Source organism: Sceloporus occidentalis, unplaced genomic scaffold (assembly GCF_023333645.1).
Source record: "Sceloporus occidentalis isolate IW3139 unplaced genomic scaffold, rSceOcc1.0.p SCAF_4, whole genome shotgun sequence".
Lineage (NCBI taxonomy): Eukaryota > Metazoa > Chordata > Lepidosauria > Squamata > Phrynosomatidae > Sceloporus > Sceloporus occidentalis.
Window position 1 is genome coordinate 83396977 of NW_028316984.1, and position 144179 is coordinate 83541155.

General features: G+C 42.4%; 3 protein-coding genes across 9 annotated transcripts; 1 reads left to right on the forward strand and 2 right to left on the reverse strand.

Moving 5' to 3' along the window:
* Positions 1-269: 269 nt before the first annotated feature.
* SSRP1 (structure specific recognition protein 1) lies at positions 270-17994 on the reverse strand. Its single transcript, XM_089520602.1, has 17 exons — positions 17909-17994; positions 16143-16396; positions 13577-13762; positions 13040-13145; positions 12711-12901; positions 12386-12616; positions 11195-11298; positions 9029-9157; positions 6174-6395; positions 5709-5781; positions 4972-5113; positions 4781-4826; positions 3375-3495; positions 2291-2461; positions 1777-1868; positions 1476-1656; positions 270-786 (listed from the first exon to the last, which is right to left on the reverse strand). The coding sequence occupies exons 2-17, from the start codon at positions 16194-16196 to the stop codon at positions 718-720; spliced, it is 2118 nt and encodes a 705-aa protein (XP_089376728.1). The 5' UTR covers positions 16197-16396; positions 17909-17994; the 3' UTR covers positions 270-717.
* Positions 17995-25427: 7433 nt separating this feature from the next.
* Positions 25428-66843, forward strand: P2RX3 (purinergic receptor P2X 3). The gene is made up of 12 exons (XM_089523079.1): positions 25428-25546; positions 39760-39895; positions 48905-48976; positions 50541-50607; positions 51658-51751; positions 54256-54333; positions 55481-55622; positions 57660-57796; positions 60358-60451; positions 63426-63491; positions 64494-64571; positions 65698-66843. Exons 1-12 carry the CDS (start codon positions 25428-25430, stop codon positions 65821-65823), a joined length of 1209 nt encoding a protein of 402 aa, XP_089379205.1. The 3' UTR covers positions 65824-66843.
* A 3210-nt stretch (positions 66844-70053) lies between these two features.
* On the reverse strand, positions 70054-134417 carry SLC43A3 (solute carrier family 43 member 3). 7 transcript variants are annotated; one of them, XM_089520609.1, is made up of 13 exons: positions 134286-134417; positions 102159-102389; positions 99922-100051; positions 89994-90040; positions 87609-87685; positions 86952-87044; positions 84851-84990; positions 83787-83941; positions 81085-81267; positions 78853-78972; positions 78554-78740; positions 76660-76783; positions 70054-73685 (listed from the first exon to the last, which is right to left on the reverse strand). In XM_089520609.1, exons 2-13 carry the CDS (start codon positions 102337-102339, stop codon positions 73527-73529), a joined length of 1596 nt encoding a protein of 531 aa, XP_089376735.1. In that variant the 5' UTR covers positions 102340-102389; positions 134286-134417; the 3' UTR covers positions 70054-73526. The 7 variants fall into 7 exon arrangements, with proteins under 7 accessions (XP_089376735.1, XP_089376731.1, XP_089376732.1 ...); XM_089520605.1 differs by lacking the exon at positions 134286-134417 and adding an exon at positions 133433-133514; XM_089520606.1 differs by lacking the exon at positions 134286-134417 and adding an exon at positions 132923-133326.
* Between the last annotated feature and the right edge of the window lie 9762 nt (positions 134418-144179).

The following is a 144179-nucleotide window of genomic DNA, read 5'->3' on the forward strand; positions in this document are numbered from 1 at the left end:
GTTCTTCAAATGCAATTAGTGTAGCTGCTAATGGAAGGTAGTACAGCTAAACTCCTTGATCCACAAGAAGAGGTAGCTGCCACCCCAAGTCCAAAGGAAAAATTATTTGCTCAGTTCTAGGAAAGGGGGCAGCAGTGCAGGATGGGTCTTCACTTCCTGTTGTTACAATAGCCTTGCTTGCTTTTTTCTGCTTCATATGCCTCAACACTGAAAGATGCTTGCTCACTTGTCCAGCCTTTGCTCTGGATTATGCAAAAAACAAATCTCACTCAAATTCACTTGATTTTTATTAAACGAGTTAGCCACAATAAATCAGAAATACAAAGAAAACTTTTTAAAAAATGAAAATAAAAACAAAAGAAAAACACCATCTGAATCTGACTAGGGAGGCTGCAGAGTGTCCTAGCTTCCAGTTGTATGCCACATGCCACCCAGATTTCCACCTAACAGGATACGGGGCATCTACAACACAGAGGCAGAAAAAACAGGGTGATTGGCTTTCTCCTTTAGTACCCTCCTCTCTCTCCAGGTGTAACAATTGGCCTTGACTGTAACCTGCAATACTGTGACAGGGAAAAGACTGGGTACTCTAAATGGCACCAGCATTTCAGCCTACTTGTCAGGATGAAACAGCATCCACTTGCTCTCACCTCAGTAATAACAACCACACCACCTGCAAGGATAGGGAAACCAGGGTGGTTGTGGAGCTATATCTTGCTAATCTGAGCCAGAAGCGGACTCTGCTGAGCTGGGTGGGGTGCTAGCAATCTCCTCCTCATCTGAGTCCTGGGGAAAAAAGTACAGAAAAATATTAAGAAAGGGAGACATTCAAGGATTAACTACAGGTGTTACAGTCTAAACTAACACATCAACTCCTGATTGGGAAGATGACTATCAATGGGACTAGATCAATTAAACCTTAGTTCAGAAGCCAACTGCAAGAAAAAGAAACAAACAGGATGTTTAAGCTGTATGAAGAAGCAAAAGTATTGAGAAAACTGTACTGTGCTTAGGCAGCTCAAGTGTTTTAGTACTGAAATAATACTGTGTATAGGTTCAAAAAACACAGGGAAGAACAGCTATTTTGGGTGTTTGGAATATATTGGATACTGGAAGCCAAAAAAGGAATGAAAATATATGATCCCACAACTTGTGTGTGCGCAAAGCTTTGATTTCCATTTCTAAAGTACCTGGTTATCAGCTTTCATGGCTGCAGGCCAAATGGGCACAAAAAAACAAGGGGGCTTTAAGCAGGCCTTTCCAGTTGTCAAGAGATGACACTCTGCAATAGAAAGAAGTGCTCCTCCCTATGGCTCCCTGTCGATATTCCCTGCTCAAAGATCTGTCCTGATGTACTTGCCTGCTCATAATGTCCTATAAGACTACAGTCCCTGCAAAGTGTCTTCATGTCCATGAAATTCCAAAATGCATTTCTCTTCCTCCTTTGTCTACTTCAGTCACCACAGACCACTCACCTCCTTCTTGTCATCACCTGAGGAACTTTCATCACTGGACACAAACTCCTTGCTCTTGAAGCTCTCTCCTAGCTGCTTAGAAGGGCTCTTGCTGATAGCTGATTTTGAAGATGCAGCTATCTTCTTCTCCGGTTTTCCTTTCCCAGGCTTTTCTGGCTTCTTTTTTTTCTTGGGTATTTCTCTGCACGTATGGGAAAGTGAACAAAATCATACAGTGGAGAAAACTCTCTGGGGCAGTAGAGACCGAACGGTAAGTTGGGGATGGCAGACTGTTTCATTTGAGAAGAATACTGCTACTTACTTCTTGGAGCTATCTGCCTTTCCTCTTTCATTGTAGTCCTTCATGGCTCTCTCATAGTCCCTCTTGGCATCTTCAGCTTTGCGATCCCATTCCTACAGACAACCATAGGTAAGCCTTGTTGTTGTTGTTGTTGTGTGCCTTGAAGGCATTTCTAACTTATGCTGACCCTATCACACAGTTTTCTTGGCAAGATTTGTTGGGGGGGAGGCTTCTTCTGAGGCTAATAGAGTGTAGTTTGCCCAAGGTCACCCAGTGGCTTTCCATGGCTGAATGGGAATTCGAATCCTGGTCTCTATGCCCTATGAACACGTTTGGCCAAGAAAACCCCATGATAGAGTTGCCTTAGGGTCACTATAAGTCGGAAAAAGCTTGGGCAAACCACCACCACCAAAACCTGGATTCACAATGCAAGCTACATAGCACCCAAACTAACACCTGTCTTAGAAAGCACATAACCTTCACTCCCACCTCCATAAAACAAGAGCACAACCATCACCATGTCATCTTTGCTCACCTCCTTCTTCTCTTTTGACATTGCTTTCCAGAGTTCTCCAGCCTTCTTGGACACATCAGTAACACTCATGCCAGGACTATCTGACCTGATCTTGTCACGATTAGCATTGAGCCAGAGCATGTAGGCAGATAAAGGTCTCTTGGGGGCATTGGGGTCTTTCCCTTTCTTACTCTGGTGGGGGGGGGGGGTTGAAAAAAGAAGAAAAACACAACAATCATCACATTGTAGACAAATTCCTCCTACTGTACATCTTTCAGATTCATGTCTGCACTCCTGGTCCAAACTATACTATGGGAAGAACAAAATGTTAGAACAACCAGGAGTGAATCTGGGTGTGGAAGGACTATGAATGCTGCTCAGTTCTGGTAGACAAAGTAAGTTCCTGGCCATAGAGCACTCTAATTCAAAGAACATTTATGTGCACTGGGTTTCAGCTAGTAAGTTCAGAGGCATAATGTTAAAAGGGCTTCCAGCACTGGAGCACCAGAACTTTGGTCAATGTCATAATCTTTGCTAATAATATTATAAGGTAGCACTGTTTCCTCTCACCTCAGCTGCAATCCTCACAGAAGCTGAAGTATTTGTGTGAACAATACACTGCTGCAAACTATCCTTGCTGTTAAACCAAAGGACTGGACATGATAGTTTTACAAGATACCTGTTTCAGAAGGGAAATCAGGACTTCAGAGGATACAGTCAAATGTGTGCACAAAACAAGTCTTTGAATGCAGAAAACTGGCCAACACATCTAATGAGCACATTTATTCACACACCAGCGTTTTTACAAGCAATGGAAGCTCTCTTCTTCTAGAATCACCTTTTTGCACTGTTTTGGAGGCTACCTCTCGGTCTACTCTAAGTTTTGGTACAGTTTATCCAGACATACAGAAGGATGCTTCTATAAATAGGTGAGAAAGAAGGCTCAGAATCCTAACTGGATGGCACAGAGATTAATCTGTGAACAAGGACAACATGGCCACCTGTTTAAAATTTGCTTACATTGTTACATTCACTCACACAATCTAACAGCAAGCCCCAGTAATGGTCATGGATTCAATAATTTCCATGCCCTGGTTGCTCTCACCTCAGACTGCTTCTTTCGCGGCTTGCGTTCTTTGACAATTTTGGCTTTTTTGACAGGTTTCTTCTTCTCATCACTGTCTCCTTCATTGCTAGATGAGCTGGCTGAGGCATTGCTGTCAAACCTGTTTCAAGAAAAAGTTACTCAGGAGGAGGTAGGTTCACAGCTTCATACCCCCACTACATCATCCCTACTCTAACAAATTTTCAATACTTGCTCGCATACTTTCCAAGACTGAGATTTATATCATTACATTGTTTTAAGCCAACAGAGAATTGTATACAACCAGGCCAGAAGAGGTCAGATTACATAAATTTACAAGCAGTAGACATCCTATCATTACTGCTAAACATTTCTTCTACATAATGTACAGAAGCAGAAAGAGTGGGCAGAGCATTAGACATCAAGTATCTTGAAATGATCATGGAAAAACTGGCTGATGTATTCATTTTAGTCTATCCAAGCATTTCATGGACTGATCAGTTCCGAAACCAACCAAACCTTATATACATGCGAGATGGAATAGATCTATTGTCACGGTTGCTCCTTGTCAGGCTGTGCTCTGGAATCTTGACAGAAAGCATTCTATGGCCCGTTACAGACCGCCCAAAAGGGGCGGTCTCGGGCCACTGCTGGTTGCAGCGCGGAGGAATCGCAGCAGCCAAACCGCGCGACTCCTCCACGCTGCAAAAAAGGAGCACGAAAATCGCGCTCCTTCTGGCAACCCGGAAGAGACACCGCAAGTGCCAACGCGCGCACTCGCAACGTCTCTTCCGGGGCGCGACGTCAAAATGGCGGCGCCCATCTGTACAGGGCGCCACCATTTTGACGCACTCATTACGCGCGAGGGGCAAGGCGCGTCAGCAAGGCACCTCTTGGGCCTGTCTGTAACGCGCCCTAGTTTACTAACTCCCAAGATTTAGCCCTCAACATACAGTAGTAGCCTGGAGCAAAGACAGTATATTTCACAGATGAAGATGGCAGAGATACAGATGGTGAACACTTAACTATAGTAATTCTTCCGTAACTACCCTACTGATTCTCATGGTATTCCTAGAATCAAACACAATTATTCTTTTGCTCTTTTCATATTACTGTAGCCACTTCTCTTAACAAAGGAAAAATCCTCATCTCTGGAAGACATTCTTATGAGATCAATTTCCCAGCTTTCACTCTCTTTTGGCTACATTACCCAAACTTGACTGCAAGCTGGGGCAAATTTGGTGTTATACAAGTCCCTACCAAGAACACAGTATCCCCCATTACTTTTTTTTAAAAAAAATTATATCCTGCCTTCTGTATTCCCACAAGATTCCCTAAAGCAGTATTATCGCTAGGATACTAAAACCTGATAGTGGAGCAGTGGCATTTTGTTTCAATAGCCACATCTCTGGCAACACTTTACTTACTCTTCTGCCACATCCTCCTCTTCCTCTACAGGATTGAATGATTCATCTGAGGAGAAAAAAGAAATCTTCATTTCTAACTCAAAATACCAAAAAGAAAGGGAGGGAAGAAGGAATGGCCTGCCATTAAGAGCAGTTCTCTGGTTTTGGAGAAGAGACCTGTTTTCATCTCCAGGTTGAAAGAAATGACTCACCTGTCTCTTCTCCAGAGTCCTCACTACTGTCATTTGCATGTTCCTCACGAATCTTGCCCTCCTCTTTCATACGCTCCAAGTAAGCATCATGTGAGTCGTCATCTGAGCCAGCATATTCATCATAGGGCATATTCTTCATACCCTAGAAATACATACAAAAGATCCCATAGGAACTAGTATAAGGCTTCCCATTCCACTCCCTGAGCAGACAAAATCTATCAAAATTGTCCACAGCCAAGGCATGCAGAGGATCTAATACAACAACCACCACCATGCTCCTAGGCAGACATACAGCATGGGAAAGGTTTCTTGCACGCACATGTTGGCTTCCCCAGCAGATTCCTCAACTATCATGCAGCCTCACAAGTCTGCTGCAACACACTTTCCCTCTCCAGGGGAAAGAAGGAGCCATGCTAGTGACTTTACAGTGGATTAGGTAGAAGCCACTCCTGGAGCAATGCAGGCTGCTGCCCCTTCCCTGTGGTTCATGCAAGGTTATACTATGGTGATTAGGAATGTTCACCACAGCCATGCAGAGGAGACCTGAACCAAGAGGAGGAAGAGGAGGGGACAATCGCACAGACCTTTTTCTTCTACAAGGAGAGAACAGAAATTGAGAAGGGAGAAAGCTCTGGAGAGAAAGAGAAACCCCATCCCACCCCAAGCAGATAAGGCACAAGACTAGACAGCAGCTGCCTTTCCCTGTCCCGTCTCGCCCACCCTCCTGTAGCAGGTACCTCCTTAAGTCCTCGATTCTTGATGTTCAACTTCTTGGCATTCACAAAGTCAAACAGTTTGCCATACTCCTCTCTGCAAGGAAAAAAAGCCAAAGAAGGAATCATTTAGCACAGTATTTCCTGAGGTCTAGACATGACAGCAAGGACTCTGCTGCTCTCAAGTAAAATAGGCTTTTATGCTGTAGTGGGCAAGGGTAGAAAACAGGAAAAGGGGAACACGGTTGTTGTAACATTCCAGCAAGATCAAGGTAAGATGGATAAATTTAATAGAAAGTGACCAAGAAATTATGTGCCATTAGCAGCAGGAAGAGTTGTCTTTTGGAATGAAAGTAGTTGATGGGTGCTGGCAGTTCTGTCCCCTTCCTTCACAATCAAAGATGTTCTACATCCAGCAAAATGGTGGCTTAGATAGATGGATGGAAAATGTGCATGTATTTCCATGTTTCTCTTGAGCTATAATCTCACCTCTCTATGCTGCTGAAAGTGTACTGAGTTCCCTGCTTTGTTTCTATCTCGAAGTCAAAAGAACGCGTAGTTGTGGTCCCACGAGCAAAATTTACAAAAGCAATCTCATCAAAGCGGATGTGAACAGGTGGCTTGTGCACATAGATGAAGCCACGTTCCAAAGGATACAGGAGCCCCGAACTGGCCTTGTAGGAGCAAGTGATGCACTGTGCTCCGGAATGTCTGAAATAGGAAAGAGACATTGTGTCGACATACATCTAGTTCAGCCATAAACACGCCATTATCTGACACAGATGAACAATGAATCAAAAAAGACCACTACGAGACATTGTTACATTCAGTCAGGTCCAGCTCTTAGTAACAGAGATGAAAGTTTTCTTGTACAGACAAAGTGTATTTATTATTTAAAAACATTGTTCACAGATGAGAATCACAAGGTTCTCCAGATGTTATTGAACTGTAATCCCCAGCAAGCTTTATCACTAGTGATACTGGCTACAGCTGCTGAGTTCAACATCTTGAAGGCTGCATGATTTCCCACCACCATCTATGCTTATAACCACTCACTATGCCCTGCCTCCATTTTCAATCACAAATCCAAAAACAATTTCAATTCCATCCCACTGTCTTTCATACGGCATCCAAATTAACAGCCAAGTCTTAAATGCAGGGGTTGTTCCCACTACAATTAGCTCTGAATCCTGATTCGATGTATATGCCCCTAATTCCTACTGAAAATCAATTCTGCTCCTCATTGGATCGATTCCAGTGGAAATAAAGCGGAGCAAATGCCAAAAGCCCCGGGGGGGGGGGGGGTTAGTAACAGTTATTTTGAGGTTCTTTTGAGAAGAATCGGTTCTGAGGCGATTCCTAACAGTGAGAACGCCAGATCAGAATCTATTCTTTTTCTGAGGGAGGAACAAATGGCAGCGGAGGAGGGTTTTTTTCAATTTAAAAAAAGCAATAGATTGATAAAACAATGCTGAGCCATTCTGTTGATTTTTCGATTACTTTTACTGTTAAAAAAACCATGTGTCCCCCGTCCACCTCTTTCTACTCCTCGCGGGTCCCTTCCACGAAGAACCACCAACTAACCATTCCAGCCTCCAAGAGCTGGGAGCAGATACTGCCTCCTCTTCCTCCTCCTCCATTAGGGAGTCCCCTGAGGAGCCAGTGCTGGCGTTGCTCCCCTTTTGTAGTGCTGACTGCTTCTCTGCTGGCGCTGCCTTTTGTAGCCAGAGCGCGGACAGCAGAGTGCGCTCCCAGCGACAAGCACTGCCTTGAGGGGCTCAGGGCAGCGGGTGGAACACAGCTTTTCTGCCGGCGCTGCTTTTTGCATGCAGTTTGGGAAGGCTTCTGGCAACGACTGGAGCACAAATGCACTCCCAAGTACAAGTGCTGCCTTAAAGGGCTCGGACGAGCAGGGTCAGCAGAGGAGGAGGGCTGCGGAGGGGCTCCAGGGCACAGATAAAGGGCTTCAACTCCAAAGGGGCCCTACAAGGCAGTGGAGGGGGAGGGGCGGTGGGCTGCCGTGATGATTGACACAGGATTTTGAAGCGGAACAAATGGGAATGACAATCGTGCAAAAACCCAAAAAACCCAACCGATTCTACAAAGGATCCCTTTTCGTAGTGAGAACAAGGGACCTTTTGGAATGGATTGACATAGCGGGACGAAGCCGAATCAGAATGTGGGTTATTCTGCCAGTGGGAATGAGCCCCCAGTTGTTAAGAGAAGGGTACTTGATGAGTCAATGTTTATTCCAGTAATTCCATTGATCTACATTAACTGGGACTAGTCGAGTAAGCCCAGTTATCTTCTCTGTCATTGGTAAAGATTTTATGTTAGTTAAATATGGTACTACAACATTATGGTATAGGTTAAAATAGAACTGTCTTGGACTGGGACAAATTTTAAAAATGAGACAAAACCAGTATTATCAAGTTCAACTCTAGCAAATTAGAAATAAATAAAAAGGTCTACTTAGTATGTGTTTTTAAGAAGAGATGTCAAAAGCTTAAAGACTAACATTGGAGAAAAACATTTAAAGCATTATTGAGCAAATTACATGGCATATAATTAGATCAAGATTTCAACAAAAGAGCTTTTAAAAATCCAATTGGAAGATAATTACAGCTTTAGGAATTAATGAAGAAAAATGTGAAGTAGGTTTTTACAAGAGGAATAGCCAATACCACCTCCTGTGTACATTTAAAAGAGTAATTTTAAGATGATTATAGGAAGGATAATTGTGTTTATTGAAAATGCAGAATGCAATCAGCTGATTACATGCACATCTAGTGAATATATACAAAAATTCAGTATTTGTTGGAAACAAGGTAGGGTGCAACTTGTCCTTCAGTCCAAAAACAATGTTATTAAAATTTGTTCAACCTCAGTTCTCCAAATTCACTAACCCATGACATCTAATAAGAACAAAAATTGTTCTTATTAAGAACTGGAAAAATACAAAGCCAATACATGCAAAGAATTGTTCAATAAAATTTGGCAAATACCACATTGAGCTACTTTCACCTGAAAGAGAGTAGACAAAGTTTAAAGAGGAGTGAGTGCCTTATATTGAATACTATAAAGACAATTAGAAAGTAGTCTTTATTCCTGTTTTACTAACTTTAAAATTAAAGATGAAATGCAAACAGTATTTGATGCTTTGTGTATTTATCCTGCTGTTTTGTATAATCTACTCTTCATCCACATAAACTGAAAAAATTCAAAGAGTGAACTTCTGGATCATTTTCTGACACCATGGAAATTTCAGTGTATTTCAAGGGGAAAAAAATGTCCCATGTTAAAAGTTAATGATTCCTCTATCTTTGTGTCCCAGCACTCCTTACCCTTGGAAGTTGCCAGGCACAGTAATCTTACGGTTGACAAGGGCTTTCATGACACGACTGACCATCTCATACAGAGAGCCAGACATATTCTTGGTGAGTCTTCCCTCAAAGCGCTTCTCTACCTCATCCCTAAATAAAAAGAGAATTCCAAGTCAAGATAGGGGCAGATTCAAGATACTGAAAGAAATGTGAGATAGTGTGGGAGGGAGAAGTGCTCTGTGGAAATTCAAGCAATGTTAAAATTGTAAATACTCTGGTGAAAATCTTGTGCTTGGACCCAGGAAACATCAGTCTGCATTCATCAGTGTCACTCTGTACATGAATTTTCTTCTTCTTCCCCATCTCTGTCTTTCTTTGTCTCTCACACACAGTGAACATGTTCAACACAAATGAAAACAATGTCCTCCAATAATTATTGGAATATCTAATAACATACAGTCGGCCCTCTATACGCGGATTTGCCATGCGCAGATTTGAGCATACGCGCATGGCAAATCCGGAGACATTGTCCCCAATGCTGGCGCGCATGCACGCCATTGGGGACAAAAGTCCCTCTCCTCCCTTCCTCTTTCCCTCCCTCCTATCTACCTCCAAGCTGCACCCGGCTCTTTCGCGGTGGCGGGGAGGACGAGGCCAAGCTTCGTCCTCCCCGCCACCGCTGCCACCACCGCAAAAGGTGCGGGTGCAGCCTGGAAATCTTTTGGCCTCCGAGACCACCACCCGGCCGTTTTGCGGAGGTGGCGAGGAGTACGAACCTTAGCCTCATCCTCCTCTTGGCCACTGCAGAACGGCCAGGTGGAGGCCTGGAGGCTTCTTGGCCTCCACGAGCAGGACCCGGCCGTTTCGCAGCGGCCGAGTCCGGGAGGCCAAGCCTCGTCCTCCTCGCCGCCACTGCAAAATGGCGGGTGCTGCTCATGGAGGCCAAGAGGCATCCAAGCTGCACCCGGCCCTTTTACGATGGCTGCGGCAGCATGGAGGAGGACGAGGCCAAGCTTCGTCCTTCCCGCTGCCACCACAAAAGGGCTGGGTGCAGCCTGGAGGCCTCTTGGCCTCCAAGAGCACCACCCGGCTGTTTTGCGGAGGCGGTGAGGAGGATGAAGCTTGGCCTTCCTGCATCCTCGCCGCCTCTGCCACTGCGAAAAGGCCGGGTGATGCTCTTGGAGGCCTCTTAGCCTCCAACACCACCACCCGGTCTTTCCCGTGGCGGCAGCGGCGGCCGAGAGGAGGCTGAGTGGCAGTGCTGAAGGCCTAGAAGGCCTCTGGCGCTGTTGCTTTGCCTCCTTGCCACCGCAGAAGGGCCAGGAGGCGAGGAGGCAAAGCAGCAGCTCCAGAGGCCTTCTAGGCCTTCACCTTGCCGCCTCGGCCTCTGCCTCCACCTCCAGGGGAAAGGTCGGGTGCTGCCCTGGGAGGCCAAGAGGCCTCCAGGCTGCACCCAGCCCTTCGGCGGTGGCGGCGAGGAGGATGAGGCCAAGCTTCGTCCTCCTCGCCGCCACCACCGCGAAAGAGCCGGGTGCAGCCTGGAGGCCTCTTGGCCTCCACAAGCAGCACCCAGCCTTTCCCGCTGTGGCTGAGGAGGCGGCGGCGAGAACAAGGCTTGGCCTCCCATCCTCCTCACCACCGCCTCCTCCACCACTGTGGGAAAGGCCGGGTGCTGCTTGTGGAGGCCAAGAGGCCTCCAGGCTGCACCCGGCCCTTTCGCGGTTGCAGCGGCAGTGGCGGGGAGGACGAAGTTTGGCCTCGTCCTCCTCGCCACAGCTGCTGCAGAAGGGCCCAGTGCATCCTGGAGGCCTCCTGGCCTCCACAAGCAGCACCCGGCCTTTCCCGCGGTGGCGGAGGAGGCGGCGGTGAGGATGCAGGAGGCGTTGACGAAGCAGGTAAGCAGGGAGGGGAAGGGAGGGTAGGTAAGTAGATAGGGAGGGAGGAGAGGGACTTTTGTCCCCAATGGCGGCGCGAGTGCACGCGCGCCGCCATTGGGGACAAATGGGACTTGAGCATCGCAGATTTTGGCATACGCGGGGGGGGGGGGGGTCCAGAACAGTGCACTGTACACCCAAGGGGCACTGTACACAACACCTGGAGAAATTCTGCAGTGTTAGACTTAGAAGCTGGAGTCAGAAGCCACCTGGCAGTTATACAAAGATAAAGGAACAGGTGAAATGTCCTCACTCATTCATGTTGAGAGTCAAGGAGATGTCCTCATCCTTGGAGAAGAGTAGGATAAGAAAGTGGTAGCGAGTTTGGCCTTGCTTTATAGGGGGATCTAAACTGATCTGAAAAATACAACAAACAAACAATTATGAGCCTGATCCAGAAAAGCTAGTCACATAGGGTCCAACCTTACTACATGAGTATTACATGTAGCTCCGATGTACATGATCTACCTCGCTACTTAGCCACACATACACAAAGCATCTCCTTGCAGGATAGAAATGGGCCAATTAGGACTGCTGCTGTTAACAGTATAGCTTACAAATAGCCTTTCAAAACTACAAAATCTATAGGATTTTTAAAAAATCAATGATATGCAGAATAGGTGAAAAAAAGTTGATACGAAAACAACACTCCCTCTCCAAACACCTATAACACTGTCTGAGTTGCAGAGAGTTGATGGAAGTTGCATCCCAACATCTGAAGAATGACAGGTAATACTTGACAGGTAATCCCACATCCAAAAAATGTGCATGCCACTATGCAACAAGTGCCAGTGTCTGCATGTTCTGCTCCAAAAGTGTGACAGGCCTGACATGCAAACTTTTTATATTGCTCTATTATTCTTTTGCCCTAACATTCAAGTCTCTTTTAAGGAATTACAAAATCAGCCAGGTGTACACTATGCCATGATATTACTTGGATCGGGTACGTAGTTGACAAATCAGCCTTCTGTTGTCTGTGTTTCCTCTGAGTCTAATGGGAAAAGAAGAAGTTGCATCTTTCTCCACTAATACACAGACAGAAGACATAAAGGTCTGCCATCTTGACACAGTGCCGAAAACCAGTTTGCACGCCCCCCGCCCCTCAATCCAACATCAATATCTGCAATGTCAACACAAGAGAAGAACATGAGTGACCAGGATACAGAGCTACCCCTGAAATATTATCTGGAAGAATTACCAATTACAATCACCAGTGGGGTGGGGTGAGGATTCTTTCCAACCACTGATCCCACAGCTACCAGGTAATCAATGTAACAGAGATAATTTATTTATTTCTGGACTAGAAATTAGTAAAATAGAATTAAAACTCCTAGAATTTCTCTTAAAACAGGTAGAAACGGCCATGAATGGAGAATATTCCAAGAAGCAACCAGATTACTACCCCCAGCAGGGAACTTGCTCTCCAAATTCTATTTCTTCTTACCACAAAGAACATCTGTCGTTGGTCTTTATGGGGCAGCAAGAAAAGCCTCAAAACAGTAGTATAGGGGATCTTGTAGTCAAATGTCTTGCCATGGAGGTGCAGGAAGGTGGGGTATATGCGGATGTCATAACGGCCACGAGGTGTCAAGCACTGTAGTTCTCGGAAGATGCAGATGGCATCTCCCGTGGCCTGGATGACGTCTGCCTTGGACAGCACATTTTGTGCAAATGCCTACAAGAAAGTGCAAAATGAGTGGGCTTTTGGGGGGGGGGGATGAACGCTCCTTCCCTCTCTCCTTCATATCTTCTACACAGGTGCTACTCACCTCCACAGGATCCACACCATCTTCTTGAGTGGGGGGTACATAGAAACGCACCTCCATGAGTGACACTTCAGCATCATCATTCTGATGGAATTCCAGTGTCACCTCATTTTTACCAGTTGTGCACTGGGACACATTACTGAGTGGGATCTCAAAAACTGGCTGCTCCCCAATGTCAAAAGAAAGAAGTTGTCCTGTAAAAGATCAAGAGAATATTTTTCATGAAAAAGTAGTATGTCCTCACAGTCAACTGTCAATTCCTCTCCAAAGTAAGTAGAAAACTCCTCCATTCTTGTTTTCCATGGAGTACCACACACAATACCCAAACTCACCTCCAAATTTTACTGTCCCCCAGTTCCATCCCTTCACACACAAATCTTTTTCAGCAAGCTCCAAATGAAAGTGGGTCTTGAAAAAATCTGCAAGTTTGTCAAATTCCTGAAAAGGAAGAAAGTGCTTAATTAGGAAACATCCAGTTAATACTCTGGCAAATAGATGCCATTGTAATAGAGGGCAAAAAACCTAGGGTCAGGGTTGTCAATATGCCACTTAGCCAGCCTGAGTCTTTTGCCCCTCTTCCTTCTTCAAACTAAACCAGCAAGAAACTGCCATCACTCCTTACATCCTCTCATGCTATATACAAGCTAGAATAAACTTTGGGAAATTTAACAGAACAGAGGAAATCAACAAAGGCATAACTAAATCACTATACATACCAACGCACTAGGCAAAATCTCAGACCACATATACACTGACAGAGGTGCAAATTCAAATACCAGAATCTGCCTATTCCATCATGTCCTGAAAACCTGTAAAAGGATTTGCCATGTCATAAACAGAAACAAACTCGAAGCAAAAAGGGAACTTACCGTCTCTCTGAATCCATCATACTTGTAAACATGCCCGCTCTTTGTAAGTAGTTTCAGACCATGGCCCAATGCCACTCTGCGCCAGATACCCTCTGCCAGTTCTGAGGCCTGAATGTTGTCAACCTTTCCAGTTTTGCTGTTCTTAAAAATCACACCTTGACGACTTAGCCGCAGGCGACCATCATTCTAATGCAAAAGAGACAAAGAAATAGTGGCCAATGTTGCTGGGTAAAGAATGGCATTTAGTCTTATAAAAGATTATTGTTCTGAAGGAATGTGTGAAATTCTAATTAAAAAGAGAGGAATGTATTCTAAAAATGTAAAACTGATGGGTTCCTTTCCTATCCATTTCATTACTTCCAACAACCACGAAACAACCTCTTTAAAACTATGTTTCAAACCACTTGGACAACTTTCTACCACTGTGGGAATTCCTTTTCCTAGAATGAACTCACCAAAACCAGTGATGACATTTGTCCCTCCCGATTCGCAGGGACCCCCATGCGAATCTGGAAAAATGCCAATATTGGAGTTGCCATTGGTTTCAATGGTGGGGTGCTCCTGCATGCGCTACTGTGTGCACACCTCAGGCTCACACACCATTTTATCCCTCCCTGTTTGCTGTCGCGAATGGCTAAAACCATGGATTCCAAGTCCATGAACCAGGAGGGACAACTGTACTTCCTTAGTGCCATATCAAAAGACTGCTATTCTGTCTTCTGTTTCTTTGACTTCTCTGCTGCTCTTCAAACAACTTTTATCCTCTTCCACTTTTCATAACCTCAGTTTCTATGGCTGCCATAAACAACTTTCTTCTGATTCATGTAATCATTAGTTTTTACAGGGAAAATATCATTCTCCATTCCACCTCACATTGATGGTCTCTCAGATTCATTATTGACTTGGATATTGTTTCTGAATGCTATCTTTCAATGATTTCATCTAATTCCACACCATCAGTACTTTGTATCCACTGAAGAAAAACAGCTTTATTCCACTATACCCATCATCCAACTGGACATCTCCAGATGGCTATCTAATATTTCATTTTCTCACCATCTCACAATTATTGTACCCATGGCTAAAATTCCCATCTAACTTTTTTACCTGAGTGGGGCAGTGTATCTATGGCTATTCACAAATTACTACTTCCATCTATCCAAACTGGCTAGGGCTGATATGAACTGGATTTCAACAATATTATCTCTCTCTTTAATTACATATGATGGCATTACATAAGTAAAAAAAATCTTAATTTTCCTTCAAAGCATAGTAGACAGACAGCTTTCCTTTGGTGCACCTCGCCCAAAACAAACTCAGCAGAAAATCAACAAAGCTGTTTGCATATTAAGCCATAAATGTAGATAATAGTGGCCCAAAACAGATCAGCCCAAAGGTCTGCTGTTGCGCTGCATTGGGGGCAAGGCATTTATACAACCCACACACCCAAACTGTGCGGAAGCCACACTTGGGCCGCCTAAGGCGACCCAAACCCAGCCACAAAAGGAGCTGTTTTTATCCACTCCTTGCCCGGCCTGTTTGTGACCACAGTAGTGGCTGGTCTTGGGAGTCACCGCAGTGCTGCAGCAATCGAATCGAGCCTGTGGCTGCTTCTTTTGCCCTGTCTGCTGGAGGCCTATGCTGACAAGGGCAACAATCAAAATTCAAAAGTGAGGTTAATATTTATATAAGGTAGCCTATTATCCATACAGAAATCGCAACACTATAAGTTTTATTTATACAGAGAATTTGCAATACAAACAATGCTATGAACTCTTTGGAGATTTTGCTTTCTAAGACATTTCTGGTAGAAGTTTAGTTTACTTCACATCCAATTTAAAACTGGGCAAGCATTTATCCAGAAGGAATTCCAAATTAGACGCAACAAACTGTCAAATCTCTCCAGCGACACTAGCCCTGTGGGTGTATGTGCCTTAAAGTTGCCTGTCAAGTTATGGTGACTCCATGAGTTTCTTAGGCAAGGAATACTTAAGAGGTGATTTTGCCAGTTCTTTCAACTGAAATAGAGCCTATAGCACCTGTTATTCCTTGGCAGTCTCCCATCCAAGTACTAATCAGGGTAGACCCTACTTAGCTTTCAAGATTAAGACAGGACCTGCTGCCTTTAGGATATTTAAAGGTTCGGGTATATTTCATACTGCACTAAATCATAAAATGCATTTTGCTAGGAGAAACTGTTTGGTCAAAGCTTAAATACAGGTACAATATTGGAAAGACGAGTCTAAGTGTTTCTTTCCCAATTAGAATATTATTATGTATTAGCCTCAACCATCTTTAAGTATTCTTCTTTATTCAATTATTAAGAAGGCATCAATTATTTATTTCTTCCTGTGAAAGATGGGGGAGAAAGTACCATACATCATACAAGGATTCTGTGGCAAAGCACTGTGGTGCATTTTAGTTCTCTAAAGACACAAGCTAGCATCCTATCAATTAGGCCAGCCTCCTTTTAACCACATTAACGTGTTCCTCACATTGCTCCATATAAACTCTTTCTACTTAATGCTTCCAAATATGAAACCCATAACCTCGCCCCATCACTCACCATAGATCCCTTCACTTCCTGGTATATTTCATTGAATTCCAATGTATCTGCCATGACGACAATTCCCTCCCTACCCCTCACCCACTAAGGTAGGGGTCGGAGACACACCAAGATGTGCAGTTCTGGGAGAAGGTTTTGTGGAGAGAATCAGGCAAGACAAGGCGGTGTCTTAATCCTTTCTTGAACTTGACACATTCCAGTCCTAACAGATGCAACAGAAGCCCTGAGAGCCAGACAACACAGATCTAAATAACCTGGGAAAGAAACAGAAAAATCACAAATAAACAAAATAAATAAATAAATCCCAAAACAAGAACAGCCCCCCCACACACACACACTGAGGCAACCCAGCCCAAACCAGGAATATACAGAGGAAAGCACAAACTCAGACTGGCTTCAGGGTCTCCCAGGGTGCATCTACACTGTAAAAATAGTGCATTTTGACACCACTTCAACTGCCATAATTTATCCTAAAGAATCCTGGGATTTGTACTTTGGTGAGGCAACAGTCTCTTTGGGTGAGCAAGTGCGGTATAGTGGTTTGAATGTTGGACTGTGACTCTGGAGATGAGAGGTTGATTCCCTGCTCAGCCATGAAACCCACTGGGTGACCTTGGGCAAGTCACGCTCTCTCAACCTCAGGAGAAGGCAAAGGCAAAACCTCCTCTGAACAAATCTTGCCAAGAAAACCCCATGATATCTTAGGGGCATCTTAGGGGCATCATAAGTCAGAAACGACAAAAATAACAAAGCTCTCTTTGGCAGAGAAGGCTGAAGAACCTGTAAAACTACAAATCCCATGTTTCCAGGGGAGGGAGCTACACAGCTTAAAGTGATGTCAAACTGTGTGATTTCTACAACGTGGCCACACTGAAGACTTGACAGGGAGCTCTGCAGGAGTCCAGACGTCGTCTTCTGGCAGCAATTACACATAAGGCCAGTCGCACCCCCAACCTCTCACAAACTGAAGGTTTGTGCCTTGCTCACAAGAGCCGCATCCGCCCCGTAGAAACAATCCAGTTTGACACCACTTTGGAGATTATTGCACTGCTTTAGCTGGCATGGCTCAATGCTGTGGAACTCTGGGAACTGTAGTTTAGTGAGACATTTAGCTTTCTCTGTTAAGACAACTCTAGTGCCACAACAAACTACGATACCCAGAATCTCATAGCATTGAGATTATCACACTACACTCTTATAGCGCTGCTATTCCACTTTCACTGCTCTGGCTGCTTCCTGTTGCATTCTGGGGCTTGTAGTTCAGAAAAGCCTAACAGCTCTCTGCCTGGAAACTCTAAATGCCTTTCCCCAAACTGCAAATCCCAGAATGCAACAGGAGGCAGGCAGAACAATAAAAGTGGAACAGCTGCGCTATAAGAGTGTAACGCGGTAATCTTTAACCACCATGGTTAGTGTAGTGCTATGGGATTCTGGGTATTGTAGTTTGCTGTGGCACTAGGGCTCTTTTGACAGATTGGTCACAAAATTAGTTCCCAGAGTTCCACAGCAGCTAAAGCGGTGTCAAACTGGGTTATCTCTGCAGTGCGGATGCAGCCCAGGAAGCAGCTCCAACATTCTGCAATATCCTGATGTTTCCCCACTTTTCCAGAGAGTCACTGAGGCCAAGGGGACTCATCCCAGGCAGGAGGGACCAGGAGCGGAGCCTAGGGCAGCCCAGCTCTCCTCCGAAGGGAGACAGAGGGGCCCTGCCTCCGCTTCAGTCCTTCACCGCACTCCCCCGGCCGGGAAAGGAAAAGCCACACTACCTGCTCCCCCTCCGCCAGAGACACTTTCCCGCCTGCGCAACACGAGCCAGCTCAACCGGAAACCAAACCTCACTTCCGGCCTCCAGAGTCTCTGCTAAAGGCTATGGACTTACTTTCTTCCTGTCCTCTAAGCTTCCGGTCAAAATTCTAAGGCCGCCTCTAGCCACGGTTCTCTATGGCCGCAGGAGCGTGACGCTCTATCCTCCGGCGCCTCTATGGTGACATTCTTGCTTACTTTGCATCAGCGGTGAAAATGAGCGAGAGGGCCACTTTCGAGAGCGCCCCCTAGCGGCGGGAGGCGGCATAGGAATGTTCCCATAACCGCCGCCATTTTTCCCTCCCACAGCTTGAAACCTCCAGCCCAAAACACACTGCAGAAATAATCCAGTTCGAGACCGCTTTAACTGCCATGGCTCGATGCTAGGGAATTCTGAGAACTGTACTTTTGTGAGACATTTGAGCCTTCTCTGTCAGAGAGCTCTCTGGTGCCACAACCAACTACAGTTCCCAGGATGCCCTAGCACCGAGTCAGGGCAGTTAAAGTGGTCTCAAGATGGATTATTTGTGAAGTGTGTTAACAACACATTAACTAATAACAACAATAAAATATCTTTGTAAACAACAACAACAACAATAAACATGTTTTGAAAGCCAGCATGGTGTAGTGGTTTGGTTTTAAACTATGACCCTGGAGACCAGAGTTGAAATCCCGGCTCATCCATGAAAACCCACTGGATATCTGTTCATTTACGTTTGTGTAAGAATAAGGAGAAACATTGTCACACACACTGGATTATTTCTGCAGTGCCGGTGCAGCCCTAGTTATGAGTATCACTTTCAGTCTCTGCTTTGTTATGTTTGTCATAATCACAGTTACCATGGACTCCTAAAAGCCGAAGGTGTACCCAGATTGAAAGAAGCTTCTCTATCCTTTCACATGTCAGTTTATTTCTTGATTTAGTGTGTTTCCTCCAGATTCCTCAGCGCTCCCTAAAGGAAGAAATGCATCTTGCTCTTGGATTGGAAGATTCGGTGTAACCCAGGACTTACTTGTCCTCCTCACTCAGCGCACAAAAATTAGAATAATATGATACAGCACATAGTTTTTAGAAATGATTTGGAGAATATGTTAGCACCTTGTCTTAAAGATTTTACTCATCATGCTAAATAAAACATTCCATAATCTGTTTTCTTCCTTCATTTTTTTTCAGTTTTTAAGGAAAAACAAAAAAGGCTTCAGGAAAAAAATGGGGGTGGAATGGGTTTTTTTCTGAATTTTCCCATTTCCCCCAGGCCTTTAGCTATACGTTTGACATCACCTTAATTGTCATGGCTCACTGCTGTGGAATCCTGGGATTTGTAGTTTGTTGAGGCACCACAGCACTCTGACAGCGAGAGCTAAATGTCCCACAAAACTGCAATTCCCAGGATTCCATAGCACTGAGCCGTGTACGGAGATAACTGCATTACCTTTGCTCCCTGCACAGATCTGGGATGTAACTTTAAGGCTATATCTTACTGTTTTCACCCATCGCGGAGCATCAGCCAGCCAGTTTGTCAACTGGGCTTCTCTCGCATCTTTTCATAAATGGGATTTTCTCGTTCTTGAAAAGCTGCGGCAGAAGCCCAGATTGTAAACCGGCTGCCTGCTGCCCAGCGATGGGTGAATGCGATAAGAACCAAAATCTTAAAGTTACATCCCACATCTATACCAGGGGCAAAGGTAATGCGATAATCTCCGGTTAAACCAATGTCAGACTACATTATTTATGCAGTGCAGATGCAACCACAGAGTCAGAAATCCTCAGAAAGTGCTAAAACAGCAGTTTCTTTATCTTCGGACCAGATTTCCTGTATTTGGTTTGCTGCTTCGCCCTTCCTTACCTTACCTCATACCGCACTGAATCATAGGATGCATTTGAGTGATTAAAATTAGCTGCTAGATACACAATTTCTGCAAAATGCTTGGTCAAAAGGTTAAATACAGCCCAGGCTCCAAAAACAGAGATATCAACATGGGAAAGGATTTACAGAGAAAAGCAACCAAGATGATCAAAAGTCTGGAAACCAAGCTTTATGAGAAACAACTTTTAGTAAGCTGAGTATGTTTAACATAAATAAGAGAAGACTGAGATGCGACATGATAGCCACATTTAAATAAATGAAGCAATCTCATGTAAGAAATGGAGCAAGGCTGAGGAGGTGGTGGATTCTTCTTCTTTGAAAGTTCTTTAAACAGAGGTTTCAGAGGTTTTATTTCAGGACAGGAGTGATTTGGTTTTGTATACCTGCATGGCAGGTGGTTGCACTAGATTGCTCCTGTTTCCCTTTCTAGATCGAAGATCCTATTATTCTAAGCTTATTGCAACTATTTATTGCTTAAGGTTTTGACATTTAGAGCCTTATTGCACAAGAAAACAAAGTGGAAACAGAGCTGGAGAGTAGTGGCGTTTTCTTACCACCCTTACCACATGGCATCATAATGCTTCAGTTTTCTTTCTGCCAGAGGTGGCTTTAAAAGCATATCTTTTGTTGAATGGATTTTTAAAACCATCTGTTCTGGGAACAGAACTGAAGCACTATGATATCATGTGGTAAGGCACAGGAAAAAATGCTACTCTCTGCTCCATTTCCACTTTGTTTTCTCATGCAATAAGGCTCTTAGTCATAGTGTAATGTTTAATAAGTAATACGTTTTTTCTAACTTACAGTGCAGTCATACACTTGTTAACTAGAAGTAAACCACAATTCATTTGTTTTAATTTACTGAATGTTAGGCACAAATTGTGTTACCAAGAGACACCAGATGAGAGAGGTTTGGGAATCTGTTGAGCAATTGCCTATGCAATTGGTAGTTAGAATATGTCACTACCATGATAGGAACATTTCAGAGATACCAGTACAAAGTGGGGATTCAGCGGCCACTTCTACTTCAAAAATTATGGGTGTGTGGGTGTGTAAAAACAAGGGAATTGGCTTTGACACTTTGGGTGGCATTACCCTTGGTGGGTATTATCCTATTTGCAGGATAATGCAAAAGTCCTGACAATAGTAGGTCTCTAAAATACATATGGACAGAGCCATCTGCAGCCTCTGTTTTTGCTGCTCTCAGCCTCTTCACATTGCCCAGACCTCTTCTTTTTGTGGCCAAAGAGAAGAAAAACATAAATTCTTTGGAAGCCTCCAAATGAGTCAAATCTATCTTTTAATGGGTTTTAGGGGCTCCCTGCACTGTTAAACATTAACAATACCCCCTTTTTCAAAGGCAGAAGTGAATATTTGGCCAGGCCAGGGTTGTTTGTTTGTTTTGGGTATTTTAGGCAGTCAATACTGCTCCTAGACCAGATGCAGGCAACTGGCCGTTTTTTGACACTCCACACACCCGTGGAGGGTTGCAGTGGCACACCTAACCGACTGGGGGTAATGTCACATCATTTATCATTTCATTTTCAGCTGAGTTTCAACTCTGTTTTGTGTTGTTTTGTTATTCTATATTGGGGTATAGAGGACTTAGGAGGTTGTGAAGAAGATACCACTACATTTTGCAGTAGTTTCTCCCCACTGAGTATTTGAGTAATAGAGATGATACATTCTCTATTAAAAAAGAAAAGAAAACTTGAGTTCTGGTAGCTTTGAGAGGCTTCAGGGTCCCAGAGGATCTCAAGGCCAATCTCTTCTCCTCTGCTGCCATACCTCCAGTTACCTGGCACAGGAAATATTGCTCTCATTAGCTTTATAGCCAGGTAAACAGCTAGAAGTGATAGATGCAGTGCTTTAAGCAGAAGATTGATAAACAAGAATGCGTGATTTTTAATGTGGAAATATGAAGTATTTTAATAATCACCAGAAGAAAAGAGTCATAACTAAAATGCCAGTGAAGTGGAGTGATGTGTTTTGCTGATACAGAATGAGTGTAAGTCAAGTGGTTTAAGCTTAGCTAATGGGATGTTAATCCTTGAGGTAAAGAAATATGGTACTGTGTTCTGAGAAAAAAATGTAAGATTATTAATTACATCAGACATTGTTCTTTCCTTCTTATAGTGTCAGTCCTGGTTTTATTAATGTTGCCCTCCCCCCAATTCCATGATACCTGTATATTTCATATTCATTCCATCCTAATAATGCTAACGAACTGTACTCAAATTCTTTTAAACTATAATCGTGTTATTGGTTTACAGAGGGTGGGCTGAATCCAGACTCAGGGTTTTTTGACTGGCGGGACTCTTCATGAAGCAGCTTGGAGGAGTTAGCATATCTCTGAACACTTGGACACAATTCTCTTCCATTCCTGTGCTCTCCTGATTCTTGTTTTGAATCAGCAGTTGAAGGCAAATGCCTGACTGAAAAAGCAGAAGCCAATGTTTAGGATTGTTAGGGTAATAGAACTGGTGCTAGCCACAGACTTAATTCTAGTATCTTTCTGCCTGGTTATAAGGATCTTTTTATCTTGAGACTTTATCACCCTAGCCTACTGTCCTGCCAATACTTGTTAGTTTAAGAATGGAAGCATAAAGGTTTGGCATAATTTTTTTTATCATACTGTCTCCCAGAATAGCACTTTGGAAATCCATGGTAACGTGATCTGTTTCCCACACTGACAAACACCACATTCCAAGAAGACACGTAGCAATCACGGCTACCAACTATTAACTAAAGCTGGCTGCTACATGAATGTGCGTACAGAAGCCAGCTTCCGGAGGTGGTTGGCAACTGTGATCACTCTGTCTTCCAAAGTACAAGGCTGCTGTGTGCACATTCACACAGCAGCCCTGTGCAAGCAATCATGGCTGTCACCCACCTCCCAAAGCTGGCTGCTTGTGAATGTACACATAGCAGCTGGCTTCAGGACGCTGTTGGCAGCCACAAATACCAGGAAGAGGAAAGGGAGAAAAAAGCAGAATCACACCCACTCCATGTGGCTGTCTAAGAAGCAGATCTGCAGCTCAAGGGGCCTATTGCACAGAGGCAGTGGTGAAATAGCACCAAGACTGAGAGCCTATTGACAGGTTTTGCCCATCAGTGAAAAGGTGACTACGGCTGGATCTACACTGAAGAAATAATCTGTTGACACAGCTTTAACTGCCCTGGCTCAGTGCTAGGGAATCTGGGGAATTGCAGTTTGTGGTGGCACCAGTGCTCTCTGAGAGAGAAGGCTAAATGTCTCACAAAACTACAGTCCCCAGAATTTCGTAGCATTAAGCCAGGGGAGTTAAAGCAATGTTGAACCAGATTATTTCTGCAGTGTGGAGCAATCCTACAGTAACAAAAAGAATGCAAGGCAGCAACAGGATGGTCATGCCATTTTGTGATAAGAACCATCCAAAGATGCTTTTATCCTGTTAAAATTCCACTTTTTAGCCTTATATGATGAAGTCCTTGAACTGGAGGCTTTGGGAGCTCATGCAGGCACAAGGAAACTCCAGAGGTGTAACAAAAAGATCTACTGCAATTCCTTCCAGTTTCAGATATGTTCTCCAACTAAAAGAATGGCAAGTGATAAAGGGCTGATCTTTTTGCCCCCCTATGAATATTTGCTATCCCATACAGCTCTCTGTACACAAACCTTCTAGAGATTTGTTGAGGTGGATACAACATATGCCTTTGATCCTCCTTGAATGAACATTTGCCACACATCTGCCATTGCCAGCCATTTCCTCACTCTCACCACATCTTTCAAAGTAGTGTTTCTTAAGGTTTCTGATGTACAGGACTCCCCCCACAACAATGTCCATACAATGTACTAGAGTTCTATCATTGGTAGAATGTGAAAGGTGTCCAATTCAATCTGGGGGAAAAAGATGTGGTTGAAGTCAACAAATAAGATGTAGTTGAAGCCCTCTGATGATGATGATGATGATGATGATGATGATAATATATTTATATCCCGCCTCTTCCGATTGAGGATCAAGGCGGGTAACAACAAATAAATACAATATACAACAATAAAAGCAAGCCCCACAAAACCCCGACCCAACCCTCCCTCCCAACTATAAAATTAAACAGTAAAAAAAATGTTTAAAAAGTACAAACAATACATCAAAGTTAAAAACAAATCACACATAAGAAAAACAATAAAAGAGGGATTCAATTGGTTCTGGACATTATTAATCGGGGAAGGCCTGCTGGAAGAGAAAGGTTTTTGTTGCCTTTTTTAAAGCCTCAAGTGAGGATAACTGGCGAATCTCTTCCGGCAGGTCATTCCAAGCTTTTGGAGTGGTGGCAGAAAAGGACCTCTGGGAGGTCACCACCAGTCTGATCTTTCTACATTGGAAAAGGTTTTTCCCGGAGGATCAGAGTGATGTTGGGAACCAGCAGTTTTATTTTGTTTTGTCAAATGTGCCAGAGACCAGTGCCATATTTCCGCCCATTGCTTATAATTTATTCTTTCTTTCCTGGAAATTCTTCATGGACAAGGAGCTGATGGCTCATGGAGCGCCACTTTGAAGAGCACTATTTTAGAGTTCTCAAAAAAAGTTCAGGTGATAGGTGTTGTGCATTCTAACATTCTGCCTTAGGAATGATCCCTATAATACATTTTCAGAACTGAATAGGCTTTCATGAGAGAATATGAATTAGGTCCACAGAGGTGGATGCATTCAAATAGTTCAGTGATCTGGGGCTCTGCACTAATTCTAACTTAACATTCAGATGAGGCAGTATGGTAGTTTTCACTTTTTGATTACTCATGGAGCAACAGAAGCAGATAAATAAACTATGGATTTTGGTTTACAGTTTGTTTTTTTCTACTGGTGTCCAAACACAGCAGCAGTTAGCACACTGCCTTTTTCTACCCCAAAACAACTTTAAAGCAATCCTGAAGTTTGACAGAAAAGCAGGAGCTGTCGCAACTGGCTTATCTCCAATAAACCAGAATTCCACACAATTCCAACTTGTTGTGACATGCAAACCCAGCTCCCAATTGATATCTGGCAGCTTGGTTTTGCTATTGTTCACGCAATCATTGATATGAGGCCATTAAGAAGCTAGTGGTAGGTGACACACAATCATGCCAGAATAATTCCTTTTTTTTACATTTTTTTCCCAAAGAAGAATTCTCTTCAGGCTTCTTCTTTCCTCCCTGATCCCTTCCCCCTTTCTTTGGGTGCAAAGGCCTAACGGTACAGATGCAGCATCTGTAGGACCGGAACACCACTCAGAGAAAATGCAGCAATTGTGGATTCATTATTTAACGCTAAGATTGCTTCCATCTACTTACACACTATAATCCAATTTGTAATTGACGAGCTTGAAAGCCCCACCTTTCTCCAGCAGCATCACCATAGTGTTGAGTGGGGGTTGAGGAGAGATCTTATTAAAGGGGTCCCTACACTTCAGTTTGTCCAGTGCAGCAGCAGGGAAGAGCCAGGAGAGAGTCAACTTGATGTCTTTAAAAGCCATCCCTCTCAGTGGAACTTACGCCTTTGTATCCTCTCCTGGACTCAAAACAACTCTTTGACAGTCTCATCTGGTTTACAAATCATCCTGGATTTGCACCTCATTGCTCATGCTTTCCTCCGGCATGACTTGTGTGGCAGACTTCTTCACCTACGAAACCACCAAATCTGTAGTGGTGAAGAGCTGGACCATCGGCGTTATCAACCGGGCTGTCCAGTTGCTCATCATTTCCTACTTCATTGGGTGAGGGAAGGCAAAGGAATGGGGGAAATCGATCCCAATTTTTTTTTGGGGGGGGGGTTGTAGTAGATGACCAGAAAAGGGTTTAATCCCCGCAAATAATCTCCAAAAGGACTTTTCATTGAGAAGGGATGGCATGTTACCTGAAAATGTTGATAGGTAGGTATGGGACAAGAAAAGTGATGGGGACAATCAGCTTGACAATCTTTTAAAGCTCTGTTTTGTTATTGAAGGATATGAATAGCATGTCAGCAGAGGCTTTTGAAATGAGCACCTCAGGTCATAACTGCAACTGCTTCTCCATGGCAATCTTGAGATGTAGAGAGGTTTGCATTTGGAACATTCCCCAAACTTGGGAAAAACTGTAAAAATTGAGATATCAATGGTTGCCAGCTCTGCTCTTATGTAGAAAAGAAACCTACAGTTACATCTGGCAGGAAGAGCCCCTGAGATCTGAAGTGACTCCAGGCAATCTCTTTCCCACTGCTGGGATTTAGGAAACAGATAGATAGAAAACATCTGCTTTCTCTCACCAGTCAGGTATGCTGGAGCTGGGAAACTCTTTGAAGATAATTGGACTGAGAGTAACATCCAGGTTTTTCTCTGTAAGATCCTGTTTGTTCATCTAGTCACTATTCAACCGAATACAATGCAAAGCCCAAACAATATCACATGAATGTCCAGGGAGTACCATCTGTGCAGGTATTTAACTGTTTAGCTGTTCTGCCATTTGTGTCTGAGGAGACTTCATATATGTGATTATGCAAGTAAGATTATTCACATATATAATTATATCTTTTTGCAAAGGAAGGTGTGTATTTGGACGGATTTCTATGTGACATTTATAAACAGACTACCACAATATAAGACTAGTCACATAGAGATCTGACAACCTGTAGCATCTAGCCACAGAATGAAGCAAACTTTTAACACACTTCCCTTACTCCAGTTTGTGGAGCCATGGTAGAATTAGCTTCACAGGGTATGCTCCAGGTATTCACGTCAGTCCACTATGTATGCCAAGGCTTTATGGGATGGTGTTTTGGACAATCTGATTATGGGTAAAGAAGAGGAAACCATGCATGTCCAAATATGTAAAGATGAAGAAACTGGTTATTATGTGTGATTCCTAGAAAAGTAACTGTGGCAGCCAATGTCTTTGCTGAATTAGGAAAAATTATTTGTGGGAAGATTGGGGGTGAGTGCCTAGAGCTCAGTGACAAATTGTTGAAGCTTTGCACAGAGAATCATTAATTAAAATCTTTGAAATCTCTAGTCATTTAAAAAAAAATCAAGCAGTAAGTGGTGTGAAAGATCGTTCTCAGAGACCCTGGAAAGCTGTTGCCACTCAGAGAACCCAGTACTGAACTAGATGGACAAACAGTTTGACATAGCATAAGACTATTCTCAGTGTTTCGTGGACTGTCTGGGATTATGTGAGAAGGAAACAAATGACAGCTGATTCTGAATTAGAAAGAGTTATCTTTTTCTCAATTCACTAAAATTGAAGTAATCTGTCAATTCCTAGGGGATTACATTAAATCAAATGGTTTCAGAATTGTGGCATACAAGGGAAAATGCTATTTGGAGATTATGTGTGAAAGGAAGAAAACCATGGGGGATTACTGTTTGAGAGAGTGACTCTGTGAGGAGACACATTAGTGGATTGTGAGCAGTTTGACTAGCTTTAAGCTAGTTCGGCTAGAGGAGTTCTAAGGAGAGGGGGGGCTATACACACAGAGATAATAGCTTTGAGAGAATGGCAAGCATAGTAATCAGTGCTGAAGGAACTCGTGATATCCAACAGATACCTAGGAGAGGGAATAGTGGCAGAACATTGTGATTAGGGCCAGACTTAAAACGAGGCAGAGAAGCAGTTTTCTCAAGCAACAGATTTGGGACGTCGTGAAAGGGCAAGAGATATTTTTCTGTGAAGGTTGTCATTGTTATTTACTGCAAGTAGGGTTGCCATAACCCGCCAGCAGGCGAGACTGTCCCGGTTTTGGTGGAACCGGCCCAGTCCCAGTCCGGTTCCGCCAATTCATGGGTTGGGGCCCGGATTTTGTCTTCGCTGCAGGCCGGGTGGCGCTCCTTCTCCTCCTCCACCTCTGCAAGCTCCTACAGTGGCCACCCACCTCCTCCTCCACCACCTTTTTTGTGCGGCAGCGCAGCTTTCCAGCCCACCCTCTTCCTCCTCCTCTTTTCTTGGTGCGCGCGCATGGCGCGCAGCCCACCTACCTCCTCCTCCTCCTCCTCCTTGGCAGGGCCATATAGGGAGCGCTCATCCTCTTCAAGCTGGCTGGCCAATAGCAGAAGGGTGGGGGTGGGGCTGTTTCCAGCCCCAGCCTGCCATTGGCCAGCCTCAAGAGGGAGGTGGAGCCTTGGAGGAGGAGGAGTGAGACTCTGGGCCAGCCGGGGGAGGGAAAAGCGCCCTTTCTTGGCACATGGCGAGGAGGAGGAGGAAGCCCATTTTCAAAGTTTTTTTCGCATGTCCTCAATTTTTATAAAACTGTGTCCTACATTTGAAAATGTTGTCCTACAGTTGTCCCGGTTTGGAGGTCCTGACTTATGGCAGCCCCAACTGTAAGCAACAGGGAGATGTGCTTGCAGTGTTTTCTGCTTCATGTCCCCCCCCCAAAAAAAACAACCTTGGCTGAGCTGGATACTATGCACCTTGACTTATTGTTGGGCTGTACAGTGTATCAGTCAATGTTCCACCTCAGCCAACTAAATGCCCTTAGACTGGTGGTCCTGCATGTGGCAAGACTGTAATGTTAGAAACAACCATTGCCATAGGGACATAATGTGTGACTGCTAAATGAGTAGGGGTTTACTGGTAATATATGTGGGGTGGATAACATGTGGAAGCTGCTGCAATACACTTTGAGCGCCTGTTTGCCAGCTTTGGCAGAGGTTTGATTCCTGGGCACTACTCCAGAGGAATATGGATGGATAGAACTCTTATGCCAAGAAATGGTGGAGGCCCTGGCAAGGCCCCCACTGCCCTCCCCCAGCTGTGCTTAAGTGCTCAAACAGAGATCTCCCTCTCCCTTGACGTTGTTAACCAGAAGTCCATTAGGAGGAATAGCCGTTTTGGCTTTGCCAGGCACTCTCCCACTCATCCTCTTGGGAGAAGAACCATTTCTTCTCAGATTGCCAGGGAGAACTAGCTTGTCTCCCTCCCTCTCTATTCCCAGGGGGCCTCATGGGCTTAATGAACATTTTGTTCTGTTCAGGACAATTGCTCAACAGTACAATAAATGCACCAGCCATGATCCAGCAAAAGTTAATTGTGGCTAAGGTTGTCAGAACAAAAGACACATTGAATGCCTTGTGGCTTATTTCTGAATAAATATGCATAGGAGTGCTCTGCACATCTTACTGAAAACAAAGGGCCTTCAGTGGTTACCATTACTTTTGTATATTAGCTTCAGCAATCTTAGCCAGTGTCTGCATGGGCCAGAATACTCTGAGAAAAGCCCCCCATTACCCTGCACTCCAAAGTGATGGTGGGTGGGTGTTTACACATGCATCCCACTGTGCCATCCACTGTGGATCGCTCCCTCTGAGGCCAAAAACAAGAAGCCCAGCATCAGTCACATGGCTGGGCACCTCGTTCTGACCCCAGAAGGAGCAGCTTATGGCAGTGGCAGGCAGCACTGTGGGACACATAGTAAATAGCTGCCCACCATCACTCAGGAGGGCTCTGGAAGAATCGGAGTAAAATGTGAGTTTTTAAAATTCAGTATAAGGGGAGTATGAGAGCCAGGGTGGTGTAGTGGCTTGAGCATTGGACTGTGACTCTAGAGAGCAAGGTTTGAACCTCCACTTGACCATAGAAACCTGCTGGGTGACTTTGGGCAGATCAGTCTCTTAACCTCAAAGGATGGCAATAGCAAACTACTCTCAAGAAACTTACCCAGAAAAACCAGTGATAGGTTCACCTTAGGCTTCCCATAAATCAGAAATGACTTGAAGGCACACAGCAACAATAAGGGGGGTCTACAGCAGTTTCAATGCTGAACTGGCCAGACATTGTTTGCACTAGATATGGGAATTGGGTCTTGTGCCATCAGGACCCACTGTGATGATAGAGGGAGGATGCGGTATTTGGCCTGACGTACTTGGGAGTAACTTGGTTTGAAATTAATAGTTACAATGCATAGTGCTGATGTAGTTGTGTATCTTCAAGTCATTTACAAGTTATGAAGACCCTAAGATGAACCTATCATGAGGTTTTCTTGGCAAGATTTGTTCAGAGAAGGTTTGGCATTGCCATCCTCTTACCCAGTGGGTTTAACATGGCTGTACTGGGATTCAAGCCCTGGTCTCCAGAGTCATAGTCCAATGCTCCTTTTTGTGCCATGGTTCCTTTTTGCGCTGCAGAAAGGGTGCCTTAGCAGCCACAGTGGTGGCTTTTCACCATTTCTTTGGTGCAGCACATATAAACGCTGGACTGAAGATGTGGTGTGATGCAGCCTGCCATCTGGTCAGATGGGCTGTGTGGAGGCGGAGTTGCAAGTCACTACGCCCTCACTCTGCCCCCATGCCAGCTCTTTATGCTGGTCTGTAGAAGGCCTCAGATTCTTTTTCATGTAATAAAAGGAAAACCAGCTGTTTTTGATTGCTGGTAAAATGTGGCCTCGATGGTGTAGTTAGGACTGGATTCAAGGTCAAAGTGTAGGGCTCCATAACCTGGGAGGGGGGGTCACACTGGTTACAGCCATAACAAAGTGATCTGAAATCAGCATGCATGTTGTCCTCCAGCATGCATCTAGTCCATGCATATCTGCTCATTTTATTGTTTTCTGCTTTCAGTATTAGCCCTTTCTTCACATGAAGCTTATTTCCAAGTAAATCTGTTTATCATCAGTGCGACAGCATACCCTCCAACTGTTCCCATTTTGCAGAGACAGTTAATCCTCTGCTGTTCTACTTTTTCAGTTACTTTTAATATGTCCCAATTTTTGTCTTCTCCTCCGAATTTCCCTCAGCTTACTTCAGTTGCTACAAATTGAGTTCAAAGAGAAAAGGTAGTTTGAACTTCATTGGCCCCATTCACACTACAAAATAACCCAGTTTGGAAACGAAATAATTCAGTTATTTCCCTATCATTCAAAATTTCACCAACTGTACTCAGTGCAGTTTGCAGGGGGGGACCAAACACTGATGCATTTGGCACCAGATCTCTTAGCGGTTCTTTTTTAAAGAACTGCAACGATCCACATCTCTAATAGTGTGAGAAAGCTATCGGCTCAATTTAGATCATGCAGCCACCTTTCAGAAAACTTCAGACCATATTTAAATGCTACGGAGATTTTGCTGCCTGGAAACGGTGAATCGATTTTGAATTGGTTCACAGATGTGAATTTCTTCATGCAAAAAACATAAGTGTGACTAGTCCCACTACCTTGGGGGGGGGGGGAGAAGAGAGGGAGGAATTCTGTGCTTCCCTGTAGATTCAGGCAAAAGCAAACTGCTGCAGCCTCTCCTGTTTTGTGTGTTCTTCCTCATTAATATAGTTTTGCCATTTTGACTACATTCTGAAGTTGCTTGGCCACACGTGTTCCATTTTTTACCTCTGAAATGTTGGCGGGTATGCAACAGAAGCACATTCTATTTCTTCCTGTAATCATGATGGTACTACTTTAAGTCAGTTTAAAGTGTCACACTGGATATGCTTGGAGTATGACTATCCTTTAATATCATGGATGGCAAAATTTCTTTTGTTTGCTCTAACATGTCAGGACTTCAGAAAAATAGAAAAGAAATTATGGTAGTGTTTGAATCTTTATTTAAACCACACCTTTTCTCTACAACTGTGACTCAAGGAGGGTTACAAATTAAAACATATATAACATAATTAAAAAATACAAAACATCAAAAGAACGAAGGAAGGGGCTATTCTAGCCTCCCTAGTGGGGGAGTTTCAGCCACAGATAAGGCCACATCACATGTCATCACTGATTGTGCCTGTGAAAGTATGATTGAGGGAAGGGTTTCTCCTGACATTTCAGGGCCCAGGCAGGCTCATATGGTGAGATACAGACTGTCACCTATCTAGGATCTAACCCATGCAGGGTTTTAACCAACACTTGAGCCCAGAAACAAACCAGCAGCTAGCAGATCTCTTGTAGCAAGAAGTTTGGACAATCCCTGTAACCAGCCCCAGGTGCCCACCTACGTGCTCCTCTTTGTACCAGGTGAAGTTTCCAAACATTGTTCACAAGGCAGCACCGTGTGGAGCATGTTACAGTTATCGAGCATGGGCAGACGAGAGATAAACATTAACTGTGTGATTCATAATTGAACATACACCTAACAATCTAAAGGGTAGTGTAAGGTTGGTGCAAGACAAGTTAAGTTCAGAGTATAAAAATCAGGGAGTTGTACCAATGACCAACAGGAAAAGAGATTCCACTTAGATATTAGGAAGAACTTCCAGATGGAAAGAGCTGTTTGACAGTGGAATACGCTTACTTGGAGTGTGGTGGGGTTTCCTCTTTGAAGGTTTTCAGGCAGAGGCTGGATGGCTATCTGTCAAGTGTGCTTTCATATGTATTCTTGCATGGGAAGTGGTCCCTCTATGGACCTTATCACACAGGTTAATGACGCGTTAATGCTCAATTAGCCTGATGTGTCTGAAAACAACCCCACTTTTTGCAGGATATTCCCAGGATCTAAACTCTATTTATCCATGGGATCTGGGTGTTTTGCCTCCCATGTGATAAGGTCCTATAGATTCTAGGATTCTATGAAACCCACCCACTCACCCACTCATCCACCCCCGGTCTCCCAATTGTCCCTAATGCATTTTGCAGGGTTTGATATTACGAGACTGTTGGAGAATGCTTAAAATCTCTTGTGGGAAAAGCAGCACAATTGTCTTGTTTCGTATAAGTGCCTATGTAGGGGTTTTTTTTTTTGGGGGGGGGGGGGGGCTTTGGGCTGGCAATAGGCAATTGTGGTGGGGAGGGGAAGGAGCATAACCAGAAAGTTGAAGACAGAGCAGCTAAGGAAGGTTATCTTTTTGGATGATAATTCCTAGAATCCTCTAGCCAGCTTTGGCCAGCTGGCTGAGGAATTCTGAAGTTATTGTCCAAAGAGTAAGTTTTCCAAGCTGTGATTGCAGGCACATTGAAAAAGGGGGTTGTTGCCTGCTGTGACACTGTACTCATTCTGCTTTCACAACTGGAAGCAGATTTGGCAAGGATTTGTATTGTCTTAGTTCTATTTGTTCTATTTTTCATACTGCCGTTTGGCTGACCTAGTTCCCAACACTACCCTTTGAGACTTCTTACACTACCTTTAGGTTTTCTTTGCTTTTTATTTTAGTATTCATTTATCCAATCTGTGCTTTCCTCTGCCGGAAAAATTCAAGAGTGATTCTCCTTTACTGGAAGAGAAATGTATCAGTAACACAAGCCCAAGTGCTGATTAATGTACAGAAGGGAATCTTACCACCACCAGAGAGTAAAGTGCCATTTGTAATTAACTGATTTAGTATCTCTGCAGAATTCCATTACATTTCTTTTCATTCTTCAATAATAATAAAAGAGGCTATGTGTGTGGGGTGTGTCGCCTGTGTGTGTATCTGCCAGAGTTATAGTTATAAACCCATGAAAGTGAGATATGTGATGTACATACTAAGGGATTTCTAGGCATGAACATTAGGGATGGGGGTATTTAAAAGTCTGGGTTGATTTTAATTAGTATAAATGGATCTAAAGCCTAAAACAGGTTGCTAATCCTAATTAGATGCAGTGGAATTTACAGATGTTTCACTTAAACATTTAATAATTTATGCAATGGCTCCTCTCTGTTTAGGAGTAACAGTTGGATTTCAGTCCAAATGTTCGAAGCTGGCAGTACTAATTTCAGTTATGAGGTGGCAGGCTTGCCATACCTGTGCATAGATTTATAACTGATACAGTTTGAAAGATGGGGAGCCAAAGTGGCATGTGCTGTAGTGCAGCACAGAAAAGGGTATCAGGGGCATCATTAGGGGCATGTTGGGGATGTGAATACATCAGAGGTGATGATACCTGGTGAGGCAGTGGCTCCCCAACACCGGCCAGGGCACCTCTGGTGGAGGTGGGGTGCTGCTACCACCTGGAAGCCAGGAGAGGGAGGTGCTGCTGATGGCGGCAGCAGCAGTAGTGGTCACTAACTCCTCCCTTTCCCCAGAAGGAAAGAAGTCCATGGCTGTCCCTGCCACCATGGCCTCCCTTTCCTTCCCAAACAGCAGCCATCACCAGAATTGGAAGGGGCTGCCGGGTGGGAACAGCACCTTTCCCAGATGCCTGGCATAGCTCTACCTGCCTTGCCCTCCCTTCCCTTCCCTCTCACTGCCCTGTCTGGTGCTTCCTTCTGGGGGTGCAGGGCAGGGCAGTGGATAGGATTGGAGGGCAAAGTGGTCTGCTGTGGCCACTGGTGGGGATAGTGTAGGGTGCTGCTGCCACCCAGGACCCCTTCCAGGGTGCAAAAGGGAGGTGAGAACCTTCTTTCCAGAATCACTTTCTACACATCATTCGCAGTGCTATCAACAGACTCAATAACTAGTTGGGAGGGGGGAATCCTGTGATGGGAGTGTTCCAAGTGACAGGAAAATGCAATAGAAACATTCTTTCATGAGGAGAGTTCAAGATTTCATAGGAGATATACATGAAATAAATAAATAAATAAATAAATAAATAAATAAATAAATAAATAAATGGGTGGGTGGGTGGGTGGGTGGGTAGGTGTGGGGGGAACCTGTACATCTGTGTTTTACATAACAAAATCATCACCACACCACATTCTGGTGAAGGGTGCTAAAAAGCACCATGCCTTGTTTGTTGATCAGACAGCAGGAAATAGATGAGCCATCGCTTGAAAGCATCACTTTTTTGGATTTCATCTCCCAGAATCTGAAAGTGTACTAGCTAAGGGATTCTGGGAGTTATAGTTCAAAAGGGAACTTTTCCAAGCTTCTGTTCAGCTGAAACAATCAAAATGGCAGTGCTTAGTGTTATTAGCATTTTACACAGTTCTAAGGGCTAGAGAAGAGAAAATAATTTAATTTGATCCATTAGTGGTTTCCAGCCTTGAATGTGTTGGTATCTGATACTTAGCAAGGGTTATATGATGTTCAAGGGTTTCTTCCTGTACAGACCAGACAGCCTCAACTATGCTTGCTCACACAATCTTCTTGAGCATGTACCTGAACACAGGAGTGATGTCTCATCAGAGGGATTTTGTTAATCTAGCCAGAGAGAGTGAGATCCAGCAGTGAGAGTGTGGTTCTCAGACTGGAATTTTCAGTGCAAATATGTCAGAGGAAAGGTAATTGGCAATTTGAACTATATACCAAAGGATGCGGTTGAATCAGGACTGGATGTCTGGTGCTTCATAAAAAGGTACAGGTATTACAAAGAAGATGACAGATGTTCCCTGCTGTATGCAAGAAATCAGTCTAACAATAGGAAGAGGCCTGTAAAATCTGTGATTCATGAAAGCCAATCTATATAAATTACTTTGTAAATTATATTCTTAACTGCAGGTTCATATTTGGGAACAAACAGAATTGAAATCAGTGGGATTTAATTTGCAAGTAAATAAGATTAGGTGACAATGTAGCATTTGACATAAACTGATTGTCTGCCTGGCCTTGAAGTTTATGTAACCCCAGATCCAGCAGCTATAAACTGATGGAGTCTGATCCACGGACGCAGTAAATCAAGAATATGTCTGAACACTAGAGAGCAGCACCTAAACAAGAAGTGAGAAAGGAAAACAGAAATTGCCATACCTTTTTTTTAAAAAAAAGAGAAGAGCATTACTGTTGTTATTATTGTTATAAGCCTTCAAATTATTTTCAACATTTGGCAATCCTAAAGTGAACCTATCATAGGGTTTTCAGGGGCTGAGAGTGTGTGACTCACCCAAGATCACCCAGTGGGTTTCCATGGCTGAGTGAAGACTTGAACCCTGTTCTCCAGAGTTGTAGTCCAACACTGAAACCACTATTCCATGCTATCTCTGAAAAGAAGAACATACCTTCCAACATTTCTTAGATGAAGATCACAACACATGTGGCCAAGCAGTATCAGCATGTGGTCAAATGGCAAAGTTATTAATGAGGAAGAACACACTGTAGCAGTTTGCTTTTGCCTGAGTCTATGGGAAAAGTCAAGATTCCATTTCCTCATCTTCCCCAGCTGAATTAATTGAATGAAAACAACTTTTATAGTTTGAACTCATTTTTCAGGAACTGAAGTCAGCTGATCACAAAGGGAGGAAAGAGAAACTGGGACATTTTAAACACATCTGAGAAATGAGACAGGATTAGCCCAGACCGTCCCAAATTGGGACAGTTGAGTGGTATGTAACAACCTTTAAACCATCTTCTGAGAGGAACAATCTTGTTGACTGTCTCATATGTACATTTTGTTGGGAATAGCACTGTTATGGAAGCAATGTGCCTGTACTACCATGGACATTGGAGGGTTGTCCCCCCCCCCCCCCCCAGCATTATAGCCATGACCCACACACTGGAATAGTTTTTAGTTTGTATTTCTTCTCAGATATCACCTCATCCTAAACCAGGTGTGAGAAGCTTTAAGTGTTCCAGATGTTTTGGATTTCAGCTTCCAGAAACTCAAGCCAGAACAGCAAAGGGTAAAGGATTGTGGATATAACAGATGAAAGATCGTTCCAGATCTGCCAAAAACCAAGGACACAAAACCTGTCTCAGCCTGATGGCCAGTTTCACAGAAGTTCTTGGAGGTCACATTCCGGTGGTAGACAAGACAATAGGCAAATGTATGGGACCAAAAAATGTCAACTATTTTAACTTAAAACCTTAGGAGAGTCAATAAAATATTTCTGAATAGGTGAAAGATCTGTACAAAAGCTGGAAAACCACCAAAGAATTGTGTCATGGAAAGAGAGTGAAGCCATCAATGGAACTTTAAAGTGGGAGTAGATTGAGCCTCAAGAAGATTGGGTTCAGCCCCAGAATCTAAGGTTCATTGTCCTGCCTTGAACCATTTCCATCCTTAATCTTACCTCCCAAACTGAAGTATGAACCTTACAGAACAATTGCAGCAATAAAATGTATTTGAAGAATTTTGTACACTGAAAAGCAATTTATAAATGCATGCTTTATTTTCTTTTTTTATCATGGGACTGTAATTAAAGGAATTATCACTGTTAATAATGACAGGGTAACCAGACACTGAGGATGATAGGATTCCTGTGCCTTTAATAATTGTGTAAAAGATGAGATTTTTGTGAGTGTAGCTTTTGTTCATTTTTATATTGTAGGTTTCTAAGTAAGGTATACAAGTAGAGGATCTTTTTGTTTATTTTTAAAATAACTTTAAAAGATAACAACGTAAAAGCAGATAATTATAGCAACAATGGAAAACAAAATCCAAACTTTTTTTAAAAAAATCATAACCATAATGCACAGTAACCATAATAACAGAGCAACAATATTATGGGTCCTGCCACCAAAAACCTAGATGCCAGAGACAGTGTTTTAGTAAGCTTCCTTAAAGAATACCAGAATGCAGCTTGCCAGGCTAAATGCAAAGAGCTAAAAGTTTCATATTTTTGGTACCACAACTGAGAAGGCATTGGGTCCTTGCCAAATGGCAATTCATTGGCAAGGAACTCTCAACAAAAGTCTCCGAGGAGACCACAACACAGGAGAGCTCATGTGGGAGAAAATGTCATTTAAGGCCCATAACAGATAGGCAGGAAAAAGCAGCTTGATTCTGCTTTTTCCCAAAGTGGGTCAAAACTCTGCTTCCTACACAGCCAGCTTGCAAGGCAGGCTAAATGCTCATGGCCCGACTGCATGGCACGGCATCAAGTGGCTGGGTAATTATGTTTGTTGTCTTCCCACCATACATGCGCACCGCTGCAAGAACACATCGCCAGTGACCCTAAATGCCATTCCATGGGATGGCCATCCCTTTGAACAGCTACACAGTTGTACATGTGATGTTTCACCAATTCAGGGCATTGGTGCATTGGCAAAGCACAATCATGGAGATTTCCCCATACATGCCCCTTTACCCTATGTCCTCCTATTGGACTGTCTGGTTTGTGTACAGTATAATTGCATCCATTGGAGTTGTCACACTTTCATTTCTGTCTTTGCCACAGCCCTATACTCACATCAGGACATTCATATGCAGCAACAAAGATGGGTGTTTTCCGTCTTGAGTTGGACTATCCTGGGTTCTATTTGCTCTGGTTTTTAGCCCTAGAGTGTGGCTAAGGTCCAGTTCCTGCCCACTTTAGTGGCCTGCATCATCTAAATTCCCTGCCTTCAAATTGGTTGGAAATCACTTTATTTTGCCCATCTATTACACCCTTAAGATGCCCATGCAAACTGTGCAGCATTTTAATGATTAGAACCAGAATCTTGCTGAGCCTTCAATTTGTTGTCATTTCTGCACCAAAAGTGGTGCTAGCTGAAATTTCCTCTTCAATATAACTATTTCATTAGACTTTATCACATGGGGAAAACTGGAAGGTTAACTGAAGGTTAATGCAGGGTTATCCAAGGTATTTCATGTAATTTTGCAAAAGAATTTCAAACGACATCAGCGCAATCCAAACGCCATCACAAGTCATCCCAGGAATAGCTGCATTTGGAAATATTGAATTTATCATTCTTTTTCCACTGCGAATTCGCAGTTTAGTCGTATTTGCATTAGTATGAAATGCATCTCTAGTTCAGCCATGAGATTCCTCCTGTTAGAAACAAACAACAATTCCCATGATCCTTTGTTGTGATTTTTCCTCCTGTATTCCCTGGCTGCCAATAGGAAAGCAGCTGTTTTCAGAAGAAAGAGCGAGGGAGGGAGGTAAAGATGAAGAGCCTGAGTATGCCTTCTGCCTCCTCTTTATTTCTTTCCATCTCTAACTTGGGGAGGGGTGGGGTTCCTTGGGACCAGAATTGTAAAATCTTCTAGAGGCAATCCTCTGCGCATGCGCAAACACACTAATTCGCAGTGAAGAAACCAATGGGTATGTACTCATGTGATGAATTCATTCGCATTCACACTGCTTTCTCTTTCAGATGTATGCTGTGTTCATCTGTGAGTGTGATAAGCTACTATGTAATTTTGTGCATTTTTGCATTGGCCCCACTTTCTTCTTCTTTCAGGACGGTGATACATTCCTCTGTGTTAAAAAGTCCATCAAATCATATGATGATAGAGTTGGAAGAGACCACCAGGGCCATCCTGTCCAAGCCTATTATGCCATGCAGGAACACACAATCTAAGCACCCGCAACAGATGGCCATCCAGCCTCTGTTTAAAAACCTCCTAAGAAGGAGACTTCACCCCCCTCCAAGGGAGTGTGTTCCACTGTTGAACAGCTCTTCATGTCAAAAAATCCATCTTAATGTTGAGGGGAAATCTCTTTTCTTTTAGCATGAATCCATTGCTCTGGTTCCTAGTCCATAGAGCAGCAGAAAACAAGCTTATTTCATCCTCCATCCTCAGTACTACATTTTATACTTTATACTTTCTGTTGAAGTAAAGTATGTGCCTTCAAGTCACCCAACAATAATGTTAATATTATTTGTGAATAAATATGTGAGAGAAATAATGAATAAAATAAACAAATTATTAAAAGGACATGCAGAGTGATGCAAGCATCTCATTTCATGTAATCTTCAGCCGAATTTCAACAATTGCAACACTTCTCAAATAAGCAATCTTTCTCTTTCTTCTTTGCTGGATGGAAAAGGGTAGGTGAAAGAATGAAAAGAGGGTAGCCAGCAGAGAAAAGAGGTGAGCCTCCCACTCTTGAATCTGTCTGAACCCAATGTTGAGTTGAACCCTCTGAGAGCTTAAATCATGACTTTTTAAAAATTGTGTGTGTGTGTGTGTGTGTGTACGTATTATATAAATGTATTCATATGAGCGTATTTTAATGATTTTATAGTATTGTATTTTAATGGTTGGTTTTATATGTTTTCTTTCTTTTTTAATTATGTTTTGTATTTTAACATGTTGTACCCTGCCTTGAGCCTTGAGGAGAGGTGGTAAAGAAATGCATTATTATTATTATTATTATTATTATTATTATTATTATTACTATCCCAAAAGGTCCCAAAAGGTCACAAGTCCCTGCATGAAGAACTTCTTTTGCCTATGTAAGTTAAGACCCAAGTTATTGTTATATGCTAATTGCTTACTTTTCCACAGATGGGTGTTCCTGCATGAGAAGGCCTATCAGATAAGGGACACCTCGATTGAGTCCTCTGTGGTGACAAAGGTGAAGGGCTTTGGCAAGTACAGCAACCGGGTAATGGACACTGCTGATTATGTTACACCTCCGCAGGTAAGTCTTGACAAAGATCTATGAGAAAGGAAATGAGGAGAAGTGGAAGTCTTATGAAGGTAGGATGATGGCTCTGCTGCTTGGTTTATTAATCAGTGTATAAAAAGAATATAGATTAGAATACCCCAAATCAAGGTTTCTCTGTACATCAAGTGATAAAACAGATGAGTCCAAACCTTACTTGAAGGGTACATCATATTTGACCACCCACAAAAACCTGGTAACATGGTATTTTGAAGTGACAAATGGCTGTTAATATAGATAGGCACGGCTGAAACGCTCGGTGCTAGTAGTGTGTGTGCGCGTGCATGTGTGTGTGCATACATCTTCAAATCACCTGTAGATTTATGGTGACCCTGTGAATTTCATGGGATTTTCTCAAGCAAGGAACACTCAGGTGTGGTTTTGCCAGTTCTTTCCTCTGAAATAGAGCCTCCAGCACCTGATATTCCCTGAGTACTAAAGATTGTTCGAAGCAGCAGTCCTGGAGGTCTGCTCAGATATGTAGGGCCTGCTCATATGTGCTTCTTTCATGCAATACACTGAAGTAAGATGATTAGGGACAAAAGTAGAGGTACACAAATATGAAGAGCCCTTTGGGTGGATGTGAGGCAGAAAGCTACTGGCATCAGCAGAACTGTATATAAAAGTTATTGGAGCTTTGAGTCAGAATATTCTGTGGATGTACATTCAGGTTTCATTGTACCTTCAGCAACACATTTGGGACAGGTCAGTGAGCACAAGCAATTTTCTGTTCTAAATATATACTGTACTTCACAGGGCCCCAAATGACCCTCTTTCTCCATGCCCCCAATCCCCATTGCAACTGCAACAGAATTTTAATTCTGTTTTTTCCATTCCCCAGCCAAGCAGGAAATTCCCCAAACAAGCTCAGGCCCATTAGGAACCCAAAGCATGCAGAGTGAGAAGTTTAAATGGATGTTAAATATACTGTTGGTAAAAGCTGTTGTTTCTGTCAAAGTAATAGGAAGGAACAGTTGCCTTGACGCCAGGTACCATCTATTGTCTCAGCAGTTTGCAAATAATTGCTAGCAAAACAGTTGGCTTTGGTGGACTCAGAAATATATGGCTAGGTCAAAGCTATGGGATCCAAAGTTGTCTGCCAGTTTTAGGAAGTAGTTGGCGAAACCTGCTCAATGGCACATGCGAGATCAATGGCATCTACCAAGAGATAGAACAATTCATGTGTTCTTTTTGAGTGATTCCTGTCTTTTGCCTAATCCTGTTGCCCTTAGGCCTGAGCACTGCATTTCAGTTCACTACCTTGGGCAAAGGCCTTTACACTTACGCCTGTTTGGATATACAGTATGCTACATCCAAGATCTTGAGTCATTTTCTCCCTGATGCAAATAGCTGACTATTGAATTTTGCCAGTGCAGTTGGAGGACAGGGACAATTTGTTTTGGTATGATTTTCAATAATTTTCCAATATTCAGAAATAACTTCATGTTTACAGATTTTTTTAAAAAAAACAATGTGTAATAAAGTAGAAATCGCATTTTTCCATCTTTAGGATCTGTGTCCATGCCTATCAGAAGAGTAATGAGAGAGAGGGGGGTTGGTTTCTATAAGCTAGATGGAACTTGGGCATAGTCTTACCATTACTTTGAATATTTATAATTAAGCAGGATGTCCCAAGCTATTGGACTGGGGGGGTCTGGCCACCCTCACCCCCACCCCCCATCCCCAGCGTGCAAAGGGCCAGTACTATATTTGTCCTCATTAGCTACAACTGTTTCTTTCTTTCCTAGAAACTTGCCACAGACTGGCAGCTGGTGGATCAAATGCCAGCATTGCTCTGTGGACCACCAGTATGAGTAGCACTGATCTAGAAGGCAAAGATGACAATAAAATAGGAAGTAGTGAAGCAGTTTCATGCCAGCAAATCACACCATAGATTTGTATGAAAATAACTGTAAAAATCATTACTGGAAGAAAGTAAATGAGGGAGATCTGCTACTTGTAGAAGTTGTCTCCTATTTACCTCCTATGATACTTTGTGTATTTGCTACAAAGGCACACACCATCACCTTTGGTAGCTCTTTCAGCTGAAAGTAACTAATTTTTGTGACATAGCTCTGGAAAATCTTACCCCTCAGAGAGATGAAAAATATGTAACTCTCTCTCCCCCCCCCCCCCCCCCATATAAACAGATTTCCTTCCTTCCTTGGGTACATCTGATATACTTTCACTTAGTGATAGATTGGGCAGTTTGGCTGTTTTCAAAGTGAATATATTTTTAAACAAAAAAATCTGAAGGAACATACCTTTAGGAAGGTCCATTGTCAAAGACTGGCAGCTGCTAAGGGCCCACAGTGTAATCCCTGTTCTCTTTTCACTGCCAGGCAGTTCCTGTTTTTTCCTTTGCCCAATGCTGGGGCTCAAACAGCTGCAGCCCACATTTAAGTACCCTCACCATGCCCTGGGGCCCTGGCTTAATATCACTTCAGAGAGATGCTATGTCATGGTTACTGTGGGGAGATTGAAATGGTAGATGCCATCTGCAGCTAGTGCTTGCCAGCTAGAGCAGTGTATTTGTTGCTGCTAGTGGTGTAGCAACACCATCAAAAAAAGAAATTACATTCATACATACACAAGCGTGTCATGTCTTACTTCCACCAGCTGCCAGTGGAGATCAGAGCTAGAAACTAAAAATTAAAAATCAATTAAATTATCAAGTGAGTTGGAGGTTTTCTCATGGAAATGAAACTTCAATATTAACATAATTTCAGAATTAAGTTATTGTTTAATAAGTCCATGAGAAACAGTATAAGAGAGCCAACAGGTTTTTCATTTTGCAGCTGCTTCTTGAATTTTTTTGCAAACCTTCTTTTTGCTTCTTGTTGAGCCCTCAGGCTTGCAGAATAATAGCATGTAGGACACAAAATCCAAACCACTTTGCTCTTAGTCAGTTGGACTACCAATTGTATTTATTTTAGTTCAGGATTAAAGTATGACCCCTGGATTTAAGCATAATTCCAAAGTGTAAAAGATGTGCATCAAGAAATAATTTAAATGCTAATTTAACATAGGTTTAAGTGCCAGTTTAACATGAACTAAATACAGTAGTTAAGTTGTTCTCCATTCTAATAAAGATGCAACTGAATGAGATTTGGCAGTTTAGGAGATTATCGCACTGCCTTTCCTCTGAGCCTCACTACAGGCTGAAACTTTTGAAAGTTTAAAAAAACAGGTGTTATCTCACACCTCCGTGCCCAGTCCAGAGGCATCACATACCCGATCCATACTTCTCAGGCAATTTTTGACAGAACAGGATTTTCCTGTTCTTTGCAAAATATGGTAGAAGTACGGACTGGGTACAGGATCCCAAGATTGGGTACACAGTGCCTTCAGACTGGCCATGGAGGTGTGCAATAACACCTGTTTTTAAAAAGTTTTCAAAAGTTTCAACCTGCGCTGAGGCTGGGAGAAAAGGCAGTGTGATAATCTCCTTACTAACAAGTAAATTCAGTAACTCCTATCTACTAATTGTCCTCTCTCTAGAAAAGATACTAGCAATCAGGTTGATATTAAGGAGCTGGTATTAGGAAATGATGAGTGCAGCAGTATGGTGTATGTAGACCCAGTTTATAAAGTCATCAGAAAGAAAGTGACATAGTCTATCTTAGTCTGTGCCTTAAACAGCAGCTTGGTCAAAGAGAAATCAGCAAGCAAGCTCTTCCCATTAAGGAGATAAGCATTACCAAAGTCTTATATCAGCATGTCATACTCTTGATAAAAGGTTTTTTTTAATCATTCTTAGTTTTTATGCACAGATGATAAGTGCCACTGCTGATATAGCCAAATTCAAAATGACACCAACAAACATGCAAGAGGGAAGTATCAGCAGGATTGGGGGAAACCATGTTTTCCAGAACTACACAAAACATTTGTGGGGGGTGGAAAGTATCATTAAAGTTAAGAAAAAGCCCCACAACATTATTGGCTATGTTCAGTTGCCTCAGGAGTGCTAGTTGGTGAGTTAAGAAGAACTAGTTGCCTTACTGTATATCCCATTTTGGGAGAAAGGCTGGATATAAGCACAACAAACAAACAAAACAGAGTAGGAGTGGATGAAGTGGAATATTTTAATAAGAAGCACTCCATGCTGCAATACTTTGTTGCAGGGACTAGTTGTCTTTTTGAAGTTTAGAAAAGAAACTACAACAAAGGTAATAAGTATCATACATATATAAATAGTTTTGGAAGTGATGAGTAACTTTCTTCACTGTAGAAAAAGGAAATGTGTGGTGCAGAAACAAAGAAGAATTGTCACATTCATGAATAAGGGAAGAGTCAAAATATTTCCAAGCTGAGAATATAATGTTAAGGAAAATGCAACATGGGATATACAGTGAAAGAAATAAAACATGTATGTGAGAGTCAGGGTGACTCAGCAGAAGCAATTAGGAGCCACACAGGTGTAAAAGGTAATGTAATTAGCAAGTCCTAAATGCCAAGGACAGAAATGCAAAGTGGATAATTGAACACACCTGAGAATTGTTAAGTGGACAAGGCTGAGATGATGAAATCATTAATTGTGGGTTGAACCAAGAGAACCAATGAAAGTGGATGTACACGCCCACTGGGTGGAAACTGACAAGAGTGGGTGGTATTATCCAATGACTATAATAATGGCTATGAATCCCAATGTATTTTGTGGGTAGTAGTAGTGGAGTAGTGAGGAGTTGTGTTGGATAGTTTTGGAGCTGTATATAGTAGAATAAAGTAGATCTTTTATATAACACTACTGAGTTGTCTGGTGTCTTGGGTGAAGATACAAGAGCCAGCTGGATCCTGAAGAAGTGGGAAGACTTCTGTGGAAGCAAGAGTGAGAAGGCTTGGAGAGTTTGTCAGGGTCTTCAGCCTATTCTCTGTAACTCTGCTGCTTTAGAGCAAAGCTTTAACCACTGGCCAAAGCTGGTCAGCGCCGGTGCGTAACAAGGTGGTGAGTTCGAGCCAGAGGTGAAGAGCTACAACTCCCATCATCCCTGACATATAAACCAGCTCTTGGTTCATTTTTGTTCATCCCAGCCTTGTGTTAGATGCCTGGGAATGAACGTGCAGAGTATTGTAGGTGGAGTAATTCTCCTTTCCAGACTTCTGATTTCTAAACATAAGATCTGTTTTGTGCTTATTTCAAAGTTGGTCCTTATGTCAGGAGCACTCAACAGATTTTTTTTAATCCACCCTTCCTATAAGCAACTCAGGCTGGCATGGATGGCTCTCTTTCATGTCCCCATTTTATCCTGTCAAGGCCAAGCTATGAGAAAAGTGAAGTTGGAAGAATATGACATGCCAAAGGTCACTCACTGAACTTCATCATGCATCAGGGATTTGAGCCTAGGCCTCTTAAATTTTCATAGACAAGGAGGCTAATTTCAGTCCTCTGGAATTGCTAAGAATAACTATTGCAAAAAATGTCAGTTCCATCAAAGTAATATACAGTGATTTACCAAGCCCCCCCCCCCAAAAAAAAATCATAGATGGCTCCCTAGAAATAATTATGAATCTGGAAGTGTAAAGAACTGGGAAGTAGAACTGGGTTAAGGGGAGGCAGAAGCAAGTTCATAATAAATTCTGAGTGTTTTACATGTGCTTTGTTTAGAGAATTGTTTCTCTAAACAAAGCATGTGAAGTTAAAGCCACTCTTAGTTAATCAAAAGATTGTCTGAAGAATGATAAATTACATAATTTTAATGTTCAAGGTTAGAGATTTATCTGAATAATGACCGGTTAATCTATCATTCAGGAGTAGAAATGAACGGAAAGTTTAGCTTATGAGGGAAGCAAAATTGCTATGCTATGTATGTTTAGAACAGCTGATGTCTTCATGTTAGTTTCATGGTAAAATGTAGATTGATCTGTTTTTCCTTATTTGAAAGAAAAAATGTTGTTGTTGGTAGTGGTGATCCTGTTGATCTCCAAGATTCCTTATCCTTCACTGCTCTACTCATGTCCTGCAGGTTCAGGTTCAGTGGCCTCTTTGATTATGTCTAGCCATCAGGCATATGGTCTTCCTCTCTTTCTACTGCCTTCTACCTACCCTAGCATCAGACTTGATCAGCTGGACAAAAAAGATGAGAGCACAGTGAGATGCTCCCATCAATAGCACACAATAGTGCAAAGAGTTTCACACGATGTTGTGTGATATCACAATTATCCTACAATTATTGTGTGAATAAAGAGGAATTCTAGCACCTCTTTTTATTCATGGGAAAATATTGACGGGAGCATCCTGCTATGCTCCCATCTTTTTTGTCTGTGCGATAAAGTCCATCATTGTGTTTTCTTCTGATTCATGTCTTCTTATGATGTGGCCAAAGTATGACAGCTTCAGTTTAGCCACCCTGACTTCAAAATCTGTTCTAGAGCCCATTTGTTTGTCTTCTTGGCTGTCCACAGTATCCTCAGCACTCTTTTCCGGCACCACATCTCAAATGAATTTACTTTCTTTCTGTCAGTTTTCTTCACTGTCCAGCTCTCAAATCCATGTTAAAATGGTGAAAGGTCTGGAAACCATGCCCTATGGGGAATGACTTAGGGAGCTGGGGATGTTTAGCCTGGAGAAGAGAAGGTTAAGAGGTGATATGATAGCCCTGTTTAAATATTTGAAGGGATGTCGTATTGATGAGGGAGCAAGTTTGTTTTCTGCTGCTCCAGAGACTAGGACCCGGGTGGCGCATCCCATAGGGACGAATGAGGCGGATGCCCGTTGCGCGCATGTGCCACCACATCACCACACCGCTGCATGCACGAGCCCCATTCATTTAAATGGGGCTCGAGCATAGGCAGAATTTGTCTTACGCAAGGGAGTCTGGAACGGATCCCCCGTGTAAAGTAAGGGCACACTGTATCTAATTTCTTAGAAATGTTGTTTGAAAATATTAGCCACATCCATAGATAGATAAGTTAAGTTGGAGATGATTTTAAGAAATGATAATGTTCATGAAGAAGTATAAATATGCTCACATTTTAAAAAATTTCTCAGGTTCCTATCTGAAACTCCTGTCTCGGTACATTTCTCCTGCTCAGATAACTTGCACACCTCAATAAGATTTTGGATTTAAAATTTTAAAAGCTCTTTCCTGTTGTATTACTATGAGTTTGAACATTTTATAATAAGAAATGTCTAACAACTTAGACCTGCAACATAATTCAAAGTTGTGAGATCAATTGTTTTACTTTGCTTTATTGTTGTGACATGTTTTGTACAGAGTTGTTTACTTATAATAATATTTTTTTAATGACCAAAAGAAATAAATAAATATCTAACAACTTATTTCTTTTATTAGGCAATGTTGGCCCTGTACAGATGGGCCGAAAAGCACATACTCAATACGTGCTAGGGTTGCCTGGGAGCTTTCTTTTCAGATGCTCCCTAACCCTAGGACGTACTGAGTATGTCAAAATGGCAGCGCCCTGTCTACATGGGCGCACCATTTTGACGTAATGGCCGCATCATGTCCAAATGGTGTGGCACGGCCATTATGTACTGGCGCCGCTGAAGGGCGCTTGTGACGCCCTTTCAGTGGCGCCGAAAAGAGCTCCAAAATGGAGCTCCTTTCATGCTGCTTATCGCTGGTGCGGCCTTTACATGTCTGTACCAGAGATACTGAAGAAAAAGGGGCTGAGTGGTTCCTTTCTCTGTCTCCCCACCGCTGTTGAGGTGTCCTTGGCGCATGAAGCCCCAAGGACACCCCTTTCCAGGCCGCGGGAAAGCGGCGTTTTGCTGCTTCCCCGAGGCCTGGTAAAGCGGCAGATCAGGGCCTCCGGGGTTGCTGCTGTGGCAGCTCAGGCCCCCATCCGTCGAGGAAAGGGACGGGTGCAGGCCGCCCCAAAGGGGCAGTCTGTATCCCGCTGTTATATTTTGATGTTTTGTTTAATAGAAAAAATATGTTTATAATAAAAATGAAAATAGATTTAAAGATTTCCCTTGATTAATTGTTTTTAGGTGCAAAATGAATTTATCAAACAATTCTTCTTTACTGATGAATCATGCACTGCAATTCTATATCCACAGTAAACCTCAATAATATTAGTGTGATTTAGTTTTGAACAGACATGTATAGCAAGCCAGAGTATATATTGGTTTGAGTATTAGAGTACAATTCTGGAGACCAGGATTCAAATCCAAATTTGCCATAGATACCCACTGGGCGATCTTGAGTAAGTCACACACTCTCAGGCTCAGAGGAAGGCATGAAAAGATGACATCAGCACCCTAAGAGCATCCAGTCTAGGGCAGAAGGAAGATCCGATTGGGCTAAGCAGTGACCCACTGTTTTCTGGACAGCATCATACTTAGAAATTGCTAAGCACTGGCAACTCTCAACTGAGATCTCTTTTTCTTCCTGGATAAAGACACAATGGTCCATCGTTCTAATCTAGTGGAAAAAATAACATATCAGATAAGAGCACCAAAGGGACAAACAGAGGGAAACAATTTTGCTTTGATTTGGTATCCATTTATTGTATGCACAAAGTTTGAAACCACGTCATTTGAACCTCTGGAAACACACTTGAACTTTTGGATTAACCCATTCTAGCCACTTGCAGCTAGAGAATAGACATATGAACAGAATACTTAGACCTAGTGATATTATGCTGATATATAGATCATGCAATTGTGTTGAATTATTAGTTTGTGTTAGGTTCTGGATCTTTTGTTCCTTTCTCTGTTATAACTGTATTCAATCTGGTTCCCTTTTTTGCTATTAAATGCATATAATTTTATTAAAAGTTGAAATTTTAAAATAGACAGTCGGGCAACCCAAGGAGATCTGTCTGTCTATGACTACCTGTGCATACACAGGCATCTTGAGTGTGAATTGCATCCCTGCCATCTCCAACAAAGTTTTGTATTTCTTTCTCTTTCTGTCATTCATTTTGTGTGTTTCTATGTCACAGTGCCCTTGGATTCAATAATGTGACACCACTTCTTCTTTTCCATCATTCTACTCCCCCATCATCCTCTTCTCTCTTTAGGGAACATCAGTCTTTGTTATCATCACCAAGCTCATTGTGACAGAGAACCAGGTACAAGGTTTCTGCCCTGAGGTGAGTTGGGGAGGCAAGAGGGGAGGAAGGGAGATGAACTGCACATGTGTTTTCTCCTGGATTGCTCAGATTCTCATGGCTGAGTTGTTTTTAGCACTGGAGTCAGCATGCAGAATTTGGGATAGAGGGGGCACACATCCCTTTGTGCTGCACCCTAGTTATTATTTATTTTTAGAGGGCTATGAAAGAAAACATTTGACTAAAGCTAGAATCAAACTTGGAAAAGTGCTCCCCCCCCTTTTTTTTTTTTTACTATAACACCCAGAATTCCATAGTCAGTTTAGAGATGCTGGCTTGAAGATCCTGGGAGCTGTCCGAAGTATTCCAACTTTCCCAAGCTCTGTTTTAATGCTTTTAAATGTTGACAAACTGGAGCATGTCCAGAGGAGGGAAACCAAAATGGTAAAGGGTATGGAAACCATGCCCTATGAGGAGAGGCCTAGGGAGCTGGGTATGTTTAGTCTGGAGAAGAGAAGGTTAAGAAGTGATATGATAGCCCTGTATAAGTATTTGAAGGGGTGTCATATTGAGGATGGAGCAAGCTTGTTTTCTGCTGCTCCAGAGAATAGGACATGGAACAATGGATGCAAACTACAGGAAAAAAGATTCCACCTAGGAACTTCCTGATAGTAAGAGCTGTTCAACAGTGGAACACGTTGCCTTAGAGAGTGGTGGAGTCTCCTTCTTTGGAGGTCTTTTAACAGAGGCTGGATGGCCATCTGTTGGCAGTGCTTTGATGGTGAGTTCCTGCAGGGCAGGGGGTTGGACTGGATGGCCCTTATAGTCTCTTCCAATTGTATGATTCTATGATTCTAAAACAGAGGCTGCAAGGCCATCTGTTAGGAAATGTATTCCTGCATGGCAGGGAGTGGACTTGATGGCCCTTGTGATCTCTTCTAGTTCTATGATTCTATCTTTCTAGAAGGCTACTGTATACTGAATCAAATGATTGTTGCATATATCTTATGCTGAAAGGCCATGGTTCTCCAGCGTTTCAGCCAAGGCTCCTTCCCAACCCACACTGGAATACCAGAGCCTGAACCTGAGGCCCTTTGCATGCAAAGCATGTTATATATCACTGAGCTTCCATCATTGGTAGGATATTGGATTGCCAGGTCTCAGGGGCTGAGTGTGAGTCTGCAGTTTTGTGAGTCATCGCCAGGAAGAATACAAGGGTGCAAAATCTCCACTTTGGGAAAATTTACATTTCTGTACCGCTTATCAATGAACACAACACTCTTTAAGTGGTTTACAATCTATAAGCCAGTTGCCCCCAACAAGTTGGGTACTAATTTTTCCAACCTACGAAAGGATGGAAGGCTGAGTCAACCTGGGAGCCCTGGGAGCGAACTCACAACCTTGTGGCTGCAGTACCAGGGCTCTCTTCTCCCTCATACTTTATGGATTCATTCCAAGTAAAACTAGTGGTGGGAAAAGAGACAACATTTTTCCCATCAGAAATCCAAATATCTCAAAAGGGCAGCAAAGGAATATGATAAATGGAAACAAAAATATGAATACCAGAGTTTATGGTCTATGCACATATCTGTTCTTTGTATTTCAGAACCAATCTGATTACAAATGTAAATCAAACAACGACTGCAAGAGGCCTGTCCCCACCACAGGAGGGGGTAAGCATATTATGCCTCCTAAGAAAAAGAGGTGAAGTACTAGTTGAATTCTAGTATTTGCTGAGGTGGCATTATGGCAGTACAATCGTCCTTTAAAACAAGATGTATTGGGAGCATGCACCTAGTTTTTAAATTAGATGATGTTTTGGGTAGCACAGTTCAGCTTGACAGCATTTCAAGGACTGCACCTTGTTTTGTAATAATAGGATACTAAGGATTTTGTAATAATAAATTGCCATGCATTTATTTATTGTTTCCAAAGCAGCATATTTTGCAGCAGTGGAGACATAAATGGGGAACTTCCTCCCTTCCCCAAAATTGTGTGCGCCCAGCCATGGTTTAGAGTTTACTTTTTCTGCTGTGTGGTTTTAAATGCCTCTGCATTTGTGGAATAGTTTGAGATAAGAAAAAGTAGGATGATTACAGAAAGTGTCTTCTTAAATTTGGAAGTACTGTGTTCCAATCCCAGTTTTACGTATATATTTTGTCTGGCCTTGTGTAAGATGTTATCTCTCAGCCTCAGTGTGTCATCTGTAAAATCAGGAAAATCTCAATCTTTCTCACAAGTTTTTCATGAGACAAAAAGCCCATAAAGATTTTGAAGAGCTGTATACATTATAAAGTCTCCACACATTAACAGTCTGAGTAGTGAACATTCTTGGGTAAGCACATTCAAACAGAGTTGACCCAAAATAAAATGGTGGTCAAAGCAAACTTGACAATAAGCTCCTGTGGCTTAGTCTAAATGTAGGGTGAGCAGATATATTCAGAAGCAAGATCTCCAGTGAGCAGTGCAAAGTGAGAAATGCAGCCAATATTGCTATTTGAGATGAACATACATTTCTTAGCAGGTTTCAAGAGTAGGCGACTTCACATTGGACTTTGACTTTTAGGACTGAATCCTATTATTACTCTCAACTAGAGTAGCCACTTACATAAAAGTTAACTTACCAAGATACCATTGATTCAGTAGTTTTACTCTAGTTGGGACTAACAGGAATGTTTAGGCCATGTTGTTACCCAGCCATGACAGATTATTTCCTTCTGTAGGGATCCTAACAGGTCGGTGTGTTAATTACAATGCCACTTTCCGGACCTGTGAAATCCAGGGCTGGTGCCCAGCAGAGGTGGACAATGTGGATGTGTAAGTGTTTATCTAGAATAGCCCGTGTTTATTTCATATGTAGGAAACACTGTCCATCACTCCACAATCGACTCAATAGGTCTACTCTGGTGGGGATTAAACCACAGGATTTGGCCTTCCTGTGGTAGCCATATTTAAACAGAAAAGACGAATAAAAAAAAAGTCCTGTGTTGAGGGGGAAAAGGTTAATAGGTTTTTGTGAACAGCTTGCATGTTTTGAATTTACTTTATTTTGCTTTTCAAATGTATATCCTGTATTTCTCCTGGTATGGGAGAAGTAGGGCACACCTTCTTCAGAAACTGAAATGTTCAAGAAATTAAAATTGGAGCTTTGCAAAATTTCTTTCTAGGACTACAGTTCCCAGAGTACCCTAGCCAGCAGGGCCAATTTGACAGTGCAATTCATCCTGACAGTGGTATCACTAGGATTGGTGTCATTTCCAGGCAGGCAGCCACCACAGAAGAGACAACATGGGAAGAGGAGGAGAGGGCAGGGGGCAGAAGGAGAAATGGCAGCAGGCAGAAAGGGGCACCTCCACCTGCCCTCCCTCAGTCCTGACCACCTTGCCACCCCCACCATCCTTTGCCAAACTGCCTGGGCCACCCTCCAGCCTGTGCCCGGCAGCCCTTCTGGATCTGCTGGGTGGGCAGGACAGGGAGGCAATGACAGCAGGAAAGAGAGGGGACTGTGGCTGCCACTCCTGCCACCAGTGCTGACACTTCCCTTTCCCAGCCTGGCCAGCAACCCTGGTGCAGTTCACTCACCTCTAGTGATGGCCCGGCAACCTGAAAACATTTTAAGGGATGCAACTTGCTTCAGTAGTAGCAGTGAGGGAAAGGACACTCACATGGGAGCTGTCCCAAAAATGCTGTGGGCTCCCTGATGGGTTTAGAGTTTATTTTTATGCTCCCCAACTCCTCCACCAGGGTTCAGTTTAAGATTAAGGCCCTTGTTATGTATTTGTGCATGCCATTAACACACTTGCTAATAGACTCTCATCTCCTTCAACTCCAACAGCCCAGCATGGAACATCTGACCCAGCCAATATATTTGTGGGTTTCTTGTTTTCCATTCTTCTACAGAACAATATGGCTATTTCAGACCTCAGTACCCCAAAGCATTACATTTGGGGGGGGGGGGCATTTTCTGCTAGGAAGTGTACCTTGTAGTTCTTATTTCATTTATTATTATTATTATTATTATTATTATTGATTAAAAAAACCAATGAAACACACACAAAATACACAAATTTACAAAAAATACAAAACTTTAACAATATGTTTGTACAGTTATCTCCTTCACACGTTCTCCACTTCATTATACACCAACACTTCATTTATACCCTTTTAAAAAACCTTCCCTTCCTTTGAACTAAAGATACGTTGTCTTCTTTTGACTTTCTTCTATTCCCTTTTAAACAGAATATTTTAAGCTTTATTGTCTTATTGGCAATTTCTAAGTTTGCTACATATCTGTTAGTCCTGTTAAAATTCTGATATATATATGCTGAGTGTTACATTCAATTATGATACCACCAAAAAGCAATATATGTAACTCTATATTATAACATCTTCTCTATCTATTTTACATTTTATATGTAGTTACCATGTTCCTTAGTTTCTATTCTTCCCCTTCACCCAATATTTACAGCATTATTATTTCTGATATTTTCTTCTTGGTTTCTAATAATTGTGTCATCATTTTTAATCTATTGCCATTTTCCTTTCTTCAGTTTTTTTCTATTTCACCCCTCCTTTTATCTTAATATGGCCTTTTACAGATGGGCCATTTTATATGTACTCCGTACGTATTAGGGTTGCCTGGGGGTGTCTCTTTTAGACGCCCGCAACCCTAGTACGTACGGAGTACGTACAAAATGGCGGCGTCCTGTTCACACAGGCACCGCCATTTTGATGTAATGGACGCATAGCATCCACACGTCACAGTGCCCAGGTGATGTCACGAGTGCGCCAATGGCGCACCGCAAAAAGAAGCCGCTTTTGTACTTTTTTTCTTTCCGCTGCCAAGCCGCGCGGTATATCCTCTGTGGCTTGCCAGTGGCACAAACGGCACCGCCACCGGACCATCCTTTAAGGACAGTCTGTAGCATGCCATAGTCAATAATTGATGTCCTATTTCAAATTCCCTCAGTCAGGAAGGATGCTATGCATTTTTACATTGTACATTATAAATTTATGTTATCAAATTCAATGGATTTAATTCTCAATCCATCTCTTTTCAGAAGCTCTTGGTACTTTCTAAGTCCCTTACCAAACTACAAATGCCAGGGTTCCTTAGGATGAAGCTATCACAATTAAAGTGGTATGAAACTGATGTAACAGCATAGTGCAGGTACAACACAGGCCAAAATTTACTTCTTGCAGATAGAGAACAGATCTTTGGAGAGGTTTCTCTCTTTGTCTCTTCCTCTCCCTCCTATAGTTTGCCTCCTGCATTGACTCCCATTCCAAGAGGCTAATTTTACTCATGTTTTTCCCTACAGACCTATCATGCTAGAAGCAGAAAACTTCACCCTCTTTATTAAGAACAGTATACGGTTTCCACTGTTCAACTTTGAAAAGTGAGTAAAGGGAGTCTATCCCATAAACCTTGAAGTCAAAACTTGCACTCATGGATTTGATTCCCAAGAAATGTTAGGATTCAAAATACAATGTTAGTCTGGAAAATCAATATGTAAAGAGATCTTGTAACACCTTTGAGACTAACTGAAAGAAAGAGGAAGTAGGCTCAAGTCTACTAAAGCTCATTCTTTCAGTTAGGAGTTTATTACACGGGAGGAATTTCTCTTAATTTCAAATGAAAAGAAAGTGGGGCCAGAATGCATTCACGTGAATTCGCTAGTTCAGCGAATTTACATGAATTCAAATTGCATTCGAACTGACTTCCCATTGCCCGAAAATAGCTTCATTGCCCGAAATTGCGTGTGGTAGTCTAGCACGCAATAATGTTAAACCCATGATTGCATTCAGATTGCCATTGGATTATACTTCCAGTTTCTCTTGTCTGATAAACTCCTTAGTGTCAGAGGTGCTACAAGATAAATGTTAAATGGACTTGGGTTGAAGGCTACCTTTTGGACATTCTTTTAATGTGGAAATGTCCTTTGACTTGGGCCTTGGGGTAGCAGGTGGCCGTGTGAAAACAGCAGTGCAGTGCAGTTTCAATACTGCCACAGCCATCAGTTATAAAACCAGTTTACACCATAGAAGGATATGAGACTGACCCAGTTGTGAGTTTACACCATAGGAGGATGTGAGACTGACCCAGTTGTGAGTTTACACCATAGGAGGAAAGCAGAGTGACCCAGGTGTGAGAGCTTCCTTGAGAGCCTAGAGATCCAATTTTTGTGCTCAAGTGCTAGCAAAACATCTGTGTAAAGACAGAATTGCTTGCCAAGATTCCTCTGTAACAGTTCCAGGCAATCCATATTTAGTTTTATAATCCAATTTGCCATTGGGGAGAATAATGGCTTGATAATCTGCAGTATCTCCAGTTAATGGATTAGATGGATGGGATATGGCTTGCCATTCACCTAGAACTCTCCTCCAATCTCATTAGGCCAGTCTCCTTCACACTATGATAGCTGTGGTTCTGGTGTCATTTCTGGTTAGTTCTAGATGAAAGAACAGGTTGGAAAGTCTCTGAAATGTGAGTTTAGGATTGTTTCACCTATGTATTTGGTATGGTTTTATTCATCTCTTTCCCAGGGGAAACCTCCTTCCCAACCTCACAACTGAAGATATTCAGAAATGCCGTTTTCACCCAGTAAAGCAACCATTCTGTCCTATCTTGCGCCTTGGGGACATTGTGAAATTTGCAGACCAAAACTTTTCCTCATTAGCTATGACGGTGAGAATGTGTGCTGCCAAGATGTGATATTGCCATGGATGTTTTTTGGCCACTGTGAAGGAGTGACCAGCATTGAATTCCAATCTGTGGCTTGGAAAGCTGGCTTTCAGCTGCCACACTCCCAGCACCCTTGGGAGGATCCTGTTTCTCAAGCTAGCCTTCCTTTCAGGGTTATAATAATTCTTTAATGCTGCTCTAATTTCCTCAGGGAAGGAGCAGGTACACAGATGAAATAAATAGTACACTAGTGGTGCCACTTGCTAGGACACAGCCAAGGTGTAAGGATTTTCAGGTGAGAATGGTGAGAAAATGGGAGCAAGCAAAATAATATACACTTGTCCCTCCATATTCTCTAGGGTTAGGGGCAGAAGACCCCCATGAATATGGGAAAACTGCAAATAACAAAAACACCATGTTTTTACTGAGAGGACACCTCTCTAGGTATCTTTAGGTCCTCCAGTGCAACTCTGTGGTTGATGTTCGACAGACACTGACCATAGAACTGCCTTGGAGGAGCTACAAAGGATAGTGGAGTGTTCTCTCTAGGAATCTATAGGTCTTTCAGTGCAACTTTTAGTTAAAGTTGACCATAGAGTGGCGCTGGAAGACCTAGATATTCCTAGAGAGAACATATTAGTCAAATCCGCAAATATGGAGGGATGACTGTATAGGCATGGATTATTGGTGGAGAATTTTATTGATGGCTTGTTGCTGTTATTGTGTTCCTTCAAGTCATTTCAGATTTATGATGATTGTAAGATAAACTTATCATGAGGTTTTCTGGGGCTGAGCAGGTATGGCCCAGTGGGTTTCCATAGCAGAGCGGGAATTCGAACCTCCTTCTTCAAAGTCTTAGTCCTATGCTCAAACCACTACACAATGCTTCCTCTCTTGTTGATGGTAGCATACATTTCATACTTTGGATTAGCACAATGGCAGTTAAAGTCTGGCCCTCTACAGGAGGGAGGGGCAATTCTCGCAGGGGACAAGGGCCATTTTTCCTCCCTGCATCCAACTGACAGGCTGCACCAGCACATTTTGGCATGATGCAAACTTCCAACTACCATTTTGGCTGATTTGGGAGGATTTGTGTTTCTCTTTTGGAGGTTTGGAAGGCTTTGGAGGTCAGGGGAACCAAACCACTGGATTTTTAAGTGTTTTTCTTTTTAGGTGGCTGGTTTGGAGGCAAAAAATTGTCTGAAAATCAGCCACACTTTTTTAAAACTTGGGGCTTTTCAGGACTTTCTGAGTGGGGTCACAAGGATTTAGGGATCATATGAGCCACACTTTGCTCACCCCTGTTCTAAAGATTGTTGAACTGCCATTCTCATAATCTTTTACTACTGGATATGCTGATGGAACCCCTGTAGAGCCACACTTTCCCTGCCCATGTGTTAATTGCTCCAGAATTAATTACTATCATTTGCAGACAATCATTAGCATGTACAATATAGGGATTTTCAGATCCAAATGTAAGGATAATAATAATAATAATAATAATAATAATAATAATATATTTCCCTCCTCTCCCTGCAGATTGAGGTGGGATTTCAGCAATAAAAGAATTCCGTATAAAATATATTCATTAAAACAATGACATTACTATTCACTAAAATAATGGATCATCCACTAACATTCATACAATCAGATCACAAGCAGAGTATTTAAGATCTCTTATAAAAGATCAGGTGGATAGCCCCGCCGGAAGAGATCTAACTTTAGTGCCTTCTTGAAGACATCTAAGGTGGTGATAAGACGGATCTCCTCCGGCAAGCTGTTCCACAATCTGGGGGCTGTGGTAGTGAATGTTCTGTAAGAAGTTGTTGTTAGCCTGGGTGAGTTGTTAAAATTGGAAATGCAAGAGTCTATCTCTCTACTATTCTCTGGTGTGCCAGACTGCAAAAGAGTCCAAATGTGTTCATTGGCAAATTGGTCCATGGTAAACTTGAGTCTGAGACTTTAGAATTGGCTTTGTCTTCTCTGTTGGACAGTTCTGTGTTAGCAGATATCTCCTAAAGACTTGTTTTTTCTTCCCAGGGTGGAATAATTGGGATTAAGATTGGATGGGTTTGTGACTTAGACCATTCTGAGGAGCACTGCATCCCCCGCTATTCCTTTAATCGGCTCGACAGTGTCTCTGAAAGGAGCAGGGTCTCTAAAGGATACAATTTCAGGCAAGTTGAAAGTTATAGTCCTGAATCAAACACCTAGAAATGCCTCTTTCCACCGCAATCCTTTATGAACTCAGTTTCCTCTCCACACACTTTCACCCTCACTCTGGCTTGCAAACATGTTGTCCCTTATCCTCACCTGTCTGCCCACAGGTCTTCCATCTGCATTATATCATTACTGGAACATAGAATCATAGAATCATTTATCACACAGGACTTGGAAAATGGGAACGGAGCAGAACAGAAGGGAAGGAGAAGGGAATGGAACGGGGGGGTATGTTTTTGCATGTAAGAACACCGCCAATGCCTCTGGGAGTCCCCAAACAGTTCCCCATCTGTCCCACAGCAGCCGATTTTGAAAAACAACTCAGAATTGTTCTTCAAAATCGGCTGCTGTGGGACAGATGGGGAACTGATTGGGGACTCCCAGCAGCATCGGTGGCATTCTCACATGCAAAAACATACCACCACCCCCCAGTTCCATTCCCTTCCTCTTCCCTTCCATTCGCTCTGTTCCCATTCTCCAAGTTCAGAGGGATAAAGTTTATGCAGTTTCATCTACAGAACTTGTCACGCATGTACTAGGGATGCAAAGTATATTGATGGATTTCCTTATCCTCAATGAGTGTCTTGACACCTCTCACCACTCCTTTTAAAATATTGTTATCCACTTTAAGTTTGGATTATTTTTTAACTCGTGCAAGAGTGAAAAAACTAACACATGTTTTCAATCAAAGCAGAAATCACAAAAACTTGTTTACACACACACAAATACATCTGCACAAAATCTTCCTGAATTTTTTTGCAAAAAAAGTCCCAAATTGTGAATAATTATTAGAAAACCTGCAAAAACTCTTGCAATTTCATCTAGGGGAAAGAAAACATTTTTTTAAAAAATGTGTGAAAATGAAATAAACAAAGATTTACATTCTTCCTTAATAGATACAGTATCTGTTATTGTTGTGTGCCTTCAAGTAATTTCTGAATTATGGTGATCTTAAGGTGAACTTATCATAGGGTTTTCTTGGCAAGATTTGTTCAGAGGGGGTTTGCTTTTGCATTCCTCTGAGGCTGAGAGAGTATGACTTGCACAATATCACCCAGTAAGTTTCCATGGCTCAGTGGAGATTCAAACCCTCGTCTCCAGAATCATAGTCCAGCGCTCAAATCACTACACCACACTGGCTCTCTATTAGAGGTGTTCAAATGGATGTGTGTTCACACTGCCAAGGTAGAGATAGGGGATGATTTGATGCTAAAGCACATGGATTGCATGCAGAAATCCTCCAGTTCCATCCCTGATCTCTGTCATCTCAATATAAACTCTCATGTAATGGCCAATAGGAAATATCCTTTGGTCTGAAACTTGAGAGTGTCTGCCAAACACAGTAGATAATGCAGAGCTTGACAGACATGAGTGGTCTGAAGGCTTTCCATGTATTTTGGGATCTTTTATTTCATTCATTTTTATTCAGTTCTTTGATTCCTCTGTGCAGTATTGCAGAGATGGAAAACATGTGGCCCTCCAGATGCTGTTGGACTGAAACTACATCAGCTCCAAAACCTTATTACATTGCAAAAAAGAAAGACTAGAGGCATCAAGATAGAAGTGGCTTTCTGTTTACAGTCCTGCATGATGTCATAGTACTTCCGTTCTCTCTCCAAAGAGAGCCAATTGTAAAACCATGGCAGGGACATAGCCAGGATTTTGGGAAGGGGGGGTCCAGACTAAGTGCTACCATTATAATGGGGCTTGGGTGCAGTGGCGCAGCAGCACACACCATTCATTTTAACTAATGGAAGGGGGGGGGGTCCGGACCCCAAGAACCCACCCCCTTGGCTATGTCCCTGACCATGAGTTTTGCCAAGTAGATTTTTCCAGCAGGACAAAAGGCATGGGAGCAGAACAGAAGTACTTTATGGGCATGTGAGAAGGTAAGCAGAAAAGCTGCCTCTATCTCGCTGCCTCTGATCTTTTGTAATGCGATAAGGCCCCGAGTCAGCATAGCCTATTGTGAGGAGTGTTGCGTTGCAGCCCATGTCTCTGGAGGTCCACCCAGTTTTCATCTCCAATCCTTAGTATCTGCTGGAGTTTGGTTCCAAGACACCCCCTCCCATACATACCAAAATCATTGGATGCTCAAATCCCATTAAATACAATGGCGTCATAAAATTGTGTCCCTTCTATAAAATGGAAAAATCAAGGTTTGTTTTTTGGAATTTATATATCTTTAAAATATTTTCAAGTCATGGATGAGTGCATCTGTAGATAAAGAATCCGTGGATACGAAGGGCCAACTGTAGTGTGTTCAGGCATACAGATTGTCCTTCTGTATTCAATCTTCAAAATGACATGCCAGGAGGCAGGTACTGTTATATGCACAGGGAGCCAACTGGGTTGCCTCTTGTATCACTACACCAAAGTCAGTTGGTATGTCTCCCCTGCAGTAGAACTTCACCATTGCCTTCTTGTTGCACACTGGATGTACACTTATATACATGGTACTGGAATAAACAGATTGTGAAGTTTTCTGGATCCATGCACACTTTTCTCTTGCCCACAGGTATGCCAAGTACTACAAACGAGAGAATGGCACAGAGTTCCGCACGCTGATGAAGGCATACGGCATTCGTTTCGATGTTCTGGTATATGGGAATGTGAGTGGGAAGGGCAACTGCACAAATTGAAAGCAATGTGTGGAAAGTGGGCTGCTGAGAGGCCAGGCTCCAGGGCTGTCTCAAGCAGGGCTAGGGCAGTAGTAGTGGCCCTAGAGATTTTTTCAGCCTAAAACTCCTGTCAGTCCTAGCCAACATAGCCAATGGTAAGGATTTGGAAATCTGAAGGCTGAGAATATCTGGAGGACCACTACTACTGCCCTAGCCCTGCTTGAGACAACCCTGAGGCACCTCTTTGATCTAGAAGACAAAAAAACCAAGGCCCTTCTTTTTGCTGAAAGTCAAGCCCTGTGTAGGATCTTTATACCTCAAGTGAACAGAAATGCATAAGGGCAGAGTGGGAAAGCACTTTGTGGTCCTACCTGTTCCCATGTGTCCCCATCGACTGCCCCTGATGCCCCTTCGAGTACTGAAAGTGAAGAGCTGAAGAAAGCTTGTTCAGTTCTCCCCCTATGATTTAGAACTTCCCCTTTATGATTGTATTCTGAGAAAAGTGAGAAATTAATTAATGGCTCAGAATTGCATTGGGAGCAACTTCCACATGTCAAACAAGGTTATCAACTGCAAACCTTTGCCCTCTAATGCGTGGAGTGCCAGGGCCCATGAGAGCAAGAACTGCTGAAGAGGGCCTTTGGTGTTGAAATGTAAAGAAAAGATTATGAGCTGTATCCAGAATGGGACACTTTACATGGGGTCCCACTCAGGTCAATAGGGCACGTGTATTGGGCCTTCTGTCTCACTGATTTGAGTGGGAATTAAGTGCAGCTGTGTGATATTTCTAGGACTACAGACCTGTATTTCTCCCATTCCTGGGACTTGAGAAAAGATGGGAACTTTCTTCCTTGATGGAAAAACATCAGATTAGAAAGTGCTTCACTGTTGAGAAATCAGCCACAGGAGACTGTTTTGCAACATGCTCGCATTCCAAACTAGGGTCCCACATTGTTTTTCCTGTTGAAAAGCATCCCAGCCTAGTCACTGTTTGTCCCAAAGGCACTATTCACCACAAATATTTTCAGGGACAGAAACAAACCTTAGAAATAAGTCCCTAAAAACACATTGCAAGTTACTTAATTCCTGTTTTGCAACAACTGTAATACAACTCAGCTGTATTACAAATGTAACACGATGATGGGTTGATCTGTTCTTTGTGGTGCCAGTGTGGTGAGTGTTGCACTATGACCAGAGATCAGTGTTCACTTCCCCACTCAGCCATAAAACCCACTGGGTGACCTTGGGCAAGTCACACTTTCTCAGCCTCAAGGGAAGGCAATGGCAAGCCTCCTCTAAACAAATCTTGCCAAGAAACCCCCATGATAGGTTTGCCTTAGGTTCACCATAAGTCAGGAACTACTGAAGTCAATACAACAACAATAGCCATGGAACTGTTTGAATTGCTTTTGAATCTGAAGAAACCAGGTAGTTAACTAATTAACTAATTAATAGTTAATTAATAATTTTAATTAATAACTATTTTAAAAGTAACTTTCCAAGTGTTGGCAAAAATCAGCCATGAGGGGAGCTATTTTTCCCTCATAAAAGCTGCACAGGACCTAAGTCCAAATTAGGACTGTGCATTCTATCAAGAACTGCAGCTATTTTTGCTCCAAAATAAGTTTATTTAAACATACTTGTTTAAATATGTGAGTATTGTCATGTATATTTTAGCCCATAATCCCTCTGTTCACTTGGCATTACAGGTAAATTGAGATTTTTAGTTTATATGTGACACTAGAAAAAGTTACTTTTTTGAGTTCCAGTCCCCGAGTTACACAGCTGGATATGTTAGGAAAAGAAAGCTGTAATTTTTCCAAGCTCTGCACTGAGGCACCTCTAAATGATAGAGGGCAAAAATAAAATAACAGTTTGGGCTGGTGAAAATGACAATACTAGGAGATGGCAGTTATCCAGGGAGCCATCTAAGGGTGTAAATCCAATTGATTGATAAAAAATCTTTGCTCATTCTCCCATTTTCTACATATCTTCTATTGTCCCTGCAGGCATGAATTATAACTTAGCTAACTCCTGAATAGCACCATCTAGGAGAAGAAGTATGGGCTCCTGTTCTTCCCGTCTCCTCAATGAAGACTGGGGATGTAGAAGTAAATTACCCCTTTCCAGGTCCCACAATGTTATGCTCTGTTGTTAATTGCCTTTGAGTTGTTCTCGATTCATGGTGACCCCGTATATGAGACATCTCTAAGGACCCTATCGCATGGGGTTGAAACAGCAGTTTACCTTTCCTGAATTCAGTGCTAATTCGAGAGGCAGCCAAGTCCTATCACACTGAAATCACTGCCAAACCGCCATCCTGGGTGCAGCCTGGGCTGAATAAGCTACTTCAGTGGCCATTTTTAAAAGACAGAAGCTTCCATTTTTGAAAAGGGGCTGTGAAAGTAACTTAGACGACCTGGGCTGCATTCAGGACGGACCTGGGTGGTAATTCGGTGGTGATTTCTCAGTGATAGGACCCAGCTGCCACCCGAATTAGCACTGAATTTGGGAAAGGTAAACTGCTGCTTTAACCCCATGTGATAGAGTCCTAAAATTCCCTATCCTTCACTCCTTTGCTTAGGTACTGTAAATACATGGAATATTGGATTCTTGACAATTAAAGATTTTGTTTACAGCAGAAATGGTTTTCTGATCAATTTATCATCAGTAACTGTAGCCATTCCATGGGAACCCACAAGACAGTAGAGAAGACAATGTTTCATGTATGGCCAGGAACACATTTCCAGAGCCTAGAAAATGATATTTATCTTGCACTGCAGCTTCCAGAATCCCCCATCTAGCATGGCCATCTGAATGCTGGGAGTTGTAGCCCAGCTATCCCTAACTTGGCCTATTTTACAACAGGAAGATGGAGAGCCACGTTACTGCTATAGTTTCTTTTCCCTTCAAATCTGGGTCAGCCCCTATTTTAACATGCTAACTCTGCCTTGTATTCTTTCAGGCTGGGAAGTTCAATATCATCCCAACCCTCATCAATACTGTGGCAGCCTTCACATCCGTTGGGGTGGTAAGTTGTTTGGTTTCCTTGGAAGTTCTGTCAGTTTCTTTCCTTACATTGTTTATTCCACATCACTGGCACCGTTGAGGATGGGAGAAGCTTCGTAAAGTGCCTCAAAAATGGCCTTGGGGGCTGCATATCGCCATTGGCTACATCCCTTTCCCAAGATACCACGTTAGAGTGGCCATGCTCAAAGTCATCTATTTGAAGGGCAGCTGCCTTAGGAGAAAGGTGGGATAATTAATTAATTAATTAATTTTGAAGGGAGTCCAGTACCACAAGAAAGGAGAACAAGGAAGGGCCTTGAAGTTGCCCATGAACACTGAGCACTTTGTCCTCCCTGCAGGAGTATCATCACCATCACCACCAGCAGCAGCATCTTGCTCCTCCTCTTTTTTGTAGGATGCATCTCTTCTTTTTCTGCAAGATGTAAGCAGATGCCATATCAAGACGAGGTCTCCTTAGAACAAATGGTGGCTGGGGCTGCATGTGGCTCCCAAGGCTCTTTTTGTACTCTTCAGTCCCTTCAAACCTCCTGAACCACCTTGTTTCCCCCCTGCCTCCCCACCAGGTCCCCCAACAAGGGAGAATTGTTTCTCTTAGAATCCCCCAGGAGTAGCAGCTCATCTTTTAAATAGGCTACAAAACATTAAAAATCTCAAATTTTAACAAAATTCTGGGATTAGGTGTTTGAGGTGTTGATGCATTTTTGGCAGTCCATGCAGGCTCTTCTGGTTCACAAGAGCAGAAAATTAGCCTCAAGACCCATTGCAGTTGCCCACCCTAACTTAGAGCATTTGAGGAAAACAGAACATAATGTTTTGTAGAACAGGGTGCTTGATTTCAGGGAGCTCCATTGGGTCAAGGATCCAGGTCTCGTTTTGGACAGGAAAGTTTCTTGCTTACTCTGAAAATTTTGACCAGGATGCCATCAGCCTTGTTTTTTCATCCTATTTGTGGTTTCTGTTCTCTGCTCCAGAGGCCATCTCACCTGTTCTCTTTTTGCCTTAGGGGACAGTCCTCTGTGACATCATTCTTCTCAACTTCCTGAAGGGGGCCGATCAATATAAGGCCAAGAAGTTTGAAGAGGTGAGTCTTCTGTGGCAGATTCCATAGTTAAAGCTCACTAATTTACCTCTGTCAGAACACACAGGTTAACATGTAAACCATTTACCTCAACCAAGGGTCAAACAGGATATATACACCCCACTCACTCACTGATGGTGAAACATCAGGAATAAATTCCTTCAGAACATGGCCATATAGCCCAAAAAAACCCACCAAAAATTATTTTGCACAAATGCACTAAAAAAGCCAGGAGGGAAAGGATGAGAAAGAGATAATATGGAGGTTACATGCATCATCTCATTTGAGCAAGCCAGGGAGTGCTGCAGACTATGAGCTTTCTGGCCACAGAAGCTTGGGTAGCAGAAGCACAAGGCCTGGTGGAAAATAGGGCTGGCAGTGAGCAATCCACAAGCCCCAGTAAAGCTGTTTCTGGGTGGCATTTTTGTGGGGGTGAGGGGTTTTTTTTTAAAGAAAAAAATTAAACTTGGGAGAGTGGGTTTGCTGCTGAGGGAGTGGGGCTTCTGTGAGTCTATAGGGGGTGGAGCTAGCAGCCGAGCACTGTGTGAGTCCTGCCAGCGATATTTGAAATAAAATAATGAATATAAAATGAATATAAATATAAAAATTAAAAAATAAATTAAAAATTAAAAAAGAAAGGCATGTGGGGTGGACCATAGGAAAGGGACAGCAGAGTTAAGAGGAAGGAGGAAGAGAGGTTGCAGAGACTATCCATGGCACAAAAAGCTCCCACCACACTATTGAACAAACGTTTAGTAACACTAGCTCCCAAACTGGTATGTTTCTGTTTTCTTGTAATAATATGATTGCAGCAAGATTGAGGTGAAAAGCCTTGGGGAGGCAGATAGGGTCGCACTTTGCTCCTTCCTCTGGTAGATGATCTGCAGCAGACTGAGGGAGAAGAAATGTTCAGAATCTTGTAAGTGGCAAGGATTTATTTATTTATTTATTTATTTATTTATTTATGGTATTTATACCCTGCCCTTCAGCCCTAAAGGCTCTCAGAGCAGCTTACAATTATTATTATTTTTAACTAAACACTTCCCTGCCCTCACATTTATCCACACAGTTAATGGTGTTAATCTGTTTTACGTCCTCCTCTTTTCCCCTGTACCCTACTCTTGGCCAGGTATCAGAGAAAGTGTTGCATCCAGATACTACCAGCAGTCCTGTTTACCAGAGTAACCAAACACTGGGAGGTCGTTGTGAGGAGAAGCAATCGACAGATTCTGGAGCCTTCTCAATTGGGCTCTGACACACAAGGAACCTGGAAAAGGACTTTAACAACTTATCTATATCATTCTCTATGTTATTGGTACCACCCTGCACAACAGCCCTGCATTTTGAAAGAGGGATGTAGCTAGGGGAGAGGCAAAATGAGGACATTGTTCCCCCCCCAAAAAAATAAGAATTATTCCACCCCAAATGAATTTTTTCTTGCTCCACAAATTTCTAGTGTTACAGTAACTTAAACATTCCATTAAGCATTCACAAATTGAAAGTAGACAGCGAGAGAAAACGAGCAGGCAAAGAAACAAAGGGAGTGAAAACACAGCAAACTGGAGTTCTAGGTTTGAACTACAATGCTAGGACTGAAGGAAGGGGACTGAAGGAAAATTTCATTAGGGACAGAATTCTTGTGAAGAATGCTATCATTATAACTCCCCCTCCATAGCTACGCCCTGGTGAGAATCCTCCTATTATTGAGGGCAGTGGTTGTTGTTGCTGCAGTTTTTACTCATGCTTCCCATTCTTCCTTTTCCCTTACAAATTTTTCCTCAGGAACACATCATGGCCTGCCTCCTTGGGAAGCTCTCAAGTTTTCCCTAGTTAGATGCCAATTCCCTTTCCCCTTTTAAAGGAAATTTGCTGCAACTGAAGTATTACCTAACAAAAAGTAGAGTCATTGTGCTCCAGCACCAAAATATTAAGACTTTTTTTTAATATTGGAATGAATTAAGAAATATTAACCGAAGAAACAAATGAGCATCCAAAAGAGCTCTAAGAGATAGCCAGTGAAATTGGAGGATACATAATTTAAAGCATCTTAAACTGAAAAACCTATGTCTGTTGCTTAAAATAGTTCCCGTCATCAGTGCAGATATGGTACTAGTGGCACTGCAGTTGTGGCAGCCATCACCTGGGTTGAGTGAAGCATTCGTCCCCAGTTCTCCCATGTGTTGTCACTATTGTTACATTGAGCAAAGCGGTAATAACTGGCAAGCCTTAAGCAGTGTTGAATATTTCTGAAGATAAAAAAACGGCATGCATAATCTATTAGGAAAAAAATATTGTGAAATCTCAAGCATTTGTTTTCATTTTCTTGAAATGTTGTTAGGAACTTCTTATGTCCATGACCTGTGAAGACAGTGCTAAACGCCCCTGAATGAGAAAGCACTGGGAATAATGTTAAAAGTCTGTATGATTTACAAAATTACAAGCTGGCTTTTTAAAGAAAAGCAGAATTTTGCAGCAGGAAGCACACTGGTAGTCTTGCTTCAGGTTACTCAGGAGTTTACCTTCTACTGAAACAGATCACTGATCCATCTTGCTCAGTATTGTCTGTACAAGTGATGGAGGGATGCTCATATAGGGGATAAATCTGGCCTGCCAGTATGACTGGACCCTGCAGCATACAAATGTGTGCATCATCTTGGAGCCAATTCCTTCCCAGTGTAACAACATGGACCGTTGCAGCTTCTCAAACCAATTCCAATTGTGCTAAACTCACAGCTATCTCTGTCTCAAATTCCCAACTGCCTACTCTTATATTCTGATAGTGGCCCGGTACATACGAGCAGGAAGCGGCATTCTAGGGTTTGGGAGTGCACAGCAACTGCACGCTCCTGAACCTACACACGGGCCACCATGATGACGCAAGCACGGTGCAGTGTCAGCATGTCACAGCACTGCGTTCACGTCATTGACACACACCAGGGCTCCAATGGCGCCTTGACAACGGCACCAAAAGGAACTGCATTTTGCAGCTTCTTTTTGGGGCAGATCATTGTTGCAGCTGTGTGGGTGCTGCGGCAACAATCCAGGATAGAAAGGAGTGATGTCTCACCGTCCTTTCCTGCCTGTCTGTACCAGGCTAGTCCTCCCAGCCCTGATCTCAGACCCAACTCTACAGGTAAACTACTACTTCAGGAATAACATCTCCTAATCATAAGTTTCTACTGAAGAAACATTCACTTTTACTGTTAACATTGACAATCAATCCATCGATTTGGCAAAGGATGGTCATCTGTATTGTAAATCTTTTGGGGTATTTGTGGCTTGTGCCATGACAGCAATATCTGTGTGTGTCCCCTTCTGGGAACTATGGCATGTATATATATTGCTACAAGCTACCGGCATTTAATTGCTACTTTGGCATCCACAAGCATGGCTGTGCATGCAATTCCCTAGGGGAAGTGAAGAAAAACAAAATGTTCTATGCTGTTTTCTTTGACCATGCCACTGAAACATCTGTTTGGGAGAGGTGAGTCCTCTTACCACATTTTCTTGTTTTCTGAAGTGTCTGACATACAGCCAGAAGACCCACTCTTTGTGACAGGCTTGCATACAGATAGAGAATTCAGATATCACAATGGAATTTTGGGTTGCCTTTATCCATGGGCTGATATCATGAAGGAGAAACACTGAATACTCCCACCCCCATCATGATGCTGGCAGAAGCTTAATTTAGAATCAGCTTCCAGATTACATTGTAAAATTTGGCCCAGGAGCAAGTGCGCTTGCAGGAAATGACAGTCAGTGTTGAGAACAAGGGCCATAAATACTCTTCAGTAGTTTGCATGCTCTGAGTCACAAATATAAACATCCGGTGTGTCAACCAAATTGTCCCTAAATTAAAACCATGGAGTCCTGTTGGTGAATTACAATGACATAAGTTGAACCACAACTCATTCTGTTGGTCATTGCAGACTGAAAATTTCTACCAATCACACAGACCAAAATCTCTTCAATCCACCTTTTCTCAGCTGCAACCCCCTCCAATCTGGGCATTTTCTGGTCAGTGAAAAGCAACAGAAGCATCCAGGTGTGGTAGGCCCTTGGTTTCCACTGGAGTTTGGTTCCAGGTTCCCAAGGGATACCCAAATCCACAGATGTTCGAGTCTCATCAAATGCAATAGTGTAGTAAAATGGTGTCTCTTATATAAAATTGCAAAATTGAGGCTTGCTTTTTGGAATTTATATGTACAGTATATATTTTAATATTTTCAAGCTGTGAATGATTGAATCAGTGGATAATGAATAGATGGATAAGGCAGGCCAACTACATTTTCATTTAGTTATTGTTAACTGTCATCAAGTCAACTTCAACTTATGGTGACTCTATCATCAACAGCTCAGCTCAAATCTTGCAGACTCAGTGCCTTAGCTTCCTTGATTGAATCTATCCACCTGGAATGCAGTCCTCCTTTTCTCCTACTGCCTTCAACCATAACAAGCCTTTTTGTTTTTTCTAGTGAGTCGTGTCTTCTCATGATAGGGTCAAAATACTCATTTGGCTATCTTGACTTCTAGGGAGAGTTCAGGTTTGATTTGCTCTTGGACCCATTTATTCGTCTTTTTAGCAATCCATATCAATTCTATAGAATTCTTCTGCAGAATTCTGTGGAATTCTAGGGTTTGTAGTTTAGTAAGGCCCAAGAGCCCTCTGGCTGAGAATTCTCAATGCCCCTCTCTAAACTGCAAATCCCAGGATTCTATATGATGTTGCCATGACAGTTAAAGTGGAATTATAGTGTCATAACAATGTAGTGTGATTGGGTCCATAAATACAATAGGTTCTGAGTACTTGACAGAAACCACCACCATTCCATATGCCTTCCTAATAAGGTTAACTAAAAATCTATGACATAGATCCTATGATCTGACTGAGGCCATCCAAGTCATGGGAACGCACAAACCTTTGACGGGCAAAAATAAAGATCAAATAAATCTGTTAAGTAGAAAGGAACATTTGCACAGTGCATTTGGATTGGTAGTGATGGGACTATCTGTCTGGAGCTGCTTAGGTTCACAAGATTTTTCTAGGTAACAGTCATAGGCACAAAAGACTGTGTATCACAGAGAAGATTCTGAGAATAGTGGAAAAGTTGGCATACAGCATTTTCAACATGCTCCACTGCACTTCATAATTCTAACTGGTCTCCCTAATTTTCCAAGGTACACGAAGGGATTCACATTACACCATCATTGTCCTGGATATCTTTCTACCACAAAGTTTTCACACACTAAATTATAACAATTGATGGCATAAAAGTAGTTCACTGAATCAGGGGTGTCACTTGGGAGATGCATGGGGTTTGGGCCACACCAGATGACACCTTAAGGGGAGGTGACGCCACTGCTCCCCAAACATCTGCCTTTGGGCAGAAACAGGCTGTAGTATTCATCTGTGTCCCTTTAAAATGATGAAGAGATGGTGTGAGTGGGCTGAGACTCAATGGGAGGAGAAAGGAGAGGCCCCACGTTCTTTTTAAAATATAAATTTTTAATTTTTTTTTACATGTTATTTTTTTTAAAAAATTAAAAACTATTTTAAACTTTTCTTTAAAAACATCACATCTTACCAAATTGTCACTTTAACTACATGAAACTATGTACATCTAAATACATTTAGGTTGTGTATGATATTGTAATTTAAAGGTATAATTTTAATTTTCCCAGTTGTTTATGTCACAACTATTGCCATTAAATTCTGAGATATATGAGAATAACATTTTATAAGTAATATTAGCACAAAAAGCATTCCTAAGGATTCTGTATGGAGGGGTATGAAAAGAGGTCAATAGGGGATGACATCATGAAATACCACACTAGGTGACACCAACCCTAGTGACATCACTGTACTCAGTCCAATCCCTTGCTTCATAAAGAGGGTTGGTCTACTGCTCTGGATAACTGTTATGACTAGGATGTAAACAGATTTTCTGAGCCATCCCAACATAGAGGGAAAGAAGGTTGTCATACAGTGTTCTGGCAGACATTGTTAAATCAGAGGCAGGTAACTAAAGCCCTCCTCAAATTGCTGGGCTCCCATTGATCCTCACTATAGGTTATGCTGGCTAGGGCTGCTGTGTTGTGCGGTTCCAATGACATCTGGAGGGCCACTATCACCCATATCCTTGCTAAATGCATGTGATGGAGTACAAGAAGAAACTCAAAAAGCTCTGAGAAAAATACCTGGAGAAAAGCTTTCAGCACTGACCTTCACACTGGGGAACATAGGACATAAAAAAGAACTTTATGGCCAGATCCTCTCAGTGCACTATGGTTGCATAACTACACCAGCGTAGGTGATGGTAGCAGGAGAAAAAAAGGCCATGGGCACTGCAGCCAAGAAGAAAGACATTGGAGAAACAAGTTGTTCAGAGCTGCCTGAGATCTTACATCAAGCTTCCACAATGCAACGCTCCACCCGGCCATCTATTTTTTTTACAAAGGTTATCCTGTAGCTCAGGGGTGGGCAACAGCATGGGGACCAAGAGCCAGCACACCCCTGGACTGCACCCCCTACACAGAGACAGACAGACAGACAGACACGTTTCCTATTGGGAAAATAAGAAAGTTTAGTTAAAGGAACTGTTTCCAGATCAGGTGGATGAGAGGATTATTCTTTCTCACTTGCTAAAGGAGATAGGATAAGGAATATTTCATGTAGCCAACTTGCTTCTTGCCAGAAAGTGGGTGCAGAATGGATCAGAGGGTGAGCCCTAGCATCACTACAACGGGGAGGAAAGAAAAAAGCTAAGGCTCCATCTGCACTGCAGAAATAATGCAGTTTGACTCCACTTTGACTCCACTTTGACTGCCATAGCTCAATGGTATGGAATCTTGGGATTTGTAGTTTGTTGTGGCACCAAAGCTGTGACAGAGAAGAATAAATATCCCATAAAGCTATAAATCCCAGGATCCCATAGCACTGAGCCATGGCAGTTAAAGTGGTGTCAAACAGCATTATTTCTTCAGTGCAGATGCAGTCTAAATATGGAGCTGAAGGCTTTCACAGCCGGCATCCATAGTTTTTTGTGGATTTTTTCAGGTTATGAGGCCATGTTCTAGAAGAGTTTATTCACAAGCATCTGTGGCTGGTCTCTTCAGAGCTGCTGGTGAAACATCAGGAATAAACTCTTCTAGAACATGGCCTCATAGCCAAAAAAAAATCACAAAAAAACTGCAGTCTAAATAATACATAGACTCCTGGAGTCTGCAAGATGCAGTAATGTATCAGTTAAGGAGATTATCACACTGGGGTCATTTTCACAACTATCGTGCTCTTCCATTCCATGTAGTTTCATATTGGGTTCTTATTCATGGGAATTTATTGTTAATGTGAAGTCACACAATAATAACAATTTCCAGGCATGCTGACCATGGGATGATCTTAACGTTGTGTGATAATCTTCACTCAATAACGTTTTAATGCTACTACTGTGCCACTTTTTACCCCCAGTGTGATAATCTCCTAATCCAATGATGGCGAACCTTTTAGAGACCAAGTGGCCAAACTCAAAGGTGTTTTCACACCTGGTGTTACCCACTGCCGGGGAGGGGGGGCAACTCCTGGGGATGGGACTTCTGCTTTCCATGGGTGGGACTTCCATGGGTGGGACTTCCCCAGAGACAGCTGAAGGCCTGGGAGGGAGGGGGAAGAGGAGGAACAGGCGTGCGTCTGTTCCTCCTCTTCCCCCAGCCTCCCATCTCACCACATGCCCTTGTAAATGGCTTTGCATGTTAGAGAGGGCACACGTGCCATAGGTTCATCACCATGATCCTAATCCTTGCAAATTGAAGCAAGCTGCTGCTTTAATATCTGAGCTGAAGATCTGTACCCAACCCTTTCCTCTTGCCTGGAGCTAAGCCCCCAAAACTGGTGAATTCACATCCTTTTCTCTTATCTGGAAAGGACCCATGAATATAATTCATATAATTAAACTCATATAATTAAAGACTAAAAGGAGTGGTGCTTGTTTTTGTAATGGTGTTCAAATCAATAGGTTCTCATTCAGATAACTAGAGTTGTGGTTTTCTGTCAGAAACCCCTGAAAATGAAGCAGGTAGTCCAGAGTTCTCTATAAGATTAATACTCAAGGTTAACATAAAAGAATGGGAACTCTATGCTGCCAAACTATGAATTTCAGTATATTTGGGTCATTTTTTACTCATTTCTAACTTAGCACTGGGCTTCCCTGAATCACCGCCATCTGCTTCCTGGCATGTGTAAACTAGTATTTATTTCCATAACTATTTTTTAAAACAACAACAACAACATTTTTATTGAAGTGTTTTAATGGCTTATGGGTTTTGTCTTCCATTTTTAAATATCTATTCCTCTTCTGTGGGACTGAGTATAAACTGTGGTTGTTTAAAAAATAAAATCAGAACATATCTTTAAAAATCCAAAACCATGAGGATATGTGGTTTTTCAATTAATTCGAGACTGTATGTGGTGAGAAAATAGAAATGTGAAGAATGCCACTTCAAAAAGTTAGATTTTTCTGACTTGTTAAACATTCTAACTAGAAAATGTTAAACTAGCTCTGGTACTAGCATTTTTACATGACCCACAAAATATAGTTCTGCAAAATATCAAAATAAAAATAACTAAAATACATCTTAATTCTTCCATATCAGAAGAATACAATGCGAATATAATGCCTAGAAAAATAATGTTATATAAAGAAGGAGCTATGAAAAATCTGGTTGTTGAAACACAGAAGTGAAAATCCAACCCAAAGTTATATGCTTCAGCCATATGTTCCAAGGCAATGAAGCATGGCTGACAGTTTGGGATTGGGGGCAGGGTTTTGCTGGGAGAAAGTCTCACAAGGGTTATCCTCACAGTATGCTTTTTTATTCCCTTTACAAGTCCTCTTCTTCTTTGTTGTCTTCTTAAAGTTCCCTTTTTGTTAGGAGGTTTCCAAAGTCTATGTAGTAAAGGGCTCAAATGGAAGACTCCAGACCAGGCTTCTCTGCAGTCAAGGCTGGGGTGGTCGTGCTGTGTGCTGCATCCCGCTCCTTCTGTCGCCTCCTGCACTCTCGCCAAACCATGAAAGGATTGACCAAAGCCAGCAGCATTAAGACTATGAGGCCAATATTCACCTGAAAGAAAGGAAAAGGAAACCATACAAAAGATCAAGATCCCATTTTACACTGGAAGAACGTACATTTCCATAGACACATTTCAACAAGCACACTTACAGAGAAGGTCTGGATGAGTTAGTGTCATTCAACTGTGCTATAGCATGAGTTTACTTCCTGACCAATCAGTGGCTGTTTGGGTCAAGCATGAACCTGCACTTTGGTGCCATCTGGCAGCCATTGCACAGCCTGAAAAACAGTGTTGTAAAAGGAGCTAGTGGGTACTCCTTGCGTCAGTCAATGTACATATGCAAGCCTAAGTGTCCCTTATATTAGTGTAAGGCGTGGTACAGACTGCCAGAAAGCGGCAGTCTGGGGCCAATTTTAGGGCTCGGGAGTGTGGAGCAACCGCTTGCTCCTGAGCCTTACCGTGCGCCAGCGGCACCATCATGGTGCAGCCCCAACCACATGGGGGCTGCCACGATGACACAAGCCATGATGAAATGTCGCACTCATGGTGCCTGCCATGGAAACGAAAAAGATCCCACTTTCAGTGGGTTCTTTTTAGTTCTGACGGCGGCTGCACCAACCAAACACCGCGACCTCCATCAGAACTAAAAAGACCTGGTAAAAGTGGGTTATTTTTAGTTTGCGTGGCAGGCACCATGAATGTGATGTTTCATCATGGTAAAAACGGGCAGCTCCAGCCTGCCCTTTCGGGGTGGTCTGCCGAGCCCCACCTTCACAGACAGATTTAAGCCAGTGACTTCAACACCTAAGAATCTTCTTTTCCGGGGGGGGGGGGGGGGCACACTGTTGCTCACAGATGTTCTAGAGCTTAAATTGAAAATAGTGAGTTGCGGTCTAGACCTGAGGTGAAATACCTCAGGTTGTGTATGATGAGCTCACATAATCTGCTGAGCTATGTGTAGACATCAGAGATTCATCAGGAACAGAAGGGCTCGAGGAAAAGAGTGGAAGGCCCATACTTCCAGCCAATTACACACTGTAACCTTCAATTCACAGACAATATTAAGCCACTGGTCTGCCATACCTGACATAAATAGCAATGCTAGGATCACAGCCATTTAATTTTGACTAGGGAGCTAAAATGGACTATCCAATACAGTTCGAAGTTCAAGGTTGACCACACATTGGTCTAGTTTGATTCAGAGAGGCAGGTAACAAAACAAAAAAAAAGAACAATAAAAATGCTACAAAGCAAGTCACAAGTAAAAACGTACCAATAACACCCTAAAACTCCCTCCCACCCTAAAATGACGTTAAAACAACAATTCCCAATAAAATGCTCCCAATAAAATAAATCAGTATTCCACTTGAAACGACTAAAATACAGAGAAGCTTATAAATGAAATGAAATGAAATGTTAGTCTCTATTGTGTTTCTAGAAGATACTAGATCTGGTTCAGCCTTCGTTGAAACTTTACAAACATTTGGATAGAAGAGGAATTTTTGGCAATGACATCTGCAAAGCAAAGGCAAGAGAAGCTCTATCTGCCAAATTTCTTTCATGTACATAATGACTAAGATGACCCATGTCCCCTTCTACAACTGATCACCCTTACTGAGTATAAAATAATCCAAATGACTCCACAGTGGCAAGATAATTTGAACTTCAGGCTACTGGATCCATTTCCACTATGCTTTGCTACATTTAGCATCCTCTTTAGCCCAATGACCAAATTCAAATCAAAGAGACTGTCAATGGTGGGCAGGGACAATGGCAAAAATATCAGCACGTATTGTCAGGGATTTGAAGGGTTAAATACACAGCACACAGGGAAATGCTTGATGTGTGTGTGTTTGGCCATGAGCATTCAGCAGAGTGGCAAGGCTGATCAAGCTCAGCTGAAGCTCATTGGCTCAAGGACACTTCAGTGTCCAAGTGCACGTAGCCATGGATGATGAAACCATGTGTCTAGATTGCACAGGAGACACATGACATGGTTACACACCTGAACTCACTGGGTTTGGGAGACCACATGGTCTGGAGACTATATAAACCCAGGGGTTGCAAGGGATTGCTTGTGGGTTTGTAGTAGGAGTTGGATTGGTATGGTTTGGAGTTTTAGAGATCTAGTTTTGTATAATAGCACTGTGAATAAAGAGCACTTTGGGAGACTTAGTTTCTCTGGTGGTTTATCAGAAGAAGCTATAGCATCGGTTTGCTGTGTGTCCCCGGAGGTTCCTGCATTGCTGCAGTTCCTGGAAGACATCCAGTTGCTGTCATCCCAACTTGGACTTTGGAGCCACGCTTCGGCTTCTGGAAATTTGCCAGCTCTGCTCCAAGGGTCTGATTTAACCCCAGGACTCGTTTGAGTTGCTGATAGTGGTTGTTGGACCCCAGCAGTTGCGCTGACACGTATTAGCTTAAAGCATTTGTTGCCAGTAATGCAGCCATAGGAGAGGCCTTTCAACCTTTTTATATGAGGGAAAGCTCCATACGAAAGCTAGGAGACAATGAAATGATGGGGTCACGGGGACAGGGAAGGGGATTTGCCCATCTGGGGAATCCCAGGAGGGACAAATTTGGGCCCAGAGCCTGGGATTGCTCATCCCTACCCTACAAAATGCTACCAAACTTCATTTTCCACATAATGGACAGGATTCTTCTGTTGGTGACATATACATATGTTAGCCTCTTTTTGGACAGAGCATAGGAATCAAACCCTTTGTCCTGAAACTGTCAAGCCCTGGGAGAGGCAACTTGGTTTTGCTGATCTCACCTTTTGTGTTTTACTCCCCCTTTGACCTGAAAGCAGCTGCTGCTTCATATCTGAAATTCCTCCCACCTCCATCCCATCCCTACCAATAAGCAGCAGTTTCAGAACCCTCTCCCTGGACTTGACAGCTACTCAGATGAGGGGAGCAATATACTCCACCTGCTCAGTGTAGGATCTCAGCCAGTAGATTCCCATTTGAGATTGTGACTGTTGCACAGTAAAAGAGATCCACTGGGGTATAAAACACTCACATAAAAGGGATCTTCTTTGAGTAGGCCCTTGATGAGTGAAAAGAAGGGATACTGCAGGAGAGACACCACAGCTGAGAGTCCCATTATCAGACCATATAGCTTCCCGAAGTGTTCCAGGGGGAAACTGCAAAGACACAGAGGGGGAGAAAATAAACGTTTATGGAAAAAGAGGAAGTCCATGGAAAAGTGGAATGGCCTTACTAACTGACCTTTTCTTTTCCTCAGCTTCACTGTGAATTGCTATTGCCCTGCATTTTCTCCACCTCTCTTTTTAACTATTTTTGGAAAGTAGTGTCTTTCTAAGGATGCTGCCTCCCTTGTAAGGTCAGAAAACAATGCAGAATGCTTGCTTGCTGCATCTACAATATTTCCTGATCCATGACCTTGGCAAGTGTGATGTTCAATAGATTTTATGCATGGATTTTTATACAGAAAGGTCTGCACTTAATGTAATTTAACAATTATTATTATTATTATTATTATTCCCTGCCCTTTTCCCAAAACTGGGTCTCAGGACAGCTCACAACATTAAAAAAACTACAATTAAAAGCATAAAAAATAGTACATTAAAATTATTACAATATTAAAACAAGTTACATATTAAAAGAATAAAATACAATTAAAAAGATAAAAATGTTAAAAATACTTTAAAACAATACAATGCCACCCCATCTCATGCTTTCTGTTCTGTCTAAACAGGAAATGTACTTTTAACTCAACTCATCAGCACAAAAGAACCACCACCACCCCACAAGTCTACACACTTACAATGACCTGTCCTCACAACCTATTTTCTACAGTGTGTTAAGCTGAATACAACAGTCATTTCTCCACACTGCTGCCAGCATAGATGAACTGCAAAACAGAATCATTACAAAGCTGGATCAGTAGCTCATCTAACTCAGTATTCTATGTTTGACAAGAGACCTGCCACAGAAGGATATCTAGAAAAACAGCAGTTGGGCTATGAACTCTGGAAGTTGCCTTGGAAGTTGAATTCTGTGTGATTGTGTGTGTGCGTATGCATCTGTGCATGCCCTCAAGTCACCCAGCAACTTACTGTGACTCCATAAATTTCACAGAGTTTTCTTAAGCAAGGAATACTGACTTTCTCTGAAATTTAGCTTTAAGCATCTGGTATTCATTGGTGGTCTCCAATCCAACTACCAATGAGGGCTGACCCTGCCTAGCTTCTAGGATCAGGTGGGATTTGCTGCCTTTATGGTATTTAGGTAGTCTGTATTGAATTCTGAAAACACAGCCATCATCATCCATGAATATTTATAGGCAAAAAAAATTACAATCTTTTAAACACCCATAAACCAGAAAGAGTTTGTGTGGAGACTCCAGTGGACAAGAGATGACTGATTGGCTTTTACAAGACAACCATTCCTGTCGCCTTCCCACCCCTGCCCCTGCAATCAATCTGAGTATCATTCAATACCAAAATTGCAATCCTACATTGTGCTTATTGAGCACCATTCTCTGCCAACACAGTTCCTCCTGACTATCCTTTCCTCCAACGTGGAATGCAGTCTTCAAGTCCTGAAGCACACCCTACAGCTACTTAGTGGCCAGGGGACAGACAAGGAGCACCTGGGCAGCAGTTCAGCAGCTGAAGGTGAATGTCTGCTTTTTTCTAGCTCCAGAAGTATAGTCAGACACTATTGTGGCATGTTCTAGCAACTAGAAGTTGGATTCTAGTTAGATTGTTGCACAAGGATACTGAAAACCTCCTCCTGCAAGATCCCCAAAATGACATACACTGGAGAAACCCCAGGTGATACCAGTGTATGTCACCAACAGGATTCCAGCCTAGGTACCAAGAAATCCTTCTCTCTTTTCATCCTTTCCTTTCCATTTTCCCATCTTCACTAACCAACCAATTACTTACGCAATAGCCAAGAAGGCAGCATTGCCACCATAGAGGAAGGAGCGGCTCAGAACCTGCAGGATGAAGGTGGCATATTGTACAGGCAGCACTGGAATGGAGGCGCAAACTGAGAATGCAATACACTGCAACACAGTGATGACCAATGACAGCACACAGGAACGCAAGTCTGCAAGTGAATCTGGTACTTCTGAAAGACAGACAGAGAATGCACCTGGAGCAAATTCAGAATGAGACCGAGGGCCTTTCAGAGCGCCAAAGGCCTTGGTTGGGCAGTTTTAAAAGTTCTCAAACACACATACCCGGGGAACTCCCCTGCTTTTTCTGTCCACGTTTGTGACGGTCAAGGATAAGTCCATTCCAAGGGGCACAGAGGACTCCACATAACTGAGTGAAGGCAAAAGCATTGGTGTAGTGGCTCACTGTTGATGGGAAAAGAGAAATTCAAGACAACAAGGAGTACTGCAAGGAGTCTTCATTATGTCAGGATTTCCATACATAAAACCCATGCTAGATGTCAATTTGAGTCTAGAAAGAAGTAAAGCCTAGGCTCCTTAGTTATCCAGATTGAGAAGCACCACCTCTTGCTTAAGAAAAATGCCTTACAACAGGAATGACACCAAGGGGAGGGATTTCCTCTTGACTCCAAAATGAGCCATGTCTGGTAGGAGGTTCTTGCCAATACACGTATCCAAGCTTTTACAATTACACTATTGGGAATTTATGGCTCAGTACAGACCACCAGGATGCAATGTCCTGATGGTGATAGTAGGGCTCAGCAGCGCACACCAAAGAGATGCTGCCGAGCCCAACGATGTACAGGCAGCGCCATTACAGTGCCGCCCCACCCACACGGGGGTGTGTGTATGACGTGTGGGCGTTGCAGTGCCCACACATCATGCATAGGAAGAGATGTTGTAAGGGCTCCGCAAAAGGAGCCACTCTAGGCAGCTCCTTTTTTGGTCCGCAGCGTTGCCGCATGGTTTGGTTGCTGCGGCAAGGCTGTGGACCAAAAATGTGTGGTCTGTACTGCCCATTTGGTCTGTACTGCCCCTATGTCAGCTATTCATTTCATTCATGGACAGAGGCACCCTCTCAGGCAAGAACTGGGACCATGCTTCAATCTCAAAGCCTGTGAAAAATGGTATCTCTGAGAACTTTCCTGAGGTGAGGCAGACTTCCTCTCCTGCCAAGAGAAACAAAAGGGAGAGGTAGGACCAAATTCATGAAAGAAAAAAATAAGAAGCAGACCTCAGAATTGTGTTAAATATATATATGCCCATGGTCTTGCATTGGGAAATTCAGTGTAAAGTTACAACTAGGCAGAGCTATGCCTATCTCACCTGCCACAGGACTCACATGTCTCTTGTGGGGGTCCCAGGGGATGCCTTTGTTCTTGTGCACCTAGTTATAGGAACATAGCTAGATGCTCTTCTGCTGGCCAACAAATGGCTGTGTGGGATGAAGCAGGAAACTGTGCAAGAAGACTGGTACCAGCAGGAGCTTCATCTCGCCCTGCAGGCTCCAGTTGCTACTACACAGCCATAGCATTGCCACCTTATTCTCCCATTCCCTTCCCCCTTCCCCTGACTGGCTCAGAAGAAGAAAAAGGAAAGGAGGAAAGCAGAGATGACCTTGATGTTTATCACACTATACTCTTAAAGTGCTACTATTCCACTTTGACTCCTCTAGCTGCCTCCTGTTGCATTCTGGGATTTGCAGTTTTAAGGAGGGGTATTTAGAATTCTCAGGCAGACTTCTCTGATAAACATCCTTGTGTTGTGTGCCGATTGTGTGGCGGCTTGAGTCTAGGGCCAGGCAGCACAGTGGAACTTCGCTTCCAAGCAGCCTTGAGAGAATAAAGAGAGTCCCTTTACTCTCTAGGACTGTTTGGAAGCCTCCCTCTCTTCACACCAGATTGGGGTGGGGGGGGAGAAGAAAAAGAGAGCTCTTAGCTTGGTACAGGTACTACGGTTGAAACATAATGAAAGAAAAAGTGCAATGATTAATGTGTTGAATTTACATAATTAGAATGCAAATTAATAATATATATAATTATAATAATTTCATTAATATGCAAATTAGATGCCCAGATATGAGGGGCTGGAATATGGCCTCTCTCTCTATAGATAGATAGATAGATAGATAGATAGATAGATAGATAGATAGATAGAGATATATAGAGAGAGAACTGAATAGTTCAACACACTATGAACTACAGCAAAACCTAACATTTGATTCAGAAGCCTAACGATTTGATTCATTGAGTATTTCTAGTCAGAAAACATCTCCTCTAACTCATTTTTCTCTCTCTGCATTTTTCTGGTCTGCTGCCCCATATCCATTCATCTCAGTAATTCTTTATTCGTCTCCACGTGCAACTTTTCATTTTGTTTCTGCCACTGTCTAAATACATTATTCCTTCTTTCATGTCTAATTTTGGTTGTGGATCCCATTCTCTTACCCAAACCAATTGCCATCTGACTTTTTCCCCCCACCCACCTGCCCCCCAGATTCTCTGGGTTCTTCCATACCAAGCGAGGCATTTTTATCAGCCAGTTGTATCAGCATAGGGTTGAGTGTTCCAATGAAGAGATAGTGGCGCAACTGCATCACTGACAGCCATATCATATGCCAGAAAAACAATTGAGAGAAGACACAGCTCCAGAAGGAAACAGCAGCTGGCTCCTTGAAGTCTGATGTTGTTTCAGTATGACCTAAAAAGAAGGATGCAGGTGGGCTGATGTACAAGTGAAAGACCATTTTGTGAATAAGTTTCATGCCACTGACTAGACTGTATTATTTTTATGAACATTGTAAACAAAGATTAGCTGAACATGTAGACATCTAAAGAACAGAGGTTCAAGTTGATTTCAGCCCAGGTAAGGATGGTTTTAGGAGCTGTATGATGTTAAATGTGCATACATTTCTCTCATGAATTTAGGCAATAAATTCATACATCCTGGAGAGCCAAACAGAGTGAAAAATTATGACATTTAGTTTAATTCTGTCTTCCTGCACACTGAAAAAAGAGAACAGCTGGATGTTGTAGGCCAAAATTCCATGGGGCTTTATTTTTCAGCTTGGAGTACACAACCTATAGCCCTGGGTTCACATGTAGTCATAGGCTGCTTACTGTTTAGTCAATGAAACTCCCTTCTCTCCACCATGGATAGGACTCTGTCCACTGGCTTCCATAAGATTGAAGCAGCTAGTACATACCCTCCAATTGTCCTACTTTGCCAGGGATGGCCTTGGTTAATTATCTTCTCTTCCACTTTCTCAGTTGCTTTTAAGAAGTTCTGGTTTCTCTCCCATCTTCCTACTTTCCCCCTTTGTTTTGTGCTTAAATTGTTGCAAACTGGTTTCAAAGCGCAAATGTAGTTTGCATTCAATTAATAGGAGGGAGAAAAAATTAGGGGTTTTGCCCTGCCCAATAGACTCATTTGGTTTGGTTTTTTCCTTTTATTCAGGCTTTTGTAAACTTACTGCATAAATGTCAGGGTTTCTCTACTTAAAACAGTAACTTTGGAGATTATCATACTATCAATTTAGCACAAACCAATTGGCATAGTTCTGATTTGGCAACAGTCCTGACCATATGATGCAGTGCACAAACCGCTGTTATCCTGTGTTAAAACTGCCACTTTTTATTTATAGGTAGAACCCATGAATGACCACAATTACACACTAACAATACAAACACTGTACACACCATTGTTGCACAATCTCATGAGCTTGTTGGCGTGAGACTTTACCACTCCCTCACTTCTAGTGATGCCGAAGTTGCACAATTATGCGTGTGCAGCTTTTTTTTTAAAGGTCACAATCTCAAAAATGCTGTTAGTTCCTGCTGCTCTTATTGTGAATACATCCCAGTTTTCAGGGGAAAGTGCGATCTAACGCATGACTGTAGCACTAAGGTAGTGGTTTCACCTATTATCACTTATCATGGTGTGATAATCTTCTTTCTGTGTTGCTTCTCACTAATAAGTTTTGCCCTCTTGTTGCCTGATCACATCCTTTTAAGCACACTTCGATGCTGCTCAGCCACATATGTCCTGTTTTTCATCTACAAAATCTTGGAGGGTATAGCTAGTAACAGCAGTTAAACAACAATCTCTGGGAAAGCATGCTAAGATATGGAACGGGGAATATTTGTCTGTGTTCACATGCATGCAAATGCATGCCCCTGGATTCCCACTGACAATGGATACAACTCTCAGGTTCAAAACAACTGGTCCCCCTTGCTCTAAATGGAATGGTGGGGATGGCGGCCTGGCTGGGAATTATTAGTACCTAGATTGTGAGGGAGGAGTGATGGAGGTGGAAGAGAGCAGTTTAATTCATGATAGCATGGTAGTGAGTGCCTTCACTGCTGGTGTATCTGTTCAGAGAAGTATGGTGTAGAAAGCACACTCCACATTGCCTGACAAATACTGCTAAGACAGTAAGTAACATGAGCCTTGCATCACGATTATAGTACAACTAGTCAGTAAAGTCTAATGTGTCTTGACTAGAATCTACTGAATAGACACACAGAGACGTGAAGCAGGTGAAACCTCTCAAACCTCCAGGAATTGCCCACTCCTGAACAGGCTGCCTCCCCAATATAAATGAGGCAGCGGTCTCTGCAGAATTCCTGTATAGCAAATCACAGCAAGTTAGCTAGAACACTGCTACTCAAAGTGGTGGCCCACAGACCAGTGCCAGTGTACAAGCTGTCAACTGCCAGTCACCAAAACAGTTTCAAAGAAAGAAAGAAATAACTTTAGCCAGTGAGCACAAATATCCTTGGAACACTGGGAGGTGGGAATTGCTAGTGCCCCACAGCAGCTAGCTAAAGACTCGAAACAGATGGGGGGGGGGGGGGAAACGGTGCCTTCCGCACAGTATGGGGGTGTGTCGATTAGATGATGCACACCTCCAAACTGTGTGGAACAAGTGCAGCTGTGCTGGGACTGCCTAAGGTGGCCCAAAAAGGAGCAGATAAAATATGCTCTTTGTTGTGCCTTGTCTGGGACCGTAGCAGCAAACGGAACTGATGCATCCAGCTGCTGCAGTCTGGTGATTATTAGGATGAGAGGAGCCTCTGGCCACTCTTTTTGCCCTATCTGCTTCACCCCTAAGAAGCCTTGATCTAAAAAGACTAGGGTATTATCATTCTTGACTACTATGAAGATCCACCAGTTAGAATCTCTAACTATAAATGCTACCAACAAGTCTCAGTTCCTACCTTTGCTTGCAGTCACTTTTGTGGTGGCATGTTCTTCATTGAGTGCTGAATCAGGATGAAGATTTCTTGAGTCCTGGGCTTCATCATCATCCAGGCTCCTGGAACGTTTTTCTTCATAGGTACGATATGACTGGGACCTCCTCTGACAGCTCAGCCTGCAGGCAAAGGCAATTTGATTTACACCTGCCTCCTTTCAGACACCCTATTTCCCCACACTTCCCATACAAAGAGATAAAGCAGAAGTTCTACAGAAGATCAGAGAGTCAGTGACATCTAGATGCAAGGCAGTCTATCAATTATTTCAGACAATGCCCTAAAACAGGAAAATCACAAAGCCAAGTCAATAAAGTTTCCAAAACTTTTCCCCAAAACACATTAACTATAAATGGAAAATCAAATATGCAAAGGAGGAGGAGTCACAGGAAAGTGAAAATTCAGATGTGGTTTCCTCTCTTCACAAGAAGTTCTATTCATATTACATTCCAATTAACATTTTCTCTAGATCATACTGCTTTTCATTCCTTAAATGTTTTGTTTGTATAAATACAATGGAAATGGTGAAGTGAATTATTCACCAGATCAATATGTAGTTTCTTTATATACTTCCTTACAGGTAGGTTTCACAAAATACAGTGAGACTTAGGAGTTTATCACACGAGGCTAGTAAAGTGCAATTACAGTAGGATAATAGTGTCTGGCAGATACTTATCACATGACTTTGTGTCTTTCCTGTTGCTGCTTTGCATTTCTATCACTGGTGGAGAGCACCTTTTCATTGATCTTCCCCCCTCAATGAAAAGGTATGCTCTACCAATAACTTATCATGTAATAAATACTTGTCAAAGATGTTATTATCCTGCTGTACTTGCATTTTACTAGACTTGTGTGATAAACTCCTTAGAGATAAGCTATGGGTGGCATGAAAACAAGGCTAACTGTAGCCAACAGAGAGGCAGATTGGCAGACAGAGGGACAAGAAGGGAGAGGGGTTGACATTTGTTGAAAAAGGACACAGAAAGGAGGCAGCTGCATATCAGTCAGGGATATAGAGAAATGATGCTTACCCATACGTATATCCTGGGGGCAATGGATAAGGAATATGATGGCGGGGCATCAGGAAGAATGTGCGAACTATGTGCCAGGCACTGCAGGTTGACATGAAGAGGAACATGGTTCTCAACGAGAGGCCCTGCTCATACAGCAGCTGTAAGGAAACAGCAAACACCTGATATATCCTGGCTTATCTTTTTACTCTTTGATCACTGCCCTTCCTCAGAACCTCAGCAGAGGAATAAAGACTCAGTTCCCACCTGCTACAGTCTTCAGGTTTATCAGCTCCTTCTAGAAACTGCCATTGGATTTCTTTATTCGTTTATTTTAAAGTGAATGTTAAAGACTACATCTAGATTGGCCACCAAAGAATCAGTGGAGTTTACACCTTTGTAGCCTGCCACTACTGCCACCATCCCAGTTAAATCTCTCTCCAAATGGCCTTTCCTTCTGTTAAGTCCTTGAGAAGCCTTAGGTGGGGAGTTTCCTGCATGTGTTCCCAAAGAGTCTATAGCAGAAGGGGCTTCTGGTCTCTGCAGCTCCATTATTCATTCTGTTCCAGGAGGAACCATAAAAATCCATGCAGCATCAGCAAATCACACCTCAAATCCCTGACTGTGCAGAAAATTTCACTACAAGATGTCTTGAGGAAACTGAGTCATGAATTAGGGAAGCAACACAATCACACACATATGCAGGGCTGAGCCAAAGCTGGAAGAGAAACCTTTGGGATGAATCAAGTCTTCCACTTTTTAACCACAACTTTCTATTAAAGTCACACAACTATGCACATCCCCCCATCCCAGCTTTCATCATCTGATTGTTTCTTAATAGTCCACACGAGTTCGCTCATCAGATCATAGCAGTTTTTTAACTCAGTGCATAATTGGATGGTGTTGACAAAAATGCCTCCCAAACTCATTGCATACAATTAGGTTGCAATGCTAAACAGGGCAGACACTCCCCCTGTGTACTGTGGTCAATGTAAGTATAATACTGTGAATATTTCCAATAATCCATTCAGAAAGTTCTTGGGTCGATCAGCTGCATTAAAATAGGAAACACAAAAATCACCTAGTAGGTTCAAAGCAAAGGGTCTTTATTGGGCCCCTAACCAGAGATGGACTCCCAGGGTGGTTTGCTAGAAACACTGAATAAAAATAGATAACTAAAGACTCTGGATCAGAGATGTGATATCCAGCCTGAGCATGGTAGCATTGCCTTTTTGAACCACAACTCCAGATTCCTCAGAGATGCAGACACTGGCTCAGCCAGGTTCCTCTGCTGCTTGCCACCCTAATTAGAAGAGAGAGTGCCGGCAAACGGACTCAGCCAGTTCCTTGAAGAAGCTTTTCTCCAGGCTATGGCTAACTCCACAACTGATTTCATTCCTCTGTCATCTTACAGATCAGAGAAGGCAACAGAGGAAGGAAGTATCATTGGCTGGGGTCTTGAGGACTCTTCCTCTTGAGACTGCAGCTGAGTCCCAAGTGGGCTTCATTTCCCATTCCCATTCCCTGGTCAGGGCAAGGAAAAGAGAAAGAAAGCCAAAAGCTGACAATCACATATTTACTGTCCTGCCCAGTCTCTATTCTGAAAGAGCCAAAGCCTCATGGGAGAGATGGAACAGGTTATTTGGCTAAATTTTGCCAGCCAGCTGGAGATTTGCCATCCTTGATCTCCATCTTCAGTTGTTTGCCCCTTTAGGACTGCTGCTTGCTTTTTTTTTGGCCATAAAAACAGATAAAGGAATCCAATAGAACTCGGAAGAAGAAATTTCTAGAGAAGGCTGTCTTCTGCTCTCTGTCTAAAATATCTGCCAGTTCAACAGAAAGGTGATGATGTCTTAGCCCATCACATTCTCTTTCCATGTTAAAGATTATAGAGATTGTAATGGCTCTGTGCCTAGAGTGATGACCAAGCATCAGCAGTATTATCAAAGCACACACCATTTGAGACTGGCCATGCTGACTTGAGGAATCTGGGTGCTGTAGTCCAAACAGCAACTGAAAAAATTCACAAGAGCAGCAAAAATAGCTTGTGTGTTTTTGTTCTGTTTCAAATAAATTGCAATAAAACTCCTTCTTTCTTGTTCTTTAGAAAACAGACACCAACCTTAATGACAAGAAATACAGCAGAGGAAGAGTCAAAGGCCCCATTGTAGAGGGTAATGACAGTGGAGCGATGTTTTCCAAATAGGTTCCCAACCTGTAGAGAGAAAATTTAAAAGAGAAAGACAAATCAGCTTGTTCCTGGTAGGATCACTCCAAAAAGGTCTAATTCTCTGCCAGTGTGAAGAACTCAGAATTATCTTACACCAAACAACTACAGAGAAATAACCCCACTAACAGGTCAAAAGCAACTCATTCTTCCAACAGTGAACTAACATCTTCTATTGCTGTACCTGCTTTTTGCTCTCTCTGTGGGGAGGGCATGTGTGTGTGCGTGCGTGTGTGTGCATGTTTTTACGCTTCAGACTAGCCTTAAATATCTTTCAGCTTGCAAGTAAAACTCTGCACCTTTTCCCTCTGCTTTTCTTGGCTTATTTTTATTATCTCACAGAATGGTAGTCTAGAAGAAGGAAAATGGTACCGGACAAGCAATCAGTTGCTACAGATTCTGTAGCCATAGAAAATATCATTCAATAAGCAGAACAGTCCCACCCCTGCCCTGAAGTCATGAAGGTTCCTCTGTAAACAATCTCTGCCCTGAGTTCTCTATCACCCTGGCCCCCCAAAAAACCAAGATGACCAAATGGGCAGAGCATCTAACCTGCATATTGGTGAGGATAAGGAGGATACCACCAATAGACAGAAATGATAGTGCTGGGAATAGCATCACTGCAGTGGCTGCAAGAGGAGAAAAAATGTTAGTAGAAGGCTTGTCAAAGCCACAGGCCTATCACACTCACAAAATACAGACACAGATGGGTAGCATCTCACCTTAAGCAAATTTCTGGACCTTGCACATGCAGCAATATACTCAAAAGCCCAGTACCAAAATATGACCTGGATTCACATTCGGTGCTCATCTGCTACACAACTACGCAAAATGATCAAAATTATCCAAGGAATCTCATATATCATCCCAATGTAAATTTTGATGCCACATCAGAGGACTGAGAAGTTCATAACAGGAAAGAAAATAATTATATTGCTTTTAACTGTCTTCGGATATCAATTAACACAGGATGCTGGCCAGGGATGTGCTGTTTCTTTCCCCCCAACTGCTATAACAGAGTTTTTTGTGGGTTTTTCAGGCTATGTGGCCATGTTCTAGCAGAGTTTCTTTCTGAAGATGCCAGCCACAGATGCTGGTGAAATGTCAGAAAGAAACTCTGCTAGAACATGGCCACATAGCCTGAAAAACCCACAAAAAACTATTGATGCGGGCCATGAAAGCCTTTGACTGCTATAACAGACCTACATAACTCAGCCACGTTGAGGAAGGCAGCCTTCCTCAATGTGGCATCCTCCAGCTGTTCTGTAATTACTCCCAAAATTCCTAAACCATTGGCCACACTGATTGAGACTGATGGGTGTTGGTGTCCAATACATCTGGAAGGTGCAAAATTGAGGAAGACTCACCAATTCCACACACAAAGGTATTTCTTGTTACATGCCTTCAAGCCAATTCCAGCTAATAGGATATTGCCTATCCTAAGGTTTTCTTGGCAAGATTTATTCAGAGGAAATTTGTCATTTGCTTGCTGTCGGGTTGAGAAAGTGTGACCTGACTAAGGTCACTAAGTCAGTTTCAATTCAAACCTTGGTCTCCCAGAGTCCTAGTCCAACAATCAAATTACTATGGCACACAGGCTCCCTTATATAAAAGTATACATGTCCTGTTTATCATATGAAATTCATTTCTGCATCTGGCAGTGTTTTCACACATGCACAGACACAATAAGATGAATATTCAATCTGGCAGAAACTAGCTCAAGCACTGCCACCAAGAAAGCTCTGTACTCACAGTGCTCAATTCTTAATAGATTTGTTTTGCAAATTTGGCTACCTCACCAACAAAAATGGGTTCAGGGAATCCTTGGCCCTTCAAATGTTTTGACTTCAACTCCCAGAAGTCCCAGACAGCATGGATTGGGGGTGCCACTCCAGCAAAATGGAGCAGACAGCAACAAAGAAGGCTCTTTTAATAATAGAATATAAGAAAATATTATGTCCTTGACCTTCATATGAAAGTGGCATCTGTCAACATTTCTTTTCTGCACAATTATTAAATATACAAGATCCCTATCCTGATTTTCAGTTAACAATCTGAACTTGCACAGGATGCAAGTGGCAAGGAGCAAGCCTCCACAAGCCATCTTGAAAGATAAGTGCTGGCTTTTTTTTTCTCTAGAATCTATCATCTGGATGAGGGGAACATTAAACATGGTTGGGAACCTTCCCTACTATGTTTCATGTCCCCTCATCCAAATGATAGATTCTAGAGAGCTGCTGAATTTTAATCAACCTAAATACAGGCTGGCACATACATGCTTGGAGACATCCTAGTGGTTGGTTCCAAGTACAGTGGTCTAACTTCTATTGGTTAATCCTAAGTACAGTCAGCCCTCCATGTCCACAGATTCTTTTATTAACAGATTCTTTATCAACAGATTTTTAAATAATAATAAGTATTATTATTATTATTATTATTATTATTATTATTATTATTATTCCCCAGTTTGAAAATATTTTTTAAAAGTATAAATTCCAAAAATCAAAGCATGATTTTGCCATTTTATATAAGGGACACCATTTTATTATGCCATTGTATTTAATAGTATGAGCATCCATGGATTTTGGTATCCATGGGAGGCAGGTCCTGGAACCAAACCACAGCAGACACTAAGCGCCCGCTGTACAGTAGACTCACCAAATCACTTGCTGAATGGTGAGTCAACACATAGGTAATTCCCACTGATTTAATAGCTCTACTCTAGTTGGAAATACCAGTAGTTTCATGGCATAGATGAGAGATTGGATCTTTCCACAGAGTTAACATGCTGTTCTAGCAAAAACAAACCACAGAAGGCTGAAGATGACAGGTGCTCCTTCCCTGTCCCCTGCACAACTATAGTTCCTATCCTGCTGGAGATTGTCATCCCAAATAGTTCAAGCTATTGAACCTGGATCTTTATTGCAGAGCACTCACCTGCTGTGGAAAATGCAATGAGGAGGGTGCCAGTAGTGTAGGAAGATCTGGAAGAGAAAGAGATCCCTTGACCTGAGCTACCAAATAGGCAATGGGTTGTAGGCACATAAGTATGCAGGTGAATTAGTCTCCCTTCAGTCCCCATCAGACATATTCATCAGCTTCCCATCCTTTGGGGGGCAAACAGATAGACAGCTGTGGGGATCATGGGCAATAGAGGAGAAGACACCAGTATGAGAAATTTGGAATTGAAAGATCAGGTGAAGACAGAGGAAAACTGGAGGTAAAGAAAGAAGGGAACAATGCTGAGGAAGAAGAGAGGAAGGATAAAATCAGAGGCAGGAAAAAAAATCAGAGAACCAGTGCACAGGGAGTAAAGCTACAGTATTTTTAAAAATTAGGTTCAGTTCCTGCTAGGCTTATTAGTATATTTAAACTCTGTGGTTTAATTTTATTTCACACATTTTAGACCAAGCTACACGTGAAGGAAAATACTTCCACATATAAAGGGAAACGGCATCATCTGGAGGGACTGATTAATTTGAGGGATAACAGCATACTTCAGAGAGATTAAACACTTTTGCTCTCCTGCTGTAATCCAGAGACATATCCCTCTTCTGAAGCTGCTATGTGCACTGGGTAAATAAAACCTCCTTGGAACCATTAAGGAGTTTCCTCCCAATTGAAATAGAAGCTTCAAAGGAAGAATATAAAACTTCCCCCTCCAAAACACTATTGTGATCTCAGTGATCAATCCTTTCTCTCCGGTGACACTATTTATATTTTTGTAAAACTACACAGTGAAAGCAAAGTTGTGTTTAAGTTCACCTCTACTTTGGCTCTTACTTTAAAGCAGGGGTAGGCAACCTGCGGCCCGCGGGCCGGATGCGGCCCGGCAAGGCCTTGGGACCGGCCCCAGCCCGGTCCTGCCGCCGATTGCCGCCGGGGCTTTTGGCGTCTCGCGCGAGGGGCATGGTGGGGCAATTGTCTATAGAAGCCTCAGAAACATGCATTTATCTTAACATTTTTTTAAAAAATCAGCAAATTTTTTCGCGTGTCCTCCATTTTTTATAAAAAAAGTGCCCTCCATTTGAAAATTTTGTCCTACATTTGTCCCGGTTTATTTATTTATTTAAAAAAATATTTATTTATTTATTTTTTGGCTTCGGCCCCCCAGTTGTCTGAGGGACAGCAACCCGGCCCCCGGCTCAAAAGGGTTGCCTACCCCTGCTTTAAAGGGTCATTTTGGTAACTCCTCCTAAAAAGTTTGGATATGTTCCATATAAGTCAATTGTATAAGTTGTTATAATGGTAATATAACTCCCACAAAAGATCAGTTACTTGGATAAATTAATATTTTGAAACATGGTATTTACATAGTGCCAGCATCCTGCAGATATGTCATATTTGGCACTGGTAGAAAACAGAATGAATTTTAATTCTCAGATATTTATTCATTGTTGACTGTCACAGTGGAAAGAGAAATAACAAATTTGACTAATTTCTGATTGCTGTTTGGTTCTCTCGCCAGTGAAGAAAAGTGCAACTACTATCAATATATAAATTCCCACTTTTTCCATGAGACCCTTTAGCACAACCCCTAAAATAAGCCCTACCCTTCTACAACCAAAATCAAATATATGTAACTGAAAAAGAAGCCTTCTTTCCCTCAGTCCCTCCCCCCAGCTGCTGGTTAGGGGATTTAGGGGCAGGTGCAAAGTAATTTTATCAAGTTATGGACTCCCACCCCTCACCACATTCTTTGGGGGGAAGTAGTCAGTTGTAGCAGAACACACATACACACTGCATTCAGCAAAGTTAATGAAGACCCAGATCTTTTGTATTATATCATAATAAAACATCTCTGGTTAGCATACTGTGGTTTCTAGCATTGTTTCATAATTCTAGGAACAGACAACCCATTAAGCCCACATATACACACTCACTCTCACTTCCCTGCATCTGCTGAGCAAAGGAGGGGAAAAGATAATGGGGCAGATGAGATATAAACTTCACTGTCTCCCCAGTTCCACCCCTCAGCTGATCACTAGAAAACAGCACAGGGCCACAGTGGTCTGTAGAGAAAAATCTGTCCTTCTCATCTAATTTGCAGCCACTCCACTGAGCGGCATTTCTCCCTTTCCTGATGGTGCTCTTTAGCTAAGCTGCAGGAAATCAGCTGAGCAAAAGAGGGGAAAGATGATGAAACAAGAAGAGCGTTGGCAGAAGGCTTTTAGGACAGATGGGGAATCCCTGGCCCATGGACTGGAGGATAGTTGTCCCTCCTATAAAGGAATGCCAAAGCAAGTACCAAATCATGATATGCCCCTTGGCCACCCTCCCTAGTATTTAACCCTGTACAGAGCTTCTGTGAATTCACCAAGAAAGAAACCAGCAAGCATCCAGTCCCTCAAAGTGTTTGGTTCTCTGCAGCCATAACTGCAGCATGGAGCAGGAGATTACTTTGGCAATGAGACTGGGAGCACAGCAATTGCTAGTCAGTCCTATAGGTTGACTATAGACATACGTGCAGCACAGAAGGAAAGTTTCACTTACAACAACCTGCTTGGCTCCAGCCTTTAGTCTCAGCTAGAAGGAAAACTTTGGCCTGTTACAGACTGCCAAAATAAAGCTGCTTCAGGTCTCTTTGGAGGTATGCTATTTAAACGATGCATGCATCCTAAGAATCCGGAAGCTGCACCAAAGCTGCACTTCAGTGCTTAGGAATGGAGTGTGGCTTTGGCGTGACCTCCGGACTCTTAGGACCCATGCATCATTTAAATAGCATACCTCCAAAGAGACCCGAAGCAGCTTTATTTTGGCAGTCTGTAACAGGCCTTTCCTAGCTTCATTCCACTAGTGGGCTTACTTCTTCACTGCACTCCCCACCCATCATCAGTTGGAAATTAACCAGGCTGGCTTGACAAAATTGCCTGCTCTCAGGTTCCCTCTGCCTTATGCTGTTTGGCTACACAGTGGAAGGATAACCAAGCTAGTCTCTTTCATTGCCAGGCTAAGCACATTTGCTTCATCACTCTTCTTTTCCTCCTTGTGTATGTTGGCAGAGCTCCTGGGGAAACAAGTGGAACTTTATGCCTGCATTTTCTAAGCTGTTTCCTTGTCCACTAGGCCCTAACCTTTTGTTTATACCTTAACAATAAAAGCCTTAGTGTGATGGATGCAATTCAGCCAAGAGAAAGCACTTTATAAACATGAGAGTGAGCAGCTGCAAGTGCTTGACCCTCCTGTCATGATCAACTCAGAGACATAGCTTTGTTAGTCTGGAAAATCAGTATGCAAAGGAATCCTATAGCACTTTTGAGACTAACTGTCCTTTGCATACTGTCAGAAACAAGTGAGTAAAAGTTTGCTAAGGTATGTGTGTGTACAAAAACAGAATGTGCTTACTATTATTCCACAAAAGATAGTTTTAATTTCATTTCATATTTTAAAATTAGCCACTATGCAGGACGTTTGGATTAGCACTGCTCTCTGAAAACATTCTCCAGATTCCTCTTGGAGAGTTACAAATGTGTAGAGTGCTACACTGTGACTCCTATGCTGATCTCCCCAGTGCCCACTTATGGGTCAGCAGCCACTGAGATTGATGGGGGTTTGTTCCTCTGTCGATTGGGAAGCAACTAACATAATGTTCTCAGCCCCTCCTGTGAGCAATCTCCAGTGTAACAGACAGAAATAGGGTCCTTGTTGCAATTTTGTGACAGAGAACTTTGTGCAAGAGGGGAGAAGTATAAACCAGCTGCTTCCCAATTGAAAAGCAAATAGACCCCTATCAGTCACAGTGACTGCTGCCTAGTAAATGGGAAGTGGGAGACTTTCATGGTCCCAATATATTGCCCATACTAGGGGCTATTTGGGGATTGTGAATATAAGAAAGTCACAGATGTTTAAGTCTAGGTTACGTATTCATAACTGCCCAACAGGATTCTGACCCAGAGCTATTTTGACAGACTTCTAGTGTGTGGTGTCTTTATGGTTAAATCCAGGGGAAACAGGGTGACCACATGTAAAAGAGAAAAAGGACTTCTGCACCTTTTAACAGTTGTTGTTTTTGTGTGCCTTTGTTTTCGACTTATGGCAACCCTAAGACAAACCTGTCACAGGGTTTTCTTGGCAAGATTTGTTCAGAGGAGGATTGCTATTACCTTCCCCTGAGGCTGAGAGCACGTGACTTGCCCAGGTCACCTAGTGGGTTTTATGGATGAACTGGGAATCAATTCCTGGTCTCCAGAGCTATACGCCAACACTCAAACCACTAGGCCACACTGGCTCTTAACTACTGTGCAGAAGTCCATTTCCATGTGTTTCAGAAGTATGAAGGCACACTGATTTTAGCTAGTTTTGTTTAACTAAAGTTTGAGAAATCAAAATGCCATTTTCTGCATATAACACAGTGTTCTTTTCCACTGTCTAAAATGACAATCTTCAGAAACGCTATCCCCATTTTAAGGCTGCCACAATTTTTTTAAAAAAATTATTAATGTGATGGAAGCAATTACGGTTACTTAAGTGCAGTTTTCTGCATATGCTAGAAATAGTAAATAATTTTGTGGACTCGAAAAGAGCCAACATTAATGTATTCTCTGTTGCACAAACACTATTTATATGTAAAAACTTGAATGACTGAATGACTGAAAAATAAACTCACAACATTTACTGTGATACAACTACAGTCTGTAACAGAACAAGACTGTATAAGTGCATGAGAACTACACTGTATCATTTAAATGCAGAAAAATATGTTTCCCCATGAAATTTATTCAAAACTCTAATTAAATTATGGACATTTAGGTTGCAATAAGTATTTCTAGACAGAAAAAGTGTATATCACAACACAATGCAATACTTGGTTAAAAACATTTTGAAAATGTTTCAGTTATTAACTGATAATCTGTTACTTCTCAATTCATGAGCCATTTCACCTGTAAAGAAATGTAATCATCTCCACAGCTTTGTCACATTTTCTAAGCAAATTTTTTTCATATATTTTTCAGCTCTGCTAATACTGTGATAATGTGTTTTCTTCACTGGACAGGGAACTAGACTGAATTGTCCAATACTAAGATCCTGGATGAACTTGGTGGAGCTATACTTTTTTTCTCTCTCTCCACCCATGCAGGGCTGCAGCTACAGAGGGAAGCAAAAAGAGAACACTGACCCCCAAATAAGAATTGTGCCCCCAATGAAATTTTCCTTTAGTCCCCAAACTTCTAAAATTGCTGTAATTTAAAATTCCAGTTGGGCATTTGGAAATAAAGTTTAGGCATCCACAGAAAGGGAGCAGGCAAAGTTATTAAGGGCATGTGAACACAGCAAATATAATCATTCTATGTGTAAATTATTTTTGATGCCTTACTCTTTGCAAATGCTAGTTATTAGGGGACTGAAGGAACATTTTACTGGGGGGGGGGGTTGTAGAATTATTATCTGGAGGGGCAGTGCCCTCTTTGTGCTCCCTCTGTTGTGACACTCCTCCACTCATGTCCAAACTACGTTTCTCCTGCTTGCACACACACGCCATAGTTATTTAGTGGCCACAGTAGGGTAGGCAACAGCCAGACAGAATCTGGCTATGCTTCTGCAGCTGGAATCATGCAGGAAATATCATCCACCTGGACCTTCCTGAAGCAAGAGTTATATAAAAAATATCTTCAATCAAATATTTCTGTCACGCAGTTGTCACCATCTAGTCTTTTTCAGAGTGCTTACTGCAGTGTAGTTCCATCATGTTAAAGACCCCAAAACATATTTTCATTATATTTATTTTAAAATCTGCTGCTTACCACCTGTTTGGTAAAATGACTTTGATTTGGAATGTATTTGGTTATTAAGTGATAACGTTAAAGTTATATTTTGGGAAGTTAACTCTAATGTCACAACACTGTAGTTATACTTTCAAGGCACAGTATTTTTCAAACAGCAATTAAAATGTATTTTCAGTCTCAACAATAAGAGCACATACTATAATCTAACAATTGTTGCATAGCACTTGTACTGATTGAGGAGCTTTAAATAATCATTCTGTGTCTGTTTTCTTGAATGTGGCCATAAGAGAGAATTTCACCAGATGTAGCTACAAGCTACACCTGTTAAAATTTCTTCTACATAATTCTGAGAAATGAATCAGATTTGTCTTCTTCAAAACCTACCCCTCCACAAGGGTAAATCCATTTGGTTCTGGCTCCACCCATTACTGGAACGCTGATCCAGACAGATTTCCACTGAGCCCATGTGGGAATGTACAATTTCAGGACGGCAAATGTTTGCACAGGTTTGCTATGTGCCCTGATAAACACTGCAATGTTTGCAATGTACCCTGATAAAAGGGGAGAGAGGTAACAATCCCAAACAGCTATCTCAGCATGTGCCCTCCAACACATGGTTAATCAGTCCATTACTCACATGAGCTACATGACTTTGACCATTGCATTAATACACTTGGCCAATTAGGGAAGTCAAAACTGCAGTCGCAGCAACTGTCAGCTTCTTGTGCTGCAGTAACAGGAACCCTTGGACTCCCAGCCCCACTGTCTGAGAGGGGCAGTGACAGGATCAATGGGAAGCCTCATTCACAGAACAGAAACCAGACTCCATGCTGGTACAAATCACTGAAAGAGACACCAGAATGACAGCTGTAGACTTTCACTTATTTCCTTTTCTTTGAGGACCACAATCAGAGCAGTACATTTGATTCCTAATTATTAACGGAGGTTGGCCTCACAGTTAGGATGCATTCTCCCAAGAGAGGCACTGAGTATGATCATATCTTTTGACAGAGAAGTCCAGCCTGTTATTGTTCAGGTTCCTTTTGTCTCTTCTGGAACACCTGCCAAAATTTTTCCTTGGTGATCTTCAAGCTCTAGAACTGGGGTACTGGGTGGTGGAACATAGGACACATACTTCTCTCTATCTAGTGTGTCCCCACCAGGCATAATTTTATAACTCTCTAACATGGCTTACCTTAGTTGCCCTCCTCCTTCTTTTAAAATTAAAAAAGAAAATGCAGTCATTCCTCATCGCACAGGTATAAATAGGTTCTGCCCTCAGGATATTTCTCCAAAATGCCAGCTAGTGAGGGAAATAACATGAATATAAGAAGTGGCTAAATATCCACCTCTAGTTTTGAAGTGTGTGTGTGGTTTGGTGGGAATTTAGTCCTGGGAACTTCCAAGAAAAGAAAAGGAGGTTTCTTGGGCCTCTCTCCATTATTTTCAGCAGGGGGAGTGGAAGCATCAAAATGTGTCTTACATGCAGCATATTGGTCACCCCATCACAGTTACTCCACTCTCTTTACATTTGTATTGCTTCTACATGCAGTTTCTTCATCTCCTTTGGATATGACACATCTGCAGTTCAATAGAATTCTAAGTTTGCCCACACCACAGATATGTAGAAGGATACAGTTGAGTACAGATTCAGATTGGGGTGGAGGTGGAATGAGGGGGAACAACTTTCACATTTTGCTTTCACCTTAAGGTTTGATACATTTTTGGTATAATGAACAGCAAATTTTGACATGATATTTCACTATTTTTCTGCCTTCATCTCCAATCAGCAACTGGGGATCAAACATAAAAACCCTGGGAAGACTGTATAGTGAAATGAGATCTGGTTTCCAGTGCTGTAAAGTTCTGTTTTGGACAGGCACTCCAGAATGTGGACTGCTTGTGGTTTCCTTAAAATGGAACAATTAATGTAATTATTAATATAACAAACAAATTATTTCCACACTAATGTTAATAATAATAGGGGGATTTTGGAGCTCACTAAGAACTGATGAAATCAATTAATTTTTAAAGCTGATGTTACAAACTCAGTGCAAGGGGCAGTATGATCTCTGAAACCGTCTAATTAAACTGTCTAATTAAAAAGATTGTATGTACAGCGCTGTGTAAATTTACAGCGCTTTATAAATAAAAGTTAATAATAATAATAATAATAATAATAATAATAAACCTGAATCTGGCTACGTTCAAACCCAAAATGACAGTGTTCCCCTATGTACCATGTACGATTTTAACTGTTGTTTTAATGTGTTTTATATGTGTTGTTAGCCACCTTGTGTCCCACTTTGGGAGAAAGGCAGGTTTTAAAATAAATAAATAATAAATACCAATATTGTTGACTGAGAGTTCCTAACGATCTAAAATAGCCTATCACCTCTCCAACTCAGAACATAGTTGGCATTATAGATTTTATTTCAGAGTGGAAAAAATATGTTTGTACTAGTCCACACATTCATGCTGAACTCAGACTTATAAATAATTGCAGTTTTGCAACACTGAGCAGTGGCTGCACTGCTAGAGTTTGCTATGTGTAACCAAGTTAAAATTTAAAAGGTAATGGTGATCCCTTCCCCCACATGATATCTATATTCAATATTCAGGAACACTTCTGGTTTAGTGCCAAAAGTCTATCCATGTTGTGTTTAGTACCTTGCCACTGGCAGTCGCAGGAGAACAGTTCAGTCCAAAGCCCAACTGGATGTCAGAAGTAACCCTATGAAAAACCACAGCCAGCCTGGTTTCAGCTTTCCAATGCTGCTACACACCAAGCAAATCCAAATGGATATCTGTTCTATCTCCCTGTCAACCAAGCTCTCTTTCCCTATCAGTTCTTTTTGCTACTTCTAATGTGTCACCAACATTTTCAATTTGCTGAATGTAGTAATAAAAGCAAAGAGGTACAGGCATCTCTATTCAGTTCAAGGACCCTGAACGGAGAGCTTGTGGCTTATAAACAGCCTGTGCAAAGGCCTTATGAGAAACTGACAGCGGTTTCTACCTCCTTTGGGTGCAGCAAGCTGTATGTGAGAGGATTTGAAGATTAGTATTAAGTCAAGAAAAACTTCCCAGGACTCTGAGGCATAGGGAGACTACAGTCTGCATTGCCAGAGATAACAGGCATTAATCGTTCCAGATGTCTGGCAACCCTGATAGATGGGGAGGAGAGAGAAAAATAAAGATAGAGACAGAAAAGGGGATTGAGAAGAATGGAGAAAAGAATTTCTGCCCCTCACAGTTTCTTTCCATGGGACGTTACCTATCCTCCTGTCCAAGAAATTAGTAAGGCCTGGTGTTCACATGCAGCAAGTACTGATTGGACTACTTCAAACTGCAGGAAGATAATCACACTCTTGGAAGTGTCACTAAAAACTGAAAACTAGTACCAGAGGGGAAAGGGCCTGGATAGAAACTTTCTCCATGATTTCCTATTTTACTATTTGTGGAATGTTTTTATATGGAGAAGTCAACAAAAATGGTGTGCCCTGTTTGCTGCCTGAAGAGCTGCAGTCGATTCTGCTACATCATTCAGCTGTACCTGCACCTCAGCACAGGAATACTCAGAGGGGAGACCCCCTCTACAGGTAAATGTCATCAAGACTAACCCTGAATCAGTCTGCAGTGGCCATTCGTTTCTCTGAAGATGCCAGCCACATATGCAGGCAAAACGTCAGGAATAAACTCTCCTAGAACATGGCCACATAGCATGAAAAACCCACAAAAAACTATGCAGTGGTCATTGTTTGATCTGGGGTGGGGAGATCATGCAGCCTTCCAGATATCATTGGACTGTAACACCCAATAGCCCTAACCAGGATTTCCAATGATAAGGAATGCTGAGAGTTGTAGTCCAACAGCATCTGGAGGATGCAACCCAACATTGGTTTAGGGGTACCTCTTCTATATTTAAAGCTCTTTAACTGATCAACAGCTGCATGGAAGGATGGAATTTAACATATTCAAATTCTTCCCTCCCAGTGCTGCAATGATGGAAACATTTGCACTACCAAATTTCTTCCAGTGACACAATTAAAGGCACAATTTTGGCAATCCTCCCCCCCCCCCCCCTGACAATGAGCTCCAGAAAAGGAAAACAGGGAAGGCCTTGTGTATCTAGCACTTACATGGCAAGCAGGCGTGCAACTGTGGTGCCAAAGCGATCAAAGATGTAGCCTGTGGGGAAGGTCATAAAATTGTTCATGAAGGAGCCAATGGTGAAGATGAGGGACAGCTGTTCATCTTGGGCACTGCAGTCTGCAAAGGAAGAAGGATTGTAAACACAGGCCTGTTACAGACAGCCAAAATAAAGCTGCTTCGAGTCACAGTGGAGGTATGGTGTTTCAATGATGCATGCGTCCTAAGAGTCCAGAAGCCACACCAAAGCCACGCTCCAGTCCTTAGGGCTGGAGCGTGGCTTTGGTGCAACTTCTGGACTCTTAGGACGCATGCATCATTGAAACACCATACCTCCACTGTGACTCGAAGCAGCTTTATTTTGGCTGTCTGTAACAGGCCACAGTCCCTAATGCTTCTTGTGCAGAAATTCCCCAAGCACATACTTTTGATACTGTGGCTCTCAATGTTTGGCTTTTTATTTTTCTAAGGCTTGGAAAATTCCTTCTACATAAAATAATTTGTTACATAATGCATTACAAAAAGCCCCCACTCCCACTAATTATAGTTGCCATGACAGTCAGACAGACAGACGGACAGAGTATTACCCATCACATGAAGACCTTTACCTGTGTTTCCTCTCATTCTATTACTTTTCCAATGTAACTTTGTTATGCCTGCATTGTGTGTGTTCATGCGCATGTGCACACATTCACACACACACTCTGAAGGAGAAGTAGGTGTGTTAATTCTAGTACTGCTTTCTCCTATCCCCCATCCCAGCTCACCAGACAAGCTCTAGAACCAAGCTGTTCTTAACCAGCACTTTGTTTTCTCAAACAAAAGCTGCAGGAACTCAAACCTTCCTGGAAGTTTCACAGCCTCTTACTTGAAAGTCTTGCAGCTTTCATTTCAGTAGTGCTGAAGCTGGATGCAATTATTTAATAGTGATCAAAGTGTGCTCTGCTTAAGCTCAGAAGGACTCTCACCTAGGAGCTCAGAAGAACTCTCATCAGGCTGACCAGCATTGGAAGCCTGGCAGGCCTGTGTAGTTAGCAAGATTAAAAACCCTGTTAGATTATGGCTGAATCTGCACTGAGAAATAATGCAGTCTGACACTGCCTTGTCTGTCCTGGCTCAGTGCTACAAAATTCTGGAATTTTCAGTTTTGTGAGATATTTAGCCTTCTCTGTCAGATCTTTCATAGGTGCTCTTCCATATCCTAGTTTTCATCTGATTTCTTGATTGCAGTCTCCATTCTGATCAATAGTTGCCATAACAAACTACAAATCCCAGGATTCCATAGCATTAAACCATGGCAATGAAAGCAATGTCAAACAGCATTATTTCTGCAGTGTAGATGCAGCCTGAGTCTTCTACCCTGGACCAAGAAGGGGAACTTTCTTTTCATGACTCAGAACACTGTTACGCTGATCTTTGGATGTTTACAGTCATTCTCAATATTCATTCATTCATTCATTCATTCATTCATTCATTCATCTGCATGCAAATAGCCCAGTTAGTAATGGTGAGGAAGCATGCTGGACTGTTTCCAGTGAGTTTCCAGGATTGGGGGGGAGGGGGCCCAGTCTGCCATTCAGTATGCTGGACTCTATTTTTTTTTTCTTCAAATGGAACCACTGTCAGGAGATTAACCCATCCTGCCATTCCAAGCCATGACATAGCAACACTCTAGGGAAGCTGGTACATCTCTAATGAAGTGCTCACATTGAAGAGATAAACCCCAGGAGTGAAGCCCTAACCACAGATAAGAATGGTTGGCATCAGCTGTTCCTAGAAAATGTCCTGTGACAAACAGCTGTGCAGAGACTCCTTTGATAACACTTTACTGACTGCTGACAACTCTTCACATTCAGTACCTCACATATACTCTTGAGCCTGCCCCATCTGTACACCCACCCTCCTCCCTGTGCAGCCCCCTAACTAAGCCAGGCCTACAGAACCTGCAACCAGCAACCTATCCCACCAGCCATGCTTAGTGATCCACTGGGGCTTCCTAAAGCTCAATGGGACCTTTTGCTTGCCTTAGAATACCAAACACACACACACACACGAAACAAAACATTGTGAAGCATTTGGCTGGCAGCAGTGCAGGCTTGGTGGGGTGTGTTTGGCTTGGGAAGATTACAAACATGAAGTCCTGCCACATGGCTGTTGGTATTAAGTCCAAGGTATATTTCTACTCCAACAACCCCTCCCTCTCCATTATTCTCCCCTGATCATATACCTGTTTGGTTGGCTGTTTGATTGGCAACTGACACACAGAGATCCTGGAAGTAGCCCAAGTCCTTGAGAACAAAGACCAATGATGCCCATCCAAAGATGACACCTGCGAAGCACATGCACTCCACCAGACCTGAGATGAATGTGGCCAAGCGTTTGGCCATTCCTGAACCCCGGTGTTCCATGGCATCTGGGGCACTTCCCTTCTGATCCTGAGGCAATTCGTCTTCTGAACCTGCAGTCAGAAGAAATAAAATGCAAAATCAATGAAGTTACGTGTCATATTGGAAACCTCAGCAAGGCGTATCAGAGTTTTTCTACAATTTGGTAACTCATATACTTCTGGGTGGAACATGGTGGTCACTTTAAACAGATAAAATTATCTTCCAGCATTGAAATGGCACACAGTTCCCTCTGGGTTGGAATGTGTACAGACTCATACAGAAACATCCGGGGCAGTGCTAGAGATAGGGCTGACTGGGTTTCACAGTGCTTTGAAAACTTTCCTCTCTTTTTCTTTTTTGGATGATGACTAGAATCCCCTCCAGCCAGCATGGCTTCTAGCAGTTGAAGTCCAAAAAATTAATGCTTCCAAGGTCTAAACCAAGGCTCCACATTATACCAATTCGGCAGTGACAGCATTTATTAATCCTTTGCCAACTCACTGTTCAGCTGTTTTTAAAATGACCCAGTTTCTCTGTTCTCCTCCTATTGTTGTTGCTGAGTGCCTCCAAGCTCTTTCTGATTTATAGCAATCCTAATGCAAACCTGTCACAGGGTTTTCTTGGTAAGATTTGTTCAGAGGCTGAGAGAATGGGACTTGTTCAAGGTCACCCAGTGGGTTTCCACATGAGTGGGGATTCAACTCCTAGTCTCCAAAGTCATAGTCCAATGCTCATACCTTTACAACAAGCTGGCTCTCAGGTGACTTCAGTTGCTGAGTTCAAAGGCAAAAACCATTGACACTCAATTAATTCAGCAGGAAGTAGTGAAGCAGAATATTCACTATAGGCTTGGGCAAAAGCCAACTGCTGCAGCTTCTTCTGGCTTGTGTGTTATTCATCATTAACAGCTTTTGCCATCCTGATTACACTCTAATGTTGCTTGAGGACTGTATACTATGATGTTTCCTGGTTTTCATCTGCATTAGATGGTAGAGGGTATGCCATATTTATTTCCCAGCCCCCTGGCTGTTCCCTTTGGTCTCCTTCCTCCTGCTACAACCCCTCCCATACCAATTTCCCATTTGATTGTGATTTCCTGGATTTCAGTTAAGACTCCAGAGGGCCTACACTGCTGCTTAGCTAGGTATTCTGTAACAAGCTCCAGAATGGACACCAGCCATCCAGATATTGAGATGGGGCATGTGGGGAGAGGCTATGTTATACAGACCTCCCCTAGTCGCATAGATTTCATCACCAGACTTTACTATATCTTGCAAAGTTTTACCTCATCTCTTTACCCCATAGTGTTCCTACATCATGCCCACCACCCTCCAGGCAGCCCCAGTTCTCCTGCCCATTGCTGAATGAAGCCATTGGTAGCAAAAAAAGGAAAAAGGCTGGTGAATATGCATTATTTCCATGCTGATCTCAGAAGTATACAAGTGTAAATATTGTTCATCCAGGGAGTATAGGTTCCTTTGAGTCCCTTGCTTCTTCTTTGCAGCTCCATTACAATAATGACCAGAGGTAATTTTGATAGAGCACAGCTTTCAGCTTTTAAAGCTCACAGTTTTCTTCATCTGGGAAAGATGTTTTTTTAAAAAAGCTATTCTTTTACGGCCTTTGCTTCCAGTCAGCTCATTGACATGGAATGCAGGGTGGGGCGGGTTTGAGCCCAATTACTTTTTCTGCAGAACTTTCCTCCAGAATAATATCATTCAAAGTGGTGGTCCATGGGCCAGTGCCAGTTCACAAGCTATTGACTACCCTTCTAAAGCAAATTTCCAAGAAAGAACTAGATTTAGCCAGTTGGCACACATGGTGCCAGTCCATGGCACACTGGGGGAAGATTTTTTTTAAAAAAAAACCACCCCTGCCATTCCCCCACATCAGGCAGCTTAAGAAGCATAACTCCACACCTCAGACCAAAAATGTAAACACTGGCGGGTTACAAACCGCCACTTGGGACGTCCGCAGGACGTCCCATTTTAAAAAAGGGGCGTCTCTTCTAGACGCCCCTGGCTCTAGTACGGACTCTGTCTGTACAATATGGCGCCGGCCGTTCCACACGGCCGGCGCCATCTTTACGTATCGGACGCTGTGCGTCCGAAAGTGTTGCGGCGTCTGTGACGTTGCGAATGTGCCCCTGGCGCCTCACGATGTCACAGAGGCGTCGCAAGAAGAAGCTCCATTTTGGAGCTTCTTTTTCGGTCCGTGCGGGAGCCGTGCGGTGTGGCTGCTGCGGCTCCCGCACAGAGCAAACAGCGGCGGCGGCAGACCGCCTCAAAACCCGCCACTGTAATTCCAGTGCTATTACTTTCCTTCTCCTACATGCTTTTTAACCCTTTGCCTATGACCTTCAAAGTCACACATGATGTATTTTGCATCTTTTTGGTTGATTATAGGTGGGCTGACTCAGTTAAAGAAGCCACAGCCCTGATTTTGCAAGACTGAACAGGACTATAGTATTAATAATATGGTGTCATAGAGCTCCCTTACTCATAGGGTCACTACAGATCAAAGCCAAACTGACACAATTGATAACAAGATAAAAGAATTATTACAATATGGATATAAAATGAGGAAGATCACTCCCTTCTCTCTCTTCCTATTTAACCAGCAAGTAAGGAGGGGACAAGTAAGGCACTCTTGCCAGAGGTCTTAACTGATTGCTTGCAGAGGGTTTTTGAAAGTAGACAGAGGACCACCGCAAAGCTTGCAAATGCTAATTTTTAGACTCCAGTTTCCCATGTTGGTCAAAAGATTCTGGATGTTGTAGTCCAAAAGAGTAACTTTTTCAGGCCTGGGGCATAGTTTGCCTCTTCTGCTTTAGAATTTTGTCTGTACAGATACTTTCCTTATCCTGACCATAGAAGGGCTAAAATGGTGTACAATTGTTGTTATATACCTTCAAATCATGTCCAACTTATGACAATCCTAAGGCAACCCTATCATAGTGTTTTCTTAGTAATATTTATTCAGAGGAGATTTGCCATTGCCTTCCTTGGAGGTTGAGAGAGTGTGATTGTCCACAGTCGCGCAGTAGGTTTCCATGTCTGACTGGGGATTTGAACCCTGGTCTCTCAGAGTTATAGTTCAACATTCAACCCACTACACCATGCCTGCTCTATCATAATGTGGTCCTCTTTTATCCTGCTGTGATACAAATCAATATGAAAAATAGCTAACTTATCCAAGACCTTCCAGCACATCTCAAATAAGTTGATTTTATTTCTATGTTTTTTTAAAAACTGTCCAGCTCTCTCAACTGTACATGGTGATGGGGAATAAAATGGCTTGGACTATCCTAACTTTAATGTCTCTACACTTTATAGAGGGAGACCACACACCAGATGGCTGGACTCTATTAGGGAGGTCTGCAGGACTTAAGCAAAGCAGTGGAGGATAGGGAGTCTTGGAGATGTCTCATTCACAGGGTTGCTATGAGTCAAGATCAACTCAATAGTAGTTAACAACAGTAAACTAGCGCTTTCATAGGTGCTCTTCCATATCCCAGTGTTCTTCTGATTTCTTGATTGCAGTCTCCCTTCTGATCAATAGTTGAACCAAGGTATGGAAACAATTTGCTTATTTAAATTTTCTTATTGTCTAGGATGAATTCTTGTATATCTTGCATGGTGTGGGTGTGGGTGTGTTTTAATTATCATCACTATTCCAACCTTGGCACTTTCCTCCTTGACTTTCTTCAGTAATTTCCCCAGGTCTTTATTTGTTTCTGCTAGTAGTATTGTGTCATCTGATTGCTTACAGATCAACCTTAGGTTGGTCTTAGGTGGTTAATGTATACAGTAGCACAGTGGTCCCCAAACTGTGCCCTTTAAGAGATTTTGGACTTCAGCTCCCAGAAGCCTCAGCTATGTTGGGCAATAATCTGGAATGCTGGGGGTTGAAGTGCAAAATCACTTAAAGGGCACAGTTTGGGGACCACTGCATTAGCACAATACAAAACCCACTTGTGGTAATGACTTTACTAGAGGGTTTGTACACAAGCCTTTCTGTAGATTGGTGGTTTTGCCCTGCCAAACTGAGGAGCTGCTACATTGCTACCATCTGCAATTGTTTTATACGATAATGGTAACAAAACACTTTAATAAATTTTGGCTTAGAACCAGAGATGTATTTTATGAGCAGAAAGGCATGACTACTTGTGTGAAGCAGTCTTGCTGGGTTCTCACAGTTTCATCATTCTGCTATAGCTCAGCTACTGCACCATCACACACCATTCCTACAGGATCCCTGAACCCTCTGGAACAACAGGAGGATAGAGGCACAAGGGGCTGTACCTGGAGATGGGGGACACAAAAAAGCACCACTGTCCAAGTGGAACACCAATCCTCTGTTTATGTATCTAACATTTATTTAAAAAATAGGTTGGTCTCTGCTTACACCACAAAGTCAAACAAAGCTGTAGAAATCAATCAAGAACATCTGCAATGGAATTTCTGTCTACTATGGATCCCTTTAGAGTATTTTTTAAAGTTTTCCATAACAAACAAAGAAAAGAAGAAAACAGATGCAGTATATTGGTATAGTATAGTATGCTACAGTATAGTATAATGACCTGAGAAGCCCTTGATCAAATCTCAGCTCAACCAGAAATGCAGACGTCTGCCTTAGGCAACCTATCATCCTCTTTTTCTCAGTACTGCAAAACTGGATAATCCTGCTAACCTACCTTTCAGAGCTGTTATAATGACCTCTGTGAACATTCAAGAGACTATTGTAATATACTAATAATAACAAAAAGAGGGTATGTGGCCCGAGCAGAAAGAAATGTCATGTTATATGCTTGTTACATGACATGAAATGGGAGCCAGTATGCCACAGTAGTTCAAGTATTAGATTATGAAACCAGGGTTTGACTCCCCCCTTGGCCATGGGAACCCACTTGGTGACCTTGAGTAAGTCACACACTCTCAGCCTCAGAAAACCCATGACAGGGTCATTTTAGGATTGCCAAAATCAGAAACAACTTGAAGGCACAAAACAACAAAAATGTCATGGAAACACAGTACTATAAACTAGCATGGCAGATGTCACATGAGATGGTCACACCACCTGTCCCATGTGCCACTTCTCAGTACATATGTATGTAATGAGATATGTAGCTATGTAGTCACCAATCACAACAAAATATTTGTGCAGGCTTCACTCTTTTTTCCTGTACCACAGAGGTGCTTTGCATGGAGAAATGAATAGGTCATCAGACAGCAACACAATCAGATTTCTCTCTGGTGCATCATGTACTGAATGGGTAGCTTTTTGAATTTTATATGTTTCAAGCAAGAAAAGATATCATCAGCTATAGTTACAGCTGCAATGTATTTATTTATACTGCACTATCAGCATATACTGCTATTTACGAAGTAGTCCCAGGCTGAAGATACAGATCCTCTGCCCTGAAGAACTTATCATTGGTGGGGTAGATACAAAATGGAAGAGGAAAGAATGGGGCAAGGGCAAGATGCCATGTATATAATCCTGTGCAGTTACACGTGATAATTCATTACCCAAATGATGGCTGCTAAACAGGAATGCACCCTCTCAAACTCCCTCCAATCTTCACAGATTCACATCCCACCATCTGCTCAACTGAAGACACCCAACTTTCTGTCAATCACCTATCCTCCTGCTTGACATGTGCCTATGCCACCACTTGCCCCCTCGCTATCTATGCCTCTACCATCATCCTATCTTTTGCTGGCAAGCTCGTCACCATGGTATTGCTTCAGCACTGTATAATATGCAGAGGATGAGGTTTTGTCTTTAGTTACTGTGGTGGGTTGTAGATGGATAGCTAGTCAGGGGTCTCTCTCTCTGCAGTATATGTGTGTGTGTGCGCGCGCGCGCATGTGCATGCATGTAGAGGGGTATGTTAGATTGTATAACCTTCATAGCTACAGCTTAGTCTGTGAATCATTAATCACACATTCTTTTAATAAAAACCTGTTCCCTCTCAGCTGTGGGTGGTGGTAAATGTTAAAAATAATGTTCTGCATTTCTGGAACCTGTTCAATCCACAGCCCTTCCAACATGTTCCACTTATATTAACTACCCAAAGCCTTGCTTCAATGGCTGGAAAACAAACACCATCAATACTGGGGCCCAACTTCACAGGACTTAGACTCTCTTAGTTCCAGATACTCTGATCACAAATATGACTTCAAGATTTCCATCTGCTACAAACTACAAATCAGAGGCAGATCCCCATTTGGAAACAAAACCATGCTATAAGTTTTCTGGATTCAGGGGGGAATTGTCCAGGCTAGGGAAAAAGTCCATCTTCTACTGGAAGAATTGAAATATATAGTTGTGCTAGTCTGTAGAACCAGCATGTAAAGAGATCTTGTAGCACCTTTGACACTAACTCTCAAGATCTACAAGATCTCTCTACATACATCTTCTACTGGAAATGTACTACGATGGAATTAATGAGTTCTTTCCACAACTGCTCCATTCGTTTCAAATGAAAAGTTCATGCTCTCAACTGTCTCTTGTCATTTCTCTGAACACAGGTCAGAGTCCACAGGTGGAATGGTATGGCCCTCCAGGCATTGTTGCACAGCTAATAATAGTAAGGATGCTGATAGTTGTAGTTCTGTCCTACTAGTCAGAATCTAACAACCACAGTACAGTCACTCCTTTAGCAGGATCAACTAGAACAGTACAAAACTTTTGACCTGTTCTGATTTTCTAACAGCAAAGAACTGCTACCTTTTCCTACTGTAATCTGACATCGAGTTTCTTACCTAAGCCCAGTACCTGAATTCCCTCCTTTCCTCCTTCCTAGCACTTCCTTTCTGTGTCTTGGTATACAAAACCATCTAGTCATTGAGCCCCGTTTTTCCTCTTTGACAATCCTTCTTCATTTTTCTGAGTCACTCTGTTGAGATCCCTAATCCACTACTCTCTGCAGAATCTAGTTTCTCTTTGCCTTATTTGTCTAATTCCAAAATTCTTTACTCTGTAGCTATGCTCTGGACATCACCCAGAGAGAAAGGAGAGGTATAAATATATTGCTGACCTACCCATGTCAGGATCAGCTCAGTTTTCCACAAGCCACTCTCGGACAGGATCCGGAAGGCAGAGAGAAACAGCTTTTCCAGCTAAAGTGGCAATGCAACAGGAAGCCAGATATTTGGCCTGGACCATGTCTGGCTTCGGCTAGCTGTCAAATATAGCAGGAAACACCCACAGAACCTCTCCTTCTTTATGCCTCCTCCCTCCCAAGAGGAAGGAAAAAGATGTTGCAAGGGCAAAAGATGTGGTTAGGAAACCTATGTCAGCTCCACAAATGTATTCTAGTAAATGCAGTGAGACCAAGAATGTATGAGAAACATGTGTCATATGAGTGTGCATATGTTTAATTTTTGCATTGCATTCCTCTGAAATGGCAGGCATACATTACATTTTGGAAATCTTCACATTTCAGAACTTTGAAAAACATGGCCAATCAAAATCTGCATATTTTAAAAGTATGTGTAGAAAAACATTTCAAACCTGTCTACAAACATACTTCAGGAGATGGCTACTCATTTTTAAAAAATAAATAAAAGAATATACCATTCAGAAAATATTTCTCCCTCAAATGGGGAGGACATTTCTGAAAACAAAAACACCACACCACTCAGAAATAACATGGACCAGGTACAGAGGTGGGAAAAGAAGTCTATGGAAAATTAATTGACTTGATGAACACATCCCTAATGGATATGTTGCTGTGTACACTGATACATATTCACTAATACAATCACATATGCAGATGTTCTCTGTGTTCTAGCTCCTTTCACACATCATTTTCTTTTTATGTGAGTCCTCGCCATTGCTCAAGGCTGATGCAAGTGCTTATTTTGCTGCAGCTACATAGCAGCTTCCTAACCCTTGTGATGAATTAAATACAGGTGATGCATTTCGCAAGTGTTGGTTACAGTTTGATCCACACTTGATTTTTATCTCTCCAAAAGAAAAACATAATGAGTGAACTGATCACTGAACTGACTGTAGTGCCAGTGTTCTGAACTCTTATTTATTTATTTATTGGATTTACATTCTGCCTTTCTCCCAAAATGGGATTCAAAATGTGTGAAAGGGATCTGAATGTTTGTGGCATGCATAAGGCATACCTCCATCTCCCACTGACCACACTTCAAAGATGAAAATAGAGAAATACTTACAAGACCCCCATCCTCACGTGGATGAGACCACAGCTTCACTGGGACATAAAATGGAGCCTTTGTGTCCATGCCCATGAATTTACATGGATGTGCTCAAGAAGTATCAGTTCCCCCCTCCTTCCACCATACTCCACATACATATGGCTCAGAGATGGTGACTTCTAGAGAACCAAGATAGGAAGCTGAAAGTTGAAGAATGGGAAATCCAGAAAATCACACTAACCAACTTTCTAAAAAGTTATTCCCCAAAGGCAAAAAAAAGTGAACTTACCAGCAAGAACACAGATTAGAAAAAAGAGTCCATCACCACTAAATTAACACAGTTGGGGCACACGCGGGGTTCTCTCAGCAGCACCTCATCTGCACCAATTTAGGATGACAGGCTGGGTTCCCACATAAGAAAATATGACTTCAAGGCACAATTAAAAAAAATTAAAATAATATTTCCCCCTAGCCCTTTCTTTTCAATCCCTGTCCCTACAGAGAAATGCCCCAGACATCTGAAATATGCAGCATAAACAGATGATTCCAGACTTGTGCTCCATGCACCAGAGTGAGTGTGTATCTCCCAACCCCTTATCTGAGCTTCCAGACCAGTGGACTAGGAGGAGAGGCTGGCAGCCCATTATCTACTGGTCGGTAACCACAAAATATCTCACAGCCAGAGGCAGTCTTTTACCTTTGTTTACAGGGTTATGTCTCTGGAACATTTGACTTCTGTTTTACTGATTAATGGCAGCAAGACATCCCTAAGAAGAGACTTAAGGAGCTGGGTATGTTTAGCCTGCAGAAGAGACAATTAAGAAGAAGTGATATGATAGCCTTGTTAAAGTATTTGAGGGGGGAGGGTCATATTGAGGATGGAGCAAGCTTGTTTTCTGCTGTTCTAGAGAATAGGACCCAGAACAATGGATCCAAGCTAAAGGAAAAGAGATTCCACCTCAACATTAGGAGGAACTTCCTGACAGGGAGAGCTGTTCAACAGTGGAACACGCTCCCTTGGAGAGTGGTGGAGTCTCCATCTTCAGAGGTCTTTAAACAGAGGTTGGATGACCATCTGTTGGGGATGCTTTGTGGGTTCCTGCATGGCAGGGGGTTGGACTGGATGGCCCTTGTGGTCTCTTCCAACTCTACGATTCTATGATACACACAGGTGTTTCTCTTACAATAGTTCAAAAAGAGGATGGCACACTTGGAGGGATAAACCTTCCCTCTAGCAGGTATGAGCTGAGGACACATCTGTATTTTCTCCCAAAGCTTGGAAAAGTTTCTTTTCTGGACTTCAACATGCAGAATCCACTTGCCATGCTGACTGGTAGAAGCTGAGAATTACTGAGTATTTTTTTCCAAGTTATGATTGAATAATATCAGATTTACTTGAATAGGAAAGCAAGACATCAGCTCCACATCTGGTAAAGCCTAACATTTGGTAAATAATGTGTCTTTTCCCACTTCTGCCAAAGTGTGAGGAAATCCAATTGTGTTTCTGAACACCTGCAGAGAACACCACACTCACCACTGACTAACATAATCCAAGTGTTATGACAGATATGCTCTCTTTGAAAACTCTGCATACCAGCAAAATTACCCCCCCAGCATACACAATACCCCAAATCCCCCTCTCCTATGACATAATCACTTAATATGAGCCAGAAATTACTAAAATTAAGCTCTTTTAATATGACAGATTATGTCATAACAATGATGTGTCTCTGTGCATGTGCAGAGTATAGTTCATCATATCTGCCTTCCCCACAGAAAATTCACAATTTTCATTTTTGAACTCAGAAAGTAGTTTCCTGTCTTAACAGAAGAGTGGCATTTTGCTCTTAGGTATGAGTGATATCCCATCCCAGACAAGCTGAGAACATAATTTTGGAGATGTAATAGAGACCAAGAAAAGATTTTAAGTTATTCTGTGAAGATAATAAACTATATAATGCGCGAACAGTTAAGCAATCCATCCTATTGGGATTGGCTTTATCTTGAAGAAGTGACTGCATAGGGCCACGTAGAAAGAGTGGGGGGACATCACAGTCTTTCACTTTGTGAGGGAAAGTTTAGTGCTGAGTCTGAGTCTTTCAGGGAGAAGCCACAATGACCCTTATTTTTCAAGACATGATCATCACAGAGATCTGTCTTTCCCTTTCCTTCTCCTTCATCTTCACTGTCACCTTTATCTGCTCCTTCTCCAAGGACAGACACCAACTGACAAGATCACTATCACTGTAAGCAGATCATGAATATTTTCCAGATAGTACCTCAGCCTCCACAGAACCTACACAAATTCCAAGTCTTATAAAGAAGAAAACAAGAAAATAAAATTTTCTATGATACTGGGCAGGTTAACATAGAAGGTAATGAAATTTTGTTTTCGCTAAATAAACAGACAGCAGGTTAATTGTCCTACTTTGCATCCCACACCTCCCTACCAAGAATTCAATGATTTTCACACTTCCTTCATTACTGTGCAGGTGGTCCACCCCCTTCTGTGTTAAGGGTTCTACAGAAAATGGTAAGCAAGTTTTAGGACACAAAACAAAAGGTATAATTACACTCAACGTGTGCTGCTATGGTATATAAAAGAGAAAGTGAGGGGCACAGCCTGATCCCACTTATTGGTAGTGCTTTCTGTCTACAGAGAACAGCACTCTTCTCATATACAGAACCCTAAAGGGATGGAAGCTTGCGTGAACCTCAACAGACTTCATTTCAGCCACCACCAACACTTCTATAACACCAGAGATGTATTGTACCTACAGTGCTTTGCATCTGCCATCATGCAGCCTAGTTTCAATCTTCTTGTCTTTGCTGAACATCATTAGGTAAATGTCACAGGATGAGTGTCCACATCAGAACAGCCATTAGCACTGCTCCCAGACCAGGCATGACAGTTCTCCTGCTGCTGCCGCTGCTTATAATTAGAAAGACCTTTTAATCTCTGACAAGACTTTGCACTTTCTTCTTGTTTGTTTAACTTCCTTAATGCACCTGTAATGTGGGCACATTACTGCACGGACTTGTGAAATGTCCACTTAATTATGGCAAAGTAGTTGCATTTCACCACTAAAGATTAACTTTGGCCCAGAACTGTCACTTTCTTGGTAAGTTCAGATTTCTGTTCACTGCTGCACTGACTGTGTGTGTGTGTGTGATTATTTACACCAGCCATGGCAGCCTTTGTATGTCATACTTTATTGTGTGTGCCTTCAAGTTGCCTGTTGACTTATGACCCCATGAATCTCACAGGGTCTTCTTAAGCAAGCAGATGTAGTTTTGTCAGTTCCTTCCTCTGAAATCTGGTCTAAAGCACCTGGTATTAATTGGAGCTCTCTCCTCTAAGTACTAATCAAGGATGACCTTGTTTAGCTTCCAAGATCAGATGGGAATTGCTGCCTTTAGGGTATTTAGGCAGAATTATATTTTATTATTACCATTAATTATTCTCCTTTCATTTCCATGTTCACCTTCAGCCGTTCACAGGGCAGATCCCCCATCCATACATCTATCCTGATTAATAACTGCCTGAATGGCACAGCAAGTTGACAGCTGTTCTAAAATTTTAAATTGTTCTAAATCATTCTAAATTGATTTTACCTGTATGCTGCACTAGGATTTTTTTATATAGGATAGCATATAAATATTTTATAAATAAATAAATAAATGTGCTTCTGCTGGAGACAGGTGATATTTTTCTCAGGGCTAGAAGTGAAGATGGGGATCTTTGTCTGGAGCATTTTCATCTTGCTTCTCAACCAAAAATACTCCTAGAGAGGATTGCATGTAATCAATAAAGACAAGTTCTGCTCACAAACTTATCTGAAAAGCCATCAAAGAGGGATCGGGAAGAAAGAGGAGAGGTAAAAACTCTTTCAGGAAGTGGAATGAGGCAAACTCATCTCTCTCTGCTCCAGCCTTCTGAAACGACTGGCAGTAGTAACAGATGCGCAGAATGTCTTCAGAGAGCTGATGTTTCAGGAGCCCTGGTCAAATGACCCTGCTTCCAATTTCATCTCCTTCTGATTGCTTGTGTTACACATACACTCATTTTCCCCTGTCCACCCTCACCCTCACCCTCTCAGTACATCTTGGTTCGATAGTGGTTTGGTAGTGTTCCAAAACAGCCAAAGCTCATTTGACCAGTTTCAGATCTGTTATTACTGATTATTTCTTTCCTATCCAGTCTTTCCTTCAAGAAATTGAATGAATCATGCATGCATCTTTCCCGTATTACACAACCCAAACTTGGACATTTCACAATTACACTGCAGAAAGAATAGAGAAAGAGTGACTGGTTCAAGGTCACGAAGAGCCCTTTCACATTCCATGGTTATATCTCTAAGATTCCATTTTAACTATCATAACTATCAAAACCCTGTGTGACCCTGGGGTTTGTATTTTGGGGAAGCAGAGGAACACACTGGCTGAGGATCCAAAATGCCCTCCCAACTGCCAGTCCCAGGATCCCACTGAATAAATCAAAACAGTTAAAGTGGAATCATAGTACAATAACTGTGTAGTGTGAAAGGGCCTTCAGTTAGTTTCATGGTTGAGAAAGGAATTGAAAATATAGTGCCCCACACCACAATATTAAATATATATCAATTAAGATATATTGTATAGATATACTTATATAAAAATGCAAAGATTATGGTAGCATGGATGGAATAGTGTACACTGTCAAATTGTTATGCATGTCTATTTTCTACTGTAATATTCTGCTGGGGGCACTGTTTTCTAGTATTGCATTAGACTCCTCTTTTTGTACTTCATAGAGCAGTGTGTACAATGCTACTTTTCTGTAAGCAACTGGGCGCTAGGAACATTCCTTTTTAATCAGTGTTATTAGAAGACTGCTTTGTAATGAGTGGGGCTTTTAACATTAGTTGTGTCTTCCTAGTCTTGGTACATTATCCCAGCATCTCCAGATGTGTTAGGCTACAATTTCCATCATTTTGGCCTCACCTGGGGATTGTGGAAATTACAATCAAAAGTATCCGGAAAACACCAACATGGAGAAAGCTTTTCTATCTGTTACACCACACTGGGTCTTAACTTAGATCATTTGTGATTCATCAGTTAGAGGTCACACCACCAGCCATATATGAAGGAATTGCTGCTTGCCTGGAGCAATGAAAACTCTGATCTTATCAAGCAAAAGTGCTCTGCAAAGCCCAAGTGGTGGACTGCACCTGAGTCATAAATATTTGTGCAGGTCTGTCATAAACTCTATGGCCAGCCTTGCAGTCTACTGTTATCTAGGACAAATTCCTGTAGTTCTTCTATGGTCATTATTTTTGTTTTCTTAATATTCAGCATTAAGGCTACCTAAGCACTTTCTTGCTTTTCTTTAGGTCTTTGTTGTTTTGTGCTGTTCCATGTCTTTGTTGTTTTCTGCTAGTAGTATGTTGTCATCTGCGTATCTTAGGTTGTTAATGTTTCTTTCTCCAATCTTCACTCCTCCTGCCTTTGCACTGTGTATGATATTTTCTGCATAAATGTTGAACAAATAGGGTGATAGAATGCACGCTTGCCTGGCCCCATTCTGTTTGTCCATATTCAGTTCTGATTGCAGCTTCTTGTACTGAGTACAAGTTATGCATCAGGACAATCAGATAAAGCAAACTTATTTCTCTAAAGCAAGCCTTAACTTTTCATAACCTATGAAGTCAAATAATTTACTGCAGTCAATAAAGCACATGCTGATTTTCTTCTAGAATTTGCTTGTGTACTCTACTATCCATCGTATGTTTACAATGTGATCCCTAGTGCCTCTTCCTTTCCTGAAATCTACTTGCAACTCTAGGATCTTTTCATCATGGTAGTGTATTACATTCTTTTTCTCAGGAAAAGAAAAATGGTCTCAGGATTTTGGTGAAACAGTGCAGTTGGAAGAAGGGGGGAGGATATGGCAAAAAAACCTTTGAAATACACCCTAAATTACGATATGAAGGAAAATTTCTGTAAAATGCAGTTTAGATGGTACCTTACACCAGATACACTTGAAAAATGTCCATAATAGATGCTGGAAGTGTAAAGAGGAGAAGGGTACCATGTATCATATCTGGTGGTAATGTAAAAGAACCAAACTGTTTTGTTCCCAAATACATAGAGCAATAACTAAAATTATAGGAATTAATCTTTAAAAAGAGCCTAAAATGTATCTCCCAGAGATAATAGATTATAATAGATGAAGAAATATAAACAATATGGAAAATATTGCTTTACGTGATAATTGGAGCCAGAATGACCTATGCACAAAGAAAAAATGGAAAGAAGAAAAAAAGTCTACATATGTCTGAATGGCTATGGGAAATATTTGACAATATTGAAATATATAAGTTAACTTGTTTGATCAGGAATGGATCATTACACAAATATTTGTTAGGAATTTTGGAATACTTAAAGTCAATCTGGACACACATGACATGGCAAGGAATATAAGATATATTTCTTACTCTTAAGAGTATAAGAAATTGAAGAATGTGTTTGTATGGTACATAAGTTTGGAATAATATAAAGATGGGTTTCTCTTTTCCTTTTAAGAGGATTAATATAACGAAGATAAGCTAGATGTTTATTAAATAATATGATGAGTAGTAATAAAAGTGATTGATAATTGGACAGTAATCAACTATAAGGTAGTGATTAGGAAGTCTTTTTTATTGCTTTATTGTAATTTTATAGTAAACTCTATTATTATTTATTATTATTAATTATTAAACTTTATTTCTATAGCGCTGTAATTATACACAGCGCTGTACAAAGTCGGTAAAATTAGGAGTAAATAAAAGCCTGCCCAAGGCGTACATTCTAAGATAATAACAATTAAAAGAGGAATAGATAAAATTACCATATAGAAAGGAAAAAAACAGATTAAAAATATCAAACAAATCACAAACTCTATATGTTTTGTCATTTATTTACTTTGTTATTGTAATGTCTACATGTTTATTTGATTAGAAGTGATATTATAATAGTTATATTAATTTTATTTATATGTGTACGCTTTTTTGCATCCACTGTGTAGTTATATGTTTAAATATCTATGTGTTTAAGGGGCGAAAAGAGAATTATTATTATTATTATTACTATCCACCTCTCCCCACGGATTGAGATGGGGAACAACAACAATTAACAAACATACTACATCAATTAAAACATATTGATTAAAATACACATCAATTTAAAAGGTCATGCATACAATTTAAAAGGACAATATATACACATATTAAAACCATTCAATGTTCAGAATTTCGGAGGTACTATGTCCAAAATGTATACCCAAACAGTGGCTTGCCACTATAGGCTTGGGTGTAAAGTTTGAGTCCGCCTATGAATAGAGACCAGAGGTTTAAGGAAGGTGGGACCTCATGGGCCCAACCTAGCCAACAGGGGGCAGACCAAAGCTATTTAAGCTGTCTTGACCTCTCATCAGCCTCTTTTTGCGAGATTGCACCAGATTGATTGGACGTCATACTCTACTGGTCGATGTGGTGGTGGTTTTAACTTTAGGGTGGCCCTGTTGTCTTGTGTGGTCTTGCCTGTGTTAACATCATTTGTGATTATTTCTATTATTTGTTTACCCCTCTTTTTACATGCTCCCCCCGCCAAAGCTTGTTTGGGGTCCTTTTCTGTTCGTATTGATATGTTAGTATTCGTATTGGCCTTTTCGTGCCCATTTCTCGCCCATTCCATTTATTTTTTAATTGTGTGGGCACGCCCCTCCTCTCCCTTTCCCATTTGAGGTGTGCTGCCTTGGGCGGCCCTACAGAGGGCTTCTGTTCTCTCACTTACAGTGTGCGCAGGCAACTCTGCAGGGGCTTCAGCAGGCATCTGTTCGTGCCCTTAGTCTGTTGCTATGGGTTTCGTGGGCACCATTTTGGTTTGAGGCAAGGCGGTTTTGCCGGCGCCATCTTGATTAAGGGGGTGGCAGTTATATATGTAGAACCGGGAGCCATTTTAACTATGGGCAAAACTGACTTTTGGACTCCATGGGTGCCATTTTGATTTAGGGCACTGCAGACATTTTGTTTTCAGGGGTGCAATTTTCTTTAAAAGCACGGTGGCCATTTTGTGTCCTTGGAAGCCATTTTGGACCTGGGAAAATCATGGCAGCCATTTTGTATTTGACTTTATAATAATAATAATAATAATAATAATAATAATTGCAAACGAATTGAAGGGACTTCTATATTACTGCTTGGTATGCTTTTTTTTTACTAGGGTTTTCTTTTGAGGGCAAATTTTACATGGCTAGGGCACTCCCAATGGGCTGCTCCATTTCCTGCTCTGCCTCTGAAATTTTAGCACCCTTTTAGAATGGAAAGCCACCCTTAGAGAATTCCAACAGCTGATTGGACATCTTAATTTTGCATGCAGAGTGGTGGCTCCAGGGAGGGCCTTTTTGAGACGCCTCTGTATGGATGGCTACGGTGGGCATAAAACTTCCCCACCATAGGGTCAGAATTATGGCAGACATCAAAGAAGATCTGTGGGTGTGGCTTGCATTTTTGGATTCTTTTAATGATGTTTCCTTCTGGCACAAGACCTTATGTTTACAAGGGGCTTTACAAGTCAGTTCTGATGCTGCTGGTTCTTTAGGTTTTGGCCTTTATTTTAACAGTCATTGGTGTGCACGCATGTGGTCTGCAGATTGGAAATGGTCAGGGGCGACCTCCAACTTAACGTTTTTGGAATTTTTTCCTATTGTTGTGGTGGTGCACATTTCAGCGGAACAGTTTTCCAACTCTTCCATTCATTTTTGGTGCAACAATGCTTCCGTGGTGCAGGCAATTAATAGTATGACATCTAGGTCCCCTTTAGTGATGAATTTGGTTAGGGGTTTTGTGCTTAAATGCTTGGCTCATAACAACCTCTTCACGGCTTTTCACATTCCTGGTGTGGAAAATGACATCACCAATACCCTCTCCACCTACAGATGTCACTTCAGGCAGCTAGCCTCGGGAGCAGATATCAAACCAATTTTGATGCCGGAGCACCTGTGGAGTCTTGGAGGGGTAAGGTGGAAAAGGCCATAGGTGCTTCACTCTCTTCACAAACACAGGTCTGTTATTATAAGGCCTGTCATGAATTTGAACAATTCCATCTTGATAATGGTATTCGACCCTTATGGCCTATTCCAGTTGACCATTGTCTGTAATATTTTGTAGCCTTACATCATAAGGGCCTTTCTCCACAGTCTATTCATAACAAGCTGGCTGCTTTGGCTTTTTCAGCCAAGTTCAGAGACCTTTCTGACAGCACTGGGGACTTTCAAGTGTGGAGGACAATCGATGGCTGGGCACGTATGCATGGGTCTGCCCGACCCATGCATGCCTCTTTTTCCTCAGATACTACTGGGCTTAAGGCAGCAATAGGACTTGCTATGTCTTTCACATTTTGAAGCTGTGCTTTTCCACACAGCAGCCCTGACAGCCTTTTGGGGGGGCCCTACATGAATTGGTTGTTGTGTCTAAGAGAGATCATTCGAACAGAGCTTTGCTATTTTCTGATTTAGTCTTGTCAAGCCATTAGGCTGTCCTCCGAATCCATAAGCCCAAGACAAATCAAAAAGGGAAAGGGTCAGTGGTCTCACTTGGGCAGTGTTCTATAAGGACCTTTGTCCGGTCCAGGCATTGAGTAAAAACATAGCTTTACATGGTGTGTCACAAGGCCCCCTTTTCTGTCACAACAATCCTACTCCCCTGACTAAATTTCAATTTTGGGCAGTGGCTTTGAGGGCTGTTGCCAATTTGGGACTAAAAGGCGTAAAATTTGGCACTCATTAATTTCATATTGGAGCGGCTTCCACTGCAGACGCTATGGATTTTGAGCCACCGATGATACAACGTATTGGTCATTGGAAGTCAGTTGCCTTCAAAAGGTATGTGCGGAGAGTTCGTGTTTAATTCCTTTACTAATGTGTGTTTCTGTTAGTTCGCAGATGTCGTTCCACGAAGGCAAGGGTCCTGGTTTGTGGTCACAGTATGATTTACTAGGCAGTGCATGAAGCTCGTGCCAGCCATTTTGGGCCTCATCTTTGCCTGGGAGACAAGGTGATGTTCAAGTGACTGGGCAAGTGAGGCCTGCATTGGAGTGGCCTGTTGCCCCTGTTTGATTGCTCTGGACCCAATCCTGATGTTGTTGTTATCCACCTGGGTGGTAACAATCTTGGCCTAGTGAAAAGCAAAGCGCTCATTTGGCAAGCTCAAAAAGATTTTGAACTCATCAAGAAGAGATGGCCCGGTGTTGTCATAGTTTAGGTCTGAAATGTTATCTCGCATAGTGTGGCAAGGTGAAGGAAATCCATGTAAATTGGATGTGGCAAGGAAGAGGGTCAATAGAGAAATACGGAATACGGTGCAATGGTCTTTTGGCCATGTTATTGGTCACCCCGCTATTGTATTTTGTAGACCCAAATTGTATCGTTCAGATGGGGTTCACCTGTCAGAGTTAGGTAATGAATTGTCTTGGGGTGACATTCAGCTGGGTGTGAAGTCTGTGTTGGAGGTCCTGATGGGGAAAAGGGACAAAGCCGACGCTTGTACCTTATCTGTGGCCTTAATGGGGGTGAGGGAATGGTTGGTGTGCACCTAGGCATACCATTGAGATGAAAGGCCTGGATCAGGGCAGCCTTTACATGTCAAGTGCCTTGGGGGCTGTTCATGAAATAGCCTTTGGGGAAGATATGGGGGGTTTGCCCTCCCTTACAAACTTGAGGGAGTTTGGGAGAGCGTGCCTCATATCTACCTCCCTATGGATTCAGTTGCTCTCAGAGTCTGGTGTTTTTTTCCCTATGGGAAGGCTGAAGAGGTAGTCTAGGTAGACACCTGCCTTCAGCTGAACTCTCATCAGGATTTCACTCTCAATTGATGTCTCAAAAGTTTGAAGTTATCAGTTGGGGTTTAAATAGGTTTAAGGTCTAATAAAGGTCCATTTTTACATCCAATTTACATGTCTGGTCTCTTTATTTCATGGTGGGAGGATCAATGTTCTTCCCACCACAGATTGAGATTCAGTCTGTACCATGTGAACTGATAACCATAAACAATGAGGTACACAATCATGGTTTAACTCTACATTTCAAAAAAGAAAATTTGCACCATATGATTATAGAGTTGTCAAATGACTTGGATGACAGATATCAAATTTGCAGATGACAATAAATTAGGAGGAGTAGCTAATACCCCAGAAGACAGGATCAAAATTCAAAACAACCTTAATAGATTAGAAAGCTGGGCCAAAGCTAACAAATTGAATTTCAACATGGAGAAATGTAAGGTACTGCAATTAGGGCAGAAAAACGAAATGCATAGATATAGGATGGGGGACATATGGGTGAATGAAACTATGTGTGAAAGGGATCTGGGAGTCCAGGTAGACCACAAATTGAACATGAGTCAACAGTGTGATGCAGCAGCTAACAAGGCCAATGCGATTTTAGGCTGCATCAATAGAAGTGAAGTGTCTAGATCAAGGAAAGTAATAGTGCCACTCTATTCTGCTCTGGTCAGGCACCACCTGGAATATTGTGTCCAGTTCTGGGCACCACAATTTTAAAAGGATGTTACGAGACTGGAGCATGTCCAAAGGAGGATGACTAAAATGGTGAAGGCTCTGGAAACCATGTCCTATGAGGAACGACTTAGGGAGCTGGGGATGTTTAGCCTGGAGAGGAGAAGGTTAAGAGGTGATATGATAGCCCTGTTTAAATACTTGAAGGGGTGTTATACTGAAGAGGGAGCTAACGTGTTTTCTGCTGCTCCAGAGAATAGGACCCAGAACATTGGATGCAAGCTACAAGAAAAGAGATTCTACCTCAACATTAAGAGGAACTTCCTGACAGCTGTTCGACAGTGGAACAAACTCCCTCAGAGTGCAGTGGACTCTTTCCTTGGAGGTCTTTAAACAGAGGCTGGATGACCATCTGTCAGGGATGCTTTGATTGAGATTTCCTGCATGGCAGGGGGTGGACTGGATGGCCCTTGTGGTCTCTTCCAACTCTATTATTCCATGATTCTATGACTCTAAATGTTTTCTGGCTTTACTACTCTGACTTTAATAGTAGCCTGGGTTGTTGTTTTTTTTAAGTGAAGCTTTTTCATCAGGTATGTGTCATTGCCTGGAAATGACTTCAAAATTATGTTTCGCAAGGTGCTAAAAGGACAAAAGGATGGCCACTAAGATGACTGGAAACCCTAACAGAATCCAGCACATAAATGGTGAGAGATCACAAGTGAGCAGGGATTGCTGAAACCCTTCGTAACCCTCCCAGGCCAGATGCTTGTTGAGATGTGTGGCTATGCCCTTGATAAAAATCAGTTCCCTAGTTTTGCCTCTGCCCACAGTGAGAAGGGATAGGAAGAGTGAGGAACACCAAATGAGTGAGTCCTAACTGCCTGCTGAGGGCAGCAGATGCATGACTCTCTCTCTCATTTCCAACTGGGAAGGAGACTATTGTGTTTTGGAAACCACACTGTTCCCTCCCATCACATACTGGAGGAAAGATCGGGGACTATTCTCTTTCACAGAGGTATAACTAACCTGCAAGAAGTGGGGCTTGAAGGAAACAGAGGAAAAATCTTAGGGAGGTGTGATCTGGGAGTCTGGGGTGCCGTAGCAAAGGTTCCCATCCCTGACTTAGATACTGCTATTACTAGATGTGTAGTGTGGTGTAGTGGTTTCAGTACTGAACTGCTACCCTGAGAAAACAGGGTTTGAATCCCCACTCAGCCATGGAAATTCACTGGATGACCTTGGGCAAGTCACAATCTATCAGCTTTAGAGGAATGCATTGGCAACACTCCTTGGAAAAAGAAAAAAAGAAAAGACCCAAGTGATAGGGTCACCTTAAGGTTGCTATAAGCCAGAAATGACCTGAAGGCACACAGCAACAACAACAAACCATATGGGTACCAGAGCTCTCATGTGGGTGAGAGAGAGGTATTTATCCAAGAATTGTACCTGACTTGAAGTCTGGGAGAAGAAATGCTTTCAATTGTACTGTGCTTTTAAATTGTAAGCTACTTTGAGTCCCAGTTTTGAGGGGTGGAGGGGTGGGATATAAATAAATATAAGACATACATCTTATATAAGACACACCTCTGGGAGAGGACTGCTGATGTTCTTTTAAGAAAGAATGAAATACAGCATGTTGTAGAACCAGAAGGAGTGAAGAGGAACCCTCTTTTGTAAGCACCTCACCTGGAAACAGTTACTGTCTCCTTTGGAAATGACAGTCTGTCCCATTAAATCTCACGCATGACACTTCTAGAACAGACATATCATCCAGAATGTCCTACGAGGGGCAGGGGGGAGCAAGATTCTTGTTAATTTTCCAAAATTATAAACAGCCTATTCATGTTCCTACAATGCACATCTCCTCCTCTCAAAGACATTTCATAGTTTTCTCTTTGCAGACAGAGCTCCCTCTGTGTCCCAGTGGCTGCCTACATGCACAAAATTAATCTTGCTCTTTCATCTCCTGGAGTTTGGCGTCCTTGATGTGTAGAAAACTTGTTTTAAAAAACACACATACAATGTCCATGAAAAACTTGTGAGCAGAGATGTATGGATCAGTCTATTTTTGGTACATGTCAGTTTCACATGTGCTCATTCATAACTATTATTTTGAGGTGCAGGGAATCCACATGAACATGCAGATGTATTTTTACACAGTTTAGCATAAAATACATATTGCTATATTTTAAAAACAAAAGGCATATCACAAAACTTCTAAAGAACTTCAAGGTTACAAGGGAAAATGCATTCTAATCTGTGCAGCTCACTTGAAAATGCAGATGAATTTCTGCCCACTTGGAAAATGCAGATGACACTATAGCATACTTGAAAATGCCATTTAGAAATGGAAGAAAATTCTGAAAAAACCTATGCTTGTGAAGTGCACAAGAATTTGATTGCAAACACTGGTGTGTGTTGTTGTGTGGCTGTATGCATGCACACACACATGTGTGTGGTTTTCCAAAATTGTTTTGCCATCTTTTTTCCTGACCCAATTCTTCTAGTTTTCATAGACATGCAGAAAATAAGCAGATAACATTTTATGCATTTCTATGAACTCACCCAGTCTCCTTGCTTCAATTCTTTTTAAAAGATTCACATTAAATTTATGCTTGTCGCATATTGTTAAGTGCACAGGGATCAAGCTCTCAAAAAATAGTAGAAAACTATGATAAGGTAACAAAACGTGGTGCCTTAAAACAAGGTTCTGTAAGACGAGCCTTCAAGATATGTGAAATATAAGAATCTAAAAAAAGATTGTGGATTTATTTGTTTGGTTTTTTTTTCATTTGTTATATGTAAATGATTGACTACACTAAAGAGGAGGAATAATAGTAGGACACAAAGGTCAGGAGCAGAAATGCATTAAACAAAATGCCCTTGGTCAGTAGTAAGACTGCAAAGAAAGGGCTTTAAGTCAAACAAAGCACTTAAATCAAGCACAGAGAACTCAATGAAAATTTTAAAGGCATCATTCAGAACAAAGACTGTAGCTCAGATTACAGTTATATGTGCTGAAGTCCTGTTGATTCCAAAAGTCAGGCTTGCTCTACAGCCAAGAAAATTTATTACCTTGAATCAGAGACAGATGCAAAGGAAGATGGGGATTCAGTAAGTGAGAACCTGCACTTTCTGAAATTCCCTCTTCTATGACACTATTAACTATAGAGGTGGGCAGCCATCTTCTGCCTCTGGCCATTCTAAACAGAAACAGAATACTGCACATTTGGATAGGAGTTATGCCATTTTAAGGGGCCTGGCTTCCTCAAATGATTCTGGGGAACTGCCACTTGGCAAGGACACAGGCAGAGAGTGTGCGGAGATAGCCATCTGAGAGAAACCCCTCCTTTCACCCATTTACATAAGTTTCTCAATACAGTTTCCCAAGCAGAGAAAATAATTGTTAAGAAGAATCTCTTTGCCTTGAAACCAGCAGTGCAGCTGGGACAGCAAACAGGCAAAAATAGAGAAGGAAGGTTTTTTTGCTGCCAGTCATTGAAGCAACAGCAAAGACATAGTAGGGGCTGGAACCATAGGCTCTTTTCAGGGCTCTGCTATATGACTGCAATCTCTTGAGGTGACACATGGAGAGAAAAGATGAAAATATGGGGTATACTCTAGGCTAGACTCCTGGGAGTCTGGGAGTCTGTGACCATAGGTTTCCCTTTGGTCTTTCTTATTTAGCTATTTACATCCCATCCTTTAACAAAGTTCTCAGATTGGGCTTAAGAAATCAAAACATCAAAAGAATTAAAATGTCAACTAAAACACATGGAAGCAAAATAAAAAAAATTGTAGAGATAAAGATGTGAACTGATAGGTAAAAAGTAATTTTAATGCGGGTGGTGATGGTGGAATAAATGTTTTTCACTGGCCCAAAAATGATGTCATAAGGTGAATCTGTCTTTTCATTCTCCTGTATGATCTTTTTAACATCTTTTGACCACTGCTTGCTTTCATCTACCCCTTTGTCAAAAGCTTGCATTATGTATTTTGTGCATTTTGTATTTTGTTTGTTGTTGGTGGTGGTGGATGGCCAACAAGGCTATCCTGGAATATGTTTCCTATCTGTAGATTAGGTTACTACATGGGAGAGGACCCTCTCTCTGCTTACCACCTGTCACTTATCACCTGGAGAGACATTGGATAACAGATGATCTTAAGAAATGGGCACATGTGGGAAAGATGGCCTGTCTCAACATTTATCCATCCATATGCTAAGTTCGTTGTCTCTGGCTTGGCCATGACTGAACAGGAAAGAGGCGGCAAGCTGCCTGAAGTCCAGATATCTCTGCTTTCAGATGTAGCAGAAAAATTACTCTACAATTTAAACCACTGCCATTGTAAGCTCCAGCTATTTGGTCGGTGTTGCTATGCAGAATGAGAATATTAGGATCAGCTTACCTTTTCCTCACAAAATGCTTGTTCCGATCAGAACCTACCAAGAGTAAGTATTCCCTTTTGGAAGCCACTTTTATATACTAACTGGCAAGAGCAGTTCAAAAAGGCAGCAATACAAATGTTTCATGGGCAATGATGTCAAAATCAACAGCCTGAAACTGATGTCCCTACTCCATAGGTTCTACATGCAGGCCTCCTTCTCTAAGCATTAGGCCAACTGATATAATGGAGTCTTTCTGGCTCCCTGGTTGTATATTGTATCCAATGTCTGTGAAAATACTGGACTGAGAGATATCAGGAGATCATTCAGCCATCACTGTACGCTGACTGGTGCCTTCTGCAAGCATCAGTGAAGCTTAATCAACAAGCAACATTTGTGACTGATGGCAGAGATACTACAGGAGTGCCTGTGGGTATATTACATTAGCTGTTGCATCCACAGCTATTATCCTATTGACTCAACTGCTGGTTTAGCACATGCTAACAACTGCTTTATGCTGGTGCTGAAAAGCTTTAGTGAAATGGCTGCTGCTGTAATGGACCCACTGAATCAACTTCCCTGTGCAACAGGAATTGTAGTGATTTCTCTGCTGGTTTAGTTTTCTTTCAGTTTCCTCTGAGCCCTGACCTTGGGTGGAATATGGTAAAATCACTTTGAAATAAATGTTTGCCACAATCACCTAAATTTGATCAATGTATCACCTTGGCCTACATTTTGTAGAGCCCCTAATTACATTCAACAAGTTTGCTTGGGTCAGAGGCAGGTGACTCTGGAAGGTCCAATGGTCACTTTTTATTGTCCTGGAACCCTCTGTGGGCTGCATAAACTATTGGAAAATAAAACAAAAAACCCCAAAGTGGCTGGAGGACCATGGCTGGTTATGTGTATTTTTGTACTAAACAGTGCAGGGAGACCCTGCAACCTATTTAAAAGGTAAACTGTTGCAGCTGCAGACTTCCAGAGGCAGCAATTCACCCTCTTTTTTGGCCAGAAGAAGTCAATCTGGTGATTCTGGATGTGTTGAGGGCCACAAAAACATCCTTGGGAGCTGCATCTGGCCCCAGGGCTGTATTTTGCCCACCTCTGACCTAGGTAGTTTCACAGCCAGATCCTACTCATGTCAACTCTGCATTAACTAATTTTCTAGTTAAGTTAATTTAGGATTAGAGTCAAAGAAGTGATGTAGGTGACTCTCAAGATGATGTCAGACTTCCTACATACTTTTTGTTACCCCAGGATCCAACCTTCAGCTACTTCTCTTTGAACTTTGCTATCAAATTAATATCAAAAGGGTATGTTTTAGGCAAGTAGCCAAAGGGGGTTCTACAACACAGGAAACCAGCCATACTATATTAAATATAGATATCTGAGCATGAGAGAAGCCCAAGGCACTTGGACATGATGGGATCTCGCGAGATCTGAATCAGTACAATCCCTTGAGTATGGAAAGGGTGGTAGTGAGCTGGACTGGGAGATTGTTTGCATACAGCAGACAAAGGGAGTCGCCTTCTCAGAATGAAACTTTTTTTTTGTCTGAGGACATTCACACTGATTGTCCAGTTGTTCTTGCATATCCCATTCCATTCTCCTGCTCTGGGAATGTCACTTAACTCTTGGAAAAGCCAATTAACTTTTAAAAAACTGCCCCATATACCTTGCTATAAATACATGTGCCTGGACAATAGCAATTTGATCCAGTTTGCAATCAGGCAGAAACTCTTGTCAGATTCAAACCTGGTCCCTCAGTACTGTTGTTTGTGCTACACAATAAGCAGGCTAAGTCACATTCAACTTCCAGCTTTCTCCCATATTGGAGCCTAGCTTCTGGACCGGAAAGGCATTGCCTTCCCTCAACATTGCTACAAGCTACTACTTTAATTTCATTAGTTGTTGTGTATGTGTGAATGCTACTGTGTGAATAGCAATTTTCCCTTTTGTTGTTAATAAAATTGAGTTTCACTTAGCACTCTGGGGTTTTAGTTTTTTGGAACCAGTATACAGAGGCTTGTGTCCTAGCTAGTGTTACCCTGGCCCTCTTGTGGCTATCAGTTTGAGCTATTAAAATTCCTCTATTATACATTAATTTGTGGGTACCATCTCAGTAACCTAGCAATTTGGGTAATGTTCTTGACCATTAATTTCCAGCTAGAAAATGAGTTGTTATGATGTACACACCTACTTCTACACTACACTGGTGTTGGTGGGACTATACATACAGTGCACTACTCACTTAAAATATACTGTATTTTCTGGCGTATAAGACTACTTTTTAACCCAGGAAAATCTTCTCAAAAGTCAGGGGTCGTCTTATACGCCGGGTTTCATCTTTTAGGGTGGGTGCTGAAACTTCTGAGCCGGACTGGAGAATCTGCGGTTGCTGCATATAGTGGGGGAGCTCAAAAACAGCGGCTGCATCCCCTCCGTATGTGGTGACCATATGAAAGCAGCAAAGGTGGTGCTGTACAAGTACAGTAGAAGAAAATCTTGGAGACAGGGAGGGCTGGGCAGGCAGGGAGAGCTGACCAATCCAAGCAGGCTTTGTATACAACAAGTTTTCCTGCCAAGTACCTGCATGTCATAAGCATTTGAATTAAAATTACCATATTGATGTTTTTTAATTTTTATTTGGTATGCATTGGAAGAGGGGTAGTCTTATACGCCAAGTATATCCCAAACTCTATATTTTAACTGGAAAAGTTGGAGGTCGTCTTATACGCCCAGTCATCTTATACGCTGGAAAATACGGTATATACATTGCACTCCTATATATAGATACTCATGCCTATTTTGTTTCGGCAAAGAAGAGTGTGAAGGAGGAACAAAGCCCTTTTCACAGTATTCTGACCTACTAAAACAAGTAATATAAAAGTAGCAGTGAAATGTGGTTGGTGACATGATTTAAGGACATGAACACAACTTAACTGAATGATATCTCTAGTCAGGAGTAGCGAGCAGCTTTCATGTCAGAGGGCTGGGAATCTACTCTGGGTTTTAGCCTGGAATTTTAAAGGAACTGTCCAAGATGCTAAAATATTTGCAAATATGGGGGTTCAACCAGCAAGCTTCCTTCTCCCCTTTCAGAGAAGGAAGTTGGCTCACAACCTTTTAGAATTGGAGGACACCTAAAAAAGAAAAACAAGATCTAAAGGGGCAAAATCTCTACTACAGATTAGAGATTTTGCCCCTTTAGATCAACTTATGGTGATCCAATGAATTTCATAAGCTTTTCATAGAAAAAGAATGCTCGCACATGGTTTTGCCAGTTCCTTCCTCTGAATTACAGCCTACAGAACCTGGTATTTATTTATCACCTCCCATCCAAGCACTAATCAGACAAGATAGAGGTGCTCCTGGTCAGTTGGAAGGCAGATCAAGCTTTGAAGACTCCCCCAAAGACATAGATTCACAGTATGAGGGTACTCCTAGACTCAGCCCTGAACCTTGAGGCCCAGATGTTTGTAGTGACCAGGAATGCTTTTGCACATTTAAAATTTTTGTGCCAACTGCACCCATTCCTTGAGACACTGGATCTGGCCTCAGTGGTACATGTCTTGGTTACATCCTGTTTGGACTACTGTAATGCCCTCTACTTGGGGCTGCCTTTGAAGAGTGTTCAGAAACTGCAACTGGTCCAAAGAGATGCAGCTGGAGCAGGTTACAGAGACCACACAATGCCCCTGTTGAAAGAGCTCCACTGGCTGCCGGTTTCCAGGCACAATTCCAAGTGCTGGTTGTGACTTATAAAGCCCTATATGGCTCAGGTACAGGCTATCTGGCACACTGTACCTCCCTGTATGAGCTTCTCCAGGCTCTGAGATCCTCAGGAGAAGCCCTTCTCTCAGTCCCACCCCCATCGCAAGCATGGCTGGTGGGGACAGAAGAGCGGGCCTTTTCTGTCGCAGCCCCTAGACTCTGGAACTCCCTTCCCAGGAGACCAGAATGGTCCCTGGGCTGAAACCTACCTATTCAGACAGGCTTTTCAAACAGAATGTTTTTAAAAGACCATCTTGTGTTGTTGTAGTATTGTTTTAAAGTATTTTAAACAGTTTTATCTTTTTAAACTGTATTTTATTCTTTTAATAAGCAATCTATATCAATATTGTAATAATTTAATTCCATGTTAATGTTTCTATGTTTTTAATTATACTGTTCTTTTAATATTGTGAGCTGCTCTTTGTCCCAGTTCTGGGGGGGGGGGGGGGAGAGCGGGACACAAATAAATATAATAACAACAACAACAACAATACTAACCAGGGCTGTCCCTGCTTAGCTTCCAAGATCAGACAGGGTCACTTGACCTGCACAATTTCATCACAGTAACTGGATTAGAAAGAAGACAATATACATAAACTGTTATTTATGCATACCAAATACTTATTTACACACACTTGGAACCCAGTCCTGAGGATTTGGCTGAATGAACAAATCCCAGAACTGACTCTGAGCCCAAAGTTTATGATCACCCAGAGCATGAGAAACAAAGCCCTGTCCAATGCAGCTATTTCCTGAGCTGAACAACAAAAAAAAACCCAGAGCCTGTGAATAAACTCTTAGGTAATAATTGATCCAGTGGAAGTAGGACTGTGCAAATCATAACCTTGAGTCGACCCCACATATATGTTTGGCCAGAAGTACATATCCTTGCTGATGAGTCCCAAAGTGACCAGGAAAAAAAGGGGGTTATCAGTCTCAAACATTTTATTTCCCTGCCATGCAGTTTCAGGACCACATCAGTCTCAAACATTTTATTTCCCTGCCATGCAGTTTCAGGACCACAAACAGTGGACAGAACCTCAGAGATAAAAGGCTAGAGTCAGGCAGTGCTTTTAATGAAAAGGTTCACTTCACTTACTGAGTACAAAACCCTTATTCCAGGATGGTGTTCAGACCCTTAAACCATGGACATTATGAGAGACAAATAGACCTTAATGAACTAATTGGTTTTACTCATCATTTCCTAAGGGAAACGGAGAAACAAAACTCATTCTAGGGAATTTGCAAATGCGCTGTCTTGTATGAACAGATTTCTTTTTCAATGAAAAACTGCTGTAACCTTGTGTTCTGCCCCTAAGCCTCCTTCCAATCTAGCAACCACATCCCATCCTTACCCCGTCTATCCGAAACACTTCCTTCCCTCGTAAGCTCTAAACCTATTTATTGCTTTCCTTTTAACTGCCCAATTCCCCTAAAGTCCTCCCTTTGGATACTCCCCCTCTTGCTCACATGGCCACTGTGTCCTCCCAAGCATTCCTTCTCTCTCATCCAGTTGTACTGTAACACACCGTTTCCTGTATACATTTACAAAGGGAGAAAGTCCTGCTGAACTCAAGAAAGTTTAACATCTGAACTCAAGACTTAACATGTGAACAAATGAGTGTGCTCAGAACAGCACCATCAAAGTGCGCTGAGAAAGTTTTTACTCAGTATTTTTTTATTTTTAAAAAAGAAACAAATCCTTTCTTCATCCAAAGAAGAAAAAGAAAAAGAAACTTATTTACAGTCAGTTGAAAAAAAAGGCAATTATTTTAATATGTGTAATTGTTTTAATATGTGTATATCTTGTCCTTTTAAGTTGTATATATGTCTGTTTAAATTGATGTGTATTTTACTTGATGTGTTTTAACTAATGTGGTGTGTCTGTTAATTGTTGTTGTCCCCCACCTTGATCTATGGGGAGAGGCAGGTAAGAAATTATTGTTATTATTTCCCAGTGTCTTACAATTTTGGAAGAAAGGACACAAATAAAAGGGGGGGTGGGGTAGGTGGAAAGCAAAGTGGGAATGGGAAGGATGGGAATGGGAAGGTAGCTTTAAGATGCAGCAAATACATCCATGCATCCATATATAAACAAACAAGCACAATTCTGTTCTTGCACTGTTGCCTCTGGAGACACCATTTTTGCAACAAGGGAAAACCTGTTTGTCAGACATGGCCATGGGATGCATGCCACAAGCTGTGACGTCCTCCAAAGCCACTTTCAACTTTCTGGGAGCAAACAAGCCACTGTTTGTTGCCAGTTTCAATGTCCCTTGGGTGACCTCCGGCAGTTTCTGAACACAGTCTGTGCTTTTCCAGAACCCTCCTGCACCTGTAGTCCACTGCTGCAAAGCTCCTGCCTGACCCAGGGATCCAGAAAGCCACCAGATAATCGGATTATCCAGGGACATGACACAGCTTTGCTGAGCCTTCCCCAGAGAGCCAGGCCTTCCCTGAATTCCATATCTACCTATTTTAGTCTCAGCTGGCCGCTCTCAAAGACAGCTGGCCGCTCTCAGCCTCCAGCTTCCTAAAAGCACAACCTAGGGACATTTTCCAAGTGTCTTTCAGGGACCAGAGCGAGTGTCAGGCCATTTGAATCCTGTGCACAGCTGGAACCTGACTGCAGCTTGGCTTTACAGGTAGATCTGGAGCCTCGCTACCCACCCTGAACCCTGGTTAGTAGCTGAATGAAATAATGCGCTGCAGGAAGGAAAGAGAGACTCACTGTTGCGTTGACCCAGGATCTATTTTGGTAGCCTGGGGCTCATTTTCCTGGGCTGCCTGGCCTGCAGACATCACTTCAGCCAGGTTTTGGGTGCAGCAGCTTCTGCCTCCCTCCTCTTCCTCTCCACACCCCCCACAAGCACCACACTTTCCGACGTTCTCCCATGAGATGGAGAGGCCAAGGGAGGGAGCTCTGCATAGCCTCCTAGCAAGAGTGCCCCCCTTCCAGGGTTCAGGCCTTCAAAGCCCTCCTTGGCCCCTGGAGGCCACACTGAGCTCAAGAGAGGGACTGACTTGCCAGCAGAGCAGCAGCTCTGATCTGTTTTGATCTCTTTTGCTAGGACAATCATTCCATTCTGTTTCAAGGCATCACTTGGGTATGTTTTAATTGTACTGTTCTTTTCAGTTGCAAAGGGCTCTGAGTGCCAGTTTCGGGAGATAAACGAATAAATCATCATCCTCATCATCATCCTCCTCCTCCAGCTGCCCGGGATCCTCCACAGATGCCTACCTCCTCCTTCAGAGCCAGGGCTCCTCTTCCATGGCCTCCGCTTTCCAGAAGACTCCGGCGGGAAAAGGCAAGGGTCTGGAGCCGATGGCCAAAGAGGGAGGGAGGGGGGAGGGGCCCGGGCAGGAAAGGCCTCCCTCCCTCCCTCCCTCCCCCCCCCCTTGTCCTGGGGGCCAGGGGCCTCCTCCTCGCCACCGCAAAATAGAGGACATGCCGGGGAAAACAATCCAAGGCTGGAAGCCCTCCCAGGCATCTCAGGCCATGCTCCAAAGCAAAAACCAGGGAGGACATGACTTCTCAAAGCCCCCAAGGAGACTCCTGTGACTGAATCTCAAGCCATGCTTCTCGGTCCAAAGGGAGGCCTCCTGGGGGTTGCAGGGATGGAGGACGGGGCCTGGAAAAGGAGGACGTGCCTCCCCAGCCGCCCCGGCTCCCGGGCCCTCTCTACTGGAGGACGGGGCCCCTCGACAGAAGGCCCTCCTGCTCCGAAAGGAAAAGGCCTTTGGAAAGCCCTCCCGGGCAGAAGACGGGGCTGGGCCCTCTATGAATGGGGAGAAGGCTCCAGAGCCTGCTCCCAGAGCAACGCAAGGAGAGCTCGCCTCGGACGGAGGGCGTCTGGGAATGGCTCCACTAGTCCTGAGGGGCTGGGCCTGGAGGACGAGGCCTGGGAAAGGAGGACGGGGCTGGGCCCCTGCTCCCAGGCGCCCCCTCGGCTCCCCTTCGGCCATTGGGCCTCGGCCTTCCCGCCTCCCATTCCCAGCCTCTCTCCTGCCTTCCTTCCTTCCTTCCTTCCTTCCTTCCTTCGCTGCTTGCTTGCTTGGAGGGAATTGGGGCAGGGAGGAGGAGGAGGGTGCACCTGAGGAGGCTGCTGCTGCTGCTGCTGCAAAGAGGCCTGTCTCGCGCCCCCTTCCTTCCTGGGCCTCAGTCCGGGGCCCTGCGGCTGACCATGGCTGTCCTTGTTCCGGAGGGAGCTGCAGCCATTGGCGCGCGCGCAGCAGAGGCAGCTGCTGGGGTCCTCCTTGGGCTCCGCTTCCCTCCAGCCGGGAGCGCGCGCTGCAGGCCTCCCTCGCAGGGAGTCTGGGGGGGGTGTCTGGGGGGACAGCCCGTGACGTCTCAGCGCCAGGCGGGAAACCCTCCCTCTCAGCCTCTAGACCCAGCTCAAGCTGAGCACTGAGCAGCCCCCTCCTTGGGCTGAGGAGGAGGATGGAGAGAGGCGCAGGGACGAGGAGGAGGCTGGCTCCAATGGCTTTCCCTCTTCCTCCTCCTCCTCAGGACCTTCATGCCTGCGGCCCCCCCCCCCCTTTTGCAAACATCTGAAGAAGCAGACTTCAGTCAGTACTTCCCAACCTTTTGTCCTCCATTTGTTTTGGACTTCAGCTCCCAGAAACCTCAGCCAACTTGGCCAACAGTCAGGACTTATTGGGAGATGGAGTCCCCTTCACCTGGAGGACCAAAGATTGGGAACACTGGGGAAAGCGCATCCTGCCAACTTCTTTCTTGCAGTTACTCTCAAAGGGGCTGCTACATACACCTCTCTGCTGACAACACCAATGCAGTTTGGACACCACTTTTGAGTGCATCACTTCCCGATTGTTGTTGTTGTGTGCCTTCAAGTCGTTCCCGACTTATGGCTACCTGAAGGCAAACCTATCATGGGGTGAGAGGTCATTCTCATTTCATTTATCACAGCAAATAGCCAGCATAGGGGTTGTGAGTTCGATCCCAGCCAGGGACTCTGGGTCAACTCAGCCTGGCATCCTTCCCTAGGTTGCTAAAATGAGTGCCCAGCTTGTTGGGGGCAATTGGCTTACACTAGTGGTTCCCAACCTGTGGGTCGGGACCCCTTTGGGGGTCGAACAATCCTTTCACAGGGGTCGCGTAAGACCATCGGAAAACACATATGTGCATGTAGCGATGAGTGCTTACACATTGTAAACTGCTTAGGGCAATGGTCCCCAAACTGTGCTCTTTAAGGGCTTTTGGACTTCAGCTCCCAGAATCCAAGACTATTGGCTGAGGCTTCTGGAAGCTGAAGTCCAAAATCTCTTAAAGGGCACAGTTTGGGAGGCACTGGGTTAGGGAGTGCTTAAGTGCACTGATAAGTGGTACAGAAATGTACTTGCTATTGCTATTGCTAGTCCTTATGCCAGAAGGAAAGTAGGATATAAACAGAATAAGAATAATTTTCTTCACAAGATCTGTTCAGAGAGGGTTTGCCATGGCCATCCTCTGAGGCTGAGAGAGTGTGACATGGGTGTCATGGCCAAGCAGGGAATGGAAGCCTGGTCTCCAGGGCCATAGTCCAACATTCAAACCACTATGCCACACTGGCTCCCTGTAGTTCCCATACCTTGGATCAAATATAGACCAGAACGGCGTCTGCAGTGGAAGAAACTGGAGGAAAACTAGGCATTGGAAGAACAGCTATGAAAGAACTAGATGAGATCTTAATGTACAAAGATATAACTCTGAACACTAAAGTGAGGATAGTCCAAACCACTGTATTCCCCATCACCACAAATTGATGTGGGAGATGCACAGTGAAGAAAGTGGACAGAAAGAAAACCAACTCATTAGAGATGTGGTGCTGGGGAAGAGTGGCCAAGAAGATGGCCAAGAAGACAAACAAATGGGTCCCAGAACTGATCACACCTGAACTCTCCCTGGAAGCCAAAACCATCAAACAGAGACTGTCACACTTTGGCCACATCATGAGAAGGCACGAATCATTAGAAAAAACAATAATGCTAGGAAAAGGAGAGAGTAGTAGAAAGAGAGGAAGACTGCATGCCAAATGGCTAGATTCAATGAGGGAGGTCATGGGCCTGAACCTGCAGGACCTGAGCAGCATAGTCAAGGACAGGGAGTCTTGGAGATGTCTCATCCACAAGGTCACCATGAGTTGAGGTCCAGTCAAGGGCAGATAACAACGACAACAACAAGCTCCATCTGATGGAATCCTAGGATCTATAGCTTTACAAGCCTTCTCTGCGAGGGAGTACTAGTGGCTCACAAAACATTCTGTAGCTCTGGCAGTTAAAGTAGTGTCAAACCACATTATTTCTACAGTTTAGATGCACCACAGATGAAAAAAAGCCCTATTAAATACTGTGGGTTTTACTGAAGATTCTCAGCAAAAATAGCACACACCCCATAAGCAACATGGGTAATTTTGGCAGAAGCATCCTGAGGTGATGAGTCCAGTGTGCCATTTCAAACCGTGAGTGGAGAATCACTTCTCAGAAAAACTTGGGAAAGTTATTTTGGGGGCTACAGTTTCCACGGTGCCCTAGTCAGCATAGCCATTGGCCATGCTGGCTGACAGGAACCATCAGGGAACTGTCCTCAAAGCAGTTTTGCCATGCTACGTGGCCACGGTAAGAGTAGGACATTCATTTGAGTCATGGCAATCTGTCCAAATCAAAAGCTATTTCAATAAACAGTGCAGACAAACTGAGATTAATCATTTGTATAATAACCTGAGGAATCAGCATGCCTAAAAAAAACCTAATCACTTTTGGACATCAATAAAATTGCCAGATACAAATAATAGAAATGAAGTATTAGACCCAACAGCATAATCCTAAAATTTAAACTAATTAATAGCATAACACAAAGGGACCTGAAGCTATTAATTAATTTTATCAACTCACGCAAAGAAGATTCTGCTCTAGAAATAAACAACAAATATCATCAGACTACAAAATTGTATTATATTCATATTTTACATGTATAAATTCATCAATTGTTAGATTTTCTCTAATTGTGTCTTTCCAGTTGCGGGTTCCAAACAGATGAGATATCACAAAAGAGAGAGGGCATCCCTTTTGTGTGCTACATCAAAAAGTCAGAAAGTATCCCATTTGTAATCAAGCTCAGACTATGAGAAAGACAAACATCTGAATCTGTTCAAAAATACCAAAGAGAAACTTAATTCCTTTTTAAGGCACCAAAATAGACTGTTAATTTATATTTTTAAACGGCATCATTTGAAGTAATGGCAGCAGCATCTTAGTGTTTTTAGTTTAAAGCAATCCCATTTGTTGCTGTTGTTATGAGCCTCCAAGTCATTTTTAATTTATGGTGAACTTAAGATGAACCTATCATGGGGTTTTCTTGGCAAGTTTCTTCAGAGGGGAGGTTTCATCCATTTTCTGAGGCTGAGAGAGTGTTACTTGTCCAAGGTCACCCAATAGGGAATTGAACCCTCATCTCCAGAGTCACTGTCCAACACGCAAACCACTACATATGCTGGGTCTCATGTTGGTAACTAATCTTAAATTATAGCAATAGATAGTACATTTCTGTATAACTTATCAGTGCACTTAAACCCTCCCTAAGCAGTTTACAAAGTGTACGCTTATTGCCTCCAACAAGCTGGGTACTCATTTTAGCAACCTTGGAAGGATGGCAGGCTGAGTCGACCCTGAGCCCCTGGCTGGGATTGAACTCACAGCCTTATGGTTTTGAGTGAGTGGCTGCAGTACAAGCATTTAACAACTGTGCCACCAGGGCTCCTATTATTATTATTGTTGTTATTATTATTTATTAGCTCCATGACAAATAAAACCAAGGTTTGGGTGAATTAATTGTCTTCTCACATTTTGATGCCTATTAACCAATAATACAGATAATGTTTTAATATAATCTTTTAAGAAAGAGATTGCTCTATAATCTGCATGCCTAGTGTGGCATTGGCCCAGTTTAGCAATAACGGAAGTAAAATATCATAGAAATAAATTAGGATTGAATTTGAGCTACAAAGTCTTTAATTCCTGATTTTTAAGATCTTCTTTTTTTTTTTTAGACAATGTTGAATAAAATTTTTGAAATTCCAAAATGATGTCCTTTGATCTTTGATCACTGGAATAAAATTACAAAGGGGGGTATCTTTTAGTCTATGTACTAACCTTTATTGGTTCTCTCACTTCTTACACCTTTGACACAAACATGTTAATATAAATTCTGCTTTAGTTGACCTTAGATTGTTCAAATCATGTTGCATTTACAATAAAAATCCAAGGAAGGATAAATTGATTTAAGTTTACTGTATTTTCCAGTTCTGTTGAGTTCTCATCTTCTTTCTGTAGGAATCATATGCTAACACCCTCCCTTTCATATGACCTTGAGATGCATCCCTTTAACAAGCACACAACTGAATGGAACCTTCAGCCCTGAAGTGCATTTTGAATTTGCTGTCTTTGAGAAGAGAAACATCCAGACATCAGATTCAAGAAAATTTGAGTTTGGCAAGATCAGGTGAGAGGCACGGTTAAATGATATTTCTCAGCATGTATCCACTTGTCTGTTTCCAGAATCTGGAATATTCCTTTTTAAAAGGAATTACTCATGTTACTCATTACTCTGGTCACCCAACAGGCCAGACCAGAAAACAAGCTGGATTACTCAATAACAAAATGTTACCATTCTTGTTGTTTTGTACCATTGAAAAATACAGGCCATGCTGACTTCTTGAAATGGATTAGTGTAGCTGCCTGTATTTTTGGACTCTGCTTGTGCGCATTGCTACAGGGACTGTCATGCTTTTCTGAATTTCCCAGTATACCACTGCTTGTCACCATTGTTATAACTGGCATGCTCTTCCCTCTCCTACAATATGCGGGGAATATTTTTCATGAGACAGCGTATGGAGTAGTGCAGCCAACTGAAGATGTGAAGCTAGTAACTACTGGGAATTTTGAAGCTCTCCTAAGTTGGAAATGATTATACACAAGCCCACATGGAAACAGAAAAGCAGAGATAAACCATGGCAGGTAGCATAGAAAGATGGCCAAAGACTGCTTGGGGCTGTGTGGATTTGCTTACTAGGCCTCACTGCTTTCTCTGTCTTTATTTGGTGAGGCCCTAGATTTTGCAACAATCTGTGTGATATATGGATATTTCTGTTCTATTGAGTGTAATGCATAGATAGGCACTTAATAAGTTGCTGCCACAGCTGAGCAACAAAACTGGGTATTTATTTCATTAAACCCAAAATATGGTGGGTGGAGTGCATAGAGGTATATTGCAAAGATCCCTGAGGATGTCACCTGTAGAATCCCGCAAAGTAAGACCAAAATCACTCACTGTCAGAGTAGAATATGGCTGAGGAACCTTAGCCATCTGTATGATGTTGAATTGCAATTCCCATAACCCCTGACCATCTTGGACAGGAACGATAGAAGTCAGATTCCAGTTAAATCTGGAAGGCCACTGGCACTCTACCCCTTGTGGTAAATAAGTTCCAAGTATAACAGTATTACTTCACTTTTCTTCACTTCACCTTCCTAGTGAATAGCAAGCATTCACTTATATAAGAAAGATACTTCAAGATACTTTTGGATGGGAGGTGAACCTTGCTTGAAGTCATATTTTGATACTTGAGGTCATTAAGAATCAAATACATTCTCACCCCAAATTTTCCTATTACTGCATCTTCATGTCCTCAGGTTTTTATTTTCTTGTTCACTAAAATGATTGTTTATAAAATGTGAGTATAAGAAAATGAGGGTCGGCGGGGATAGGTGTAGCCAACTCGCTCTGTCTATCTACCTGTATTTATATCCCTCATACTGCAGCTAATGGTAGTTTTATTGTATATAATGTGTGACCATGTCTTTTAAATGGCCAACAATAAAAATATATATCCAAAAGAGATCTGCACGCCACTGCAGAAGGAAGCAAACACCAGACTATTTGACTAGTTAAATATGGAGTGTGCAGTTTTTCTCATCTCAGAACACTTGAATGGAATTGACAGTTTTACAACTGTTGAATTAGTGCACACAAAAATAGAACCCATAAATGGACTCAGGAAGAGAAGGGAGAAGGGAGCAAATGAGGGGAAAAGGCCAGAACTTTAAAATATTTATGCTGCATATATGTGTGTATGTGTTTACAAGCACACAGATACACATCCTAAAGAACTTCTGTTTGGACCTGTGGAAAGGGAGAACAACAAGAGTATCTCTCAGTTGATCCAGAAGCTGACAAATAAAGGGGATCCTTGACAGTTTCCTTCCCACATACAGAATAGTTGGGGCAAAGTGGTGGTGAAGGGGTTTGGCCAGCTGATCCCAGAGGATGTCTACAGATGCCTATGTCATGTCAGGCTGATGTCAGCCAGCTTGGCTGCTGCCACTCTATTGTGAGAGTTTAATCAGACCTGACAGGAGCAGCCATGTTGGTTGTTCATGTGCCTGCCCTCTTTATGAAGAAAGCAAAGGTTGGGAACCTCTCCTCCCCCCCCCCTTTTACATTAAATTGGTCATGTATAGGAAGGGAAGAAGCAGACAGAGCCAGTGGGAGGCCCAGCATGCGCAGGAGGGCTGCATTCCCCTCACCATATGTGGGTTTTGAGGCAATTTTTTAAATCAAAATCTGTCCAATCCCAGTTTCTATGTAAGCAACACAGCAAAATACAGAAGTAAAAATAAGGCTGCCTCTTCCCCCACAAAAAATCTTAAAGGACCAACAATCTTATAGAGTGAGGAAAGCCTCTTTATATAGTTGGTTTTGATGTGCTGTATACCATAATTGCCCTGGGCTGCAGTGACACAACTAAAATTCAGCACAGCCTGACTAAAAGCCACAGTTCACCCCTACTGAGAGAGTTCTGAGAATAGGCCCAGAGACACTCTGCATGGAGGAGGATCTCACTGCTGGATTTACATGCCAGTAAGCTCTATTTCTGGGAATGCGGTGGGGCTTGAGTGCTGCATGATGGAATGAGCTCCTGTCACTAGTCCCGGCTTCTGCCAGTCTAGCAGTTCAAAAGCATGCAAATGCAAGTAGATAAATAGATACCACTTCGGTGGGAAAGTAACAGCATTTGGTGCAGTCATGCTGGCCACATGATCACCGAAGCAGTACTCAGACAATGCTCGCTCTTCAGCTTAGTAACAGAGATGAGCACCACCCCCTACAGTCATAGAATCATAGAGTTGGAAGAGGCCATCAGAGCCATCCAGTCCAACCCCCTGCCATGCAGGAACTCACAAATTAAAGCATCCCTGACAGATGGCCATCCGACCTCTATTTAAAGACCGCTAAAGAAGAAGACTCCACCACACTCCAAGGGAGTGTGTTCCACTGTCGAACAGCTCTCACTGTCAGGAGGTTCCTTCAAATGTTTAGGTAGAATCTCTTTTCCTGTAGTTTGAATTCATTGTTCCGGGTCCTATTTTCTTGAGCAGAAGAAAACAAGCTTGCTCCATCCTCAATATGACATCCCTTAAAATATTTAAACAAAGCTATCATATCACCTCTTAACCTTCTCTACTCCAAGCTAAACATACCTAGCTCCCAATGTCTCACCTATGTTGTTGTTACTAACTACCCTCCAGTTGGCCACGGCTCATGGCCTGTGGTTGAGACATCTCCAAGACCCCCCATCCTCCACTGCTGTGCCCAAGTCCCATAGATTCAGGCCCATGACCTCCCTGATTGAATTTATCCATCTGATGTGTGGTGTTTCTTTCTACTACCCTCTCCTTTTCCTAGCATTATTGTCTTTTCTAATAATTCATGCCTTCTCCTGGTGTGGTGAAAGTATGACAGCCTCAGTTTAATCATCTTGCTTCTAGGGAGGCTTGATTTGTTAAAGGAACCATTTGTTTGTTTTCTTGGCCATCCACGGTATCCTCAGCACTCTTCTCGAACACCACATCTCAAATGAGTTGATTTTCTTTTTTCAACTTTCTTCACTGCCCAGCTCTCACATCCATGCATGGTAATAGTAGTGGATAATTTATCTTTATGTCTGTCTACCTTTGTGTAAGTTGCTACTGTTTAGATTTTATAGTGGGCATATGAATCATTGCCAGAATCCTATCTGTCTTTTTACATAACTTTACCTATACCTAGCTACATAGCAGAGGCACTAAGAAACACCTTTACTGAATTACAAAGATCTATAACAGGATACTGACATGAGGGTCTGATGCAATGTGCACTGGGACTGAGGTGATAAACACTGCACTGTGGTCACTTGTTAGTTCTGTTGTGTAGTAACGCAACAGCAGCCCTCCACTGGATATGAATGTTACGGAACTATCCAATGCTAATTCTCCCAGACGTAAGTCCTCTTAGGAAAATCTAAGTCCTCAACATTTCCTGGTTTTCTCCAGTTTAACTCTTGTTTAAATCCCATTTGCCCCTAGTGTGATAAAGAGATAGTCATCAAGATGTGCCACTCTGTTCTCACACAACTACTGCATCTATATGATGAAATTAGCAATACTGCCATAGGCACCACATGACACCACAGTATGCCAACATCTTCATGGTTGATACAACACTTCCTTAATTCCTGCACCCAGAAACCTCTCCTCTTCTTGGGGTACATTGATGATATCTTCATAATGTGGACTCATAAAGAAGACTCACACAAGACATTTCAACAACTTCCATCCTAACATGAATCTCAACATGGAACTATTAATAAAACAAATTCACTTTCTGAATACCACTATCTAACTACACAAAGGACATCTAATCACCACACTATATCGCAAACCAACTGACCACTGAACATACTTACATGCCTCTAGTTTCTATCTTGGCCACACTACAACCAAGTCCCCTTATGCATCTGTTCAAACCCACAATATAAGGAAAGTCACAGAGTTACAAGAAGGATTCCTCAACCTACAGTTCCCATCAAATGAAGTTTTTTTAAAAAAGTCAGCAAGGCAAAACTTGCACCCAGGAGTAAACTATTACAGAACAGACTGAAGACAGGAAATGGCAGAACCCCACTAGTGATCACATACAGATCCCAACCGAGACCACTCAGATATATAATCAGTGAACTGCATCCCATTCTGCACAATAATGCCGCTCACTCAAGGGCACTTGGTGGCAGATTTTTACTTTCCTGCAGACAGTCTGCCAGTCTCAAACAATTGCTTACCTGCAGGAGGACACACAACACAGATGAGGAGCTGGGTACAAAACTTTGCCATAAACCCAGATATCACTTCTGTCCACATATCCACTCAGGAAATGTCATCACAGGACTGAATCACGTCAGCCACAGTATCAGAGGTACTTTTACTTGCTTATCCTCAAATGTGATATATGCCATCCTCCATCAACCTTCAGCACTTTACATTGGGCAAACAGGCCAATTTCTGTGCCATCAGATAAATGCACATAAATCAAACTTTAAGAATGTGAATACACAAAAACCAATTGCAGAATACTTTAATCTTCCTTGGCATTCTATCTTGGACCTCAGAATAATGGCTCTTGATTTTGAAAAAAACTGCAAAGGAAGATTGAAAAGAGAAACAGCAGAACAGGAATATATCCACAAACTCTAGTCCATCAACAGTGGGTTGAACAGAGGCAATGGTTTCCTGGCACACTACACTTTTTATAACTCTAGTTAACACTCTAATCTTATAAGGGCTGCCTTGGTCAGTTATCACAACTTCTTTCTACTTCCCAGCCAGCATTACACTACATTCCAATAACTCCCTCCACCATTCATGGTTATCTACTCACCACATTCATATGACTTTAGGTAACATCTTTCCTCTTGCCTTGTCATCTCGTCACCATACATGCAGGTTTTGCATGTCTAATACTATTCACCTGTACAACTCATTCATAGCTATAAAGGTCTGTTCCTAGGCACTTTACTCCATGCATCTGATGAAATAGACTTTGGCCTACAAAATCTTATGCTAACCTCTTTCTTTCCATTAGTTTCCATAGTTCTACCAGATCCCTTTGCATGCTGATC

Excerpts from the sequence above, each read along its gene's own strand:
- SLC43A3 (XM_089520603.1), bottom strand. Across the intron at positions 87,045-87,608 it reads TTATCCTCACCAATATGCAG|GTTGGGAACCTATTTGGAAA; the intron begins GTTAGATGCTCT and ends TTCTCTCTACAG. Across the intron at positions 76,784-78,553 it reads GCTGCCTTCTTGGCTATTGC|TTTCCCCCTGGAACACTTCG; the intron begins GTAAGTAATTGG and ends GTGTCTTTGCAG.
- P2RX3 (XM_089523079.1), top strand. The coding sequence starts at position 25,428 with ATGACTTGTGTGGCAGACTTCTTCACCTACGAAACCACCAAATCTGTA. Across the intron at positions 25,547-39,759 it reads ATCATTTCCTACTTCATTGG|ATGGGTGTTCCTGCATGAGA; the intron begins GTGAGGGAAGGC and ends ACTTTTCCACAG. Across the intron at positions 57,797-60,357 it reads TCTAAAGGATACAATTTCAG|GTATGCCAAGTACTACAAAC; the intron begins GCAAGTTGAAAG and ends TCTTGCCCACAG.
- SSRP1 (XM_089520602.1), bottom strand. The coding sequence starts at position 16,196 with ATGGCAGATACATTGGAATTCAATGAAATATACCAGGAAGTGAAGGGA. Across the intron at positions 9,158-11,194 it reads TTGACTCTCAACATGAATGA|GGATGAGGTAGAGAAGCGCT; the intron begins GTGAGGACATTT and ends CTTTTTATTTAG. Across the intron at positions 5,114-5,708 it reads AGAATCGAGGACTTAAGGAG|GGTATGAAGAATATGCCCTA; the intron begins GTACCTGCTACA and ends ATGTATTTCTAG.